The sequence below is a fragment of the Lepus europaeus genome, chromosome 13 (assembly GCF_033115175.1).
Source record: "Lepus europaeus isolate LE1 chromosome 13, mLepTim1.pri, whole genome shotgun sequence".
NCBI classification, from domain to species: Eukaryota; Metazoa; Chordata; class Mammalia; order Lagomorpha; family Leporidae; genus Lepus; species Lepus europaeus.
In genome coordinates this window covers 2,739,821-2,883,999 of record NC_084839.1, presented here as the reverse complement: position 1 = coordinate 2,883,999, position 144,179 = coordinate 2,739,821, and positions in this window count along the sequence as shown.

Below are 144,179 nucleotides of genomic sequence, written 5' to 3'. Positions count from 1 at the left end.
AACCAAGTCTGGTGAGGAGCCAGGAAGCCCATTTGGGTCTCCCACTTGGGTGGTAGGGATTCAAGTACTTGGGCCATCCTCCAGTGCCTTCCCAGGTGCATTAACAAGAAGCTGGGTCAGCAGCAGAGCAGCTGTCGCCTGAACTGGCACTCTGATAGAGTCAGGTAGCATCACAAGTGGGGGCTTAACGCACTATCCAATGCCAGCCTTTTCCTTGAGTACTCTTTGTAATTATATTTTTCATGATCAGTGTCAATGTTTTCTTTTTATACAAGCCAGGTCAAGTTAGTTTTTCTGTCATTAGCAATCAAAAATGTGCTCACCAACAGTAATGCAGTGTGGGAAGCAGATTTTTCCATTAACATTACTTTCCAAATTATCAGTGCTCCTTCTTCTGTGGAGAGTAGAGAGAGATGATGAAGTCACATCAAGATCCAGTTAAAGGTTCAGAGCAAAGAATAATGCGGTTGACAACAATATCGGTGAGTCTGACATGAATCTTCTTGCTCTTCTTTCAGTGGACAAGTGTTCTTCAATACAGGGCTTCCTTGGCTCAAGATGTCAATGCAGGGGTGCTCTTGTCAGAGCAGAACACAGTGTATTTTTGTAGGGAACGTGATGATATTCCATTCTGTCCAGGGCCTACACCAATGTATTTACTCAGAGACGATGAAACTTCACTATATAGAAATTAAAACATTTTATACATAAAGAAGTAATTGAAACATGATATTAAGAGAGAATAGGTGGAATCCCAGATGAAAACAGATACCAAAATCATACTATTGACCTGGAGAAATTGTTTCCACTCAACTTTAGTAAAATGAAATTCATTTCTATCACGTTTTCTCAGTTTAAAAGATAAGGTCTTCTAAGCAGGAAGACCTGAATAAGAAACCCTGACCTTTAAAGCAGGTCCCACTAATCTGGAAAAGTAAACATGAATAAAAATGTAATTTATTTCCATATATTTTAAGAAACACACACTTGTCATTTGATTTTAAACTTCTAAAAACAGTCAGTTGTTTTGTTATTTATCCATGAGGCTTGTTAAATCCACATAACCTTCACTTGATTGATTGATGAGCTTGCTGCAAGCTTTCACAATGGAATGTTGTTTTACTAAGATGAGGAAAATTATAGGCTATGATCAAGTGCACTGACATAAAACATTCAGCGTTTTAGCTTTTAAAAAATTTCAGATTACTTAAACCTTTAAAGTACATATGATTGTCTTGTACACTGACAACATTACTTCAGGCTGAAGGAATGTGGAAAAAGACAGAAGGTTTTCAACTCTTACTCAACAAAGACGGACTGTTTATTGATAGAGAGCAAGCAGACAGAAAGCAAAAGGAGATGAGTGGTTTAAAACATTGTAGGTCAAATACCAGGGGTCTGGGTGATGCTGGAGTTACATTTGTGTCCCTACATATCTTCCTCAATATAACATTTCAGTAATAAAGAAGAGACGGTGTGATTCTCCCTGTGTAACCACATGCTACACATGAACCCACACGCATGCATATGCACAGCCCTACAGCATGACAATACATAGCAAGATTTGCAATAAATGCTTCCGGAGCATGTCGTCCTCATTGTTCTAAGCATATTTCCTTAACTATGGAGTGACCACCTACTAGTATTTCCTTAACTATGGATGACCATGAACTAGCTCACAAGTCCCCATCTTGTGCAAAGTCACAAGCACATCAGTGCAGAACGGTGCTCTCCCATGGGCTTGCTTTTGGAAACAGAATGTGAAAAAAATGTGGAATCCCTGCCTTGGTCTGACAACTTAACAAAAACTCTTTGCAAAAAATTGAATACAAGTAAGAATTCTGCAATCCTACCTTTAAAGCAATCAAAACAAACACTGCTGTAAAAGCAATCATTTCACTGAGAGCACAGTCCCCAACTGGTTTATGCTAAGCACCAAGAAAATAAGTCATTTGGTCATTCCTCCATGTAATTAATATCCTGCACTTAAATTAAAGATAACCATTTCTTTATGGTAAGAGCTATGCTTTATTAAAAGTACCCAAATTCACAAGGTTACTATTAATTGTGAGACCTTGCTAAATCAAAGTGAAAAAACCGACAAAAATGATGATACCCACTGAAATATCACCTTTGCACATCATGACTTAAGCACTTTTTCCATTACCTGAAAAGTCATATAATTATGTTCTGCATAGAAATTTATTAGTTAGCAGTTTATGTCTAGATGACTACAATAATTTTCATATTTTAGACTCTGAGGCTATTTAAGTTTGCCATTGTATATGAAAATTTATTAATAACACATAAGCATGAGATTTAAAGTATTTACTGGCCAGAATACCTGGACACAGGGAGACTGGACCAGGTGGAGACTAGTAAAACTTATGCCACATTATCAAAAGAGAGAAAGGGAAAATATAAAGTACAAGTGTATCTAGGCACAATTGTTTAAAAAAAACCAGTTTGTTGTACAATAAATCTTTATGCAAAGAAAAGCTTGACTTTTCGGCAGCATCTTGGACTTTGGGCACCTGACATCCATCCATCCACTCTGGCAGAGGGGAGATGGCACGGAGGACAAGCTGTTGCCAATCAACAGAAAAGATGCTGAGGACGACCAACAGCAACCTTCCCTGGGCCTCAGTGTGTCGTCTTTCTCAGTCAGCTCTTTTGACTGCATAGCAATTTACTTCATTTTCACAATAGTCCTTTATATTAGAAGGGAAGAACATGATGCCAACAGAGGTCATAGAGGTGTCACTGGAACTAATCAATACCTAAAGCACAAGAGTTTAGCACCTGCTATGATTGTTGATGCTTCCCTTAGGTGAAGACACAGCAATGGGAGCGCTCACTACTGCAGTACACATCCAGCGAGAAACGAGGGGCACCTTCTCAAACAGACGATCACTCCACCGCCTCTTCTTCCTTGGAAAGCAGCTGTCACAGGTGGCCCCAGAGCTGCTGCAGTCATCTTGCCCAAGGTCTGAGACTAAGCCACCACGGATAGTGACAGGGCAGAGAGGTAAAGATGCCCTTGGACCACTGGATCCACAAATCTGTACTCTCGCACCTTCCATCGTCTGACATAAAAGTCTTTCCTTATATTTCACACAAAAATGAAACAATATTTAACTACCTATTTGCTTGAAAACAGCCCAGCTAACACTCAGATATAGAAATCACCAGTGTGATCATTGCTGTGCATGTGAGCCATGTACACGAATGTGTCATATATGGGTCACAGAGAAACCATCTCTGCTTACAGGGCCAGGAAGGAGGTTCTGGGTGGATATTATATCCTGATTTCCTTCCCACAGTGTGTATGTTACTTCATGCCCTGTATATGCCTATAATGAAAAGGAATAAATTTCTTGAGGAACAGATGTGAAAGTATCCCTTATCCAGCATTTGGGATTGTCAAGGTCATTTTTCTTTTAAACTAGTTTAATATTTTTTAAAAAAAGGAAACCAGGCTATGCTTTGCTTCTCCTCCCTAGGCACTAACCACCCTACCTCATCTGGAAAGTACTATGTACATATCCAGGTACAGCAGTTTTTGATCAAGTGCTTTATCCAGTTTTCCAAACAAGAATCTCACAAGTTATCATAGAAAAATCATTAATTTTTATAGCTATAAGGAAACACTTCAACCAGTGATGATATATGTTCAAATAAAAAATTAGCTGGAAAAAAGTAGTTCCTAGCCCCCTTTCAACAGTGCAGTGCTTGCAGATGTCTATCTTATCGAGTGAGGAGACATGCTCACTTCTTTTGTTGAATCAGATTTCTTTGAAAATCAATTTTCCAGCATGTATTTGAGCTTCGTTTCAGATACTCAGTGAAAACATTTATCTGAATGTAACAAGTTATCAAATAATTGTATGTTGCTGATTACAGAAATGATGCCCATCTTGAGGGACTCAGAAGTAATTCATACAGACATACGGGAATTTATACAGCAGACGAAATGCATCTATTTGTCTCTGATAGCACAGATGCTGGCTAACGCCAGGTCGCAAAGTCATGAAAATGAAGTAACAGCAAAGGGATGTGAAGAATGCAAAGGGCTGACCACCTCTGAGGCCACAGTCACATAATTTTCTCTTCATTTTATAGCAAAGAAATATCGATTATTTGCATTCGGGGCCTACCTGCATTCAATATCTTCATGGTTTTCTGCAGACTGTGATGAAATTGCGTACTAGGGTCCTTGAATCAGCATTATTAGCTAAATTCAATTTGGTTCCATGTTAAAAACAAGCCAGCAAAATACATGCATTAAAAAAAAGGCAAAGATTATGTCAAGGCCAAAAATATTTTTGTGTCCATGTGTTAAAACATATGGAAGATGATAATGCTTCATCAAGTGAAAATGGCTCTAAGACACAAGGCATTTTTTTTTTTTTTGGACAGGCAGAGTTAGACAGTGAGAGAGAGAGAGACAGAGAGAAAGGTCTTCCTTTTCCGTTGGTTCACCCCCCAAATGGCCACTATGGCCAGTGTGCTGCGCCGATCCGAAGCCAGGAGCCAGGTGCTTCTCCTGGTCTCCCATGCAGGTGCAGGGCCCAAACACTTGGGCCATCCTCCACTGCCATCCCGGGCCACAACAGAGAGCTGGACTGGAAGAGGAGCAACCAGGACAGAATCCGGTGCCCCAACCAGGACTAGAACCCAGGGTGCCGCCACCGCAAGAGGAGGATTAGCTTAGTGAGCCGCTGCACCAGCCCACAAGGCATTATTATAATTCAATATAGAACTGAAATGGAAAATAAACTAAGTGCAGGGCTAGGCATCATCTCTGGGAAGCGTGCAGACATTACCAGTGCTTTCCCTAGCCCCTTGGCACTGTCACTCCTTGCCACATATCCCTCTCCTGCTGCTTAAAGGCAAGCCAGCATGTTGCACACCAGCTGTATCGGCCACTGCAGTCTGCTCTTCTGGGTACAGTGGCCTGGAAATGCTCTAGAATCAAGGTCCTGGGAGCAGCTTCCATTGACAAAGGACAGCAGGGAGAGGCAGAAAAGCACAGCAGCCCCCTGGCCTCTCCCCACACACAGCCCAGAGCAGGACTCAGTCCTGCAGGCCCAGCAGGAACCTGTCCCTTCCATCATCTCAGGCTCTTACTCTCTAAACAGTGCCTGATGGAATGGCCTCCCAGATAAATTAGTTGTATTTCCTCATGCTCAATTCATTCCATCAGAGGGACCCAAATAAAGAAAAAGGGTGTGTATTGCACTGGAAAAACCATTCAAACGGAATCACAGCTCTACATGAGAAACGATGAGACTGCATTACACAGTACACAAGGGTGGGTATTCATTTCTTAAATGCTTACTTTCTCATCTACTTGAAATGCAGGCTACCACAGAGAGGGAAAGACAGACAGACACACACACACACACACACACAATATCTTCCATCCTCTGGTTCACTTCACAAATGTTTTCAATAGTCAAGACTAGGCCAGGCTGAATTCAAGAGGCAGGAATTCCACTCAGGTCTCCCACATAGGTGGCTGGGCCAAAGAACTCGAGCCATCTCCCAGTGCTCCTGGGCCCATTAGCAGGAAACCATATCTTAAGTGGAGTCTCCAGGACTCAAACAAGCACGCCAATATGGGACGTGGGCATCCCAAGCAGTGGCTTAAACTGCTGGATAAACAGTTTCAAACCACGGACATTTCCTAGAGGGCTTGAGGTCGTCTGTGAAGAAAAGGGAACAGTTACTTAACTAGGCATTCATGAATATTTATTTGAACAAAACACAACAAATAATAATCTTTAAACTGATATAATAAATGACACAATTTTCATTATTATTAATAAAGTACCTGGTTCACCTACATTTTAGCTTTGCACCTGTGAATTTTTACCAGAATAGTTTTTGAGTGCTTTTTCCTATGAAAACAAGTTTATAGTATTTTATATAGATATGGTACCTTTACAAATAACTAATTTTCCCTAGAATGATTACTTGAATTTTTCATTAATAGTTTAGTAACATTTCCTTCTGCTTCACTTTTCACTTTTCTTAGTGCCATGTAAAGTCTGAGGGTTTTGAGGAACCCACAAGACTTGTATCAAAGTTCCTCCTGTGTGAAGTACCACCACATGCTTGTTAGAAGAATTCCAGCATATTCAACTTTACACAATACTCATGAGACTAGTATTGTCTATAATTGCATGTAAAGTATTATAAATATTTGGAGGAATGTTAACAAGCTCCAAGTCCACCTATAATTCTCAAAACTAACGCTGAGATGTTTCCACAGACACATTTTTGGCTTATTTCATTTCAAACCTTGTTCATCTACCACCAGCCCCCTATACTTGGTGCCAGACACCTTGAGACACACTTTTATTTCAAACTCCTCTGTGTGGTTGAAACAGGAAGTAATTGGAGCACCTCAGGAAGGTGTTCCTACCCTGTGACAGTCAGGAAAACCTTGCTGTGTTTCACAATTAGCACAACCACATAAACAGGAGCACATCTCACTAAAGGCAGTTCAAATTTCCCATCCCAACTACCCAAGTCCAATTCCAAAGCTGCCCTTAGCCATTCCCATGTAAATGGCCTTAGGAGAAGTATTGAAGGGGAGGCTGGAGTGCAGAAAGACAGAGGCGTGGAAGAGGTGTATTTTCTTTGGAATTTCAAAAACACATGAAACAAACAAACAAACAAAAAACCACATGGGGTCCTTCCAGGTGGCATGGAAGGGTTAACTTCTAAATCAGGGGCCCTTCAGGTAGGCACTTGGTACAACAGTCAGCATTAATGCCTGCATCCCACATCAGAGTGCCTGGTTTGACTCTGGAATATTCCATTTCTGATCCAGCTTCTTGTTAATGTACACCCTGGGAGGCAACAGATGGTAACACAAGTACTTGGGTTTCCATTATTCATATGGGAGACCTCGATTGAGTTCTCAGCTTCTGGCTTTGGTCTGGTTCAGCCCTGGCTGTTGTGGGTATTTGGGGAGTGAAACAGCAGACAGATTTATATTTCTCTCTTTCTCTCTTTCAAATGAATGAAAATAAGTAAATCAAAAACTAAATAAATGGGGGTCGTACAGTTTACCTTTGTGATAAATTCTTTGATAGAGTCATCGGGGAAGTTAAAATAATAGTACTGTCTCCATCTAGATACTGGAGAGAGCAGGGAACACATACAGGAAACTGTCAAGGTTTATGATAGACAGCTGGGCACCGACACGTGGCTGAGGCATCAGAATAAAGGAAGTCAAGGTCAGAGACTTGAGGCTCAGCCACAGTGGAAGTCAGTGGAGGAGAGAGGCGGGAACTCATTGCCAGGACACGGTGAAACCAGATGTCTAAGGAAAGGCAGCTGAGCAGGAGCTGGCACTGTGCCAAATCTGGGCACAGCCAGCACTGCCTTTCCTCTGGCTTCATCAGGAGATTGCACAGAATTCGGTCGAGGGAGCCTGAATGAGACTCCACAAAAGTTACTCTGCTGGGACGTGCAGCTGGGAAGTGGGGGATGGAGATGGATCAGACAGGACAAAATTAAAGCAACCACTCGAGGGACTGCACCAGCTAAAATTAAATTAATTAACCAGTTCAAGTAATTTCCTTGGATACTATTAAGTTATGTAATATGGATCACCTTTTTTACATTTTTGTTCACATTTTTAATAGTAGAGAGACCATAGTTAAATGTAGCCCACAGATACAATTCTAAGAACATAATACTAACCTTCCACCCACCTTCAATCCCTCCCTTCCCCCTTCTTTATTCTTTTTTCTGATTTTTCAGATAACACACTTTTAATTTACTTTGTAGTCAAAAGCTTAGGGCTCTACTAAATAAAGAGTTCAAGAGCCAATGTGGTGGCACAGTGGGTTGAGCCACCACCTGCAATCCTGAGTTTCATAAGATGCTGGTTTGGGTCCTGGTAGCTCCACTTCTGATCCAGATGCCTGAGCCTAGGAAAGCACCATATGACTCATCATTTGGACCCTGCACCAACTTGGGTGACCCAGAAGTAGTTTTAGGCTCCTGGTTTCAGCCTGGCCAAGCCTTGCTGTGGCAGCCATTTGGGGAGTAAAGTAGTGGATGGAAAATTTATCTCTCTACATCCACTTCTGTTACTCTGCTGTTCAAATAAATGTATCTTTTAAAAATAAAGTTCAACAAGTAAAAAAGTAACAAGACCACCATTCAGCATGAATATAGACAAAGGCTAGAAGCATTAATCCAACCAAAAGATGTCAATTTCACTCATACACAGTAAATTGTCTTATCCTCTCTCCATATACTAACTACCATGAATCAGAGAAAACATGCTATTTTTTTTTTTTTTGGAATCTGGTTTATTTCACTAAGCATAATGATCTCCAGTTACATCCACTTGGTTGCAAATGTCAGGATTTCATTATTTTTTTGTGACTGAGTATCCCACTGTGCATATATACATTACCTTTATACAGTCATCAGTTGATGGACATTTCCATTGATTCCACATGTTAGCTATTGTAAATTGAGCTGTTATCAACATGGGAGTTTAAGTCACTCTTTCATATGCTGATTTCATTTTCTTTTGGTATATTTCCAGGAGTGGAATAGCTGGGTAATATGGAAGATCTATTTTAGTTTTCCAAGGAATATGCATACTGTCTTCTGTAATGATTTTACCAGTTCACGTTCCCACCAACAGTGTATTAGGGTACATTTTTCCCCAACATCCTCATTAGCATTTGTTAGTTTTTGATTTTTGTTTGTTAGCCTTTCTAACTGAGTGAGGTAAAATCTCACTGTGGATTTTATTTGTATTTACACGATAGTTAGTAATCCTGAGCTAGTAATTCATGTGTCTGTTGGCTACTTATATTTAATCCTTTGCAAATGTCTCTTCATAGTCATTGGCATTACTTAGCTGGATGATTTGTTTTGTTGTTGTTGAGTTTATTGAATTCATTAGATATTCTGTGTATCAATCCTTTATTAGATGCACAGTGTGCATTTACTATCTCACATTCTGTCAGTTGCCTCTTTGTTTAGTGTTCCCTTATTGCTGTTCAGAAGCTTCTTTGACATAATCCCATTTTTCTATTTTTGTTTTTATTGCCTTGCTTCTGGGGTCTTACCAGTAAGTCTGCCTATACTAATGTCTTGCAGAGTTTTCCCTGTGTTTTCCTCTAAGAATTTGATGGTTTCAGGTCTTAGGTTTAGATCATTCTTACATTGTGGGCTGATTTTCTTGTATAGGGTGTAAGGTAGCAGTCTTATTTCATGCTTCTGCATACAGATATATAATTTTTACAGCACCATTTGTTGAAGAGACTGTATTTTTCCAGGGAGAGGTTTTAGTTCATTTGTCAAAATATTGTTGGTTGCAGATGTGTGGATTTCTTGGGTTTTTATTCTGTTCCATTGGTCCACATGTCTATTTCTGTGCTAGTACCATGCTGTTTGATTATAACAGCCTGTAATATGTCCTAAAAGCTAGTATTGTCATGCTTCTGGCTTTGTTTTCATTGTTCAAGATTGCTTTGGCTTTTCTTTCTTTGGGGTTTCCATATGAATTTCAGGATTGTTGTTTCTAGCATGAAAAGAACATCCTTGGTATTTTAATTGGCATCACATTGAATCAATAAATCAGTCTAGGTAGTATGGACATTTTGATATTGATTCTTCCAATCCATAGAAAACTTTTCCATTTTTTGGTATCTTCTTCCATTTCTTTCATTAATATTTTGTAATTTTCACTGTACAGATTTTCATATCTTTGGTTAAATTTATCCCAAGGTCTTTAAATTTTTGTGTAGCTATTGTAAATCAGACAGATCTTACAAGTTATTCATCAGCCAGAGCACTGCTGTAATAAAAGAATGCTACTGATTTTGGTGTGTTGTTATCAAATCCTGCAACTATGCTGAATTCTCTCATAGGTTCCAACAGGCTTTTAGTGGAATTTTTTGTACACCTAGATAAAGAGATCAAATCATCGGAAACAGGGGTAATTTGACTTTCTCTTTGCCAGTTTGCTATGAACTTTCCTCTTAACACTGCTTTTTCTGCATCCCATAAGTTTTGATATTGTGTTGTCATTTTCATTCATTTCAAGGAATTTTTACTTACCCTTTGATTTTCTTTTTGGCCCACTTTTCATTCAGGAGAATGAACTCAGTTCCTATGTATTTGTATATTTTCTAGAGATTCTTATGTTGTTCAATTCCAGCTTTATTGTAGTCAGAAAAGATACAAGGTAACATTTTTGTTTTATGGCCTATTAAATGGCCTGTCCTAGAGAATGCTCCATTCACTGAAGAAAGAAATGTGTATTCTGTAGCTGTGGGATGAAATGTTCTATAGATATCAATTAGGTCCATTTGGTATAAAAGCATAGATTAGCTGTTTTTTTTTTAATATGGTTGATCTGTTTATCGATGAAACTAAAGTCCCCCATTATTATTTTATTGAACTTTAGTCACATATGAGATCCATTAACATTTGTTTTAAATATCTAGTGTCCTGGCACTGGGACCATATACATTTACTATAGTCCCATCTTCCTGCTGAATTGGCCCCTAAATATTACATAACACCCTTATCTCTTTTAACGGTTTTTGTCTTAAAGTCTGTTTTGTCTGATATGAGCATAGCTAGTCCTGCTCATTCTTAATTTCCATTTGCATGGATTATCTTTTTTCATCCTTTCAATTTCATTCTATGTGTATCTCATTGGTGAAGTGTGTTTCTCAGGCAGCTATAGATGGGTTTTGCTTTTAATTCATTCAGACAGCATCTTTATTTCCCAAAGAAACCTTTACTTTAAGGAACACAAATTTCATATGGTTCATAAATACAACTTTAGGAACATAGTGTTTCTTCCCAACATACCCGCCCTCCCTCCCAAACTCCCACCCCTCCTCCTCCTCCGTCTCCTATTCCCAGTCTTATTTTTAACTAAGATCTAGTTTCAATTAACATTATATACATAAGATTAACTCTATACTAAGTAAATAGTTCAACATATTGTATGAAAAAAAAAAAAAAGACTGTTCCTCAATTGTCAAGACAAAGGCTGTTCGAAGTCACTGCATCTTGAGTGATTTTTTTTTGTGTGTGTGTGTGAAACTTAACTAACTGTAAAGAAGAACCCAAGAAGGATACATCTTTTGTGAGCACTTAGACATAATTATAACTTATGAGACATAAGAATATCATCCACTTAATACACTAAAATGAAGTAAATCTTTGAGCACAAGTTTTACTATTAACTCTTATAATACAACTCTTTGAGGACAGTCTGTATCTTACTTGGGGAATTTAATCCATTTATCTTCAAGGATATTATTGATAAGTAATGACTTTGTACTGCCATTTTCCCATAAATATTCCTACTCTTTCTTTTGAACTTCCTGTTTTTTTAATAGTAGGTTTTCTGCCTTCAGATTTTTTCATGATGTTGATTTTCTTTCTTTGATTCTGTGTGTAGTATATCCTTAGGCATTATTTGTAAGGCTGCTCAGGTGGTGACAAATTCATTCAGAAGTTGCCTGTCTTGAAAGGTCTTTATTTTACCTTCATTTATGAATAAGAGCTTTGATGGGTAAAGTAGTCTGGATTGATCTTTTTTTTTTCTTTTAGAACTTAGAATGTTCTTATCCTGAACTGTAGGATTTCTGATGAGAAATTTGTTACCAATCTGATTGGAGATCCTTTAAAGGTAATCTGGTTTTCCTCTCTTGCACATTTTAGTATATTTTTCTACATGCTTTCTTGTTGTAAGTTTGACTATAATGTGCCATGTGGATATCTTTTCTGATCATGCCTAACTGGGGTCCTATATACTTCCTGTAATTGGATGTCCATATATTCCTCCAAACTGGGGAAATTTCCTGCTATTATTTCACTGAATAACCTTTCTTTTTTTCCGTATCTCAGGAACTCCTTTGACTCATATATTTGGTTATCTGAATGTATCCCATAGATCCTGAAAATAGTTTTTGGCCTAATATTGTCTTATTTCTTTGTCTGACTAAAATAGTTAAAAAGACATATCTTCTGGATCATCTATTCTTTCTTCTGCCTTACCTACTTTGTTAACACTTTCCACTGTTTTATTGTGTTCATCATTTCTTATATTTGAATCTTCTTCAATATCTGTTTCCTTGAAGAATTTATCATCCATGTCATGTACAGATTTTCTTTCATATAACTGCTTCTCTGTACTTTTTAGCTACCCTACAATCACCTTTTGCATTCTTTTTCAGGCATTTTATCGCTCTCCCTGTCTTCGCAGTTCAATATTAAGTTATTCTTGCATTCCATTTGGGCAGTCACATTGCTTTTCTTGTTCATGTCTCTTGTATTTCTGTGTTGATCTTTATGCATCTGAGGAATCCCTCAGATGAATGATGAATTTGTTCTTGGAAATGTGCCAGTGTGGCTAGAGGGAATGCCTGGGGCCAAGGAGCTCTGTCCACTCTTTATGGGATGGGCAGGGGTCCACAGTGACACCTAAACTGGGTGTGGTGGATTTCCTCTGACTAGTCAGTAGGAGATGGGTATGTAGATGTTAGCTGTCGCAGTCACAGCCCAGTCTTTCTCTGTGTCAAGATGAAGCAACTGATTCACTGCTGATGGTGAGTTCACAGTGCCTGCAAACCACACCCACTCAGGCACAAACTCACAGAGTACCCACATGCTTTGTAGTGTGACCTTCAAACTCTTTGCAAGATCCATTCCAGTATTTAGGGAGCTCCAGGCTTCCACAGTCAGACCTGGAGGGTACCCAAGAACCCAGCTACAACCCATGCCCTACTCACTTATGTGTTCTATGCCCTAATATCCCAGTGCTGGTGGTCTGTTGTCTAACATCTAAGCTCCCGGCTGTCCACCTATCAACTGAAGCTCCACTTCAGGAAACTGAGTCTGATACTTTTTTGGGATGGGGGCAATATGGCCTCCCTTCACAAAATAAAGCAGACACTTGACCCTGCTAGCTGTCAGGTCAAACTTCAAAGTCAGCAGGGACCGTAGAATTCTCCCTCAGTCAAAACCACTAGTACCATGGATTGTGGCAGCCCCATCTCATCTTACCCTGGGAAGATAGTGCTTCCAAGATGGGCACTGGCTACAAGAGTGCAGGCAGTGTGCAGTTGGCTGCTGCATATCTGTCCTCTCTCCTTGCAACTCCACAGATTCTCTGTTATTCTCTCTATTCTCCACTGGAAATTTCTCTATCAATGCACTGGAAAGGTGGTCTCTGTTTTCCTGGTATTTTCCCATGACTGAAATCAGTGTGTCTTACTGTTCAGCCATCTTGACTCCCCCCATCCCCATATCTGATTCTAGCAGAGTGCCAGGAACACGTCACTCTGTTGTTTCTGGAATGAGATGCCAGCATAGGAGTTCTTAAATGATTTTAGAGTGAAAAGAAAAAAAAAACAACAATAACAGAAGCTGGTATTGAGAAAAATTTAGTGTCACCGTAACAGAATTAAAGCAAGACATTTTTCCTAATACTGATATTTTCAGTAAAACTCATCGATATTCTATTCTCTAGTGAAGAATCAGTTTCACACAGAACCACAGCATTTTCCAGTCAGTGAGTGTTCATGGCAAACTCACTCAAAAGCAGTAATGATTTCTGGTGTGGATTTAGATATGAAGATGTGGGGAATTATGGCCCAAAAAGCACAGCTGAGGTATAGCACCCACCAAACAGCCAGAGAAGCAGAGTGGGAAAATGGCCAAATCTTAAAAACTTAGGTGGTATGTGATGGAGAAAGCCTTTTCTTCTGTGGCTGCAGTCTTCCCCAGCTGTGACACAAGGCACTGAGCATAGAAGAATGGGTTCCAGACTGTGTGCTGGAGCTCGAGAGGCCCAGTCTCCCCCAAAAGCTCTGGAGTCGCCACCTGCTCTGTGCAGGCAGCTCCCCTTATATTCAGCCATGCAGATTTCACAAGTGAAGCAGCCACAGTCAACGGAATGAATCTAAAACCACACAGGGCACTAAAGGTTTCTGCTTCCTTCAGAAGACAGAATGTCAAGATGCAATTTTTAGAAAGCATATTTTAATGACCCAGTGTTTTATCTTGATTTACTTTAGATCTAAGTAGCACTAGAGGGCCTACTCTCTATATTGTATTTATCACGTTTGCACTCAGCAAAGCAGATACAAGGGCATGGCTTATTAGATCCACATCAGTTAAAAAATGCAAAGGAAAACAGAATGGTGTAGAGAGAGGTGAAACATTTATAAGCAACTACATAAACCTACAGAATGTTTTCATATATAGAAAAAGAAATCCTATTCTATTATATGAAACTATTCAAGTTTATGTACAGATAAAAATTATAGAACATATTTTTCCAAACTCTTTGTGAGCAGCCACCCTACGTTTCATGCTGTGTAATTAAAATAACTGACTTGTTCAAACATAGCCCAGTTTTTCTCACTAACCCTAAGGAACGCTGTCCATAATTATGGCTGTGCAATGAACCACAGGACAGGGTCACCTGTGGGCTGACTTGGTTTCAGGAAAAAATAGGCAGCAAAAAATCTTATAAGATTAAAGATTCTAAAATATCACTGATATGTGGGTACCTTGATATTGTTTTACAAAGCATGAATTGTGTCAAGTTATTCTATGAAGAACTGATTTGTGATTTTTAAAGTATTGAAGAAAAAAATTCTGCCATTACAAAAAGCGGAATATCAAAAACATAGTAAGTGTAGCAGGCATGCCTAAGCACAATTTCACAAACTACTATCAAATAGAGCCTGGCAGAAACTGTCTCAAAGTGGACATTCAAACCTGTCCCTTAATTATCAGCCCCCATGGAGGAAGGAGCCAAAACAACAGTTCTTTGTGTCATAAAATTTTATAGAGAGACTAAAATAGGAATGACATATCTAATAATCTCTTTCTGCATTGATCATCAAGATCACATCCACAAAAAACTGGTAGACTTATTTCAGATTTAACCATTGCTTTTCCATGTCTTTTGGCTGTGGCAACAATCTGCCACCCCGATTTCTGGGTCATTCCTGGTGCAAGTAGGACACAGTTGCCTTGACACTGTGAATACGAGAACACTTGTTTCATACCTCATGATGCATCATTTCCCAAACATGTCAAAGCCAGTCTTCCATGGGATGCCCATTAGTGCTGGTATGCTAATTGCTGTTGTGTTCATGACTCTTCTGCACCATTTGACCACACAAATCTCCAAGTGATGGACATGCTGTCTCTTTGAACTTAAGTTGGTGCACATGATCTACTTAAGTTTTAATTCTGAAGGCACAAAATTTAAAAAATTCCTCTATGAAAGATGGTACATTGTTGTTTTGTTTCAAACAAAGTTTAACGCGACATCTTATTTATGGTCTGTGTGTATATACATACAGAACCTGCAACAACAACAAATAAAACAAGTTACAAACCACAGATTTGTTCATACAGGAGGGGCAGTAGAGAAACTGCACTGACAACACTTTCCTAAATCCTAGAAACACAATCCTATCCTTTTTGTGTTGGTTATCACTACTATTAAGAGTATTAATGCCCCCTCTGTTTAGAGGTCACTGTCCCTTTCAGTTTTCATCTATTTTTTTTTTTTTGAGAATGTTGCTTAAGTCATCAACCTGGCCTCAGGCCATGTAAGAACAGGAACATAAGCTTCCATTCAGATCAGAGGCATTTAAATTGCAATGTCTGTGTGTTTTCTACTAGTAAAATAATTCATGTACACGTTCAGGAATATGACCATAAAAGGAATGTTGATCCATGCTTTCACACCCCTGAAATGTTTAAGATACTACACTGTGGCTGCTACTCCCAGCCAATGCTTTACTTTGTGTCCCTAAAACTTTCAGCAAAGATAAATGTACTGGCCGGCGCCGCGGCTCAATAGGCTAATCCTCTACCTGCAGTGCTGGCACACTGGGTTCTAGTCCTGGGTGGGGCACTGGATTCTGTCCCGGTTGCCCCTCTTCCAGGCCAGCTCTCTGCTATGGCCTGGGAGTGCAGTGGAGGATGGCCCAAGTGCTTGGGCCCTGTACCCACATAGGAGACCAGAAGCACCTGGCTCCTGCTTTCGGATCAACGCGATGCGCTGGCCGCTGTGCGCCGGCCGCAGCGGCCATTGGAGGGTAAACCAACGGCAAAGGAAGACCTTTCTCTCTGTCTCTCTCTCTCACTGTCCACTCTGCCTGTCAAAAAAAAGAAAAAGATAAATGAACTATATTAAAAGAAGCCCTGACTGGTAATGAAGTCAACATATTCCTTGATCCTGAATTTCAGCCATTTGTAAATTATTCTGTTATGAGATTATAGGCCTAGAACATTTGCAAGTGGTTTGTTCCCCCATCAAAGATCCATGTGCTGAAGCTTGTTCCCCAATATAACAGGACTTATGGGTGGTGGAACCTTTTAGAGGTAGGACCTGGTAGGAGATGATTAGGTCATTGCTGGCAATAAACTCAGAAGGGATTTATGCTCATCTCATGGGAGGGGGTTAAGTGTTGTGGGGGTGGATTAGTCACTAACACAGCGGTTGCAATAAAACAAGGTGCCCCATGTGTTTGGCCCCTTCCACATGTAGCACTTGTTGCTCCCACATCGACTTCCACCAAGGGATATCATTTGCCACGCTATGATGCACCCTGCGGCCCTCACCAGATGAAGTTACCCAAACATGAACCTCCTTGCCTCCAAAACCATGGCTAAATAAAGCACTTACTCCATAAATTTCCCAGCTTCAGGTAGTTTGCTACAGCAACAGACACTAAGTCCTCCTGGACAGCACTAGGCTTCTGCTGGCAGAGGCACATTGTTGAATGTAAATATCATGGACACTACTCTGTCATTCTGAGTGCAGGAGCCCCGCTGCAGCTCATCTCTCAAGGTTAGACACACTGGTGTTTCCATCAAAGCTATGGGCTCTTCCTGTGGGACACCTGTGAAATGCAGTACAATAAACTCTGTACTGCTTTGGAGACCGACTGACCTAGGTTCAAACACTCTTCTACATCACTAGCTTTGCTACCAGACTTGAATTACCTAGAGTCAATGCTAACATCTGGGCAAGCTCACAGGACAATGGCATAAAATAGGTAAGCAGGGCACACAATGTATGGTGCCAGCGATGAACATAACTGCCAATGTGAGATGAGCCCTTCAGCGGTGTGCTGTGACTGTTGAACTTGCTTCCTGTCTTAGTGTCTCACCCGCGAAAACTGACAACCACTCTCCAAATACTGGCTCAAGCACAACCTCTTTGATTCCTGAGGTTTTCTCCCACCCACCATGCCTCACATGACTTTGAGTTCCTGTCACATGCCTTGTTAGCAGTTAGGGTGCTCAGTTATCTCCTAGGCCGGTCTCTAGGACTTTGTCCATCAGACACCTAGAGTCCAGCTCAGGGAAGTTCCCCAATATTTATCATGCTAATGAGTTACTAAATACAATAAATGTGATGTTTTCCAAACTTCAATACATACTTAAGATGCATTTATTCAATGCTAAAACGGACATATTTCAACTCAGAATAAATTAGCTACTGCTCACATAACTAAGATTCTACAAATATACTTGAAAGCTTGCATGAAAGCTTGCAATATCTTAGAACGAAAGACTTGGTAATATCTTCTTAAAAGATATACCTCCAGGACTGGCATTGTGGTACAGGGGTCAGCCTGCTCCTTGTGACACTGGCATCCCATGTCACAGTGCCAGTTCAAGTCCTCTGTCCTGCTTCCAGTCCATCCCCTTGTTAATTTACCTGGGAACTCAGCGGGAGATGGCTCAAGTAATTTGAATCCCTGCCACCTGCTTCGGAGACCCAGGTGGAGTTGCTGGCTTTATCCTGACCCAGGCCTTGCTATTGCAGCCATTTAGGGAATGAACCGGGGTGGAACATCCTCTCCTCTCCCCATCTCGCCTCTCATCACTGCTCCTCTCTGCTCCCCTCACCTCCTTTGCTCTCCTTGAACCAGTGGGTGGAACATCCTCGCCTCTCCTCTTCTGTCCTCTACACTCTCCTCCCCTCCTATCTCTTCTCTTCTCTCCTCTTCTCACTCTCCTCTCCTCTCCTCTCCTCCCTCTCTCTCTCTCTCTACCCCCCGACCACCTACTATTTCTCTCTGTTGCTCTACCTTTAAATAAATAAATCTTTTAAAAAAGAAAGGAAGATGACCCTCCAGAATTGTGCCATGCTACCAGAACTTGTCAAGCAGGATACCAGTTGATATTGTGGAAAGTAGAAAGTAATCTAGACTCTATAAAGTACAGGATGCAGTCAGGCTAACTCTCAGAGAGAAAGATGTGTGACTATCAACACCTTGGGCGAGTTTTCAAATAACATAGGGGAAAGATGCCCAGAGTGGCAGATCTGGCCATTTTTATAGCAACTCCTGTATTTTTAACGCCTTGCCATTTTCAAAATGCCTCCTTGGAGAAAACTACTAAGGCCCAGACAACACAGAGACAGCTCTGATGTCAAGAATTCTGACATGGACGTCATGTTATCATGAAAAGTTCAAACTGTCTAGAAAGGAAGAACACGAATTTTTCACCAATCATTTAAACTCCCTGAGTGTTTCCTCTTAAAACAGAAGTGGGTTAAGTGGAGACAGCCAGCTGGGTCTGCTTCTATGTATCTTTCTGGTCACACTTTCTTCAAGACAGAGACAGATGTAGAAATCTGCAGGAGTCACTCAAAGGAAGGTTTCTGCTTCTTTAATGTATGTCTGGATGAGCATGTATGATGCTTATTTGGGGCCTGGAAGGAAGAATCACTTTGAAGAGGGATAAACCCACAGGTGAGTCCTGAGAACTTCTCCATCAGTGTTGCTGAAAGTCAGAAGGCCTGGGGCCAAAGGAACCCGAGCTCCTACTGCTGCTTTCCCCAAATCACGAGATGTTGAACAAGCCACTGACAATTCTGGATACCAGTTCCTGTCCCTGGTGAGGACAAATAGTGAGGACAAGGTTGGAGGTAAAAGGAAAGAGAGTCAGATCTGCCTGCAATTGAAGGAGTGGCAGACTCCAAAGTCTCTAGAACCCCCAGCCCCACGGAATGAGGGTTCTTTGGGGATTGTTAAGGAATTTGGAATAAGGGAACAAAGGGTAGAGCAGCTGCACGTTGGCCTCTGGCCAGGTAAAAAGGGGCTGGTTGGAGTCACAGTGGTGACTGAGTACAGTTGCCTGTTCAGCTCATGTGCAAGTTCCTGATTGGTCAGCAATGCTGTACTCTTCAGGGAATGTTTATGATAGACAAGTGAACAGCAGTGGTCTCTGCCTAGGCCTGGAATTCCCCTGTCTGGACTGAGAATTTCCCTGCCTGGGCCTGGAATCCCCCTTCATGAAACCCCTCCAGACAATACTTGTTACCAACGTGTTATCTAGTGGAGAAGCAAATGACCTCATGAGTCTGGTGATTAGAATCTTGTAAGGCTGGCTGGACCACTCCCTTGACTCAGCCTGTTCAGCCAAGGCAGGTCTGATACAAGACTGAGGCCTGATGGAATCTAGCATCAGCATTCAAGGCACTGTCTGGGGTCTCGGTTTCAATTTATACAATTGGAGATTTATTGATTGCCCTGTCTGCCTCAGAGACTTCTGGGATAATGACCTAATGTCACACATGAAAAGACTTTGAAATGTATAAAGCTATGGTTGTTACCATTTATTAGCATTATTATTGTTGTTATATCATTGATAAGTGAGTTTATATTAAACATCACATGAGATTCCAATTAAGATATGACAAATAGCAGCTCTTCTATCTGTATGCAGGTTACATTATTTTAAAGTTCAGTCAGTGAGCAATTTTTCCAGGCATAAGTTTTAGTGAAAATTATGGAACTAGAATGTGGCAGGCAATAATTAGGATAAACCTGACAGCTTACCTCAAGAAACATCTGTATCAAGGACTTTGGTGTGAAACTGCACCAACGCTACTCTCTCCTTGGAACAGGTACTTAACAACTGAGAGTGGACTTTGATTCGAGAAACATGTTTTTATGTAATAAGAATCTTCATGATGTATTGCTGTCAGCTTAAGTTCAGACAGTGGTGATTCTTTTTAACTCAAGACCTAAACAGAAATATAGCTACAGAATACATTGGTAGAGAAAGCACTAATAGCTTTGCCATAAATAACTAACTAGCCCAAGGCATTAGAGCTCAGAAAAAAATTCCTTTATGCCACACAAGATATGTAACAATGATGACTGCTACTGTGCAAACACAAATCAATTGTTACTAGAAGAAACTATAGAAATAATTCATAAAAATTATATGATATCAAGAAGGCATGAGGGCTCAGCCACCCTAATCTTCCTCAAGAGCATATCGTGAACTCTGCTTGCACAGCTCCAGAGTGGAAAATATGTTCCCTGCAAAGATATTGCATTTTATTGTCTTGCAGCTCTGAGATTTCACAGAAAAACCTTCCTACTGGGACTTGAAAATCTGGCCCCTTCCAGTGTCTTCCAATCATCCTGAATCTTTCAGAGATTTGCATGCAGATGTTAAGAGTTCCTTTATTACCCCTACTCACAGCCAAGCATAACGTATAGTCTCAAGTGAGTCCCTTTTCCCTCCTGGTCACTTCTGACCCAATGATCTTGTCATTTTCAAAAAACGATCTGGAATGCATGCTTTCTAGTCAGATGCTAGAGGTCAAAACAGGCAAATGTTGTTGCTGATAAAGGAAAGGGGGCAATAAATTGTGTTTAAAATATCTCTAAGGGTTTTAGGATTCTAAGAAAACAATGAAGTCTTGATAGATTAAAATTTCCAGGGAGTCAGACTCATTCAGAAAGGAGCTCAGGGAGTCAGACTCATTCAGAAAGGAGCTCAGGGAACTGTTTTCCCCTTGAGACGTCTGCCAGTTCTGAGCACGGCTAAATACGTGGGTTTGACCCAGACAGAGGCTGTTTCTAGGGGAACAAGAAGCAGAAAGGGGTTTACCAACCAAGCCAGTGTAGCATAACAAGGCAGGAAGCCTCAAATGTGCAGCTGGTTTTCCCTATCTTATCTCATTAGAGTACAACTCTCTCTTCCAGCCCTGGACTTGTTCTGACTTTGGGGTATGTATCTCTCAGTGTAACGTTGTTCAGCACCTTCTCAACACAGATACAAAGTAAGCTGACGATGGACATGCTGTGATGACAGACAACTGGAAATGCTGATCCTCGAGCATGCTCTCTTCTTTGACAAACTGCATCGCCTGGAAGACTCCCTCCCCATTCCTCACACTTCAAGAGAAGTGTGGTTCTTTGTTCTGTTGCATTCACTCACACTTTTACAAAACACTGCTGTGCTATAGCCTACTTTGTACCAATTCCTGCCACAAGCATCATGGCACATTCATGTTTCTATGGCCTGTTTCCCCTATTATCCCTGGTACCGAATCACAGTAAATACTTCTGGTAATAAGTATTGTAAATATGTCCCATTTTTTGATAAGGTAGTGTGTGACATCCATCAATGAACTTTAACAAATTAAATTGAGATACCATTCAACTACTTTGCTAGCAACACTTCATACACTTGCAGTCATGCACAGAAACATAATTAAAATTTAACATCAATTGGAGATGATTATGGTATTTTACGTTTAACCATTGACCCTTGATGGAGGCTCCAAATGGATGCATTTCGGGTAACTTTCCTGTGTGGTGTTCCCTGTAAGTACTTTTCATTGCTCCATAAGGAGGCAGGGCAGGATGCAGTGATAAGCTGTTGATTACAGAAAATCACAGGGAAGATGGATAGAGAATATTCACCAATTATGCTTATATCCAAGATTATTATAATAATCTCCAACCGGAGAGAGTGACTTTTACCAGCAATCACCCAGGTGCTAAAATGATGTTTGTGCCATGACTAAATCAGCTTAACACAACTTTGCTTACCACATACTGGCAAATTCAAATGGCGGCTTAGAAAAGAACCATTTCCTAAAGAGTGGCTCACAAGCTTAAAACAAAAATGCTATCACAAAAGTGGTTCAGGATTAAAATTAGGAAATTTATTTTCTTCTCCAAAACATACAGGAAATGATTTAAGAAAGCAACTGATCCCTTAAAGAATGGAAAGTAATGTCACTTTAACTTAATCATTCCTTTGATTAGCCATGCCTTTTCTGTAAAGCTGGGACTCTTCTCTCCGTGTTAAGAAATTATTTCTCTAGTCATACCAATTATAAAAGATGCATTCCTTTACTTACAAGTTAATTAGGGGAATTCAGCTCTATATTTCAGAGATATCTAATTATTTAGTTGTCTGATAATTTTCAAACTTTGTTGTTATAGCCTTTCCTCTTAAAATCTCATCTAGTTTCAGCTGGCTTTAATTTGCTCAAAGATGACTCCTCTTCAGGTGCAGTCTTGAATTCATTTTTCTTCCTCTGTCTGTGCAGCTTCTGAGCCCCACTGTGCTGCCAAACCACCCTGACTTCAAAGCTGTAGCATGGGGTCCATTACAAGAACAGCATTGATATAGGTACCTGCTTGTACTTATAGACACCTTTACTGGATGGGTAGAAGCCTTCCCAACCAGAACTGAAAGAGCTCAGGAAGTGGCCAAAATTCTCCTGAAGGAAGTTATTCCACGCTTTGGTCTCCCAAAATCTTTACAAAGTGACAATGGGCCTTCCTTCATCTCCCAGGTTACACAAAGGATTTGTAAGGCCCTAGGAATAATCCGGCCCTTCACTCTGCATGGAGACCTCAGTCTTCCGGTAAGATAGAGAAAGCCAACCAGACTCTATGGAAAACATCACAAGTATAGAAATATGCGCTTGGCAAGAAAGGTTAAGAAGGAAAGAGTGTTTTTACTAAGGAAGATTAAGAAGGAAAGAGCTCTTTTGAATAAAGAAAGGACATGGCTTGTAAGAATGACTTGATCTTGAGAGCTAGTTTACTCTAGACTGGAATGGAAATGATGGAATGTTTCAAATAAGTTGAAGAGGGTGTGTGGAAGTCACAAAAAGCTATGAAAGAAAGAAATATTGGACATGCTAACTGCCGCTAAGGGCGGTATCTGTGCCATGTTCCAGGAAGAAAGTTGTTTCTGGGTCAATCAGACTGGACAGGTCAAACCCAAATTTGTACTTTCCTGACAAAGCCAAACAGCTCCAGGACCAGGCCAAGCAGGGCTGGGATTTCTGGCCTGACATCTGGTCATGGAAATCCTGGATACTTCCTCTCCTTGGCCCTATAACTTCTGTAATCCTGCTGCTTCTCTTTGGACCGTGTGTTTTTAATGCCCTTGTTCTCTAACAGAATAAAAGCTGTCAAACTGCAAATGGTCATCAGACAAGGCTTCCAGCCCATTCCGTTGGATGACCTGAGCAGCCCTCTGGACCGAGCAGGACAGTCTTTCCAAGGCCACTGTCACACACCATAGGGCAGATAGCAAGAGGAAATACCCATATCCATCTTGACACCCATATGTCAGCTTTGAAGTAGTTACAGAAGACGGAACGCCATCTATTTATCCCCCAAAAGAATTATGGGTATTCCTCTTGAGGGAGGAATGTTAGATAGGAAGTCATAAATGAGCTTATGTGTGTGTGACAAAGGCCTAAGGAGTTGACATCTAGGTCCAGCATCCGCATCTCAAAGTCATCCCGATAACCTTCCAGGTACAGGTACAGCCCAGTATCTGCCCTTCAAAGGCCCTGTCCCTTCTCCCCAGTAACCATCCTTCCTCTAAGGCGGGGCAATGCCAGCCGGGCTGGCAGAAATGAATTTTTCGTATTTACATCCAAAAAGTCCTTTTTTCCAGGAGGAGAAGAGGCCCGAAGGCAAGGCCCAGCCCCTTAAAAACCCCAGCCTCAACCGGACTGCACGCTCAGCCCTCTGCCTCTCTGCTGAGCCGCCCACCTGGCCTGCCCAGGTGTATTCTCTCCACTCAACCATGTAACCTCACTCTCCCCCAGTCTGAATGACTGGGCACTCTCTCTAAGGTTCTGTCTGGAGAGGTGCCCATCCATTCTTACGGATGTCCCTACCCTAATAAACCTTGCTATTTTGTTTTCCACTAAAAAAAGGAAAAAAAAAAAAAAGAACAGCATTGAGACCTCCATGGGAAATCTCCTCCTGGGAAAGCAGAAAGCATTACAAGTATCGATGAGAGAAGGCTCAGTAAAAGACTGGCAGAAATAGCTTTTATAGTGACAGACCCAGAAAAGCCATGAGCCATGAGATGTTAGAAGCACTAACATGAAGACTTTAAGTGGGACTGGGAAGGAAAAAAAAATACAACTCCAATTTTGTTACCAAATTCCAGTTCAAAATTAATTTGAGGTATGCCTACTTTTTTTTAATTTCACTTATTTGACAGGTACAATTATAGACAGTGTGTGAGAGAGAGAGAGAGAGAGACAAACAGACAGACAGAGAGAAAAGTCTTCCTTCCGTTGGTTCACTCTCCAAATGGCCACAACGGCCGGTGCTGCACCGATCCGAAGCCAGGAGCCAGGTGCCTCCTCCTGGTTTCCCATGCAGGTGCAGGGGCCCAAGCACTTGGGTCATCCTCCACTGCCTTCCTGGGCCACAGCAGAGAGCTGGACTGGAAGAGGAGCAACCAAGACTAGAACCTGGCACCCATATGGGATGCCGGTGCTGCAGGCAGAGGATTAACCAAGTGAGCCACGGTGCCAGCCCCTACATTTCTCTTGTATTGCCATCTGTTAATTCATCAATTTATTTCATTATTTTACTAGGCTTCTTTAACATCCCTGATAACTCTCAAACCATGATATCTTCTTTCTAAGGATACCTTGTGACTCAAATCACTTAGGATATAATGTTGTGAGCCACTCTTTTACATTCTGCAGTTTTCATCACTTGTCTAAGCTCCAACCCACTAAATAACCTAGTAACTTTAAAAAAGATGTCATAAAAAGGCAGTTATTGGCTGGGGTTTGGCACAGTGATTAAGAATTGAAAATGAATCTTGATGTGAATGGAATGGGAGAGGGAGCAGGAGATGTGAGGGTTGAGGGTGGGATGGAAGTTATGGGGGGGGGGGGGAGCCACTGTAATCCAAAAGCTGTACTTTCGAAATTTGTATTTATTAAACAAAAGTTAAGAAAAAGCTTCCACCTGGGATGTCCCCATCCTGTGTCAGAGAGCCTGGTTTGGATAATGGCTCGATTCCTGATTCCAGCTTCCTGCTAATATACACCTGGCAGGCAGCAGCAGGTGATCCTTAGAGTACCTGGGTCCATGGCACCTGCATAGGAGATCTGGACTGAGTTCCCCATTCCTGGCTTCAGATTGGCCCAGCACCAGCTAATAGGGCTATTTGGGGGACTGAACTAACAGATGGAAGCTATCTGTCTATCTTTCAAATAAATCAATAAACTAAATATTTTCTTTAAAAGTCACGAGTTTCACTGAAAATTCTTTACATTTGACATAGAAAATTGCTTATAGTACACCACATAAAACATAGTTTGTCAGAGAAAAGTCAGAGTTGCATTAATAAAGGAATGAAAACAGTGTTGGGCTGGCGCCATGGCTCAATAGGCTAATCCTCCGCCTTGCAGCGCCGGCACACCAGGTTCTAGTTCCGGTCGGGGCGCCGGATTCTGTTTTGGTTGCCCCTCTTCCAGGCTGGCTCTCTGCTGTGGCCCGGGACTGCAGTGGAGGATGGCCCAAGTGCTTGGGCCCTGCACCCCATGGGAGACCAGGAGAAGCACCTGGCTCCTGCCTTCGGATCAGCGCGGTGAGCCAACTGCAGCGCGCCTACCGCGGCGGCCATTGGAGGGTGAACCAACGGCCAAGGAAGACCTTTCTTTCTGTCTCTCTCTCTCACTGTCCACTCTGCCTGTCAAAAAAAACCAGTGTTTATGTACTGTGTGCCTGTTTCAGACAGTACTATAGAACCAAATACACAATCTAATATCTTAAAAAAACAACAACAACAACAACCAAAAAAAAAACAGAGCGTACCTTACCATCTCCTTTCACATACGGGAGAACTCTCAGAAAGAACACATGCTCCAAGTAGAGGCTGCGTAAGACTCCCAAGCCAGAGTCTCTCCTCACTTGGACCCTTGTGCCAGTAGAAATGCAGATTTGAAAAGAGAAAAGCTCTATTTGAAAAGCACGATGAAAGCACGTGGCCTGTTGGCACTTGCTGTTACTCCAAGAAAAAGCAGTGAGCCACTCCAGAGCCCCCACTCATACCTACGCAGCTCTCTGAGGAGCCGGGCCTGCTCCTCACCTGTTCTGCAGTTGCCAGTGCTCCAGGGCGATCACCACCTGCTATTAGGAAAATGACGGGAGCTCAGTGAAAATTCCCTTGTGACCAAAAAGAAAACGAAACGTTCCAATGTGAGGAAAACACCATGGCTACTGCGTCTGGCACAGTTAAGGAAACTGCTTTCTAAGAACACGAGTCCTCACTTCAGAATTCGTAATCAGGCAACAAAATGGGAAATTCAACCGACAGGGTTTAATCTATGCAGCGCTATCTCCACCTATCAGCGGCTCCCCAAATCTTTCTTCCTTTCATTCGTATTTACTGTCATATCAAATTTCCTGAATCATTAAGAAACTGCAATAATTTTTCCCAATATAGTATTTTGTATTTGTTTTCCCCACATTCCAGTCATTCAACCACTTACTATTTGGGGGACCTCATGCCAATCACTTCAGTTTTCTCACTGATAAAATGTGAGAGATGATGACAGTAATGACAATGGCATTGACGGCAGTGATGCTATCCTGTGCCAGGGGTGGTTATAAAGATGAAACAGGTTACCTAAACCCCTTACTAAATGGGCTGGCACAAATGACCCCCTACAAAACACATTCAAGGAGGCAGAAAGGAGAAATATTCTGACAATAAATGTTACACAATTTAAAAGATCACTGCATATTTGACTTCCAAGTGTTAAATACTGTGTGGCGCCTTCTATACGGGTAAATACTGGTAAGCTCTGCACACAAGCTTCAGAACTTCTCTTTCCCAAAATTTTGACTCTGACTTCTAAGATAACAATTTTATCAATATTTTTTTTTGACAGGCAGAGTGGACAGTGAGAGAGAGAGACAGAGAGAAAGGTCTTCCTTGGCCATTGGTTCACCCTCTAATGGCTGCAGTGGCCGGCGCACCACGCTGATCCGAAGGCAGGAGCCAGGTGCTTCTCCTGGTCTCCCATGGGGTGCAGGGCCCAAGCACTTGGGCCATCCTCCACTGCAGTCCCGGGCCACAGCAGAGAGCTGGCCTGGAAGAGGGGCAACTGGGACAGAATCCGGCGCCCCGACCAGGACTAGAACCCAGTGTGCCGGCACCGCAAGGCGGAGGATTAGCCTACTGAGCCGCGGCACCCGGCCCAATAATTTCTTAAAAAATGGTTTCTTAAAGCTGTATTTTGACCTCACTTTAACAATGAAGTCTGAAGAGGAAGAAGTTCTGGTAATGCTGGGGAGGAAGCACCTCACTCCCTGGATGAGGACAAACTCACAGGGGTTTTAAAGGGCCTGTGTAATGACTGCCATGACCAGAAGGCCTGGCAGGTGGCAAGGGATCCCTGCAGGAGGCTGACTCTTAGCCCAAGTCAGAAACCACCTCCATACACGGAGCGCCCCTGTGGAGATCCAATTATTTCATTCACCCCTCTGCCTCTGTGGGTTTATTTTAAATTGCAGTAGAGAACACAATAAAGGTTCACTTCTTCTTTTAATACTGATTATTCTTCTATTATCTAGCAACAAAAAAATTGAACACAGTCCTCCCTAGTAACTAAGCCTGAATATCACCTATAACAATGACTGCTTTTATTTGTTAACTTATCCAAAAAGGAAAAAACATATTACTCATCTCTAAATAAAAACTCATTGAGAGAGATCAATTCATTTTTGGCTAGGTAGATAAAAAGCTGCGCGCACACACACACACACACTTGCATTTTTCTCAATCTCTGATACGGAACTTCTACAAACTGATTCATAAAGGGATCTGTACTGCAACTCAAGTCAAGCATTTGTATCAATAAACATTTATCTGAGCCTTTTCCAGCTGCAGCTAGTAACAGAGAGTTAGCCTTGTTCTAGAAAGTCAGAAGCTTCACACATTCATCTTCTGTAACCACAGAAAAGCTCTTCTCACTGCAATACACCCTGCATCTTAGAGATGCTCTCAGAACACCTCTGTGCTTGCCCTGCCCTTTGGGGGTGTGTTGCTTAATACATGAGGTGGTCAGCCCCCAATCGAAGGGAAAAGTGAACCCTGCAGGCAGATTTTCTCACATGGAAATCCAAATGCAGGGAATCACCACAGTGCATGAAAACGTTCTCAAAACCTCTCAGGTGTAATCTGGAAAATGAGGCTATAGGATTTAAGAAAACAACAAGATTACCCCAATTTGACATACAAATGGGAAGGGATTATTTTTCATAAGAAAGGCTTTAAGAAATAAACCTCTGTAAACCAAAACTATCTGCGAAATTACAGTCTCTGCCCAACACCTTGTTTGGAAATGGCAAGCATCATCTCTGAGAGGATTCCAGCAGACAGTGTCACCACAGTGCTGGAGAAATAACAAATGGGAGATGGCCATGGGCTGCAGACAGTAAGCAAAGTGGCTCACCTACGTTGTCTGACAAAGGCCTCCCAATAATGTGGAGCTAGTGCTGTCCCCCCATCTGAGAGGTCCAGAGGGCTCTGTGATGTTCTCAAAGCCACATTGCTAACAACCGACTGTGCGTGCACCGGATACTCATGAAATGTCCTGTTCCACACCAACTTCACAACAAAACTCCTGGTATGCAGTGTCCCAGAGGCAACGAAGGAAGAGCAGAGGCATTTAGACAGAGCTCCTTTCCCAGAAAAGTGTGTTCTACAAACAAATGAAACTCAAAAACAGCCATCTCACTCACGGTCATGGGAGAAAAGCTACAAAAGAGCTGCAGAAGTGTCGTGAGGTCCTTGCAGCTCCACAAACGTCACTTCTAGGCATTTCTTAGTGCACAGCACAGGCAGCATCAAAACTGCACGATGCTCCAATAACTCCTAGGAAAGATGCTTGAAATGAAACCAAGCCAAGGTCAGAAGCCCAGCAGCAATAAGCACGTGCTCATAAAGGTGGTTGGAAATGAGACTAAAAAGCCAGACATCCGAGGGGTATAAAGACTCCGCATTTTAAATAAGGCAGCAGACGTTGAAAGCTCAGGTGCTGAGGCAGGGTAAGTCAGGGTAGCAATGTACGTATCCCCAGGCAGGGTCAACAGATGTTCAGCTGCACCCAACTGGACTCACTTACACAACAGAATAGCAATGGCCTGAGCGACAAAGCCACTGTGGCCAAGTCGCCTGCTCTCTGCTAGGCAATGGTTCTCCAAGCTGAGTTCTTGGACCAGGAACATCAGCATCATTTGGGTGTTTGTTAGAAATCCAGATTCTCCCCAACCTCCCGAGTGGGAAACCCTGAGAGGAGCAGCATGTTTTAACAAACACCCTGGGAGCTGTGCTGCAAGCTGAGAGGCCCCAGAGTGTGGAAAGCTGTGCTCCTAGAACATTTTAGTAACTGCACAGTCTAAAAGACAAACTTCATGCTCCTTCTCATGGCACAGAAGGAGCGATTCCCCACACTCCAGACCATGCTTTCTCTTTTCCTGGCTTTGTGCACACTAGGGATACTGGACTTCTAAAACTGCACACACGCATCAGCATTTTACAGGTCTCTGTCTTTGCTCCTGCTGTTTTCTCTGTCTGAACTCTCCTTTCCTGCTTCCCCCTATCTGCTTAACTCCTGTTGATCCTTAAAAATCCCAGGCAGGTGTCTTCTCAGAGAAGGGGCGCTCGTCTGTTCTCCCCGCAGCAGGTTGGGCTTGGTGGCTTTCCCACTTCACTCCATAAAGCCCAGTTTATGTTGGGAAACTTAGCAAACACCCTTCAAGACCACTGAATGCCTTAAGAAGCAACCTTGCTCACATGTCATCCCCATGCCCTACCAAGGAGGCTGGTAACAACTCTGGCATTTTAATGATTATACTGGTTTCTTAAGTGAACACAAGGGGACTCCAAAAGGTTCACGGAAAATATGCATCAGAAACAGCTGTGCTTGTATCTCAAAAAGATTTCCAACAAAATAAACATACCTTAATCCCATTTTTCCGTGGACTTTTTGAGGTACCCTAATATATTAAAGCCATATATAAAAATTGGCATCTCAGTGACATGTTTATATAAGATCCCTTGGAATAGGCATGACTATTCAGTAAATATTAGCTATTATTATATAAGGCTAAGGAAGTGTGGGTTAAAAAAAGTTCGCAACTAAATAAATAATTCAGCATCCCCTTATTAATAATTAAAGATATGTGAATTAGAAAAATAATATTGCATTCCTTAACTCATACTAGGAAAGTAGTCTGTGTGCACATGTGAATATGTGTGTTTATAAATGTTTTTGGAAGATTTGGACCATGTAATTTTTTAATCTGATAGTGGAAAAATGCAATCCCACTGCCTTCTGCAGATAACACCCTACACAGGAGTCACATCTACAATCTATGTGGGAGATAAGATTACATAGGCACAGTGCATCCTCAGTCTACATGGACTATGATACTCTATATGGTAGATACACCTGTAGTCACACTGGAGAAATATTCTGTGGGGGAGATGCATTCACAATCTTGCTTTGTACCAGAGGATCTCCACTCTCATAAGGTCAGAACAGTGACTCTCCTTCTTGGATGTCCTAAGTTTGGAATGCTCTGGTTGGAAGTGATTTATTATCACAATTACATACATTATTTTTATTTATGTATATATTATTTTATTTTCCAACTGGGGTTTTCTATAGTCTACAGATCTCATAAATGAATTTTAGAATAATTTAAAAAAATACTTTTAAAGGCCATAGACTCTCAAAAATGACTTATTTTTCTATAACGAAATATAAAAGACCATGAGAAGCATTAAAATGAAGTTTTAAAAAATAACCTTGGCCGGCGCCGTGGCTTAACAGGCTAATCCTCTGCCTTGCGGTGCCGGCACACCAGTTCTAGTCCTGGTTGGGGCGCCGGATTCTATCCCGGTTGCCCCTCTTCCAGGCCAGCTCTCTGCTATGGCCCGGGAAGGCAGTGGAGGATGGCCCAAGTCCTTGGGCCCTGCACCCGCTTGGGAGACCAGGAGAAGCATCTGGCTCCTGGCTTCGGATCAGCGAGATGCGCTGGCCGCAGCGGCCATTGGAGGGTGAACCAACGGCAAAAAGAAAGACCTTTCTCTCTGTCTCTCTCTCTCTCTCTCTCACTGTCCACTCTGTCAAAATAAATAAATAAATAAAAAATAAAAAAATAACCTAGTAATCAAACAAAGAGAGGAAGAGAGGAGCAAAAAAGCAGAAGGGAGAAATGGAAATCAAGCAACAAAATGTTAGACGAATCCAACCATGGCAATGATTACACTAAATGAAGTAAATACTACAATTAAAAGGTACTTCTTATGAAAATCAACAAAAGTACAAATATAGTCAGTGTGATGGTTAATTCCATGTGCTAACTAGAATGAGTCAAAGGATGCTAAGACACAAACCTAGAATTAGCTAATTTTGTCTAAGTGTGCTTCTGTGACAAAAAAAAAAATCCAGAAATATTTGATTTATTCAGAAATCAAATGGCATTAGGTCTTTCTTTTTCATTTTCACTGAGGAGGCAGCATCACTTATGTGTACTTGGCACTGAATATGTGTCTACACTTGGGTCACCTTCACTCCTCATGGTTTTATCTTGCTGTGAGTACTGCAGAAATGAATTTGCCTTTCTCAGAGTGGAGAAATGGCCCTGCATCCAAGAGACACTCCGAGGGATTTCCACCCACAGACACAAATCCAGAGCCAGTTGTGCTGACTACTCACTCTTTTATGAGGAGAAGAGAGTTGAGTGCCTTAGTGAATGATGTGCATTTCCACGTGGCCACGGGCACATTCGGGAGGAACGTGAAATCAGTTTGGGTGTTCTTCCTCCTCAGCCTCCTCTCTGCATCTCCCCATGTCCTCCTCCTCCTCAGCACGTCCTCTGTGGGCCACATCCCAGCTCCCAGCCATGGTGGAAAGGGTTTCTTCCTGTCCAGCTCCGTGCCAGCTCACTGTGACTTCCAACCTGGACAGAACTTCCCAGGCTTACGAGATACGAGACTCTACGCATGCCATTTGGGATACTAACATGGACAGGTCTTGTTTTAAACTGACAAAAACACACAGAACCACAAGGGAAATCCCCAGCATGGTGACAAGCATGGCCTTCTCACATGAGGCTACCCACCAAGATCTCAGTAAGGTCACCTTGCAGTTAGTGGTAGAAGCTGACTGACAGTATAGACTCAAGGTCAGTAGCTAATTAAAGTATAGCTTGCCAGGGCCAGTGCTGTGGTTTAGCTGGGAAAGCTGCTGCCTGCAATGCCAGCATCCCAATGCCAGTGCCAGTTTGAGTCCCTGATGATATACTTCTGATCAGCTCTCTGCTATGGCTTGGGAGGGCAGTAGAGGATGGCCCAAGCTCTTGGGACCCTGTGCCCATGTGGGAGACCTGGAGAAAGTTCCTGGCTCCTGACTTTGGAACAGCCCAGCTCCGGCCATTGCAGCCACTTGGGAAGTGGACCAGCGGATGGAAGACCTCTCTCTCTCTCTCTCTCTGCCACTGCTTCTCTGTACTCTGCTTTCCAAATAATTAAATAAATCTCTAAAAAAAAAGTATTGCTTGTTATTCAGCCTGTGGAAACCAGCCCCAAGCCAGTGTCTCTCATGTGAGTAATTCAGAAGCCATGTTATGAAATGAAACCCTACATTGTAAGGGATTGCAAACACTTTTAAGGGAAAATCAACAAATTCAAACAACAACAAAGATTTCCTCCAAATCTGTATCAGAATTGCTTTGCAAGAGAAAACTCCTATGACAAAGGAGAGTTTGGTGCAGATGTCTCACACACTGGCCCTTTAGGAGCTGGGAAATTCACTCCTGTCTCTCAGTGTGAAAGAAGACACAGCAGCAGAGACAGACAGACAGGCATGGGGCCTGTGGTTCCCTTCAGAGGTAAATCTGTAGGACAAGGACATGAGCTCACATTTGGAACAGGAGCCTTGGGCTTGGATTGGGATGATGGGCACCCCTTAGCCCAGGGGCAGAAGTCTGTAGGGGCACCTGTGGAATGAGAGGAGCTAATGGGATAGCAAAGGAGGGATTTTCCACGATGATAGGGGATCAGCTGCCTTTAAGCCCTGAGCATGCCTTCCCTCAAGTGCACACAACCCCCTACAGTCCACATGTTGCATACACCCCTGACGCCATGCGTATCAGTCAACATTCATACATTCTGGGTCCCTCGGAGCTCATACGGCTATAATAAGCTCAACACCACCTATTCCTTGTGCAATGACACCTGTTATTTTACCTAAATACAATGGTACTACTTTGACCTTTGTTTTGGTTGCAGCCTCAACACTAGAGAACTACCCAATGGTTGTGTGCACCTCCATGTCCTAACACCAGGCACGAGACGCCCAGTGTGGGGCAGCTGAGAGAAGATGAAGCCGGCTGGGCCCTGGGCTCCAGATTCACCACGTCTGTGCTGAGCAGCAGCCGCAGCACAGCTATAGCCAAGATTCCTTCTTCCCACGTTTTCCAAGGTAACCTTTTTTATGTTATAAATTACATGATCAGCTTTTCTGAATTTTCTACCCTTTCCATTTATCGTCTTTCCATTTGCAGACTTTCCAGTGCTAATAAAGAGTGTTTTAATTTTTGTGGCTTTAAATCTACTAAAATACCAAGTAGCATATGGAATACCTAGTTTTTCTTTCACAAATGCATTTGCCTTAATTGTGAGTTTTTTTTTTCCCCAAGTAAATTTTGAAATCATATTTTTTCAGGATCAAAAAGTTGCTTGGGTTTTTATGAATGGCATTAACATTTTAAAATTATTTGGGAAATATCAATATATTCTAAATGCTAATTCTCATCCAGGAGTATGGCACCCATCTCCTCTTAGCTTTGTCATTTTCTTTTTTTGAAAAAAAAATTGGTGATTTCGGGGCCAGCGCTGTGGTGCAGTAAGTTAATCCTCTGCCTGCAGAGCTGGCATCCCATATGGGTGCCGGTTCTAGTCCTGGCTGCTCCTCTTCCAATCCAGCTCTCTGCTATGGCCTGGGAAAGCAGCAGAGGATGGCCCAAGTGCTTGGGCCCTGTACCCACGTGGAGACCTGGGAGAAGCTCCTTGCTCCTGGCTTTGGATCAGCGTAGCTCTGGCCATTGCAGCCATTTGGGGAGTGAACCAGGGGAGGGAAGACCTTTCTCTCTCCCTTTCACTGTCTGTAACTCTCCCTCTCAAATAAATAAATAAACGAAATATTTTAAAAAATAGTGATTTTAAATTTTTCAATATAATTTTGTTTCTACTGTATTTATACTTCACTTTAACATGAGACATTTTAATTCCATGACTCTATAGGAAAGCAAATGATTTATCTGTTTTGTAATAGAACACTTTAAGTTCTCCTTAGCTCAGAGTTTTACTTTTCTTGCGTTTCTATATAAAAGACATATCAACTGCATATAATAATAATTTCACCCTTCTCCAACTTATTTATAATTGTGTTATAAATTATATAGACTGGGGTGGGGTGTGGGGGGACTGCAGATGAATGTGGCCAGTAAGGCACTGCAGGCTTCACCATTCCATCTGAGAGTTCGCAGGAACACGTCCTTGCAGACCACAGTGTCACATTCCAGGCTGGAGCTCTGTGTGCCTTCCTGAAACCAGCACACTCTGCATGCAGATGCTTTGAATTTACATGAACTTTGCTATGCCATTAGTGAGTACTGTTGGGATGGCATCGCCTGTTTCCATGTGCAGAAGTCGATGTGCAATGTGTACACAAGTTAATAACAGAACACTAAGCCGACCACGAGGGATTCCATCACACATCTTAAAAGACAGATTGTATGCATCTCCCAGGGCTCCGGTCCCCACCCATATGGTGACATGTAGGCTAACTTGGCAGCTTCTCATTTTTTACCCAAATACTATTATCAACATCTCATGTACCTCAAAGTACTATTTATCTTGGACCTTATTAAGCCTTCAACATGTCTATGCATAGTGTGATCTTCAGTAAAATGACAACAGAGATGGCACCCCACCATTGTGCTTGTCTGTTTCTGTGCTTCCAGACAACCAGGGGAGGCACACTTGCTCACATCAGGGAAACAGAGCCCAACAAAGGAGCTGAGTCTACCTTCTTTTGAGTGTCTCTATTACCCCCATCCTTGATTTGAGAGCCACTTGTGCAAACTGCAGTCCTCTGCATCAGTGCTGAGAAATAACTGAGCAGGGATTTCCTCAGAACCACTCATCAGGACACTGTCCTCGAGGGCCAAATGCACAGTATTAAATTTAAATGATTCCAGAAGCCAAAACTCAATCATCCACTTAAAAACGTATTTGAAAAATATATTTTGTTTTTGACAGGCAGAGTGGATAGTGAGAGAGAGAGAGACAGAGAGAAAGGTCTTTCTTTTTGCCGTTGGTTCACCCTCCAATGGCTGCTGCAGCCGGCGCATCTCGCTGATCCGAAGCCAGGAGCCAGGTGCCTCCCCCGGTCTCCCATGCGGGTGCAGGACCCAAGCACTTGGGCCATCCTCCACTGCCTTCCCGGGCCATAGCAGAGAGCTGGCCTGGAAGAGGGGCAACCGGGATAGAATCCGGCCCCTCGACCGGGACTAGAACCCGGTGTGCCGGTGCCGCAAGGTGGAGGATTAGCCTGTCAAGCCACGGCACCAGCCAAAATATTTCATTTTTAAACTGGCAAAACTGCCATATATTTGAATAGAGAGACCTAAAAGCAATTCCAAAACAGAATGTTGATCTTTCGTCACTCAGCTCAGGAGCTACAAAGTAAACCCATCTCTTCTTATATGCCTCTAACTTGTCAGCTTTCAGCAGAGTATTAAGCATGGGGTAAATACATCACAAGAAGCTTCTCTAATCAATGGACTAGCTTGTGCTCAACCTATTGTACTTTTCATCTCCATGAAAATTTGATTTTGAAAAATTCCCACACAATACATAGTTATTGGAACAACTGTAAATGCCTCCCAGTGCAAACTGAGGTACTTCTGTGATTATCAGCTAATCCAAAACCCCAAATCGCTCTTCCCCTGGCAGTACTGAGACAGAGAATATTACTTGCTCTTTGGTCATTTCAACTCATGGGCATCTTCTTGAATCACTCTCTCTCAGAACTCTATCATGAAATCTGCAGGATTCCAACTGACAACACTAAAGCAATAATCCTCACTTCTTTCACCTCTACACTTCAGTGCAAGCCAACACCCCCTCTCCCGGGGGCCGCTGCATTAATCTCCCAAGGTCCCCATACATAGCAGCCCTGAATCAGCAATTAGAATCACTTTTTAGACAGCCACAAGCACGAGGCACACAAGGTCCTGTGCCTTCTGCCGTAAGCACTGCCATGTCTCTCCCCTACCTGTACTAAAGTTTAGAGCCCAGGTACAGGCCAATGGCCCTGCTGTCTCTGCCCTGATGACCCCTGATCTCCTCTCACACTTTTCCTACCCCTGTGGAGCCATGATGGCAGGACAGCTATTGCTTGGATGTGAATGAAATGCAAGATGATTTACACAGAATCTCCGAAAGCCTCGAGAGTTAATAGCATCAGTTCCCTTTCAAACAAGGTGAAAATAGTGTTCAAAGTGAGGATTGCCACAAAGTCTGTCAAAAACCATGTTAAACTGGCTAATTTCATTCACAGTCTAGGGAGGTATGGCATAAGAATCCCACCACATCCTAGAAGATGTGAAATTCACTCTGGATAAAATAGAGAGTTTCTGCAGTAAGACACATGAGACACAGCTGAGAGTGAAAGCATTTTATGCACAGGAACAAATGCTCACAAATAAAAACATTCTGCTTTTACCCTGCATGCTGAGGTACCACTCCAACATGGGAAACAGCAACAAGCAAGAAATATCACTGAAATTTCATAGTGGCACAGAAGGCCAACAAAGCTTCAGGTATGGAAAATTATAGAAAGGACTTTTCTGGTTCTTTTTAAAAAAAATATTCATTTAGCCGTTCATTTTTATTGAACTAGAAGGCAGAGAGACAGAAACAGAGTTCTCTTCATCTGGTTCACTCCCCAAAGGCCCTCATGACCCAAGTATGAGTCAGGCTGAAGCCAGGAACTAGAACTCCATTCCGAGCCCCCACATGGGTAAAAGAAACTCCAGTTCATGAACCGGCACCTGCTGCCTCCCAGGGTGGACAATAGCAGGATACTGGAATCAGATGGGAACAGAACGCAGGCACTGGGACATGAGATGCAGGCATCCAACTGGCAGCTTGATATTTGTGACAAAATCCTGCCTGGGTTTTCTAGTTCTAGAAGGCAGCACTAGAATCTGGGATAAAATGCAGGAATTCATTCAAAACTCTGAAAAAGATGTAATTTTCATAACAAAATTCTAAACCCAACAAAGTTACAAGACAAGTGTGAGAGTGGAATAAAACACATATTCATATAATTGTAACCTGTCAGAGTGGTACTGGAGGATGTACTTACTCAAAAGAGGGAAAAGAAGGGCTGGAAGCAAAATGGTCATGCAGGAGAGCCCTACAGGAGAACAAAGCAAGCAGATTCAGCACAGTAGGAAAGGAGGGCTCCTGACAGCTATGGGTACCAGGTAGAAAAAGTGTCCGTGCAGATGGAGCTTGCCAGGGGTCCTGTGAGCAAAGTCAGCACAAAGAGGAAACTGAAGAGCATTATGCTCCAGCAAGGGGAGGTTATGCAAATGTGTCAGGGTGTTTGGGATTGATTGAATAGCACATTCCCCTCAAAGAAAATAATTAGATAGTAAGTTCCGCCAAAACCAAAACTATGGCAGAGGGGGTACTAATTGAATGGAGTTGACAGTCATATTAATGGAACACCAACTGTGGTTCACAGTGGTGATACAACTATACAGGGTGTTGGATGGAAGGCATCAGAGCAGGAGCTCTGAGGCTACCAGAGTCGATCCAACTTGTGGGCATGGAGAGAAGGGGAAGGTCATGTACTTATGGGGTCTGGTGGAGAACCATGTCCTAAAGCCGGGTCACCAGTGGACAGCAGCCAACTGAGAGTGCCTAAAACTCGAAAATCAAGAAATGACCAAATGCGTGAAGTGTGCGGATGCCTTAGTTGCCTCAGGTTGCCATGGCAGAGTATCAAAGCCTGAGACTTAAACAACAGAAGTCCATCTTCTCATTGAAAGTCTAAGATGAAGGTGACAGCCTGTCTGGTTTCTGGTGAGGTCTTGCAAACAGCTGCCTTCTCAATGTGTCTCCACATGGTGAGGGAGGGAGAGCAAGCTCTGAATTCTCTCCCTCTCGTGAGGACACCAGCCACACTGGGTTAATACTCTTTAACCTTATTATTACCTTAAAGGCCTTATCTACAAAGTGGTCACATGGGGACCGAGAATTCCAACATAAAGTTTTGAGAACATGCAATCCACACCCTAACAATAGAAATATGAAGAGAAAAACCATGAGATCATCTAAAACTGCTGCCTCCAGTGATGGGGAACCAGGAAGGAATCCAGCATGAAATTGTGGGGTTTTCTTTAAATATTTGTACCACTAATGAATTACAACTACACATGCATAATTCAGTGAAAAATAAAACCCACAAAGGAGTCAAACAGACCTGAAATAAACACTTGCAGGTGTTATTTTTTTTGGTTTGTTTGTTTGTTTGTTTTAACGTTTGCTTTTTCTAAAGGTTGTTTAGTGGAAAAACAAAACAAAACAAAAATACCAAGACAAAACCTTAAGACTCACTTCACAGGAAAGTTCAGTTTGAGTCAAAATTGTGAAGGAACCTCACAAAACAGATGACATTTTCCTAAATTTCATTCAGAGAAATCAAGTGTGCTGAAGAAAGCTACAACTCTACTCTGTGTGCACTACTAAAGATGTGGTTTGTAGGATTTGCCAATCTCCACAGTGTAAATAACTTCCATGTTGACTTTGGTGGCATCATTGAACACGGAGTTGGCCACAGGCAGACCCAGTCGGCTCTCACAAGCCCTGGTATGCCAGACCCAATCCACATACTTACTAATTAACATAGGGCAGTTTCAGTGATTTTATTCCTTCCTCATTTTTTCTAGTCTGGGCATTAAATTTATAAATGAGATGGACAAAGTGAAGAATTTATGTATTAACAATAAAATACAGATGCTAACAAACCATGTTATGTAAGGAATACTTCAGAGAAGGGATACTTAACCCTAAGATGAAAGGCTATCAGCCTATCGTTTTCAAACTGCTATGACTGGCTTGCCACTTTAAGACCTTCAGACATCTAATAACTGTCACCAGATGTCTCCAGCCGTCAGGTTGGTATCAGCACAGTGACTCAGACGCCACTTGGAACTTTTACCTCCCACATCACAGTGCCGAGGTTCCAGGCCCAGCTCTGCTCCTGAGTCTAGCATCCCGCTAATGTGCACTCTCGGAGGCAGTAGGTGATGGTTCAAACAGTTGGGTTCTTGCCACCCATATGGAGACCCGGATGAAGTCCATGTCTCCTGCTTTACTCCCAGCTTTTGTGGACATGGGGGAATCACAAGCAGTTGGGAAATTGTTTTCTGATTCTTCTCTCTCTTTCTTCCTTGCTTCTCTTTCAAGTAAAGTGAGTTTTTAAAAATTCTAATATATCAAGGTCTGATATGACAATATCTTTGACAATCTATTCTTTATCACCCCCTACACTCTCACACACACACACACACACACACGTACAAACACTGCCACGTTCTTTTCTTTCATGAGCCAGTGCAAACAGTTGGGCCTTCCTGGATTCAATTAGAAACTTCTCTCTATTCCTCTGCTTTCCAGAGGTTTTTATGGTTTCTGACAGCTCTTTATGGGTTATTTTTTATATCCTTGTTTCTCCTGCTAATAGAAATGCCCCTTAGAGGCAACGGGCATGTCTTATTCATCATTATATTTCCTGACACATATAAAATGACAGTCACCTTTTATGGCAGAAAAACTTGAGGCAAAATTCAGTTTGGTTAAAGGAAGAAGTTCTTAATCAGAGTTTCTGATAGATGAGTGGGTTCCTCCAGAAAGAGATTAAGTCTGAGGATGATATCCAGACACAAAGTGGAAACCACACAGGGCTGTGGACTGCATGAGCCCTTGTTGTCTCTCTCTTGCAGATAGCAAAGAGGATCTTGGACAATGCCCCTGGCTTTAATCACACTTTGTACTACACTGGTTGGATTTCCACCAGCAAACAGCCTTCTAAATGCTCAGATAATTGTGAAGGTAGCCACTTACATTTGCTCAGTCCTAGGTTTTACTGTTCACATTTCAGTCCATAAATCCCTTGGCATTCTTTCTGATATGATGGGAAGCAGGGATTTCATTTCATTTCATTTCCCCTTAGTGACAGGCAAGGGTTCACTGGTCCAGGAATAATTTCCCATTGGGACAGTTTGAAGCCTTCTGAGTAGGAATGTCCAATGACAAATATCCTGAGAGACCACTGAAGGGGTAGTACAGGAGTGGAGCCCAGGAGTGAATTGTGCCACACAGCTACTCTACAAGGCATGGGTCCCAGCTCCTCCCAATGCCAGGGGAGGGCTTGGGTTTCTCCTCATAATGCACTTAGGACTTCCACTGCCAGGGTCCTCTCACCGCGTATACAGCTGCTCTCGCTGGGGCCATTTGAACGCCCACTGTGCGGTGGCAGCAAAGGAGTCTCGCAGCTGTTCCTACCTTGGCTGCACAGGATTTCCTCCGTAAATGTCGCTTCTTCTCTAGTGAGTGTGTTGTCAGGTGAAAGTTCACATTTTATTGGCATATATTAGCAACCGATGTTTCCAGAGCAATTTATTTTATGGAAAAACCAGCATTTTCCACATATGCGTAATGGAACTTAATCATATCAATACACCACACAAGGATGAGTATGTGCGATAGGTTGTCCTGCAATATGTGCCCAAGTCCTAACATTTGGGAGCTGTAATAGCGACTTTGTTTTGACAAAACACTTACCGTAGCCCACTTGTGCTGCTACTGCAAAATATCAGAAGTCATTTATAAGGAATGGAAAATTATGTTTTATCATAGAGGCTGGGAAGCCGAAGCTCCAGCAGTGGCAGGTGTGGCGTCTGCTGAGGGCCCTGTGTCTGCCCGCAGGATGATCCTTGTCAATGTGTCCTCTGCAGTGATGGACACCATCTTCACATGGCAGAACGGCGAGAGAGGTCAAGTCTCTCTGAAGCTGCTTTTAAAAGAGGGTCAATTCATTCACGAGGGCTCCACCCTCATGACTGAATCCAATCCCCAGCAATGGGGACTAAGTCCCAAGATGAATTTTATAGGGGATGTACACTCAAGCCATAATAAGGTCCTTGAAGATATAACCACATTAATAATTCATACTGCATTTGGGTAGGCTCTAAACCACGTAAGAGGGAAATGTGGATACAAACACACCAGGAAGACAGACATGTGACAGTGCAGGCAGAAGATGGAATAATGTGTATAAAAGCCAAGGAAGAGTAAGGACTGTTGGCAAACATCAGGAGCTAGAAGACACAAGGGAGGCTCTTCTCTGGAGCATGAGAGAGGGGGACCATGGCTCTGCTATACCTTCATTTTGGATGACTCGGTTCCAGAACAGTGGAAGAACGAGTCCCTGTCGTAAGTCGTCCAATGTGTGGGACTTTACTATCACCACCTTAGAACCTGAATACAGTCTAAATTCCAAGCTCACTTGCCTGTTTGAGGTTTTATGTGTATATTTCTGCAATAATACAATACTTCCTTAATTATCATGTATTTCTAATAAATCATGAAATCTAGGAGGGCAAATCCTTCAGTCTAGTAACTCTTCAAAATTTTCTAGCTGACACAGGTCTTCTGCTCTTCCATTTAAGTTTTAGGATCCATTTATGAAGGTCTATGTAAACCGGTTTTAGAATTTGGTCCAAATTTAATGAAACTGGAACTGATTTAGGAAGTATTAATATTTTTCTGATAAAGTTTTTACTAGCTAAGAAAGCAGGTTAAGTCTCCATTCAGTAATATTTCATGTAATTGTCTTTACAGAATTTTCACGTACTTGGGTAGGTTTATTCCTGTAGCTGTGTAAATACTGCTGAAACTGTGAATGAGATATGTTATAATCACTATTACTAGTACATAAAATGATTACTTATTTTTGTATATTAATCTCATTCTTAGGAAATATGAACTCCGGCCGGCGCCGCGGCTCAATAGGCTAATCCTCCACCTAGCGGCGCCCGCACACCGGGTTCTAGTCCCGGTCGGGGTGCCGGATTCTGTCCCGGTTGCCCCTCTTCCAGGCCAGCTCTCTGCTGTGGCCAGGGAGTGCAGTGGAGGATGGCCCAAGTCTTTGGGTCCTGCACCCTATGGGAGACCAGGAGAAGCACCTGGCTCCTGCCATCGGATCAGCGCGGTGCGCTGGCCGCAGCGTGCCTGCCGCAGCGGCCATTGGAGGGTGAACCAACGGCAAAAGGAAGACCTTTCTCTCTGTCTCTCTCTCACTGTCCACTCTGCCTGTCAAAAATAAAATAAAAAAAGAAAGAAAATATGAACTCCAGTATTTTTAATCCCCCTATTAGTGGAGGCCAATAGATTAGTTGGATTTTTTTTTCAAAAGCAGTCTTATCATCTGCTTATAAAGATATTTGTATCTCCATATCTAATTCTTATATTTTATTTTTTTTCTTTTCCTTGTCTAAATGGGTAGAAACTTTAGAAGTAGTGAAAAATGAGAATCTTGGTATTACTTCTTAGCTCAGTGGATGGTTCCTAAATCCCAACTTTATGAAGTTTTCTACAGCTTATATTTTATATGGATATTCATTACATGTATTAGAAAGTTTCCCACATGAGCATTGGTTCCCATCCTAGATGCTCCACTTCCAATCCCCCTCCCTGCTAATGCACCTGGGGAAGCAGCAGAAGATGGTCCACATGCTTGGGGCCCTTCACCCCTGTGAGAGACCACTATGGAGTTCCAGCTCCTGGCTTTGGGTTAGCCTACTCCTGGCCATTGTGGCCATTTGGGGAAAGAGTCAGCAGATAGAAGACCTTTTCTCTCTACCTTTCACTCTCTGTAACTCTGCCTGCCAAATAAAATGATTAAGTTTTTTTAAAAAATGACTTTGTAGAAATTTAAATTTTTTCCATATTTTTCAAAGGTACATTTTTTAATTTTTCACTTGTTACTACGATGAGTGTGGTAAAGTGTTATTAACATTTGTTAATGTTATTAAGCAAACAATTATGTCATGTCTAGTCATTCTAGAATTCTAGAACTGTGTAGAATTCTCAAAGCTTTGTTCATAGGTATATTATCACAAATAAATAAATAAATCTTTAAACAAAACAGAGAACCACATACGTTTGTTATGTCACAGCTTCTGTAGGTCAGAATCCCCAGCAGAGCAGAGTTGAGCTCTCTGCTCCAGGGTCTTATCAAGCTGCATTTCAGGTATCAGCTGGGGCTGCAGTCTCATCAGAGGCTTGACTGAGGACAGATGAGACTTTAAGCTCCCTTGTGCTGTTGGAAGAATTTATTTCTGTGCATTGGAGGGATGAAGCTTCTGTTTTCTGCCTGACTGCTGGCTGGGAGCTGCTCCAAGCAACTAGAGGTCACCCACAGTTCTTTGCCATGGGTATGTGCTTCTTCAAACAGCTTGTGGAAGATGGAATTGAAAGATAAAGTTTGGCACAAAAAAAAACTTGAAACCTATGCATGGCTTTTTTCATAATATACATCTTCCATGAAGTGTTAAAACTTCCACAGAACTCTCACAACGTGTCACTCAAATGAAGTCTTACATAATAGAAGGTGTTCATGGATATGGCATCCCACCACTTCTGCTCTATGCTGGAGCTTAACCACAGATATGACATCCCAGAATCTTTGCAATGTAAGTTAAACACATGCATGGCATCCCATAACCTTTACAATGGAAGTTAAACACAGATATGGAATCCCATAACCTTTACCATATAATGAAAGCTAATCAAGGGAGTTGTTGTAATCTATCAGCCAGCAGCTCATCAAGGTACTTAGTCAAAGAGGAGGATCATACAAGTTGGAGAACAAGGGGTAATTCATCATTGAGAATTACCCTAGTTTCTATCTGCCATAGCCATTTATGGTTAAATATTAGATGACTATCACCTTAATGGGTAGAAGGGGATAGCATTTGTGTTTAAAGACTTTTGTTCCTTCATACACACATACACCCATGGGCAATCAAAAAATAAAATATGGCACATTAAAGCTTCTCATAAGCCACATAGTTATTTAAATCTACAGATGATCAAAATGAGACAAGCTATCATTGGGCTAAGTAAAAACTGAAAGATCGCTCATTTCCAAGAAAAAGAAAAGGCTATCTCTTTTAAGTAGAGAGGCTGCAGAAAGCCAGGGAGGCAGACAGAGCTGAAAGAGGTGGCACGTCTGACAACCAGCTCCAGGGAACTGTTTCAGTCCTCTGCAGATTCTTCCGCGTGCCAGCACCTTCCCGAAGTGACCGGTCCTCACTGGTACCCAAGGCAACCCCCACCTTAATCATATGAAATTAAAGTGACAAGCCCAGCAGTTGACTGCGCTCTAGTTAAACATCAGATATGTGCTAAGACCAGCTGTGCACTGTCTTCACCAAGCCTGCCCCACTGCACTGACAGCAATACTGCCTCTTCCAGCAGCTCAAGGCAAACACTGAGTCATCACTGATTCCTCTCTTCCTGAAACACCCTTCATCCACTCTATCACCGAGTCTTGTTTTAAAGCTTTTATTTAATAAATACAAATTTCAAATGTAAAACTTTGGATTATAGCGGTTCTTCCCCCATAGTTGCCCTCCCATCCCCAAACCGTCCCACCTCCTGCTCCCTCTCCTATCCCATTCTTCATTAAGATTCATTTTTAATTATTTTATATAGAAAATATCAACTCTATACTAAGTAAAGATTTCAACAGTTTGCACCCACACAGACACACAAAGTATAAAGTATTGTTTGAAGACTGAAGTTTTACCATTAATTCTCACAGTACAACACATTAAGGACAGAAGTCCTATATGGGGAATAAGTGCACAGTGACTCCTGTTGTTGATTTAACAATTGACACTCTTATTTATGACGTCAGTTATCACCCGAGGCACTTGTCATGAGCTGCCAAGGCTATGGAAGCCTCTTGAGTCCACAAACTCCAACCTTATTTAGACAAGGCCATAATCAAAGTGGAAGTTCTCTCCTCCCTTCAGAGAAAGGTACCTCCTTCTTTGATGGCCCCTTCTTTACACCGGAATCTCACTCACAGAGATCTTTCATTAACGTCATTTTTTGCCACGATGTCTTGGCAGTTCACATATCACTGAGTCTTGACTCAGGCCGAAACTCTTTCCAGACACAAGCTCTTCTCATCAACTTTGCTACTGATACCCCAAACCTCTCATCTGGATGACTGTTGCAGGCCCTCTTTCTGCCCTTACCTCTGGAATGTATATTCCTAAAAGAGCCACAGAAGTAATTGACTGGTTCACAGCTAAGCTATGTCACTCTAGTCTGGGACTCAAATCCCTGATGTAGCACTCAATGCAGTGTCCAAAGCTACAATCATTACAATGACCCTTGCCCCATTCCCTCTTGTACCTGCTCACCAGTTTCTCCCTCACCCAATCTGATTCTTAACACCCTTGTTAATACTGATCATCCTCCACTACCTACGTGACCAACTTTCTCATGCCTTCAAGTCTCTGCTCAGGTGCTAGCTTTATTTTTTAAGAGGGAGAGGGAGAGGCGGTGTGTGGGGGTAAGTACATACTCCCAAATGCTTTATTTTTCTAAGAGGCAAAGGGGGAGAGAGAGAGAACGAACAAATGAACATACTTCCATATGCTGGTTCACTCCCCACAACAGCCAGAGCTGAGCCAGTCAAAGCCAGTAGCTGGGAAAATTCAATCCAGGTCTCCATGTGAGTGGTAGGGATCCAAGTTTGTGAGCCACCATGTTTGCCTCCAAGAATGGGCATCAGTAGGAAGTTACAATTGGAAGTGGAGCCGGGAATCAAATCCAGGCACTGTGATATGGACTGTGGGCATCCCAAGCAGTGGCTTAACTCAAAACACCCGTCGCAGATGCCTGCTTTTGATGAGGTCTTGCTGTACAGCTACATTTTAAGTTACAGTTGGGTGCTCTCCCAACCCCATGCACCCGATGCCATGATTGCCAGAAATCTAATGATTTCCTTTCCTCTCTTCTTCCTTCACTTTTTCCCCAAAAAGAAAATACAAGTTTAGGGAGAGCGAACAGGGTATGATTTTTGTTTCTTGGAAGCATTCCAAGTGCCTAGAACTGCAACAGACAAGTACACAACAAATACTTGTTTAATAAAGTACTTTGCTCAAATTAACTCCTTTAATACTCACAGAAACTGAGGAAAGTTATAATTCACATTGCATGGACAAGAAAATTGAAGTATACATAAGTTGGATATTTTGCCACCCAGTCCACATGGACAATTCATAACAAATTCAGGATTCACAGTAAGATATGTCTACCTCCAGAGCAAAAAGAGGGCTTCCTACATTGGTCAAATTCTCTGTTGTGCGGGCCTGCCGCACCAGTCGAACAGAACCTGAAGGAGGGAGTGGGAATGAAAAGAGGGACAAGGGCACAGAGAATGGAGCCAAGACAACAAGGCTGATCAAGGCTCGTTTATTCCAGCGTCTCAGAGATATTTATACATAACCAGCTGTAGCTCAGGGCAACACAGAAGGTAACAACATACACAAGCAACTTATTGGGCTTTCTGCAACATAGTCATAACATAGTCAATTTTAACCGAGTGTTCTTGTTTAATCATTCTCCTTCAACATAGGAGTGTGTGACTTTCTTATCCCAGGAATTCCACAAGCCAAGATTGACCTTGACTTGTCTATGACTTGTCTATGGGCTGCCTATACTCTGTAGTGGGAGTAGCAGATTAAGTTGTTGCCTGCAAGCCAGCATCCCACATGGGCGCCAGTTCAAGGCCTGGTTGCTCCAGTTCCAATCCAACTCCCTGCTAATGCACCTGGGAAAGCAGTGGAGGATGGCCCAAGTGCTTCGGCTCCTGCACCCAAGTGGAAGACCAAGAAGCAGCTCCTGGGTTTGGCCTGGCCTAGCCTTTGCCATTGTGGTTATTTGGGGAGTAAATCAACAGATGGAAACCACTCACTCTATCTCTCTCTCTCCTTTCCACCCTCCCTCCTTCCCTCCCTCCCTCCCTGGTGTGTGTGTGTGTGTGTGTGTGACTCTGCCTTTCAAATAAAAATAAATTTAAAAAATTCTCTGTGATGAAATCAACAGGACAGAAATATGCAGAATGGCTGGAATTCAGGCAGCTCCTGATTCTAATTTCACCAAAGGACCTAAAGTATTGATAAATACTCATTGACTCAAGCCAATGTGTTAGTTTACGGGAATGAAGATGGAAGTGTATGTGTAACGGTGCTGGCACATTTGAGCAACTAATACCAGCTTCTCTTTTTGTCTCAGCAGAGCTTCTGTGCACCAGGCCGCCAGCTGGGTGTGGAGGTTCTGGGGCCACAGCCACATGGCTATACCTAGCTGTAGCTTTAACAAATAAAATAAGATCAAGATAATCTACCAAATGAGCCAAAACAAGCAGTGCAATGTCATTTAATTGAATGCAAACCAACTAAAAGAGGAAAGCTCTTGTATTTCTAAATTAGTGTAGCTCTGTTCTGTAGACTCTATTGTTTAAAAATAGAAACCCAGAAATGCAATGGAAAAAGGAAGTGGCACAGCATCTGGTCAACGTCCTTATGTGGATTCCATTATCACACTGATCTGATGGGAAGCAAAACATATTCACGCCAGAGGCACTCTCCAGAAATCCCTGGGAGAATTCATATTTCTTCTAATAAAAACAGCATAAGTTGTGTTACTATTTAAACAGTTAATTTATGAAAAGCAGCTGAAGTATGGATATGTAAAGTTTGCACTTAATTAAGGCATTGTAAGTTCAGGTGTGTAGAAATCGCACAATTGTAAAGAGTAGTATCAATTGACATGTGCACACATCAAATTATATTTTATTAAATATAATGTGATATATTAAAATCCACTAGTTAAGCTAGAGGTTAAAAGACATTTCATCTCTTGAAAGCAAGAAAAGGGAGTTATGCAAGTTTCCAAATTCTCTAGATCATTAACTTGCTTCCTAAACTCAATAATCAAGAGCACTTGTCTAGAAAGCACACCCAAAAGATCTTTTCACTAATCAGAACAAACGACACCTTGGCACAACACTGCTGATTGTCTTCAGAGACCCCAGAAGGTCCTCTGCTCCTTCCTCTACACATGCTGCCAACAGCAGCTTATCAGAATCCACTGTGATCCTGGGGCATGTACAGGAGGCACCTGCAAGTTCTCATTGTGCCAGAATCTGAGCCCAAATTTTCAGAAGTTCTCAAGCACAAGAGCACTTTGGAAGCATCAAAATGGTAAGGAGCCCCACATAATATTCACACTATTATAAACTGTTCATTCGGAAAACAGATGATGAAAATGAGTCTTCAAGAACCCATATATAATCTCACATGGGTATGTATGGCTTCAACTGCAACAATCTCTCTGCAGAATTAAAGGCAAGCAGAAGATATAAATAAAAGACTGTGCAGCACCTGTGAGCCATATATTTTCCAAATTCAGATTCATTTAGTTCCCAGTCACTCACTGCCCACATCCCACCCCCAAGGCCATAGACAGGAGTCACCTCTTGGGATCAAAACCAGAGACTGCAGAACTGAAGAGCAATTGTGCAATGTGCCCTTGCCTTGACTCCCTTGGCACTAGTAGTAGCTCTCCCTTGTATGAAAAGGGCTAAAGGTCCTACTGTTTGGGGGGGATAACTCATATTAGCAGGATTCTCCAGACCTTTTGCAGATTAATATTAGCTTGAACTAAAAGGAATAATCAGTAATCATTCATTCTGGGCAGTCTGGCCTCTTGTAAGAGACATAATTATGGCCACCAACCCCTGCCTTACCATAGGGACAAGCTTCATCCATGTGTGGCTATTAGTAATGTTCCCCTTCCTCTGCACCCCATTCTTTATAGGTCTGGGTATGAGTGTGGACAGAAGTACTGGGGTGCCATTTCCTCATCAGCATATAAAAGACAAAGGAAAGTACTGGTGGCCAGCAGCAGGCATTTCGTAGGTTAAAAAAAAAAAAAGCTATGCCTAGAAATACACTCCATAAAAGTATCACAAATATTTATTTACATAGTTAAGCATGCAAAAATAATTTCCACTGGATCTCCAAACTTCATAGATGAGAGACAATTCTAAATAATCACATTTATGAAGGGTGGCTATTTGACATTGGAATTAAGATGTCATTTGAGATACCCACATCCCACATTAGAGGGCCTTGTTCAAGTCCCAGCTCTGATTCTGATTCCATTTTCATGTGAATACACACATTGAGAAGTAGCAGATAATGGTCAAAGAACTTAGGTCCCTGCCATCCATGTGGGAGACTGAGTTCTGAGCCCCCGGCTTCAGCCTTGCCCAGCTTTGGCTGTTATGGGCATTTGGGGCATGAAACCAGTGGATGGATGTTTTCTCCTCTACTCACCCCTCCCCTCCCTCCCCTCTCTCTCTCTCTCTCTCTACCTCTACCTCTTTCAATTATATGACAATATTTTTTAAACTACACCATGATATCATTGAAGGTCTAAAACACAGATATCAATGTAAACAATGTCTTTATCCATCTCTACCAAGAGTTATCCTGAACTTAAGGTTGATATACTGATGCCAAAATGGGAGAAGAAATAGAAATAAAATACTACAGATGCTACAGATGACCCAAGATTTCTCCACCCAGAAGTCTGTGATCAAGGGCATTTTATGTTGACTTGCTTGCTGAGAAACTTAAAAACTTGATGTGCCTTTATTGCCTGGAAGATAAAGAAAAGTGGCTCATTGATATACAGACAATACTTGGTTTCATGAGATTCAACTAAACGCTTATGCCACGATAAACTTTCCATTTTCTCTGCTTTTCTATTTTCTTTCCTCAAAAGTAAGCTGTGTTTCGAATAACATGCCCTGAAAACCACTGTTTGGAGTGTTTGGAAAGGCAGTGGAGATGTGTACGCTTGTGTGTGCATGTGAGATGGGGTATGTATGATGGAGACACAAAGTGTTTCAGAGGAGAGAAAATTAAAAGTAGGGAATGTTCTTCTCGAGGACCTGCTAAATATTCTCAACCATATTCACAGCAACCCCAAGCTGCATCTGGACTATGGAGCAATTAGGCTAATGCCATCATTTTGTTGTCCTTTTTGTTCCTGAAGCCTGTTCTTTAACGTGTGTCTAAATAATTTAATTTATAGATTGTATGCTGAGCAGGTTCAGTGAAAGAGGGGTAAGAATCCCATGAATCTTAATGTCTGTCACTTTACCACAAGTCCCTCTGTATTAATAAGAGGGATTTGCCAGTCCTTTTTAAAAAGATTCAGTCTGTTCCCTACAGCTACTGATGATAATAGCTAGATTATTTTGCATTAAATGCTTCCATAAATGATGTGCAGAAGTGCTATTATTTCTGAATATCTGGAAGACAATTTTGAATAGCATTAACTCAGCTAAAACAAAGAGGGAACAGACATTTTAATTTACATTACAATTTCACAGTGAATAAAGTTGAACCAGCCAGAAACAATGAAAAGACAAAACCCTCCCCTAATTGCTAAATGTGGTTTTCATCACTAGGACTTCTTCTTCAAGAGAACTGACATTTTCCCAGCCCACTGTCCTTACTCATTTTTCTGAAGAAATACTGGAGAATAGAAAAGAATTTCCATGTCTACTACAATGAGTGGAACACCTTCTGTAAGTAAATCCTTGTGTCAGGAACATGGTGGGTTGCCAGGAGGATGGGGAGAATGTAAACAGGGGCCAGAGTTGCCAGAGTCCAGTGAAGAAGGAGAAACTAAGTGACAGGACAATGTACTTTCAAATTCAATGGCAATGACTGTGTAAAGGATTTCTTATCAGCAGCAAATAAGCAGTAACATCACGATCAGAATGTCCAAGGAATTATTTCTGGTTTGATAAAAATGGATCTTAACACAGTATTAATTCATGGCCAAATCTAGTAGCATTCATTTACATGTGATGCTGGAAGATCATTGTCCTAAACTGTGAATTTTTTTTATTCTAAAAGATATAAGCTATAGAGATCGGGCAAGTCTAGGACAGATCTTACAGAGAGAGCTTTGAAAAAAAATCTGTTTTATCAGAATAAAAGTCTTCCAGCTCCAGATGTTGTAAGGCAGGGATTCCAGGTTATCATAGTGGACAACGTGATGAGTCCTCTGGACTGCACAAGGCAACCCTTTCCAAGGCCATCCTCAAACACCACTGGGCATACATAAAGAGACAAGCCATAAGCAGCTCTATGTCCATACACAAATTAAGAGAAAAATGCAGAAGATGGCCCTTCATCCGTGTTACTCTCACAAGATTAAGGGTTATTTCTCTCAGGAATATGTTAAGGTAGCTAAGTAGACATTAGGTTTTGTGTGTTTCAGCGGCCAAAGTAAAATGAGAATTTCTGTGCCATGGAATGAGGAAAAAAGCAGAAGCAAGCTAGTAATTATATATTCAAAGTATTGCTCTTGTTCAATAACCTTAGCACATGTTAATCCATCCATCTCTACCATGACTCAGAAAGTCTAATTCTGCATATGCACCCCAAAAATTGGCATCTAAGGGAGAGACCTGCACATCTCTGTTCACAGCAGCTCTATTCACAGAAATATTCAGAGCAATAAAAACAACCCACATGGGCACCATGCTTGTTACCACTTCACTAATGATGAGGAGGGCACTCCCGCATGAAACCTACAGGAGGCCTCAGGATTACCACTCCTTTCCAGAAGGAAAGGACCACTCCGTTTAAACTTAAGTACATGAATGTCCAGGAACAGAAGGTAAGTTCCCATGAGGACACACTATAGAGACCACAAAACACAAGAAATCAGCACCCTAATGCTTCCAGATGAACTGGAAGACTTTAAAAATAGAAGCTATGAAACTGACATACCTCATATTTATTTTTATATAAATTTTAGGCAGAATGACAGAGAGGCAGAGGCAGAGAGGAAGGTCCTCCATCCGATGGATCACTCCCAGATGACCTCGACAGCCAGAGCTGCGCTGATCTCAAGCCAGGAGCCAGGAGTTTCTTCCAGGTCTCCCACATGGATGCAGGGGCCCAATGACTTGGGCCATCTTCTACTGCCTTCCCAGACCATAGCAGAGAGCTGGATAGGAAGTGGAGCAGCCTGGACTCAAATTGGCACCCATATGGGATACTGGCACGACACACAGCAGCTTTACCCGCTACGCCATGGTGCCAGTCCCCCTTTTTTTCTTTTAAGATTTATTTATTTGAAAGAGTTACAGAAAGGTAGAGCCAGAGAGAGAGAGAAAGAGAGAGAGAGAGAGAGGTTTTACATCCGCTGGTTCACCCCCCAAATGATCACAACAGCCAGAGCTGAGCTTATCTGAAGCCAGGAGCCAGGAGCTTCTTCTGGGTCTCCCACGTGGGTTCAGGGACCCATGGACTTGGGCCATCCTCTACTGACTTCCCAGTCCATAACAGAGAACTGGATCAGAAGTGGAGCAGCTGGGACTGGAATTGGCACCCATATGGGATGCCGGCACTGCAGGCCAGATACCTCAGATTTAGATAAGCTCAGACACAATTTGATCAAATAAGATTTGAAAAGAAAGTTAGAAGCACTAAGAAGATAATTACTTTTTCAAAAAGTACTTTTTAAAAAGTTGAGAGGGCATGATATTAATAGGAGCAAAGAAGAAAACGTGTACTTGTGGAAAAAGCAAGAAGACAAAACCAAAGCACTGGAACGTGACGGGTATAGCAGGTGAAAAACACAATTACAGTTTAAAAGAACACCCTTGTACCTGGAAAAACTACATCAAAAGGAATACTAAGACAGATTCTCAGAAAAGTACTAAAATTTAATGAAAAGGAAAAATTCAAAGCATCAAGGCAAAGGGCCAAGTCATTTATAAGGGGGAAAATAAAACTACTCAGACTTTTCCACAGTATGATGATGGAAGACAGTGGAGTAAGAGGCTTCACATACCCTCAGCCTCACCCGCCCCCAAATAAAAAACATGAGCCAGAGGTTTTACAGTCAGTTATATGAACTTTGCATGTGAGGTGTCGACCAAACACAAGCATATAGAAACTCAGGGTATCACTGCCCAGGCTCTCCCCTTCATCTACTCATCAATGAACTTGAAACAAGAGGACAACGACAGTGTGAGGGCTGGTAGGGAGAAGTAAGCATGGACTTATTTATAGTACAAAGATTAACTGATGGTCATTCGTGATGTAATAAGGACGTTGTTATAAGGGCTTTCTTCTCAAACAAGAAAGAGTGTGACTACCAAATGTGGCAGGAGAATTGAAATATATACAAATCAGGGACCAGCACCATGGCTCACTTGGCTAATCCTCCACCTGCAGCGCCAGCAATCCCTTGTGGGCACCGGGTTCTAGTCCCGGTTGCCCCTCTTCCAGTCCAGCTCTCTGCTGTGGCCCGGGAGGGCAGTGGAGGATGGCCCAAGTGCTAGGGCCCTGCACCCACATGGGAGACCAGGAGGAAGCGCCTGGCTCCTGGCTTCGGATCAGCACAGCGCCGGCCAGTGCGGCCATTTGGGGGATGAACCAACGGAAGGGACCTTTCTCTCTGTCTCTCTCTCTCACTGTCTGTAACTCTACCTGTGAAATAAATAAATAAATAATCTATAAAAAAAATCAACTCAGAGGTGGTATTGTGGCCCCAGTGGGTTAAGACCCTACTTGGGATGCTGACATCCCAACTCATTGTATCAGTTCAATTTCCAGTAACTCTGCTTCCAATCCAGCATCCTACTGATGCACCCTGGGAGGCAGCAGATAACGGCTCAAGCACTCAGGCCCCTGCCACCTGTATGGGAGTCCTGGATGGAGTTCTAGGCTCCTGGCTTTAGCCTGGTGCAGTACTGGCTGTTGCAGGTATTTGGGGAGTGACAGTGAATAGAAGACAGCAATCTTTCTCTCTCACTCTCTCTCCTCTGTCTCTCTCTACATATATAAGTTTCTCTCAGTCTGTTGATCTACTTTTCAAATAGATGAAAATAAAAAAACCAATCATTTAAAAATTCAATTTAGCTCATGAAAGATGTTATAGAAATTAACCTGTGGCAGAGACAACTGTAAAATTAGATGTTGGGCTAGGGGCAGGAGTGGAGAGAAGACATGTCAGATGATGTCAGATGTTAGAAAAGAGACAGGAAAGAATAATTAGCAGAAAAAGAAAAAATACAAAACCGGGACCCAGAGGATTAAATAAAATTATTATAAACATAACCATCCAAACCCTTCTAAATACTAAATGGAGAGAGAGAGAGAGAGTCAAGAGACAGGATTTATAATAGCCAATTATATGGATAAAAATATCATGATTCCATATTCAATATAAAGTCATATGACATAACAGAAATAAATACAGTAGTATATAATAAGTATAAATGGGTTTGATTCATTTCCTGAAAGATTTAAGGGAACGGCCATATCACATCACAGAAGAATGGCATTTCAGTGATGGCTTGATGTCATCAATGATCTGAGAGACCGCTTTGAGCTAAGAAAATATGAATTTATACACATCCAAGAGTAAATGATGAACTAAAAAACAAATCTTGGGCCAAATAATGAGGTTATGAATTAATTATTGACATAAAAATGTTCATGGATTACAGTTTAAAAACTCCAATCGTTCTACAAATCCCGTTCTATAAACTCCCATCTTGCCAAGAAAGTATGTGTGCATACATGTGTGTGTGCAAATACGTATGTGCATACATGTAAGTATGAATGTACAAATGCAAATAGTGTGTGTGAATATTGTTTGCACACATATTTGTGATTTCTGAAAATACATGCATTTTATTCCTTTCAGGAACATTTTTATTCTTTTCATTATAGTTAGAATGTATAATATTATAAGTTAAAATATTTCTGAAATCACTTCTTTACTTACTACAAGTACAGTTAAAGTTAACAAGGTAAAAATCACAGATATCCTTATCTATGTCACTGCACAAACTTCAAAACTCAGGGTAGTCAATTACATTCAATGGATGCACTTGTGTCATCATGAATCATTTAGTAACATAGACGTTTAATTATATAATTAGATTAGAACTCAAGTGCCACTGAGGATTGATTTAATTTCAAAGTAAAACACAAAAAGAAAAAGTAATCAATTCTATAAGGGTAAACTTACATTCTACAACTATAAAAGACATTTTTTTTCAAATAACATAGGAAAAGATATTGAGCATTTCCAACAGTACTATTGTACAAATTAATGGAAAAAACTGTTTTAAAAAGACAATCATAGATCAAATTTATGGATCAGTTAGTTGGCTTAATAGAGAACACTAATTACGTAGAATTATTTTAGAGTCTATAGTAGGCCATTTAAACAGTACAAAATATCAACAACTATAAAATATCAATATAAACAAGGAAAATGGAGTAAAACTCCAATGGTTAAAGTAATAATATTACAACTAATAAAAATATAGCAGTCTTGATATAATTCCTGGGGTGACAATTTAGATGAAGATTAAATCAGGTTGTCTTCATTCTTGCAATCTTAATACAAATCTACACCTTAGCTCAAATCCAAGATGTGCTCAACTCTTGTTGGCAGCTCCAGTTCCAAGTGTGCTGGAGTGTTTAATACTGTGCTGTCCTCCACTAACAGCAGCTATGAATTCTGCACAGGAGAAGTCAATACCTGAAGGTTCTGTAGACTGAGCAAAGGCAGCTGGGGTTTAGAGAGTCAAAACTTGGAGTGAGCAGACCAACAGGCAGTGAATTCCCTGTAGTTTCCATTGTTGACCTGTGAGGGGCAATATCAGTGGGAAAAGCGGGGTAGGGGGTGATTAGAAATCCCAATAAATTATCTATTGTCTTTCTCTAGAGGAATTGGGTTAAGGAGGGCAGGACAATCACAGCAACAATGAAAGAGATGAGAACAGTAGAGCACATGCTGGAAGTCAGCATAAGTCTCTGATCCTGAACCACACATGCACGGGGAGCACTTAAGCTAAGGCTCATTGACGCACTGGACAAAGACCTGACTCACTACCTACTGTAGGCACAGTGATTTCCAGCTGGATTGTAATTATGTTAATCACATTCTAAAACCAAGTATCAAAACTCTTCAGAGTAATATAACAAAATCTGGAATCTTTATTAAAAATGTCCCAGATAAAGTACAAAATTATTCCATATACACAAAGTCAGAAAAATGGTAATTCATCTAAAGGGAAAATATAGCCAAAGCACTGTAACACTGAAATGACCAGAAATTGGAATTATTGAAGTGTAAAAGATAATCAGTACATTCCAACCCTAAGATGACCCAGAAAATGGACTCCGTTAGCTCTATTTATTAACGTACACACATATGTATATATTTGTATGCATATAAGAATATATTTATTTAAAACCAAATCACTTCTAAGTCCAGATAGTTCTTTTTTTTCACTTTTTTTATTTAATAAATGTGAATTTACAAAGTGCAACTTTTGTATTGTTGTGGCTCCCCCCCCCAAGCTCCCTCCCTCCCGTGGCCCTCCCCTCTCTCTCTCCCTTTCCCATCCTGCCCTTTATCGAGTTTCATTTTCAATTGCCTTCATATACTGAAGATCAACTTAGTATATACTAAGCAAGGATTTCAACAGGCTGCACTCACAACCGCACAAGGTATAGGGTACTGTTCGCACTTATGTGTCAAGTAGGAAGGAAGGAAGGGAGGAGGGATGGAGGGTGGGAGGGGGGAGGAAGCAAAAGAAGGGAGGGAGGGAGGAGAAGGAAGGAAGAAGATATAACACATTTAGGGATGACCTTGATCCAAATTGTGTCAACTCTTATTCCATAAGGACAAAGACCTTTAGCAGCTTTTATAACTATATCTAAATAAGTAAAGGAAAATATAATATTAGTAAATGAAAAGGTAGACAATGCCAAGAAAAGTATAAAATATGCAAAATGACTAAATTGTAGGTTTTAAAATGTATTATTATTCTATTTGAAGGCAGAGAAAAAAGATCTTCCATCTGTTTACTCCCCAAATGCCCACAAGAGCTAGGGCTGGGCCAAGCTGAAATCAGGAAACCAGAACTCGATCTAGGCCTACCACATGGGTGACAGGGACACAGGAATTTGGGCTATCACTTACTGCTTCCCAGGACGCATATAAGTAGAACGTTGGATTGGAAGTAGAGGAGCTGGGACTTGAACCAAGTATTCCAATACAGGATGAGAGCATTCCAAAACATGACTTAACTGCTGTTTTACATGTCTGCCCTCCATATGGAAATTTTTGACTTGAAAATATATCATAAAAAAAGAATTCACTGGGTGAGTTTAATAGCAGAGTTAAATGATGTAAGGAAAACTCAGTAAACCTAAATCAACAACAGTCAGTCAATCTAAAAACGTTTACACAAAAATTTCTTTTTCAAAATTAACAGAACCTCAAGGACTTCTAAGACAACTTAAAAAGGCCTAACATAAAAAAGCTGATTTTATGGTTGGTTTAAAAAGTATACAATATCAATGCCAGTTCAAGTCCCAGCTGCTCTACTACCAATCCCACTTCATGCTAATGCATCTGAGAAAGCAGAGGAAGTTGGCCTAAATATTTGAACACATGCACCTATGTGTGAGACCTGGATGAAGCTCCCTGGCTCCTGGCTTCGGCCTGGACTAGCCCCAGCCATTGCAACCATTTGGCCATTTAGGGAATGAACCGGCAGATGAAACATTCTCCTCTCTCTTTCTCTCTCCCTCTCCCTATCCCTATGCCTCTTCCTCTCCCTATCTTCCCCCTCCTTTCTACCCTTCTCTCTCTGCAATTCTGCCTTTTAAATAAAATAAATAAATCTTATTTTAAAAATGACAGTAAAGGGGTTAAGAAAGAGATGCCTTGCAAAAAGGAAAGAGCAAACATAACAAAGCAGGAGTAATCACATTAACAGAGTTTAAGTCAATATACACCACCACTGAAAGGGGCTATTTTTAATAAGGCTGAAAACATCAGAAATAGAAAGCAATCATAACTGTGTATACATCTAATAACAATGCTTAAATAATACACATGAATCAAAAACAACAATATTAAAAAAGAAATTCTACAATTACGGTAGAAATTGATAGAACTAGCCAAAAACTGGCAAAATGAATAGAAGCAGTAAACCTGGGCTTTGTGGGTTCACACTATGAGTAGTTACATTCATGGAGGTAGCAAGGCAGGAAGAGATAAAAATTATTTCCAATGGTTAAAAAAAAATAAACAAACAAAAATACCACTGTCAATCAATTTTGACCTGATATGTATGATAGGTATAGGACACCATGTCCAAGGAGAAACAGCAGATTCTTGCAGTGTGTAGGGTATGTTTACTGAGTGGGGAGTTGTCTTATGTCAGAATGATCTTAAATTTTAGGTGCTATAAAAAGAGTTTACACTTACATTATAGGCACAGTGAGTTAAGCCAGAACCCCATAACTGAGTGCCAAGTCACAGCCTGGCTGCTTGTCTTCTTATCCAGCTCCTTGCTCAAAGTTCTTGGGAGGGCAGCAGATGATGATCCATGCCCATGGGCACCTGCCACCCACGTGGAAGACTGGCTCCTGACTTCAGCCTAGCCCAGACTTGGCTACTGTGTCCAACTGGGGAGTGATTCAGCAGATGGAAGACCTCTTCGCTCTTCCTCTCTGTCACTCTGCCTTTCAAATAAACAAAGAAATCTTTAAAAAATATTTCATGCTGGGGCTGGCGCCATGGCACACTAGGTTAATCCTCTGCCTGCAAAGCTGGCATCCCATATGGACGCCAGGTTCTAGTCTCAGATGCTCCTCTTCCAGTCCAACTCTCTGCTGTGGCCTGGGAGGGAGGTGGAGGATGGCCCAAGTGCTTGGGCCCCTGCACCCGCATGGGAGACCAGGAAGAAGCACCTGGCTCCTGCCTTTGGATCAGCGCAGAGCCGGCTATGGCGGCCATTTAGGGAGCGAACCAAGAGAAGGAAGACATTTCTCTCTGTCTCTCTCTCTCACTGTCTATAACTCTAGCTGTCAAATAAGTATAAAAAAAATTTCATGCCTAAGTAAACAAAGCAACTGTTTACTTTTTAATTTTTTGACAGGGGGTAGGGAGGGACAGACAGAAAAACAGGAAAGATAGAGAGCTCCCATCCATTGGTTTACTTTTCAAGTACCTACAACATTTGGGATGAGCCATTCAGAAGCCAGGAGCTGGGAACTCAATACAAGTCCTCCACATGGGTGGCAAGAAATCAACCACATAAACAACCACCATCAAGTCCAAACATTGCATTAGCAGGAAGTCCGAGACAGGTACCCTAGCGTGGGTACCCTGATGAGGGAAACAGGCATCTTAACTGGTGTCTTAACTGCCAAACATCGCCCCAAAACAATCATTTCATTATAATTAATAATGATTAAAACATTTCCCAAATGAATAGCTACATTTCTTGAATACATTTCTTGAATAGTTCAACAAAGCAACTATACACACACATTCATGTATTATACACACAGAACACCTTCACAAAGTTCCTAGAAAATTGTATTAAAGCTATACTCAGATTTCAAAAATATTTTATATCAAAATAAGCCTATCTTTTAATTTCACTTTTCCATGAACTTTTTCAAGTACACTCACATACATGTGTATATAGATGTATATTTTATTTCAAAATACTTATTTTCTTTAAAAAGAACTATAAGACAACTTCATAGACACTACTCTTTTCAACGGATCTGTTGCAGTCCATCCTAAATCCTTTTTCTGCCTTCATCAACTGATATCCAGCTTTATTCTAATAGAATTCAGTTCTTTATTTTATTAACTTGTTCTGTCAGTTGTATTTTTCATTCTAATTAACAATTGAGTAAAATAGTATGCAAAACCAAAGGCCTAGACCCACAAAAAGAAAGTCATCTATATGAAAAATAATAATGTTTTAGAAAGTCTCAATTTGAAAAAGTGAGTGATAAAAGAGATCACTGTAAATCAGTGTATTGGACAGCTTTTCATTACTTTAACTAAAATATCTGAGAGGAGCTACACAGAGGAAAGGTTTATTTCAGCTTACAGTTTGAAGGTTCATGGTCTGAAACTGAGTAGCCTCGCGAGTCCGGCAACTGATAAGGGTGGTGAACGGAAGAACCTAGGCAGAGGGGAGATTACATAGTGAAACAAGAAGTAACCTTCCTTCCCACACCCTAAAATCATTCATTGAGTCACCTTCCAAGCCCGTGTTCAGATTCCATAATCCAATAACGCTCAAGACTCCAATGGATCAAAACTTTAAATACAATCATTTTCCAAACCATAATACTAGGGCAACCAAAGGAAAAAATTCTATTGCAGAAGGGTTCTGAAATCAGATTTATTCCCAAAATAAATGTCTCATTTCACTTTTAAGGAAATACCATTGGAAAAAACAAATAACACTCAAGTGTGTGTGACTTGCATTTGTATGTGTGTGCGTTTAAAAAGCTGAGATGGTCAATTATCTAATTCCTACTCAAGAAGTTTGGCTTTGGGGCCAGCCTGTGGCATAGTGTGTAAAGCCACCACCTGCAGTGCCGGCATCCCATAAGGGCCTGGTTGAATTCCCAGCTGCTCCACTTCCTATCCAGCTCTCTGCTATGGCCGAGGAAAGCAGCAGGAGATGGACCAAGTCGTTGGGCCCCTGCACTCATGTGGGTGATCTGGAAGAAGCTCCTATGTCCTGGCTTCAAATCAGCACAGCTCCAGCTGGTGTGGCTATTTGGGGGAGTGGTTCAAGGGATGGAACCTCTTTCTCTCTCTGCTTCTGCCTCTCTGTAGCTCTGCATTTCAAATAAATAAAACTTAACAAAAAAGAAGTTTGGCTTTGATAAACACCTCTGTGCTCTCCAATTTGCTAATATGGATGAAATGGACCAATTCCTTGAAAGACACAATCTACAAAGCTCAAATGAAGATACAATCTCAATGGACCTCTGTACACCAAAGAAGTTGAATAAATGGCAGGCCCAGACGGCGTCACAGGTGAATTATACCAAGTAGTTAAGTTATAATAACTCTCCGCAATCTCTTTCAGAAAATAGAAGCAAAAAGAGTACTTCTCAACTTATCGTGTGAAGGTCAGCATTGTCCTAACATCAAAACTAAGACAAGGACATTACAAGAAAATAAATCTACAGATTAACATCTCTCATGAGCATAGTTTAATCCTCAATATTAGTAATCCAAATACAGCAATGTATAAAGAGAATTTTGTGCCATGACCACATGGGATTTACCCAGATACGCAATAATTAAATATTCAAAAATCAACTAATGCATTCTGTCACAATAGACAATATTGACAATATGTATATAAATGAATAAAGAAAAATCATATGATCCTATCAATAAATACAGAAAAAGCATTTGACAAAATCCTATACCCATCTCACAAAAATTCTTGTTAACTTAGGAACAGAATATCTACAAAAACCTAAAGTTTGTGTCACATTTAACAGGGAGAAACTAGAAGATTTCCCATGAAGATCAGGAAACATCACCAGCACTTTTCATCCTTAAAGTCACAGTTTATACAGTAAGAGAATAAAATAAAAGGTACACTGACAGAAAGGGAACAAACATAATCATCTTGTTTACAGATGGCATGGTTTTCTATGTAGAACATTTGTGAAAATAAAAAAATCTCTTGGAATTAACAATTATGGCAAAGTTGACATTACACTCCTAATAGAACACACTATACTACTATATACTATACTTAATATACTATACTAAATATGCTATACTACAAAATATAAAATCAGTAACTTTCCTATGCACTAGCAATTAAAAGATGCAAATTTAAATTACAAATGCAGTAGCATTTACTTTAGGACACCACAAAATGAACCAGTTAGGTATAAATCTAGCAAAGTGTGTACAAACACCATATAAAGGATCTTCAAAAATTTCAGGGAAGATGTATATTTTGAAAAAAATGGTTCATAGATTTCAAAAACTTGTGCACCAAAATAAACTCCTAGTTTAATTCTATTTTTCCATAAACTTTTTAAAGTACCCTCAAATGAGAAAAATTTGGGGGGCTATCTCCACATAGTAAACAGCCTAGGTGACTTCAGCAGCCAAAATTTATGCTCTTTCAATTCTAGAGGATGAAGTCCATGACCACATATTGGCAGATTGGCTTCTTCTGGAGACTGAAAGGATAATCTTCTGAGGACTTTCTCCTGTGCTGATAGGTGAACATCTTCTCCTTGGGTCACTTCACAGCATCATCCCCTCTTTGCTTGCCTGTCTGTGTGTACAAACTCCCCCTTTTGACGAGAAAGTCCATCATCATAGATCAGGTCATAGCCTAATAACTTCACTTTAACTTGACTACCTTCTTGATGTCCCTATCTCTGAATAAAGTCACATTTTAAGGAACAATGTATTCAGGCTTCAATCTCTTTTAGAAGAACACAATTTAATCCACCACACCTTTAATCCTTGATCAATACTGAAATCAGTACTATTATCCAATGGATGAAGAGATGGATGAGCTGATCATAGTGTTTTATACACTGAAGCTATAGAAGCAAACTCAAAATATCAGTAAAGACCACATTATTCATCATGACAACAGATGGCACAGTGCCTCTAACTTAGGAATACATACACACACACACACACAAAGCCATCTCGCAAAAACGATGTACTGAATTGGAAAATTGAGTAATTGTGTGGGAAGAACTTGTTTCAACATCACATTTCAGTTGTTCCTTTGATCTATTGGTTCTTATTTCCAGCTGCTCTTTTTTAAGATTTTATTTATTTATTTGAGGTAGAGTTACAGCAGAGAGAGGGAGAGACAGAGAGAAAGGTCTTCCATCCGCTGCTTCACTCCCCAAATGGCTGCAGTGGCCAGAATTGGGATGATCTGAAGTCAGGAGCCAGGAGATTCTTCCCAGTCCCCCAAATGAGTATAGGTGCCCAAGTACTTGGGCCATCCTTCCACTATCTTCCCAGGCCATTAGCAGAGAGCTAGACAGAAAGAGGAGCATCAGGGACATGAACCAGTGCCATTTGGGATGCTGGCACTACAGACAGAGGTTTAGTCTACTATGCCACAGTGTCAGCCCCATCCAGCTGCTCTTAAGAATTTTGAAACATTTAAAACTTAAGAATGCCCAGAACTATGGAAACACCATAGTTTTCATAAACCCACAGGTGTTTCTAATATTCAGCTAGGGTTGAGAACACCACGCTATTGCTAAGATTACATAATATATTTTTTCATATTAAACATAAAGTATTATCTATACCCCTTAAAGAATAAAGCCCATCTCAGTCATGAAAAAAAAAAGTACCATCCAGTGATCAGGAAAAATATAATTACTGAGCACATCTCACATAGTAAATCCCATGCTGAGAACACTGTCCTTTCTTCTTTCATTAGGAAAAGAATTTGATGGCAGTAAGTGTACTTCTGTAACACTCTGGGCAAATTAGCCAGGTGACCTGGGGACCTTGCTTAAAAACTCTCTTTCTTTGATTTCTCATCAGTGAAAAGGAATTATAAAATCAACCATTTTTAATTCTCAAGAGTATGTGAAAACTGATTAAGAAGAGGGAAAAAACAGAATTTTGAGACACAAAGCGCTATGCAAGAAAATTGACTAGAGTTATCATTGTTGTCATCCCATGGACTGCCAAATTATCTAGTACTCTGTATCTTCATGCTACACATCTTTTTAAGTTGTCAGCATTATAAAATTGAAGAATGCAATTACTAAGAAAGTGACTACTGAATTCTATGTTTTAGATGAATCAGGTAAATGTAGTGGCTTTTATTTCTTATAATATATGGAGTTAACTGCATATACCTCAAAATTTGCTGATGAAAGATGAAAGAATCAAGTCCCTGGAGAAAGAAATATAGAACCCAGGGGAAAAGAAGGTGCCATAAAGGCATAAATATGTAAAAAGCAAAACAGGAAATAAATGAACATTAAGTATCTACTAGATACGACATTCCTGGACACTTGATGTTTAATCTCAACAACTGTCCAGTGCTCTGAGTTTTCTTTTTTTTCACATCCTCTTTAGATGCTAGGACCTTGGTTCAAATGCTATTCCACCTGATGTCAGGATCCTGCATGATACTTGACAAGGAAACTCAATGGAATGAAAGTGATACAAGTCCAGGGTGTTCTGAGAGCAATAAGGCAATGAAGGGAAATATTGGGAGAGCCCAGATCCAAACTAGAGCACCCATCTCATATCACCGTGTGAATCACTGACTCCCTGAGACACTCTGAACACTGCTGAGTGTTCAAGTCCCTAAAGGTGCTCTAGTGAGTCAAAGGAAATCAGAACAGTCCTCTTAATACCATAAATACAAGCAGGAGTTAGTGGACTGACAGCTACATGACAATATCTACTTTTGAAAAAACGACATCTATAGAAAATGAGATGTACAAATCCCTCAGAAAGCAGTATTCATAATTTTAGGGTCCTGACTAGGATCACATTTGGACCCACATTAGTTATAATCATGCTACCCAGTATAAATTGAACATTTATGCACATATTGAAAATAATTCATATTTATATTAATATTTATATTAATATAATATTTATATTAATTTTTATATTACTTAATGCTGTATAATTGTTCAGACCTGGTTAAGGCCACTCTTAGGATCATTGGTTACTATCCTCACCCTGTCTTTTATGACCTTGTCTAAATATGATCAGAGTCGGCGAACTTGGAAGGCTTCCATAGCCTTGGCAACTCATGACGACAGCCTAGGGTGGTTACTGGTGCCATAAACTAGAGTGTCAATTTGTTGGGTCAACAACAGGAGCCACTGTGCGCTTGCTCCTGATGTGGGATCTCTGTCCTTAATGTACTGTACATTTTGATTTAATGCTATAACTAGTACTCAAACAGTATGTTTCACTTTGTGTTTCTATGTGGGTGAAAACTGTTGAAATCTTTATACTAAATTGATCTTCTGTATATAAAGAGAATTGAAAATGAATCTTAATGTGAATGAAAGGGGAAAGGGAGCAGGAGAGGGGAGGGTTGCGGGTAGGAGGGAAATTATGGGAAGGGGAAGCCATTGTAATCCATAAGCTGTATACTGGAAATTTATATTCATTAAATAAAAGTTAAAAAAAAGAAAATAATTTATAAGCAGTATGCGGAAATTGGTGACTTGAACACACCTATTGCACATCTGCCCACATCTGTTCTACTCTTCAGCATTACAAAAACAGCCCTACTTGTACTCAGAGCGTAATCTGCCCAGATAAACAATGATTAGACCATTTTTCTTTCACAACTAAAGCAGGACAGTAAAATACAAGCAGAAGCCATGATGTGGAAATGGGAGGTTCCTGTGAAAGCTAAAGACTCTGCATTTATTTGAAAGTCAGAGTTCCACAAAGAGAGAAGAAAGAAAGAAGTATTCCACCTGCCAGTTCACTCTCCAATTGGCTGCATCAGCCCGAGTGTGCCAATCCGAAGCCACAGCCAGGAGCTTCCCCGGGTCTCCCACGCAGGTGCAGGGGCCCAAGCACTTGAGCCATCTTCCACTGCTTTCCTAGGCCATACCAGGGAGCCAGATGGGAAACGGAGTAGCCCGGACTCAAACCAGCGCCCATATGGGATGCCTTACTCACCACGCCACAGCACTGGCCCAGTCTGTGTTTCTTGTAGGCGACAAATAGATGGGTCTTGCTTTTTAATCCATTCCCCCAGTCTGTATCCCTTAACTGTAGAATTTATGACTTTCACATTCAAGGGTGTTTTTTTTTTGTTTTTTTTGTTTTTTTTTTTTTTTTTTTTACAGATAGAGTTAGACAGTGAGACAGAGAGAGACAGAGAGAGGTCTTCCTTCCGTTGGTTCATCCCCCAAATGGCCACTATGGCCGGTGCTACACCGATCCAAAGCCAGGAGCCAGGTGCTTCCTCCTGGTCTCCCATGCAGGTGCAGGCGCCCAAGCACTTGGGCCATCCTCCACTGCCTTCCTGGCCACAGCAGAGAGCTGGACTGGAAGAGGAGCAGACGAGACTAGAACCCAGCGCCCATGTGGGATGCTGGTGCTGCAGGCAGAGGATTAGTCAAGTGAGCCACGGCACTGGCCCTACATTCAAGGTTATTATTGATACATAATGACTTGTTCCTGCCATTTTCAGTAAATATTTCTATATTTTTATTTGAATTGTGTATACTTTACTATGAGGCTTTCTGCCTTTACATACTTTCATAATTGTGATTATCTTTCTGTGTTTCTGTTGTAGCAAATCTCCAATTATCATTTGTAAAGCTAGCTAGGAGGTAATAAATTACTTCATTTTATATTTGTTTGGGAAGGTCTGTATTTCACCTTCATTTATAAAGGAGAATTTCAGTGAGTACAGTATTCTGGGTTGACAGTAGTTTTTAGTTTTATTTTTTAAAGATTTTTTATTTATTTATTTGACAGAATTACAGACAGTGAGAGAGAGACAGGAAGATCTTCCTTCCATTGGTTCACTCCCCAAGTGGCCACAAGGGATGGAGCTGCACCAATCTGAAGTCAGGAGCCAGGTGCCTCTCCCTGGTCTGCCACGTGGGTGCAGGGGCCCAATCACTTGGGCCATCATCCACTGCCCTCCCAGACCACAGCAGAGAGCTGGACTGGAAGAGGAGCAACTGGGACTAGAACCCAGCACCCATATGGGATGCTGGTGCCGCAGGTGGAAGATTAACCTAGTGTGTCACGGCGCTGGCCCCCTTTAGTTTTCTTTTCTGACTTGCACTAGGTCTCTCCATTCTCTCCTAACTTGTAGGGTATCTGATGAGAAATCAGATCCAATTTTATTTGGCATACTTTAAGGATAATCTGGCATTTTTTTCTCTTTTGCACATCTTAGGATACTTTATTTTTGATGTTTGAAAGTTTGACTGCAATGTGTCTTAGTGAAGACCATTACTGATCATGGACATGATGGGTTTTATGTACTTTTTGTACATAGATGTCCAGATCCTTCTCCAAGTTACGGAGCTCTTCTTATTTCACTGAATAAGTATTCTAAACATTCTGCTTGTTCATACATTCAGGAACTCATAAGACACATATTTGTGGTCGTCTGATGGAATCTCATATATTTCAAACAATTTTTTGATTTTGCTAATTTTTTCTTCTTTTTTTTTTGTCTGATAGTGATTTGCAAAGACTTTTCTTCTAACTCAGATATTCTTTCTTCTACCTCACTAGTTCTGTTCTTAAGGTTTTCCACTAAATTTTTTATTTCATATATTACATTCATTTCTAAGTGTTTATTTTGATTTTTCTTTAAAATCTTTACCTCCTGGCAGAATTTCTTATCCATGTCATGTACAATTTTTTTTTAACTCATGTACTTACTTCTCTGGATGTTTTCATTAACCTTATGATCATTCTTTTGATTTCCTTTTCAGGTATTTCATCAATCACCTCATCTTTACAGTCCAATACTGAAGTATTATATTCCTTTGGGGGCACCATATTGTCTTCCTTGTAATGTTTCTCATATTTATACATTTGTTTTTATGAAAATGGGCAAATAATCATTTATGTCTCCACTGAAGGCTTTGTTCTTCTTTTTTAAGATTTTATTCACTTATTTGAAATTCAGTTAGAGAGAGAGAGAAAGAGAGGCAGAAAGAGAGGTCTGCCATCCATTGGCCCACTCCCCAATTGGCTGCAATGGCCAGAGCTGCGACGATCCAAAGCCAGGAGCCAGAAGCTGCCTCCAGGTCTCCCAGGCAGGCACAGGGGCCCAAGGACTCAGGCCATTTTCCACTGCTTTCCCAGGCCATAGCAGAGAGGTGTATCAGAAGTTAAGCAGCCAGGACACAAACCAGGGCCCACATGGCATGCCAGAACTGCAGGCTGGGGCTTTACTTGCTACACCACAGCACTGGCCCCAGAAGGCTTTTTGCTTTTTGAAACGTGCCTCAATGGCTTAGGGAATGTCCACTTCTTCAGCAGATTTCCAGCAGTGTATGTTGCATATTTCCAGGGAGCTTTGGCCAGAACTCAAGTGTGGGGCAACAGTCTATCTAGCATGACACTCATGTTGGGTACCCCACCCACTCAGGGGCACCAACCACACAAAAGATCATTGGGCTCCAAAGGGTGAGCATGGAGCCCTCCACAATGACCCTTCCAGCACTCAGGTAGCTCCAAGCTACCCAGTGATTGCCCAAAGACGCAGTCACGTTCCACACCCTTCTCAGGTTCCTGGTCTGTTTCTCAGTCACAGGATTCCCACAATCATGGGGTGCATGGTTCCCACAGTCACAGGGGTACTGCGGATACACCCCCTGGCCCATGAGCCTCTCCAGGCACAGAAGAGAGCTGTTCCATTTCCGAAACCAGTTGCCTGCCCACCAGAGACTGGTTGTGTGAAGGGAGGGCAGCAACATGCAGTCACTTCACAGAACTAAGCAGGCGCCTTGCTTCCCCAAGGAGCTGAAGGCGGCATGCTGCTGCTGCTTCATGACTGTACAATCCCCACTGCTCCATGGAATCTCTCTCCTTTCTGGCATGTTGCTGCTGCTTCGTGACTGTACAATCCCCACTGCTCCATGGAATCTCTCTCCTTTCTGTTGACTTTCCACTGAAAACTTCTTTCCCAACTGTTCCCTGGGAACCCAGTTCCTCCCCTTTTCTTCCGGTATCTTCCGTGTTCCAAATCACCTCATCTTTTCCCTGTTGAGGCACCTTGGACCTCCACAATTTTTGGAGTTTCATTCATGTGAAGGCATTTCAGGGTTCAGAGCAGAAGAGTTGGCATGCTCTGATGTCATGAGAGATCATTCTGTGTCCACTGTAGTTGACAGACCATGAAATGCCAGGAGGTAAAATTTTAGACAATTGTAGTAATTTATATCGAATTGTATTAATTTCTGTAAAATTTCAAACATTAACACAAGTTACTCCCACACACACATACTTTAAGACAAAACATATGTTCATGTAGAAGGAATCCTAAAAACATACTCTCAAGCTTCCCTTCACATGTACATAAAAGGAAATCCAGACCCAGAAATCAATTGAATGGATGGTCTTGAACTGGAAATAGGGCCAAAAACTGATGATATGAGGAGAATGAGGTGAATGTGTTTCTGAGTTATAATTTACTGCTGAAATAAAGATTTATGAATGTTGAAATCTGAAAGCCTTGAGGCAGGAAATACATTCTAATTTACCATGGGCTCACTAATCCCAAAAGTCTTATTCTCCAGGAACTAGACAGAGAGATGGTACATAGGGAGGTAGATGGATAATGGATAGATGGATGGATGGATGGGTAGATAGATAGGCAAACTTGTTTCTGGTCTCTGTGTTTTAATACTCAAGTTTCAATATCTTAAAACCTTTTATTTTTATTTGGAATGAGTACTTTCCTGTATTCCATCACATTAACTAAATTCCAATCCAATCTCCTTTATATACATCTTTTTTTTTTTTAGTTTTTTTTCTTTTTTTAACTTTTATTTAGCAAATAAAACTTTCCAAAGTACAGCTTATGGATTACAATGGCTTCCCCCCCACCATAACTTCCCTCCTGCCCGCAACCCTCCCAACTCCCGCTCCCTCTCCCATTCCATTCACATCAAGATTATTTTCAATTATCTTTATATTCAGAAGATCGATTTAGTATATATTAAGTAAAGATTTCAACAGTTTGCACCCACATAGAGCATAAAGTATAAAATACTGTTTGAGTACTAGTTATAGCATTAATTCACATTGAACAACACATTAAGGACAGAGATCCTACATGAGGAGTAAGTGCACAGTGACTCCTGCTGTTGACTTAACAAATTGACACTCTTGTTTATGGCATCAGTAATCTCCCTAGGCTCTAGTCATGAGTTGCCAAGGCTATGGAAGCCTTTTGAGTTCGCCAACTCTGATCATATTTAGACAAGGTCATAGTCAAAGTGAAAGTTCTCTCCTCCCTTCAGAGAAAGGTACCTCCTTCTTTGATGGCCCGTTCTTTCCACTGGGATCTCACTCACAGATATCTTTCACTTAGGTCCTTTTTTTTTTCCAGAGTGTCTTGGCTTTCCATGCCTAAAATACTCTCATGGGCTCTTCAGCCAGATCTGAATGCCTTAAGGGCTGATCCTGAGGCCAGAGTTCTGTTTAGGACATCTGCCATTCTATGAGTCTACTGTGTATACCACTTCCCATGTTGGATCGTTCTCTCACTTTTTATTCTATCAGTTAGTATTAGCAGACACTCTTAAGATGATTTTCCAACTTCTGCTTGATTATCTTTAAAAACAAGGAGCTTACTGAGAGAAAAGCATCCTGTTTTTGGATTGCTCTAGGTCATTGCAAATATTCCTAACATCTTTCAACCAATTTTTCCTCCCTGTAACTTTGAGCCATTCATCTTCCTTCTACATTCCAAAGTTGCACATCAGAATCCCACTCCCAGTGATATTCCTTCAAACGTTTAAAGACAGATGAGATGCTTATCCTTAGTATTCTCTGTTGCAGGATCAATATTTCCACCTTTTTATGAACATTCTCCACAGGACTATGAGACTTTTCAAAATACAACTTAATGTTTTTTTATAGGGCTCACCATTTTAAAGTGCATTGAGAACTGGTCATATGTTTCTCATAATATAATGTGAAAGTTGTGCAATAAAGCAGAGATATTCATTTAATTCAACAAATATTTAGAGTTATATGGGAAAAGTACCCAGTAGAAAATAGATGTCACATTCAGTCACAGAAATTTAAGAAAAGCTTAATGAAGGGATTAGATCACAGGCAAATGCTAAGTTTAGTCAAACTAATAAGAAGTAACATATGCACCAAGGCAGGCAATGGCAAGAAATGATAGCAATCTCTAGTCTAAGGATTCCAGTGAAGTTTCAAGAACAAGAATGTCCCAGCAGAAATGAAAGCAGCTAAAAGACCATCCTATTCAAATATCTTATTTATCTTATTCACCTCCTGTCCTCTGACCTCCTACTACTGATTCATGTTGCTAAACATTGGAAAATGCATAGTAAGAGAGTAGAACCATAAAGGATGCATAGTCACACTTTCTGGACACAAAGAGGAGTAAAGGAGGATGTAGAGTCAATCTAGGGAGTACAAGGACAGTGAACGTGATACAATACTAATCCCCATTCACCTCTAGACTAGTAAGAATAGAAAGGTACTTTCATTATAGGTCTCTGGATACACATTTCTTGCTTAAAATTTGTTCATTTTAAAAATATGATTTATTTTAACTGACAAATAATTTTATGTACAATGTGATAGTATGATGTATGTATACATTGTGTCATGATTAAATTGAGCTGATTAACATGTTTTCTATCTTACACATATATCCATATTTGTGGTAATAACATTTAAAAATCTAATCTTTAAGCAACCAGTCAAAGGTGGCATGTACCAATGCCATCTCACTAGTCCAAGTGATCAATTTCAGTTCACAATTGATCACACTGATAGGTCTAAGAGTCAAAGGGATCATACAAATAAGACTAGTGTTTGCTAATACTAACTGATAGAATCAAAAAGGGAGAGAACGATCCATCATGGGAAGCTGGATACACAGCACACTCAGAATGGCAGACGTCCTAAATAGCACTCTGGCCTCAGAATCAGCCCTTAAGGCATTCGGATCTGGCTGAAGAGCCCATGAGAGTATTGCAGGCATGGAAAGCCAAGACACTCTGGAAACAAAAAAAAAAGAAGAAGACCTAAATGAAAGATCTCTGCGAGTGAGATCCCAGTGGAAAGAACGAGGCCATCAAAGAAGGAGGTACCTTTCTCTGAAGGGAGGAGAGAACTTCCACTTTGACTATGACCCTGTCGGAATAAGATTGTAGTTGGCGAACTCATAAGGCTTCCATAGCCTTGGCAACTCATGACTAGAGCCTAGGGAGGTTACTGATGCCATAAACAAGAGTGTCAAATTGTTAAGTCAACAACAGGAGTCACTGTGTACTTACTTCTCAGGTGGGATCTGTCCTTAATGTGTTGTCCAATGTGAAGTAATGCTATAGCTAGTACTGAAACAGTATTTTATACTTTGTGTTTCTGTGTGGGTGCAAACTGATGAAATCTTTACTTAATATATACTAAATCGATCTTCTGTATATAAAGATAATTCTAAGTGTATCTTGATGTGAATGGAATGGGAGAAGGAGCGGGAGATGGGGGGGGTACGAGTGGGAGGGAAATTATGGGGGGGAAAAGCCATTGTAATCCATAAACTGTACTTTGGAAATTTATATTTACTAAATAAAAAAAAGAAAAATGTTAATATCTAAAACTATAAAATTGCTAGAATAAAACATGAGGAAATATCCATGACTATTTGGGCAAAGATTTTTGGATATGACTGCAAAAACACAGGAAATAAAAGCAAAAATAAACAAATATAATTATTTCAAACCAAAAATATTCTTCAAAGCAAATGAAATAAGAGAAATACAAGATTCATGGATTAGGAGAAAATATTTGCAAAACATATACCAGATGAGGTGCTGGGCAATGAAAAGATTGTATGACACTGTTGATATGGAAAGCTGATTATATATAACAAAGAAGAGACAAGAGTATAATGTTCTTGGGTTACAAAGCGGACAAGATATATCACTCAGGTGGAGGAATTAACTCCCCCAAAGAATAAATTTCCTGCCTTTCATACATTAACGAGAAAATGAGTAAAAATGGTTGCACATGGTAGTAAGTAGTGGTAGCTGGCAGTTAATGGCTTGAACATTCTCTATAAAGTTGAAAACCAAGAAATATGTCAAAATAAGTGGGACGTGGAGGGGATTTTTGACAAGATGAGAACTTTCAACACAGTTGTTACATAAAGTGGAAGGCAGGTTTGCCAAGGTATTCCATAATAGGAGGCACACAGGCAATCCTGAGAGCTGGGTAGTTTTAGAAAAATGATAAAGAACTATTTGAAAAAAGATTGAAAATGACATGCAGTTTGCTGATGGAGAAGCATTTCCAGATGGCACAGTGGATGTTACTGGAGTAAGGAGTCACTGAAAATGGGGCTGGGGCACGAAGTAGAGAGAATTCAAAGCCTCTGCTACATCCATGCTTTTGACATGTTGGCTTTCGCCTGATTCAATCAAGGACACAAAGTGTGGTTGATTTAGTCTTAATGGTTTCTCTGAAAAGAGTGGCTCTCAGGTCTCAACAGTTTACTCACCTGTGCTGTAGCAGTGATAAATATAGAAGAATCCTCCATCAGACATTCAGCTCTGTGAGGTGCCATGTTTGGGTGATTTCATGACACTAGAACCCAGCATGAGTTAGGCACAAAGAGTAACCACTTTAAAGGTTTTTTAAAGACCAGCTTAGTATTTTTCAGAATAAGTCAATAGGAAATCAACTGTATGCAGTATAGAAGAGACACATCCAAACAAAAAGACTTGGAAAGAGTGAGAATTAAATACACATCAGTGAAATGCAAACACAAAGAAAACGGGTAGACATATCACAAAAGATGAAATTCAAGAAAAAGATCATAAAATTAAGTTTAAAAAGAAAAATAATCTCTAGACTTGCCTGAGTGCCAGGTAGAGACCCTGGGCCCTGATGAGATGGCTTTGTTTCAGCAGGTATCACGGCCAGTCTCATGGGGGCCTGTTGTGCACACCCAAGGTTTCAAGCACCTACTCTATGTGGGTGCAAACTGTTGAAATCTTTACTTAATATATACTAAACTGATCTTCTGTATATAAAGAGAATTGAACATGAATCTTGATGTGAATGGAACGGGAGAGGGAGCGGGAGAGGGGAGGGTTGCAGGTGGGAGGGAAGTTATGGGAGGGGGAAGCCATTGTAATCCATAAGCTGTACATTGGAAATTTATATTCATTAAATAAAAGTTAGGCCGGCACCACGGCTCACTAGGCTAATCCTCTGCCTTGCGGCACCGGCACACTGGGTTCTAGTCCCAGTCGGGGCACCGGATTTTGTCCCGTTGCCCCTCGTCCAGGCCAGCTCTCTGCTGTGGCCAGGGAGTGCAGTGGAGGATGGCCCAAGTGCTTGGGCCCTGCACCCCATGGAGAAGCACCTGGCTCCTGCCATCGGATCAGCGTGGTGCGCCGGTCACAGCGCGCCAACCGCGGCGGCCATTGGAGGGTGAACCAACAGCAAAGGAAGACCTTTCTCTCTGACTCTCTCTCTCACTGTCCACTCTGCCTGTCAAATAAAAATAAAAATAAAAATAAAAAAATAAAAAATAAATAAAAGTTAAAAAAAATTAACAAAAAAGAAAAATAATCCATCAAACTTGGAGCCCACAGCCCACTGAGACCAGCACAACCTTGGGGCAGGACACAAACCTACCCGGCTATGATCTGTCACTTCCCAGTGATGCTCCTGTCAGCCCTCAGTGGTTCTGGCTGAGGTATAAACTGACCAGCCGGGGCCAGAGAGCTCCACTTGGCACTGAAGCAGGTCTAGAGTTTCTGTCTTCTGGCACTGGCCTAGGGACATGAACCATTAGGATCTATTAAATGTTAGCTTCTGCCAGCCTGACACGGATAGCCAAAACAGTCCTGTGGTTCTTTGCTGTCTGTCCAAGGTTGCAGGAGAGTGACGGAGGCATCACATAAGGCTCTCGTGCTTCACAACAACTGGATCTCAAAGTCAGTACGTCCTTGAGACCTTGGGTGTGCACAACAGGCCCCCATGGAACTGGCAGATACCTGCTGAAACAAGGCCACCTCATCAGGGCCCAGGGTCTCTACCTGGCACTCAGGCAAGTCCAGAGAGTCCATCCAGAGGCATTGACTCAGAGACTGGAACCACCAGGATCTGCCCAGCATTATGCATCACAGGATCAGCACTGAACCCAAAGACACAACCCTGTGGTTGCTTGATGTCTTCCCAAGGTTGCATGAGGATGACAAGGACAGTTCCTTGGCCACCCAGGCTGGCACTCAGCTGAGTACATGTGGGTCTCAGAGTCCTCGGGTCCTATGAACTGCCAAGGGTGTATCCCAGGCCCACATGAGGCTGGCAATGACACACACCATAATAAGTCCATCCAATGAAATGCAAGTCTCTATCTGAGGTTAGGACAAGTCTCGAGGCTTTCACTGCGACCACTGACCTGTCTTCATCAGATGGGTTTCACAGTCCTGGGCCTGGCTCTTGGCTCCAAGGCAAAGGCCTAAGGCCTAAGTTTCCTCTCCTGCCCTGTTCTACAGCACCTAGTCTTGCTCCACTTTCTTCCAGAGGCTGAGGTAGAGGTGGCAAAGGTCTCTTGGCTAGGGAAGCTCCAAAGGCTCAGTCTGATTGATGGAAAAATAAAAAGTGTGCAAGTGGGGTATAGCATTGTTGTGTAGCAGGTACAGCTGTCGCCTGCAATGCTGACATCCCATATGGGTGCCAGCTCATATCTCTGCTGCTCCACTTCCCATCCAGCTCCCTACTAATGGCCTGGGAATAGCAGTGGAAAATGGCCCAAGTGTTTGGGCCCCTGCCACCCATGTGGAAGATACAGATGGATCTTCTGGCTCCTAGCTTTGGCCTGGCTCAGCCCTGGCTGTTGCAGCTGTCTGGGGAGTGAATCAGCAGAGAAGATCTTTCTCTCTCCCTTTTCTTCCTTCTCTGCCCCTTGCCTGCCCCCTTTTCAAATAAATAAATAAGTCTTTATAGTAGAAGTGAGCAGGTGGCTTGCCAAGGAAGAGGAATTGGGTTTTGCACCTGCATTATTAGTTGCACTTGTACCTGCACCTTACCTTTTCCAGAAGCCCTCTGGTAGCCAGCAGTGCACCTGGAAATATTCCAGTTCAGGGTCCTGAAAAAAATATTTGCCAGTCCCCATGCTGCCCAGAAATAATCCTTGAGTCTAGAGCTTTCTCTTTAAAAGCACAGAGATTGATAGTCCTTCAGCACCCACCCTTTATCAATAACTTCTTCCTGCTGGGAGTTCTAAGCATTGTGAAAAGCAATGCAAAACAATATATTTCCATCAGCCTACTAAATCACTTACTATATACAGTTTAGAGGATAGGTGGCTTCAGAGGTATTAAAAACCCAAGGTGGTTCCTATGTCTCCTCAATCTTTAAACCCCCTATAAAAAAAGGTCCCCAAGGTTACTAATTAGCAGCAAATGTTGGGGACATTGGAGAAGAAAAAGAACAAGGATCTACATACACTTTATTTCAGGCTCTCTAATTAACTTGTTAGGTGACCTTGGGAAAACTTCTTAATCTCTCTCCACTTGTACTCTTCCCACGTAAAAGGAGGGACAATGGTATTTAACTGCTCCCTCCTTCCCTGGTATCCTGCAAAAGACTAAAGATACAACTGAGAAAGCACTCAGAGCCTATCCCATAAGTGCCATGGAAATCAATCTGCTCCTCTCTAAATCTGTGTACATTCAAAATACATTTCCTATCATGTAGTATATATAGAATGTGTTTCTTATCATGTTGTGTGTGTGTGTGTTTGTAGTTACCTGTATCTCTAAGGCACTTCCTATCATGTGATGTATATAATGTTACCTGTATCTCTAACGTGTTTCCTATCATGTAGTGTGTGGGGTGTGTGTGTATGTGTAGTTACCTGTATCTCTAAGGCACTTCCTACCATGTGATATATATAATGTTACCTGTATCTCTAACGTGTTTCCTATCATGTAGTGTGTGTGTGTGTGTAGTTACCTGTATCCTTAAGGTACTTCTTATCATGTGGTATATATGTTACCTGTATCTCTAATGTATTTCCTATGATGTTTATACATTACCTGCATCCCTGATACCTTCCCTACCATGTGGTACACACATTGCCTGCACCTCTGACACATTTCCTACCATGTGATCTACACGTAATCACATGGTATATATAACATCACCTGTATCTCTAATGCATTTCCTATCACATACTATATATAATGTTACCTGTATCTCTGGTGTGTTTCCTACCATGTGCTATACATGTTCGCTGCATCTGACTACATGAGATATTTGTGCACATGTTTGAGTGCTTTACCCATTAGTGTTTTCTTACACTACAAAAACTGTGATTTCTCTGTCCTCCACTAGCTACACCTTCAGGGGGGAGACTTCCAGCTTCTTTTCTCTTTATTAATCATTCTAAAATAGTTTTTCAAAAATTGTTTTAAAAGACTGTTTAAATGTGATGGAAAATCACAAAAATAAAATTAAAAGCTGTTTGAAATATTTTCCCTTGCTCAGTATTTTGTGTATGTAAAACTCACATTTGGCTTAAGTAACCGGTGAACACTTTCTTCAATTCTGGTGGATTAGACACAACCATTCACTTCCTGGTTGCCACAGTTCTTTTCTGTTGCTTTTTAATTCACTCTGCTTCAAAGATCTCACTAGCAGAAAGGAGCCACTTTTTCTCAACAAGGGCATAAAAATATCACCTCATGGCAAGAATAAACCACTTAACAAAAGACAGTCTGCAATAGAAATCTTCCAAAGCTAAATTGTTCATAATAAGAAGCAAATTCCAATGAAAGCCAGCAAGGGAGAAAACCACTGTGTATTTGATTCATGCAGGCGCTCAGGCCCATGGCTGCTCCCAGGAGCAGATGTCAGCACAGTTCAGGCCTCAAAAACCTTCTCTTACCTGTGGGGTACTCACAGGAGAGTTTAACGCTGTCGTTGTCAATCACAAACAAAAACTGAAATCCACTGGCCAGGACTTGGCCTCGATAGCATGTGTTTGAGAACTGCTATAATTGAAGTGATTATAACCACCTGTGGATCCTTTAGTGGTGTCCTTTGTCCAGGGCCACTGTGGAACTGGCCATGCACAAATACTCCCTGCTGTACCAGGAAATTAGGTCCCCAGGATGGATTCTGAAAGCAGTTGAAAGAAGGCTGATCAGGCCTATTTAAACGACCCCCTTTCATCAGAAAATTAGATTACCATAGAAAATAAGTGCCAGGAAAACAATTTTTGATGGGCTCACCTAATCTGTAAAATGTCATTCACTTTATGTCTGTGTCTATGGTCTTGAACCAACACACATCTCCCTGTGGTTCATCAACAGGAATGACTGTCATGGGTGGAGAACAGAAAGGAAGGTAGGAAAAGAGAGGCAGTAAAGTTGCACCTTGGGATTCTCAGCCTCATACGTTTTCAAAGCACTTCAAGAATTTGCTCAGAAGCCACTCCAGATAGCTATGAACATTAAAATTATACACAAAGGAAAAGACCCAGCTTAATGTTGAGATCAAAGCTCAAATCAGCATGGGGGCAGCAGTTACCCTATGGTTACTTTTATCCTGTCCTGGTGAAGTTAGGGTTACTATATGCAGATGGGTCCAAGAAAGTCCTACAATCCACATCAGCTCAACCCTTCTGCACTTGTGTGTGTCCAGGATTCCTGCCAGTTACAAGGAAGAAACACATAAACATGGAAGTGTCCCCTCTCTCCAACAAAAAAGACACAGACTGAAGTTAGAGGGAAAAAATAAACAATTGCAATAGCACAGGCTTTTGCATCCTTCTTACATTCTTTTCCTTCCTATAAATTTTTATCTTGATCTTCCTCCCACGCATTACTTTATAATGTCCATCTTAGTTTAAAAATGGAAAAAATATACGAATGAACTTCCAGCTGTGCCAAAGAGGCAAAAAATTCTTTTATCAAAAAAATATTAAACTGAACAAAAATATCACAATTTGAGGATCTCTGAAAATGGACCAAAAGCAAACAAAAAAAAACGGAGATTTGTTTTCTCAAAAACATCTGTTGGACATTGGATGGCAGTCACGCGAGCTTGGAATACGCTCTCTCAAACCTCTTCCATGCCGCCTGCTAACTTAGTGAATGTAGTGGCACTTCCAGGAGAGGACAGGGAGAACAGTGCAAGAAGACACCCAAGGCCGGCGCCATGGCTCGATAGGCTAATCCTCCACCTTGCGGCGCCGGCACACTGGGTTCTAGTCCCGGTCGGGGCGCTGGATTCTGTCCCGGTTGCCCCTTTTCCAGGCCAGCTCTCTGCTGTGGCCCAGGAGTGCAGTGGAGGATGGCCCAAGTCCTTGGGCCCTGCACCCCATGGGACACCAGGAGAAGCACCTGGCTCCTGCCTTTGGATCAGCATGGTGCACTGGCCGCAGCACGCTGGCCATGGTGGCCATTGGAGGGTGAACCAATGGCAAAGGAAGACCTTTCTCTTTGTCTCTCTCTCTCACTGTCCACTCTGCCTATAAAAAGAAAAAGAAGACGACGACACCCAGCACACTTTAACAGTTACTGAGCATTGGATGCAGTCCCCAGTCTACTCCCATGCAGATGCACCAACAGAGGGCAGACATCTACGGGCACAAAAGGATTGAGCACAAAGAATCTGAACTACCCATGGCTGAAAAATGAGTGACACAGATGAGGGAGAAATCTCCAGGAAGCCATGCACAAAAGTACTAATCAAAAACAAAAGAGTAGTGAGCAGCTACACATCCTTGAGGAAACAGACACTGGAAATCAAGCCCAGCAAGTTACCAGCAATAATCCTCAAGGAAAAACTCAGAACTTGAGTAATTTTTTATCTAAATTGTCAAGTATCAAGTAAAGTGTTATGTAAAGTGCAAAAGCAGGAAAGTATGACCTATATTCAGAGAAAATTAAAGTCACTAAATTGTCTGTGTGTGGGCCCAGATGCTGAATTTTAGCAGAGAAATGCTATAAACCTTCTATTCCTGCTTAGTGATTTATATAAAAAATGATGAGAATGACTCCATAAACAGGGAACCTCAAAGAAGATACAGAAACTATAAGGAATAGCCGATGAAGATTGTGGAATTATAAACTAAAATAATGGAAATTAAAACTTTATTGTATTGGTTCAATAATAGGATGTGAGAGAAAAGAAAAAGAACCAATGAATGTGGAAAAAGAATAAATATTCCACTTAGCCAGAGGAACAGTAAAGAGGGCTAGCACTGTGGTATAGTGGGTTAAGACACCTCTTGGATATGAGCATCCCCTCCTCCTGGAGTGCTGGCTTGAGTCCTAGATAACCCTACTTCAAACCTGGCTTCCTGCTAATGTGCCTTTGAAAACATCAGATGGCCCAAATACCTGGGTCCCTGTCATCCCTGTACAAGACAAGGACCAGGCTCTGGGTTCCTGGATTTGGCCTGGCCCAGCCCTGGCTGTTGTTGGCAGTTTGGGAAGTGAACCAGCTTACTTATGGAAGATCATTTTCTCTCTCTCGCCTGCTCACTCTCACTCTCTCTTCCTCTCTTTGTTGCTCTGTCTTTTCAGTAATTTTAAAATATTTAAAAATGAAAATTAATTGAAGATAACCTGTAAGACAGCAAGCTCATCAGCAAACATGTAACAGAATGAGAAAGGGGGAAAATAATGGAATAATGGCTGAAATAATCCCCAGTTAGATGAAAGATAGAAATAGACAGAACCCAGAGGTTCACTGAATTCCCAATAGGAATCAGAAAGACTTAGACACCCAGATATGTCACAGTCAAACGGCTGAGACTCAAAATAAAGAATAAATCCAGGGGCCGGCTTTGCAGTCATCAGGTATTGCTTACAATGCCAACAGAGTGCAAAATTCTGGATGCCCTGCTTGCTCTAGTCATATGGGAAGAGAACCAGCGGATGGAAGCTTGCTTTCTCTCTCATTCGGTGTCACTCTGCTTAAATAAACAAACCATGTAAAAGAAAGAGTAAATGCAGAATGCATGAAGAGCAAAATGACTCATCATCTACCAGACAGTGTGGATATAATTCACAGCTGATCACCCACCCAATACAAAAGAGGCCAGAGGCAAGGGGATGGCATTTTCACAGTACTGGAAAAGAGAAAAAAAAAAGATGCCTCAACCAAGAACTCTATATCCAGTAAAGCTCTTCCTGAAAAATCAAAGTGAAATACAGACATTCTCAAATACTGAAAATCTGATGATAGCAGACCTGCTCCACAACAAACACTAAGAAAAATGTTCAAACGGAAAGGAGCTGTCATCAAATGGTAATTGAATACAGAGGAATAAATGAATCAGCTGAAAATGATGAATAGGAATTTAATAAAAACACTTTATAATTATAGTTATCTTCTCAATATCATTATAAGATGTAAGATTGACTAAAGAAATCATTAAAACAACAGATTATTAGGTTCATAATATCATGACAATATACAGAAAAATGTAGTATTATAGATCTAATATCACATAATAGTATGGATATAATATGATAATATAGAGATGTATATAATGGAGATGTAATATTATATAATATATAGAGATGTAATACTATATAATATATGTATTACATGACAATATATAGATGCTATGATTATATAGAGATGTGATACTACATGATAATATATAGAGAGATATATTGTATAATATAGAGAGATGTAATATTATGGGATAATAATAGGAAAAAGAAGGGGGCAGGGAATGGAGCTACAATGACATTGATCTGAAGCAAAGTGCCCTACCCTATGATGCATATTATAATCCACAAAGCAATCATTTGAGAAGTATAGAAAAACAGCTAAAAGCATACACCAAAAAAGTAGTGTTTAAAATAAGGTAGTAAATGAGAATCAGAGGCAAAATAAGAGATATGCAGAAAAGAAGCAGCAAATGGCAGGTGTAAAGACAGCAACAGTTACACGAAATCTGAATGGCTTAAACTTAAACAACAGGCACAGATGACAAACTGGTTTTAAAAGCAAGATTCACAGCCCTTAAGGCATTCGGACCTGGCTGAAGAGCCCATGAGAGTATTGTAGGCATGGAAAGCCAAGACACTCTGGAAAAAAAAATCCTAAATAAAAGAATGAAAGATCTCTGCGAGTGAGATCCCAGTGGAAAGAATGGGGCCATCAAAGAAGGAGGTACCTTTCTTTGAAGGGAGGAAAGAACTTCCACTTTGACTATGACCCTATCAGAATAAGATCAAAGTCGGCGAACCCTAAAGGCTTCCATAGCCTTGGCAACTCATGACAAGAGCCTAGGGAGATTACTGACACCATAAACAAGTGTGTCAAATTGTTAAGTCAACAACAGGAGTCACTGTGTACTTACTCCTCATGTAGGATCTCTGTCCTTAATGTGTTGTTCAATGTGAATTAATGCTATAACTAGTACTCAGACAGTATTTTACACTTTATGTTCTGTGTGGGTGCAAGCTGATGAAATCTTTACTCAATATATACTAAATTCATCTTCTGTATATAAAGATAATTGAATATGAACCTTGATGTGAATGGAATGGGAGAGGGAGCATGAGATAGGATGGTTGCGGGTGGGAGGGAAGTTACAGTGGGAAAAAGCCATTGTAATCCATAAACTGTACTTTGGAAATTTATATTTACTAAATAAAAAACTTTCAGGGGAAAAATATATTGTTTAAATTTTAAAAACCAGCCAGCAGAAGAACTAAAAAGAATAATGTTAAGACATGTGAGAGATAAGAAGCAATAGGAACGGTATTCTCTTCCATTTGATAAATAAAGCTATTTATAAAATTATAAAAAAAAAGCAAGATTCAACTACATTCTTTCTACAGGAGACAAATTTAAGGGCAGGCACTTGGCACAGAAGTTCAGATGCCACTTGGGATGTCTGTATCCTGCACTGCAGTGCCTAGGGTGGAGTTCCAGACCAGTCTCTGCTTCTAGTTGCCGCTAATAGCCAGCCTGGAAAGCAATAGTGACAGCTTAAGCACTTGAGTCCCTGCCACTCATGTGGGAGACCTGGAAATGAGTTCCTTGCTTCTGGCTTCGGCCTGGCCCAGCCCTGGCTGTTGCAAACATTTGAGAAATAAACTACCAGATGCCAGATCTCTCTCTCTCTCTCTCTCTCTCTCTCTCTCTCTTTTGTATAAATAAAAATGGACAATTTTCAAAAGTCAAAGTTATGCAGCTAAGGAATGAAGAAGTAAAATTTGGCCTTATACCCGATTACAAGATCCTATACGTAGAAAGTGATAAAAAATTCTCAAAAACTATATAGGAATGAATAAACATTTTACCAACACTACAGAATAGAAGCTCATTTTAAAAACAATACATCTCTACATATCAGCAATGAACATTAATAAATAAAATTAAGAAAAATGATTCCATTAAAAATAAAATACTTAGGAATAAGCTTAACAAATAAAATTCAAAACCTTTACACTAAAAACTAAAAAACATTGTTAAGAAGACCAGAAGATGATATGAACAAAAGTAAAGTTTCCTAGTCTGGGAGGAGACAGATGGCCCCTGAGCAGATGATGTGATCTGAGGTCTTCAGAGTTTGCTGACACTGGGGATGCAGGAAGCAGTGAGCACACAGATTTGCGCAGAAGACAGCAGGACACTACCAGGAAGAAAGGTTGGTGCACACAGCTGCACTGGAGGGAGGGCAAACAGTGCTGTGAATGGAAAATGGGTGAAGAGGCAGAGCTAGGCCCTGCATTAGGCCTTGAAGGGAGCTGACCTCATCCACAGCTAGGGGAAGCGAGGAGACTCCAGGTCAAAGGGAGCAACTACCTTCACACTCACATTCAATGAAGGCAAACTGTCGTCATTGCTTATCCATATTGCTTAGAGCCACACAGCTAGGGAGGGCTTAATAAAACATGCAGTGGAAACAGGTCCCCATACAAAGGAGGCAGAGAGCAGTGAGCCGTGCCCACAGAGTGTGACCTCCTCCCTCCCCAGCACCACATGCCTGGGCTCTGCTCCATGGCTCTTGGGGCTCGCTGACTTGCAGGTACCTCATATTCCAAAATTTCAGATAGGGACTAAACCTGATCTCTATGACAAACCCTACTGTCAATACAATTATTCATTTATTTAATAAATATTTATTGGCCACGTATGTGCTTGTCTCTATACTTAATAAATTATTAAATTTTAATCATGGTGTGCACTGACAAGCACTATGGGTGTTAGGCTGCATTAACCCCCTCATTTAAACTCTCGTTTACTGTCGGAGTGACATTATATCATTATGATAGAACTACTTATTGTGGCCAAAGTCTGCCAATTATTACAGTGCACTGAAAGATCTTTATGGAAAGAAAATATTTTATATGAACTTAGGCTTAAAAAATATCTAAAGATCTTTAGTAAAAGATTTCCTGTAATTTTGTGGCAATAAATATTTATTCACTGAAAAAACTTATTAAATATAAAAATTTCAAGGAATATTTGGAAACCCTTAATCTCACCATACAAAAGCAATCACTAATTATGCATTGATGTATTTTTCTAGATTTTTGCCTTCTAAGCAGGCATTTCTCTAGATGGTGACTTAAGGCTTATCTAGCTTTTTAAATTTACTTTTTAATTAGAATTTCCCCTATGCTATTGAAAAATCACTATAAACATCAGCTTTTTTTCCAAATATCAAGCAAAAATGGCCAAATGTCTCTGGATTTTTAAAAGTATTTTGCCATCACAAACAATACAGCAATAGGTGTTTTGTTCATAAAGCTTTTTCCCAAATATAGCAGTGAGTGACAAGTATCATGTGTTTCTATTATGCTGTCCATGCATGCTCTTAGGGGATGTCCATGGTAATGTTACCGAGTAAACTGTTATGCACATTCTACAGCCAAAAAAAAAAAAGGCTGACACAGAGGCACAGGAGGGGCTCTAACTTTGACTTGGCACCTATGACACAAGCAGCTCTGCACCTTCGCATGTTCTCATGTTCACGTGAGGTGTTCACCCTCACTGCCATCCTGCTCAGAGGCAGTAAATGAGGAGGGGCTCAGGAGGAGCGTCGCCAGGTTCCACACCCCACGTTTTCCAGCTGTGTTGGAACCACAGGCTGGCTTCTGGGCCTGCTCTGATGCAGTTCTAGGCTTGAATGGTGAGCAAATCGGAGGCATTTGCTCTCCTTCAAGGTATGTCCTCAGAGGTCAAACTACTACTCTAGACTCAGTCCCTGAAAATGCTGCCCAGCTGTTTTCCAGGCCACACTCCAATGCAGAAAGTGGGAGAGCACCCAATTCTGCAGGGCTGTTTTTGCTTTGTTTGATTTTAACAAACATATAAAAATTATACATATTGATGGGGTATTATGTGATGTTTTCTTACATATGTATGTTTGAAATGTACAATCAGGGTAAATATACTTATCCTTTCAAGAATTTAATGTTTTTTAGTGAAAACATCCAAGATCATACCTTCCAGCTTTCTTTACTACAAAAATACACAGTACATCATTACCCTACTATGCAATAGAATCCCACAACTTCTTACCCTCCTCTTTCTGTAACCCTCCCTTTTCACTTCCCACCTGAGTTTCTGGTAATTGCCAATTATATGTTTAACTTTTATGAGCTCACCTATGTTCTAGACTCCATGAGTGAGTGAGATTATGTGATATTTGCCTTTCTGTGCCTGGTTCATTTCACTTAACATAAAATGACCTGCAATTCTATCTGTGTTGCTACAAGTGACAAGACTGCATCCTTTTGGTGGCTGACAATATTCTGCTGCATAGATGCACCACATTTTCTTAATCCACTCATCAGTGGATGGACTTAGGTTGTTGCCATTTCTTGGCTATTGCGAATAGCTCGGAAATAAACATGGGAATACAAATGTCTCTTTGACAGATGGATTTGATTTCCCTTAGACACATACCCAGGATTGGGACTGCTGGCTCATTGCTGATAGTTCTATTTTTATTTTTCTAATGAACCTCCATACTGTTGCATACAACAGCTACTAATTTACATTCCTCACCAGCACTTATTATTTTTAGTCTCTTTGATAACAGCCAGCTTTAATACAGTGAGGTGATATCTTATTGTGGTTTTCTCACTGGATCTTTCGTAGTTCCATATACACTTTAGTAGTATTTTTTTTTCATTTTGTGAAAAATATCATTGGAATTTTGATAGGAATTGGATGGAATCTGTAAATTGCTTTGGGTAGTATGCATATTTTACCAATACTGATTCCTCCAATCCATGAACATGAGATGCCTTTCCATTTCTTTGTGTCCTCTTCCATTTCTTCCATCAGTGGTTTGAATTTTCATCATAGAGACCTTTCATCTCTTTGGTTAAATTTTTTTCCCAAATAGGGGCCAGCATCATGGTACAACAGGTTAAGCCATCACTTGTAACAATAGCATCCCATAATATCAGAGTGACAGTTCAAGTCCAAGCTGATCCTCATCCTATCCAGCTTCCTGTTAATGCACATGGAACAGAAGCAGATGATGACTCAAGTATTTGAGTCCATGCCACCAGGATGGAGTTCCCGGCTCCTGGCTTCATCTTGACCCAGATCAGGCTATTGCAGCCATTTGGAGAGTAAATCAGTGGATGGAAGCTCTAAGCTCGCACTCTCTCTCTCTCTCTCTCTCTCTCTCTCTCTATCTCTCTTCACTATCCTTTTCAAATAAACAAATCTGTAATAAAAATTTATGCTCAGGTCTGTTGTGCAGGGCTCTTGGGCTTGTATGGTTTAACCATGCAGTCTCAAATAAGATCCGCTATTTTTTTTTTTATTTTTGACAGGCAGAGTGGACAGTGAGAGAGAGACAGAGAGAAAGGTCTTCCTTTTGCCGTTGGTTCACCCTCCAATGGCCACTGCGGTAGCGCGCTGTGGCCGGTGCACTGCGCTGATCCGATGGCAGGAGCCAGGTGCTTCTCCTGGTCTCCCATGGGGTGCAGGGCCCAAGGACTTGGGCCATCCTCCACTGCACTCCCTGGCCACAGCAGAGAGCTGGCCTGGAAGAAGGGCAACCGGGTCAGGATCGGTGCCCCGACCGGGACTAGAACCCGATGTGCCGGCACCGCAAGGCGGAGGATTTTATATATATATATATATATTTTTTTTTTGACAGCTAGAGTTAGACAGTGAGAGAGAGAGACAGAGAGAAAGTTCTTCCTTCTGTTGGTTCACCACCCAAATGGCCGCTATGGCCAGAGCTACGCTGATCTGAAGCCAGGAGCCAGGTGCTTCCTCCTGGTCTCCCATGCAGGTGCAGGGCCCAAACACTTGGGCCATCCTCCACTGCCTTCCCTGGCCACAGCAGAGAGCTGGACTGGAAGAGGAGCAACTGGGACTAGAACCCGGTGCCCATATGGGATGCTGGCGCTGCAGGTGGAGGATTAATCAAGTGAGCCACAGCGCTGGCCCGAAATCTGCTCTTAAAAGCTCAAGGTTGAGCAGAGTAAACCTCTGGGCAACATGAACCTTTTAAATGATATGTTTTGAATTAACTGCTGCATGGTTGGTGCAAATCCTATGTGTGCAAAGTCTCCATCCCTGATTAAGCCCCCTCCCCACATTGGGGGTCTCCTCATGACTTTACAGTTTCAAGCCCAGGCCTGAAGGCAGGGGCATCTGAAGGGCTCCCTCAGGCCAGGGGAGCGGGAACCAAAAAGCGAATGGAGGGAAAACAAAGGAGAAAGGAAGCAGAAGAGAACACAAGAAATTTCCTTTAACAGGGGAAAAGTAAGTAAACCAGGAGCTGGATCTTGGAAACCTATGATATGAATTTATGGCTTGAAGATCCTGAAGTAGCTCCCATGGCCTGCTGTAGAGTTACTGGGAGCAGAAAATGGCAACACTTTCTCAGCTCTATACAGCCTACCCAGAGGAGAGGAGGGCTACATTAGGGTCTGCTCAGAAGTGATGGAGTTTGCATTTAGAAGATGATGTCATTGTAAATTCAGGGAAAGAAGTGTATGCGGGGAACAGGGGTTATAAATAAGCCCACTATGTGATTTCTGGATATCAAATAGAACTTACAGAACAGCACTGAATAGCATGGATAGAAAACACATGGATAACTTTTTTTTCTAAAATATATTTGCATTTTTAAGGCAAAAATTAAAAGTGCTTTAGGCATAACACATTTTGTTTTTATTCTAAATTTAAAAACAAATGTGTCTGCCATAGCAATCTTGGGTAGGGATACAAAAAATAAATACAATTAATGACCAAATCAGGAGCAGAATCCCTTTTTACCCAAACCCCATAGCCCTCATTCTTGCCATTTAGTTTGTTGAAATATCAACTTCCCATAAAGATGGAACAGCCCTGAACCTCAGCTCATTGTTTAGAAACAGAACTAACCTCATGGGCATGTGGTGAAAGTGGAGCTGATATTTATAGAATGCTTTGACAACCTAACATGCAATACTGATGGCAAATGTAATTGCAAACTTTCTTGGATAATTTAAACCAGTGAGATCATGATGCCAAGACCTGGAAACTCAATGTATCATTTAAAGAAAATAAAACAAAAGTGAAAGACATATAGAGATTACGCCAATTCCCTAATAATAATTCTTTCAACTGGGCACATGGTATACTAGTTTTCTGAAAATCACTGACATGGGAACTGTATGACATGGGCTTAACAATGGATGAGAGGCAAAAGGTCCAGAACATGGGTGAGCAACTTGAATGGTGTCTTCTAGTAGCTGGTTGGGATCTATGGTTGCAACACTTGAGAGGTTTCTGAAATGTGCCTATGTGCTCTAGGCAAACACTGCCTTAGGAGGGAGAGAAACATTCTCCAATAATGTCCTCCTATTGCTTCGGGGAAAGACGCACAGCAGCCATCAGTCACAAATCAGGCTGGAGGTGACGAGTGTTGTGGGAGAAAAGCAGAGCAGGCCAGAGGCGCTTCAGTGGATGAACGAGTGAACACATGAATGATTTCTCCTTCCTAGAGAAAATGTTTCCAAATGGGAGACCTCTGTTTTTACGACTGCATTAAAGACACTCAAATTGGGCCCCATAAACTGTTTCTCTGACTGGGACATTCCCAGCTGCAAACCCTTCCTCACATCACTTTCAATACTTTCTTATATATTTTATATTTTGTTCCTTCTCTATCTTAATTTTGTTACATAAAAATGTCATTTTTGAATATTTTTAATGTATTTTATTTGAGAGATCAAGAGAGGATCAGATAGGTAGAGTTCTCATCTGCTAGTTCACTCTCAAAATGCCTTCAACCACGGCTGGGGTGGGCCAGTGCTAGAAGCCAGGAATTCTATTCAGATCTCCCATTTAAGCTGCAGAAACCCAACTACTTGAGTCTTGATCCTTGCCTCCCAGGGGGCCCAGGAGAAGGAGTAGGAGCCAGCAACAGAGGCAGATATTGAACTTAGGTACTCTGATGTGAGATGGGGGTATCTTAATGGACATCTTAAATGCTAGGCTAAATGTCCACACACACCCTCATATTTTTAAAAATTCCATGCTTGCACTAACTTCCTCTTCCAAATGTCCAAAATTTTAGCAAATGTACCCTTTTTGCTGTCTCTTCAAACTCCTTTCATCCATAACAATCTTCTTGTCCCTTCTAGAATTTCTGGGATGCCTTCAACTTCAGTAAGGAGTCACTAACATGGGCTGTGTGGCTAATTTCAGTGTCTGCTGTTTTGCATCCTCCTCTGCTGTTCTGTTTTCCAACACAGGAACAGCTCATATTTTAATTAGCACTCTTTTTACACTCTTCTCTCAGACTCCTGGGAGGTAAGTCTGGTTATGCAATCCCAAAAGATTTATTAAAATCTGATGAGTTAAAATTAGGCCCTAGATGACTGCCCTCACAGAAGCGGAACTTGGTGGAAACCATTGCATGAACGTGTGCAGTAATGCTAGAGAGGGCTGTGTGTTTGCCTCTGTAGTCCCTCATTTGGCTTGTTTGGTGAGGAATGTTTTTAAAAGTGCCCCCAGGGAAGATGGAACCTCATATACTCTTGGCAGTGAGTGGGGAGATGGACAGAAATTAGATGGAATATAAGAAATATGTTAAATAGCTTAAAATAAACTGAAAATCATCAAGCATCAACAAACAAAAGCATCAGTGCTTATAAACAAGGACTTCCTAATTTGGCAACCAAAAGTGTTATCTCTCAATTCCATTCTCCATGAACTCTTTTAAGTGCCCTCAGACACATTCCCCATTCTTCATGCAGCAAACTCTACCAAGTGCCTCTTCTGTACAATGTAACCTGCCAGCCACTCCGAGTTAGCAGGGTGACCAAGACATCACCAGCCTCCCCAAACCTCTCCTACCTCTGAAGTCTCCATCATCAGCCTCTTCCCTTCAGTTTCCATTCCCTTGGTTCAGGGTCGTTATGTCTATCCAGGACTATCGTGCTAACCTGCAGTAACTCACCCCACTCCACACTGGGCCCGTGCACAGAATCTCCACTCAAAAGCATTCAGCACTGGATCCTTCCCGGTGAACAGTCTACTAATCAGGGCTGGTGTGCTAACTGCCTCTCTCTGTTGAGCAGGAGACAGGCTCACGCCTTCCTTCAAATCTTGACCCTGTGCTCCATTCTTCCTTCAGCCCTTCAGGACAGGAACATGATTGTAGGGTCAGAATGGAAGTCCATTTACACGTCGAGCTTCTGCATTGCTCCTAAATGACTGCCCTCAAAACGGGCTGACCTTTCTGTTTTGCTGCACCCAGCACCCTGAAGCAGGGGCTGTAGCAGCAGGGGTCTATTCTTCAGCAAATAAGAACCCCACGAGGGGAGAAGTTCAGGATAAAACCGCAGATGGAACAAGGGCAGGTGAGATACCAACGCTTCGAAGTCCTCAGAGGAAAAGCTAAAGCACCAGACGGCACAGGTGTTTGGCTTAGCAGTTAAGATGCCTGCATTCCATATGGCAGTATCTGCCTTGGACACCTGGCTCTGGCTCCAGACTCCAACTTCCTGACAATGCAGAGCATGGGAGGCAGTAGTGATGGCTCAAGTAGTTGGGTTCTTGTCACCAAGTGGGAGACCTGGATTGTGTTCCCAGGTCTTGGGTCTGGCCTGGCCCAGTACTAGCAGCAGCAGGCATCTGGGAGAGTGAACCAGTGGATGGGAGTTCTCTCTCTCTCTCTCTCTCTCTCTCTCTAATACCTATCTTGTAAGGATGAAATGGGAATTTAGAGATATGCTAGAATGTCTAGCATTCAGGAGACATTCCTAAAATACTTTAATGATTCTCTAAAGCAAGCCTTTCTGACCCAGTCTGCCAATTGCATGTCTCCATTGGTAACTGCATTTGTGACTAAGATACATCAGCTGCTCTAACAGTTTCAGATGTCCCTGGCATGACATGATCAAACTTTCTCTTGCTATACGAAATCCAGTGTAGACACTGCTTACAGACTTTGCTCCAGGGAGCGATGAGGAATCCAGGCTCTTCAACGACATTGCCTTCTGAGTATGTAGCCTTCCAGGCCACCTTACAGCCACTGGCCTCTAATTAAAATCAATAAGTCTATTCCCATCTTTGGAGAAGAAAAAAAACAAATTAGAAGTACCATTAGACAACAAGTATATGTAGAAAAGACACACATTTAGGTCCTAATAATTTGTGTTAGAAAGTTAAGAAGAGCAGTTAATCAGGGACTCCACTGTGAAAAGTTCTGAAATGTTCAGTAGATTCACGAGGGATTGAACAGAGGAAAACACAACTACTCCATTGTAGTGGAATGAGAAGGCCATGCCAAGGTGGCCACTGGCAAGCGAGCGTCAGTTAGTCAGGAATGGCTTTGAAACTGCCTAGCAACAGGCTGTGATTGGATGGCTCTGGAAACTGCCTGGCAACAGGCTGTGATTGGATGGATTTGAAACTGCCTGGCGACAGGCTGTGATTGGATGGCTGTGGAAACTGCCGGGCAACAGGCTGTGATTGGTTGGGGTATGGACCGCCCCTTGACCAGATTGGCTGGTCTTGGCTATATAAGCTGTTGTACCAACTGTAATAAACGAGTCTGCAGGCTGCTTGCCTCAAGCCTGCTCTCACCGGACTCCCGGGGTCTGTGTGTTGACTCCGCGCCTCTTGCCCCCACCACGCTGCTCTTCTCAGAAACGAACCCACTGCAACATTGTGGAGAAATCAACAACAACACTCCATTATCTGTAAAACAGTAGAACCACCAATACGTGTCTCTCAGTCAAGTTTCATGGCAGCTGCCACATGAACCTGAGGAAGTGTGGGAAAGGGCACAGCAGCAGAATCACTGGCAAAGCAAAGTTTAAGGTGACTGGGTACGAGAGGCCACGCTGGGACAGCCTGGAGACTCTGAAGTCATTATCACTGCAGACAAGACTAACACTGCACTTCCCAAGGAGCTTTTGATGATGTTCAGCTTCATCAATTCCAAGGTGAGCAGAAAACATCACACAAGTGCCAGGTTGGACCACTGATTCTAAGAGTCTGAAGGATAATGACAGCTCAACTCCTTGTAATTTGAATTTGGGAAAACCTTGATTACTTTTGAGGCCATCTGTGAAGTCAGAAACACAAACTGAGAACCAGAAAGTGACCTAATACTAAGTGTTCAAGATAAGCATCACTTACCAAGGAGAGAAGGTAGCAAGCACAACCAAGCACTTGTCAATCCAAAGAAAAACCCCAGTTCACCCATGAGAGGCTGTAGAGAATCTACAGTTCACCCATGAAGCACTATAGGGAATCTGGCTGAAGAAAATCCTGGGAAGATCAACCCATGCCCCCCAAATACCACCACTACACCCTTGTTCACCACATCATTTGTCAACCAAGACCCCTATACTTTTCACCATACACCAAGCTTCTTTTTTTAGATTTATTTATTACTTTGAAAGTCGAAGTTACAGAAAGAGAGAAAAAGAGAGAGAGAGAGAGATCTTCCATCTGCTGGTTCACTCCCCAAATGGCTGCAATGGCTGGAACTGGGCCCATCTAGACCCAGGATCCAAGAGCTTCTTCTGGGTTTCTCATGTGGGTGCAGGGGCCCAAGGACTTGGGCTATCCTCCACTACTTTCTAAGGCACATTAAGCTGGTTCAGTAGCAGAGTGGCTGGGACTCAAATTGGTGGCCATGTGGGAGGCTGGCACTGCAAGGTACTGTCTTGACCCGCTTCACCACAGTGCTGGCCCACACCCCAAGTTTCTAAAATCTCCTTTCCCCCATTCAATAGCACAATTCTTAATGTCATTAGGAATTACTTGTGAAATTTGTTGCATGATTCTCACATTTAATCACATGTGATCAAAAATTAATATTCAAGTGCTAAACAATGTTACTGCTCTTAAAGAACTTCTGAAACTCATTCCCTCTATGATACAGAATTAATCGTCTTGGTTCATTTTTCCACTGTGTGTAATAGTGATTGCATTATTGAGCATTTAGTACCTACCATGATTTTATGTAACTATTAATTTACTAGTTTATGCAAGTGAATGGAGATGATGCTATCACTCTCTCATAAAATGAGAAAACTGAGTCACTAAGGGCTTAAGAAGATATTCTAATTTACCCCTTTATTAAATAATCACCATTTGAAGTATTAATTAAACATTGTTTAATTCTGGTTGTACAAAAACCAATAAAATTCTTGAGCTTCTGAAACATATAATCTGGAAAGTATAAAAATAAAATAAAACTAATCACAAGACCTAAATGACTTTTTAAATTTTCTGTACCTTCTTGCAACTATAAAAGGAAAATATTAGTAATTCTTTTTAAATTTTTAATTGATGTATTTGTTTACTTGAAAGGCTGAGAGAAATAGAGAGAGAGAGAAAGAGAGAAAGAGAGAGAGAGAGAGAGAGAGAGAGAGGAGAGGAGAGGAGAGGAGAGGAGAGGAGAGGAGAGGAGAGGAGAGACAGAGAGAGCTCCTCCATCCACTAGCTCACTCCCCCAAATAGCCACGATGGGCAGGGCTAGGCCAAGCCAGGAGCTCCATCCAGGTTTCCAACAATTCTCTATTGCCCTCTCAGGTGCATTAGCAGGGAGATGGACTGGAAGCAGAGCCACCAGGACTCTTAACTGAGAACATATGGAATGCCAACACTATGCCACAACACAGACCTCTCAATTTAAATTTGAACAGAAAAGTAGATAAGCTACTGTGTCAATAACTGAAATAGTACCTTTGATATAGTGTTCAATCTCTAGTTGGTGTTAATAGCAATAGTACTGGTGGTAGCAAGCAGTAGTTGTGGCTAAAAGACTAGCATTAGTAATTGCAACAGAAACAGTAGAAGCAGCAGCAGTAATAATTATAGTAGTAGAGGTAGTAATAGTAGTGGCAATTGAAGCAGTAGTGTAGTAACAGCAACCACAGTAATAGCAGTGATAGCAGAAACAGAAACAATAATTAAAAGTACTATTAGAATAATAGAAGTAATAATAGTTATATTAATAACAGTAGTAACGGTAGTACAGAAGTAGCAATTATAATTGCAGCATTTATATGAATAGTATGAGTAGTAGTAATAGAAGTAGTATTAATAGTAATAGTAGTGGTAGAAGTACTAGTAGTAGCAGCATTAATAAGAGCAGTAATAGCAGATGCTATAGTATTAGAAGTAGTAGTCCTAGATGCAAAAATTGTCATAATAGAAGTAGAAGCAGCAGTAGTAACCGTAATAAGAATAGGATTAGTAGCATTAATGATACTAGAAATAGTCACAGTAGTAGAGGCAGTAGTAGTAATATATAAGTAGTAATGATAGGAACAGAAGTATTAGCAGCAGTAGAAATAGTGGTCCTAGAAGTAGCACTGGTGGCAGTGCAGGAGCAGTAGTAATAGTAATAATAGAGGAAACAATAGCAGTAGTCATAGCTGCCCCATAAGGTAAGCATAAAAGGCAATGGAAACTCAAAGAAAACACAAGACTTTAGGAGGTTAGGGAAGATATCCCAGATGAAATCAACTTGAAATTGGTGGCTGAGAGGTGAGTGGAATTTGCCAGGCAATGAAGAGTACTGATGAGAGGGCTGGGCACACACCCAGCACACTGTGGAAACCAAATGTCTAGAGCTGCTGGCTCCTGGGAAGAAACTGGAGGAGGCCAGATCAGGAGGGCTCTAGGTCCATTAAGAGGTGAACGTTTCTCAATGGTGGCTGCTGCCATGATAATGACTGAAGGTAAGCAGGCAAGCTCTTACTCTGTGTGGAGGACCCAGGTGGGTACTGGGCTATGCATAGCCCTTTGCACAACAGTTGAATCAGTCTGCCTGGTTTGATCCTCTGTCATCCTATCCTTCAAGTCCATCCAAGATGGACTCACAACTGCCACACTGACAGCCTGTGAGTCCTCTCCCTGGGTCATGCTTCTGACCTGTAGAGTCTGTAAGTACCGTGGAGGAGTCAGCTCCATGATTCTGTTAGCAAGCATAGTGACTTCTGCCCTGCCTGCAGACTCTCTCTTGGTTGGGCTTTGATGAAGCAACTTCTCAGATGGGAGATTCTGACAGTAACAGAAGCAGCAACAGCAATAGGAACAGGAACTGAGGTTGTCCTCTGGCCAATGCCCACGAGGAACCGACCCCCTCAGGGCAGCAAGTGCCAGGAGCCAAGGTCTTGGGACTGAGCTCACAAACAGTGTCTTCCATCACTGGCCTTCAGGTGAAACCACAGCCTTGGCCAACAACTTATGACGGCCTTGTGAGGCACATAAAGCAGAGACCCAGCTGAGTCATGTCCAGTCTTTAGAACCTCAAAAGTGATAGGTTATAAAGATGCATGGTCCAAGCTGCTTTCTTCCAGGGTAATTTATTATACAGCAGTAGACAAATAATACAAACGGCCTGCCTAGTTCAGGTACCATGAAATGTTCTGCAACTGGGATTTCATGAAGATAATAAAAGGATAATAAATGACTGAATGTATCAGCCTGGTATAAACAGTATACTCAGATAATCTAAATATAATTACACACGACAGTGACAACTGGCATTCTGTAGGGTTTCAGTCTCAACTTACAGATCCATCTACAATAAGGATATTTTTTAACACATGAAGTCAAGTGCAACTGTCACAGTTCTTGTTGGGGTCCTCTCTCACTCCCTCTCTTTCCCCGCCACTCAGATGCTACATGGCTGTCACCACTGCCCAAGGTTTCCTGGAATCTGTGTCCAGGCCCTTTTACTAATTCTGGAGGGAAATATCAGTTAAGGTATGGAGTCCATGATCTTGAGGGGGTGCTTCTTTCCATCATCTGGGGACTGAGTCTCCCTGAGAGAGTTTGCCGCTGCAGCTCTGCCTGCTGATACCAACGCTCAGTGGTTCACACCATCCTTCTTTGCCTCATTTTGTTCTGAGCTGCCTGGCACTCTCGGCAGAAGCTGATGGATAGAGTAGACTTTTTTCCTGTTCAGTCCTCACTAGGGGCGCTAGGGTGTGAAATGTAAAAGAATTCTCTCTCTGCATCCTATTTCCCAGCATTCCCGCACCTGGCCCTGACAATGCACACCTGTCTGGAGACACACGTGAACCTTCTGTGAGCTACCACCAACTGTCCCCAGGGCCCCAGACAGCCTTGCCTCCGCCAGTGCAATGTGGGCTGTTCCTACTGTGCTGGAACCTGGCAAACAGGCTGCTGAGATAAGATGGTTTACTTCAGATGTTAGGAAATTACATACAAATGCATCTCTAACAGCAAAATTGGATGATGATGATGCAGCCTATAAATAATAAAAAAAACTTCACTTTAGGAGAAAGAATCAAATATTATTACCCTTGATATTTTAACTCTCTTTACAAACACTCCACAAGTAAAAAGCAAAATTGTTATGAAATAAAACATGACACAGTTTAAAACGGGCAACACAAGCTATCAATAGCTTGATCATGATCTTAAAAAGTTAGTCCCTGGGCCATGATGGCCAAGAATGTACAATAGCTTTAACAGTCACTGTGTCCTCAACTAATATGCATATTGATCACTCTTCTTGACTGCAGTGTGTCGCTAGACATGTCCACACTGGGAGTCCAAATACTTATCAGATTTCCAGTAAGCATAGGCTAATACATGAGGGCACCTCAAAAATTCATGGAAAAAAGAATTAAAAGGTAAGTTAATCTTAATGCCAAAAATTTTGAAATCCATGCATTTGAGGGTCCTTAAAAAAGTTCATGGGAAATGTGTAGTGTGAAAAGCTACACAAGGATTTGGACCCAGACAAGCTTCTCTGAAAACTGATGTGGTTAACCACTGTACTACGATGTCTGTCAATATCTCTCTGAGTTTTTCCACTGTAGTTTTCATTTTAGCTGTTGATGGTAGAGCAGAGGGAGAAATGAGAATGTGAATTGTAAATAGTTTAAGAGATGCTGATTCCACCTGTTCGCTCACTTGCTGAATCCTAGGAAGACATCCTTGTGGAAGGACTGAAAGCAATGGAGAAACCCAGGCAAGGAGATAAAAATCCCTGTGCGTCAGGAAACAGCAGGATACTTCATGACTTACAAGGAATAGGGAAATAAAAGGGAGGATGAAAGGGGGACAGAGATTTACAAAAGGTGCTAGCTATACTCCTGGCTCAAAACAAGTTCTCCAATTCCTTAGCTTCATTTGGGTAAGTTCTGAATCTCAGTATGACTCACAGACCTTCAACCAAATTTCCACAGTCCAACCTTAAACCCAAAAGCTATAGTATAAGGATGCTTTATTTTGGGCAAGAAAATGCATTTGTATAGTGACTTATGCAATATTCCATGGTCACTGAAGTGGTGTCCTCACACCATGTTCTGGAATTGATCAATAGTAAGTGTTCACACCTCAGCCAATCAAACAGGTGCCACTGCCCTTAGAGCTAAGGCTTAGTACAACAGCCATTCAGTGAGAACTTTACAAATCTAATCCAGGAAAAACAAAACAAATGTAGGGAAGAAAAACAGTCCACAGTTCTGACAGAACAGCTACAGGAGTTGTATAAGTAGAGGAAATGCAAAGTAAACCCAAACCACCCAGTAAATAATATGGTTTTATGTACAACAGTCAAATGTCTTACACAAAGTAGAGCTACTTGGCTTTGGCTCAATTCAGAAGAAGGATCCTAAAGAAACTTGTAATTATAGCCAGAAGATTTCACCTAGAAAGGCATTATTTTCATTGACTTGGCCAAAAGAACACTAACATGTACAAGAAATTAACAAGTATTTCTGATGACCTGTAAAATAAATACTCTTCATACATTGGTGAAGGGTATTTTTCTTGGTATCTCTCAGCATGCTTCCACCTATTTTGCCTTTTAAAAAAATAGTTTACCACTTCACAAAAGAAGAAATATTCACAAATGTAGTGGAATGAGAAGGCCATGCCAAGAGGCTGCTGACAACGGAGCCTGCCTGGCAATAGGCTGTGATTGGATGTCTTCAGAAACTGCCTGGCAACAGGCTGCGATTGGTTAGGGCATAGACCGCCCCTTGACTGGATTGGCTGCCTTGGCTATATAAGCAGCTATAGCAACTGAAATAAATGAGTCTGCGGGCTGCTTGTCTCAGGCCTGCTTTCACCCGACTCCCGGGGTCTGTGTGGTGACTCCACACCTCCTGCCACCACCACGTTCCTCCTCTCAGAAGAAATCAACCTCAACACACAAAATTGTGGTAAAAAAGAAAAGGAATAATGTCAGTGCAAGCAATAAACATGTACTTCTCTGGTATTTACTCATTTGTTCATTCCTCCATTCCCATGTTACAGACAAAGCAACTAAAGTTTAAGAGACTGAGTAACTTGCTGAAGTCTCCATAAGTAGTTTTTTAAATTTTCCTAAAATTTTAGTTAAGGTATACAAGTTTCATGTGTTTCATATATTTCCTATATACAGATTTGGGAATGCAGTGACACTCACCTCCCCCCTCTTCCTCCCACACTCCAACCCTTCTTCTTCATTCCTCTCACATTCCCACTCTTAATCTTTACAAATATGTTTTCAGTTTACTTAATGATTGTATAGTGAACCCTACACTAATTAAAAGAGTTCAACAAATAGTATGAAAGAAAAAAAAAAGATACTGTTTTTCACTGGAAGAGACAGAGCTGTAAACAATCATCAAATCTCAAAATGTCTATTTCACTCCAATACATTACATTTCAGGTACTCTATTAGTTACCTTGGATCAGGGAAAACATGATATATGCCTTTTTTGGCATATATCTAGCTTATTTCACTAAGTATAATAGTTTCAAGTTACATCCGTTCTGTTGCAAAAGACATGATTTCATTTTTCTTTGTACAGCTGAGTAGTCCTCCATAGTGTATATATACCATAATTTTTTTAGCCAGTCAACAGTTGATGGACATCTGGGTTGAATACATATCTTAGCTATTGTGAATTGTGCTGCAATGAACATGGGGTACAGATAACTCTTTCATATACTGATTTCTTTTGGTTTGGGTAAATTCCCAGGAGTGAGATGGCTGTATCTTATGGCAATTAATTTATTTTAGTTGTTTGAAAGGCAGAGAGACAGACAGGCAGTGATCTCCTATCTGCTAGGTCACTCCTGAGACGGTCAAAACAGGCAGTGCTGTGGTGGGCTGGGCTGGGCCAAAGCCAGGACGTGGAAACTCAGAGTCTCCTAACTGGGTAGCAGGAAATCTGTATTTGAACCATCATTCCTGCCTTCCCAGGGTACACATTAGCAGGAAGCTGGAATCAGGAGTAGAGCAGAAAGTCAAATCCAGGAATTCGGATGCAGGATGTGGCATCCCAAGAAGTGTCTTATTAGCCAGGGAAAATGCCCTCCCTTGCATGTGTATTTTTAAATCTTCACTTTGTCTCCATATAGCAACCGTCTGACCTGAAACACCTATCTCCCCTCTGAGTTAAATGGATTGTATATACTCTGAGGTGATCTGCAGGAAAAGTATGTGGCTTAAATGTTTACAAAACAAGAACACTTATCTAAAATAAAATGACTACATAAACGATCATTTTACTAAATGAATTTCTGAATCTTTGAAATGCACCTCCAGTCAACAAGAAATTATTTATTCTGTTTGGTTATTTAAAGAAAATTAAAATAATGTGAGATGTTATCTAATTCTACAAAGCAGCATTTAGCTCCAATTGCACTGCCTAAAAAAGGCTCTAAAATCTTTTGTATTTTGTAGCAAGCAGTTCCTTCCTAAGTTTTACCCTGCACAGATGGCAGGATGTAAAACTGTTAGGATCGTTATTGATTTAAGAATCTCTCAATTGAAGGAAATAGAGAAAACATATCTCCAATTTAAGAATGTCCTAGGGCAGAAAAAGAATAACAGCATGTAAGATTTTTAATTTAAAATAAGGTTTTTGATAAAGGACATTTCAGAAATAATTATAAACATATCAGTTATCCAGGCAATAAGATTTCAAAGTCTTTACAATAAATGGCTCAGGGTCCTATTGACATAAGAAATTGCTGCTCCTGTCCAGATCTTTCATATGCTTTTTAGTATGCATTAGAGCATCAACTTGGAGCACAACAATATTCAATTTTTATCCAGCTCTTGAATTTAAGAACAAAGAATCTACTGGTATATTTCTCTTATAACATCTGGAATTGGTACTTCACTAGTGGTTGATGTTATATTTAAAATCAGATTAGTTTACTCTTCCATTTAAAAACCACTTTGACTGCAGGCTGCCTATAGCAGAGTTGGCAGACTATAGCCCGAAGGCCAAATCCGGCCAGCTGCCTTTGTTTATAAGGTTCTTGAGCTAAAAATGGCATTTATGTTTTTATAGGATTATAAAAAATAAATAAAAAGAAGAAGAAAATGCAACAGAGACCAGATATGACCCACAAAGCTTCAAATATTTATTATAGGGCCTTTTACCGAAAGAGTTTCCCAACCTCTGGTCTACAGAATTAAATCAAATTAATCAAATTCCTGATGTTGGCATCCAGAAACCATCCTAAGACAGCTCAGCATATTTCTCTGCCTGAACTTCCTCATTCTATCTACGAGGTGTTCAGTTACCTGTCATGTAACAGGTTACCACAAATTCAGTTACTTGAATCAAGCACTTCAGTTTATCCATGGGTGCTGCCTGTTGGATTCTAGGACACAAGAGAAGGAAGGGGTGCTGTCTGCTCTGGGATGTTCTGGGGCTTCAGTGGGGGTACTGCACAACAGGGCTAGAATCATCGAGGAGTGTCTTCATGTACACATCTGGCAGCAGGCAGGTGCTGACCCCAGGCTGCTCACTAGACCCTAGAAGGGAACTCTGCAGTTCACGTGTGCCTCCTCACAACATGGTGACCTTGGTCTAAGCTGAACTTTTCACATGGCGGCACAGAACTCCAAATGTGAATGTTCTAGAAAAAAGGCAGGGGGCTGGCGTTTGGATTATCACTTGGATAATCCTCCACCCGCGGCGCCAGCATCTCATATGGGCACCCGCGTGGGAGACCAGGAAGAAGCACCTGGATCCTGGCTTCGGATCAGCGCAGCACTGGCCATGGTGGCCATTTGGGGAGTGAACCAACAGAAGGAAGAACTTTCTCTCACTGTCTGTAACTCTACCTGTCGAATAAATAAATAAAATCTTAAAAAAACTGAACTGAACTGAACTACCATTCTGATCTCCCTTTGGCACTTACACAGAATAACTACTCCATATTCTAGTGCTTATAAATGGCAAATCCAGATACATAAGGGGCTGGCCCTGTGGTGTAGCTATCGCCTGTTGCACCAACATCCATGTAAGCACCGGTCCAAGTCCAGCTGCTCTACTTCCCATTCAGCTCCTTGCTGATGGCCTGGGAAGGCAGTGGAACTTGGTCCAAGTGCTTGGGCCCCTGCACCCAAGTGAAGACACAGAAGAAGCTCCTGGCTACTGGTGATCAGCCCAGCTCCAGCCATTGCTGCCACTTGGGAAGTGAACCAGTGGATGGAAGACCTTTCTGTCTTTCCCTCTCTCTGTAACCCTGTCTGCCTCTCAAATAAATAAATCTTTTAAAAATTACAAATAATAATAGCTGTTCTGAAATAAAATAAAAGCCCAACAACATGAAATGGAAGAAAACACAGATTCTCCCTCTTAATGGGAGGAGTGGCCAAAGATTTCATAGACAGGTGTAACACCTCACAAGCCATCATCCAGACCTACCCTTTTCTGAACACGTCATGCCCTTCCTAACACATGGCCTGTGCATTCTCTTTTGCATGGGCTGCTGATGCCTCGTTCTTTACCTAACTCACTGCACTCATTCTTCAAGACCAAGCTTCAATGTGACACTGAAACAAAGCTTCTCACTTCTTTCCTCAGAGAGCTTAGAAACTGAGAGATGTTATACATCTTAAAAAGAACTCACAATTAAGGCAAAAATACATCCAAATAAGTAGATCAACATTTTCTAATGTTTGTCCTCCACATAATTTTCTCCATGAAAAAAAAAAAAAAGCCCCAGCATTTCCCCTCCTCAGAGTCGGTGCTCCTAAAGCAGCATTCTGTGTGGAGATGGGGAGAGCTCACTCCTGACCAGGAGACTGAATCTGGAAGCTCTGCAGGGCCCAGCCCCATGGCACAGGGGTTGACAATGGAGACAGTGCAGGCGGGAGCAGGGGAAGTGGAACTGAAGCAGCTGTAACTCTGGTGTCCAGTGGCCAGGCCTCAAAGGAGTTCAGATCAGATGCAAGAACATTCTAGAACTCTGCACATAGATTCAAGTGGTCACAGCACCAGCCAGAGAAAGATCAGAACAGCAACAGAGGGAACAGCCTCCAGTCTTAGGTTCATGAGAGCTTCAGGAGGGAAATACTGCCTGATCATGGCATTAATGTACTCAGATCCAATTCACATCTGACCAAAGGGAAAGTTAACTGACTTCTTTTTATCTTCCTTATCCAACTACGTAAACTAATTGTGGACCCCAGAGAAGGAGAAACAAAGTCCAAACATAAATTGCAGGGGGGAGAGTTGATTCTTTAAAAAAAATCTATTTTTCTTTGTACCAGCTGATGCTTTAATTTTTCATGTGCATATACTATTAATACAAAAAGGACTGCTTCAATGTTGTTCTCAGATATAATTCTAAGAATATATTGATATTCTATTTCTCTGCTGAGAGAAAGTAGGAGTCAAAGTTGATCCAAGAGTGACATCAGCAAGATGGCAGGATAAGAATCCCTGTTCTCCACCTCCCCCAGACAGATGCAGTGATCAACAGCACAACACAGAAAGACTCCCTCTGTGAGAAATGCAGAAAATCCATCATTAGCCACACTGGAAAACTAGATACCTTCTTATCATAAGCCCCACACCTACCATACCATCCCAGAGGCAAAAGGAAATACCTACTCCCAGCTTCCTTCCACAAGGGAAAGCACTGGACCACACATTCAATGTCACAAGCTGTCTGGGAACTGCCCAAAGAACTGACTTCTAGTTCACAGTTTTAGAACAGTAACAGGACCCAGCTCACACAGGAACTAGTGTTTGGGAAGTCACCATAACACCTGACCCTGCTAAACATGGAGTGGATGGGCAAAAAAACTACCTCCCATTTGTTCTCTGGGAAGGAAAATGTTGGATTTGGATTATGGATCAAATGCTCAAAGTTTTCTGGGGGTGACACGGGGGACCGTTTGCTGTCCTGTTTATCTCAGAGCACTGAGGGGACATGGTATAGATGCCTCCGGCCACAGAGAACAACAAAGTTGGCTTACAGTGGCATGCAAACACGCACCAGCCCTTCCTTCCTGTCAAGTAGCAGAGTGAGTGATCTCCAGCTGCCAACTTCTCACTGCCAGGGAAAAGAGCTGGACTATGACCCTAACAGCCCAGGTTCTCCAGGTTCTAACTGAGGGACTGGCTTCTGCCTCACTCAACTCAGTGTCCTGATGGGACTCTGGAAATTCCAGATGCCTGGTAGCCTCTAAGAACAAGGAAAATTGTCAGACCTGCGCGAGGTTGGAGAGGCCACAAATGCTCTGGCTGTGTTGACTGATGCAGGTTTTCTCCCCCTGAGGTCAGTCTATGAAGCCTGGAAAGACAGTGTGATTTTTAAAGCATGGACAGCAACAAAGTCCAGAAAAAATGAAGACACAGGAAAACATAATGCAAAGGAAACAAAACTCCACAAACTGACCCCAATGAAGCACAGACATAAAAATTGCCTGACTATAATTCAAAGTAACCACCATAAAAGATGCCGAATAAGCTCATACAAACATGAACATACTACATGAACAAAGTTTGATTTTCAACAAAGAGAAATGTTTTTAAAAATCAAACAGAAAACTTGAAGCTGAAGACTAAAATTCCTGACAGAGCTAGCAGGAGAAGGTATCAACAACCTCAAAGACAGCATATTTGAAATTATTCAGTCGGAGGAGTAAAAAGAAAGTGAAAAAGACTGAATAAAGCTTAAGGGACTTACTAAAGTTCAACAAGAGGATCAAAACGCTCATTAGGGGAATCCCAAGGGAAGAGAAAGAGAAAGCAGGAAGCTTAATCCATGCAACAATGGCTGGAAGCATTTGAAATCTGGGGAGGACGGACATTCAGATCCAGGAGACCAAGAGGACTCCTCGACAGGACACAGAGAAACCCACAGAGATGCACTGTAATCAAAAAGTTAGAGGGCAAAGAAAAAGAATTCTGAAGACAATGAGGGAAAAGGAACTCATCAAATACAAGAGAATCTCTACAAGGTTATTAGTGGATTTTCTAGCAGAAACTATGTAGGCCATAAGGGGAGGGGTGACAAATTCAAAGTGCTAAAGAAAAAACTACTAACCAAGAACACTTCGTTTAAAAGGTAAACATACAGATAAATACAGAACATTATAATACTGTAATTATGGTGTATAAATTACACTAATTTTAGTACAAAAAAATCGAGTCAACATATATAAAATTGGCTATAGCCACTGATGTACTGTAAATTGTGACACCAAAACTGTAAAATGTAAGGAGGAAACCTAACAATTTGTATGTAATTGAAATGAAGTTCTTATCATCCTAAAATAGACTGCTGAAGTTAAATAAGATGTTTTATGAAAGGCTTACGCTGATTAAAAAAAACTGGGAAAAAGACACTATAATCTAAAAGTTGTACTTTAGAAATTTATATTTATTAAATAAAAGTTTATAAAAAACCAAAATACCTATAGAAGATACACAAAAAGAATTGAAGCATATCATTACCAAAAAAATCATCACAAAAAAAAAAAAACATTGAGAGGAAAAGAAGGAAAAAGAAATAAAAGACAGAAAATGACATACAAAATGGCAATGGGGAATACTCACCTATTAATAATTACTTTAAATATAAATGGATTAATTTTCCAATCAAAAGACACAGAGTAACAAAAGAAAAAAACAAGATCCAATAATATTCCATCTATCAAATACCCACTTTACCTCTGGTGATATGCATAGCATGAAAGAGCAGAAATATAAAAAGATATTCCTTGGAAAAAGAAATCAAAAAGAGTCTGGGGGTTGTTTTATATCAGAGAAAGAGACTTTATATCAGAACCAGTCAAAATAGAACAAGCGGGATTTTATATAACGATAAAAAGATCAATTCACTAGGAAGATATAACAAGTACACATATATGAGTAAATGTACACCAACATCAGAGCTCCTCAGTGTATAAATAAAATTACAGACCTGAAGGAACAAACAGAAATACAATAACAACAGGAGGTTTCAACACCACACTTTGAGTAACAGAAAGAACATGCATGTAGGAAACAGCTGCCATGAACAGGACTACAGCCCAAATAAACCTAAGAGAATCGGTTACAAACGAGCCGGAACCAACAGCAGCAACATGCACACTCTCCTCAAGTGGGACATCTCTGATAGTTCACGTTAGGTCACAAGATATGTCCCTAAAATGTTCAAAATGTACCTTGTCTACCATAATAGAATGAAGCTCGTAATGCAGAAGAAATGAAACTGGAAAAAAATCAAATTATGTGCATGTAAGCAACAAAATTTTGAACAATCACAGCATCAAAAAAGAAATTAAAAGGGAAATGAGAAACACCTTCAAGCAAAAATAAAAAATTTAACATGTCAAAACTCACAGAAGGTAGCCACAACAGTATCAAGAAAGAAGATTATGGTGACCAATATCTGCATTTAAAAGGAAGGTTTTTTAAATGTATAACTAAGAAACAATTCACAATGATCACTTAAAGGACAAAGAAGAAGAAATCAAGCCCAAAACCATCAAATGTAATAAAACAACAAATAAAGTAGAAGTAAGAAAAATAGAGAATAAAAAGAGAAAAAGAACAAGTTATGATAAGAATTGGTTTTTGGACGTGCCAAGAGATTCCAATTCAATTCCATCAAGGTGGCATGTACCAATGCCATCTCACTAGTCAAAGTGATCAGTTTCAGTTCATAATTGATCATAATGATAGGATTAAGAGTCAAAGGGATCACACAAACAAGACTAGTGTCTGCTAATGCTAACTGATAGAATAAAAAAGAAGAGAATGATCCAACATGGGAAGCAGCATACACAGTAGACTCATAGAATGGCAGATGTCCTAAACAGAACTCTGGCCTCAGAATCAGCCCTCAAGGCATTTGGATCTTTCTAAAAAGCCCATAAGAGTATTTCAGGCATGGAAAGCCACGACACTGTGGCAAAAAAAAAAAAAATAAAAATAAAAAAATAAAAAAAAAATAAAATAAAAGATCTCTGCAAGTGAGATCCCAGTGGAAAGAACGGGGCCATCAAAGAAGGAGGTACCTTTCTCTGAAGGGAGGAGAGAACTTCCACTTTGACTATGACCTTGTCTAAATATGATCAGAGTCAGTGAACACAAAAGGCCTCCATAGCCTTGGCAACTCATGACAAGAGCCTAGGGTGATTACTGATGCCATAAACAAGAGTGTCAAATTGGTAAGTCAACAACAGAAGTCACTATGCACTTACTCCCCATGTAGGATCTCTGTCCTTAATGTGTCGTACAATGTGAATTAACAGTATAATTAGTACTCAAACAGTACTTTACACTTTGTGTGTCTGTGTGGGTGCAAACTGTTGAAATCTTTACTTAATATATTCTAAACTGATCTTCTGTATATAAAGATCATTGAAAATGAATCTTGATGTGAATGGGATGGGAGAGGGAGCAGGAGAGGGGAGGGTTGCAGGTGGGAGGGAAGTTATGGGGGGGGGGGGGTAGAAGCCACTGTAATCCAAAAGCTGTACTTTGCAAATTTATATTTATTTAATAAAAGTTTTTTAAAAAATGGAGAAGTAAAAAAAAAAAGAATTGGTTTTTGGAAAAGATCAAAATCAACAAAACTTTAGCTAGACTAAGAAAAAAAGAGAGAAAACTAAAATAAATAAAACCAGAAATGAAAATGTAAGCATTATGGTTGATGCACAGAAATAAAAAGGGTCATAAGAGCTCGTACTTAAAATTCTAACCTGGATAACCCAGAGAAGGGGTAAATCCCTAGAAGCACATAACCCACCCAGACTGATCCATGTAGGAAAGGAAAGTTGGAACAAACCTGTAACTAGGAAAGACATTGTATCAGTAATCACAGACCTCCAAATAAAAGTCCAATATAAGACGACTTCACTTTACTGAACATTTAAAGAATAATCAGTACAAAACCTTTCCATAATCCTCCAAAAACTGAAGACAGGTACTTCCAACACACTTTAAGAAGTCAGCATTACTTCAAAGCCAAAGTCAGACAAAGATATCTCAAGAAAAGAAACCACAGGCATCCTCACTGATGAACACCAATGCAAAAATCCTCAACACGATGCCAGAAATCTGAATTCAACAGCACATGAAAGGCACAGTTCACCGTGACCAGGTGACATTTGTATCTGGGGTGCAAGAATGATTCAACACGTGAAGATCGGAATGAAGGATAAATATCACATGATCACCTCATTTTGCTGAAGAAAAATTCACTGTCATGATAAAAAAAAATAACTCTCATAAAACATGATGTGAGCAGAATAAGGCCCAGCTCACACAATGAAGAGCCCACACACACTACCATATCCAGTGGTGGGAAACTAGACGCTCTGCTCTAAATTCAGGGACAAGGCAGAGATACCCACACTTTCCATTTCTATAACATGGTGCCACAAAACTCAGCCACAGAAATTAGAGAAGAAATAGATAAATGGCATTCAAATAAGAGAGGAAGAAGTAAGGTCATCTATTTAAAGATTACATTTCCAAATATATAGAAAGCACTTGAGATTTTACACACTCACAGATACACACACACACACAACCTACAAATTCAAAGAATCTTCATGATAAATAGTCAATATAAAAATAGAGTTTTTTGTTTTATGATTTTTTATTCATTTATATTTTTGTAAGGTGAACAAATTTCATGTTTTTTTAAGAAATAAAGGTTTAACAGAATAATGACACTTTCCATGCTGCTCTCCCTCCTGCCCACACTCCCACCCTCCCTCCTCCTTCTTTTCTTATTTTTTCTTTTAATTTTCACAGTGACATACTTTCAGTTTATTTTATTTTTTATTTTTTTTTTATTTTGTTTTTATTTTATTAAACTTTTATTTAATGAATATAAATTTCCAAAGTATAGCTTATGGGTTACAATGGTTTCCCCCCTCCCATAACTTCCCTCCCGCCCGCAACCCTCCCCCCTCCCGCTCCCTCTCCCCTTCCATTCATGTAAAGATTCATTTTCAATTCTCTTTGTATACAGAAGATCAGTTTAGTATATACTAGGTAAAGATTTCAACATTTTGCCCATATAGCAACATCAAGTGAGAAAACTACCATTGGATTACTAATTATAGCATTAAATAGCAATGTACAGCACATTAAAGACAGAGATCCTACATAATTTTTTTTTCAAAATAATTAATTTTCTATGCCATTTCCATTTTAACACCAGGTTGTTTTTTTTTTTTTCATTTCCAATTCTCTTTATATACAGAAGATCACTTCAGTATATAATTAGCAAAGACCTCATCAGTCTGCGCCCACACAGAAACGCAAAGTATAAAAATACTGTTTCAGTACCAGTCCTAGCATCACTTGGCTTTAGACGACACATTAGGGACAGATCCCGCATGGGGTGTAAGTACACAGTGACTCCTGTTGCTGACTTAACAATTTGACACTCCTGTTCATGGCGTCAGTAATCTCCCTGGGCTCTAGTCATGAGTTGCCAGGGCTATGGAAGCCTTTAGAGTTCACTGACTTTGATATTGTTCCGATAGGGTCATAGTCAAAGTGGAGGTTCTCTCCTCCCTTCGGAGAAGGGTACCTCCTTCTTTGAAGGCCCCGTTCTTTCCACTGGGATCTCACTCACAGAGATCATTCATTTAGGTCTTTTTTTTTTTTCCATGATATCTTGGCTTTCCATGCCTGCTATACTCTCATGGGCTCTTCAGCCAGATCTGAATGCCTTGAGGGCTGATTCTGAGGCCGGAGTGCTGTCTAGGACATCTGCCATCCTATGAGTCTGCTGTGTATCCCACTTCCCATGTTGGATCTTTCTCTCCCTTTTTGATTCTATCAGTTAGTATTAGGAGATACTTGTCTTGTTTGTGTGATCTCTTTGACTCTTAGACCTATCGGAGCTATCAATTGTGAGCTGAAATTGATTACTTGGACTAGTGCGATGGCATTGGTACATGCCATCTTGATGGAATTGTGTTGGAATCCCCTGCACATTTCTGACTCCACCATTTACGGCCAGTCCGATTGAGCATGTTCCTAATTGTTCATTTCCTCCCTCTCTTTTTCCACTCTTAGATTTAACAGGGATCACTTTTCAGTTAAAATTTAAACACCTGAGAATAATTGTGTGTTAATTACTGAGTTCAACCAATAGTACTAGAACAACAACAACAACAACAAATACTAAAAAGGATAGAGTATTACATTGTACATCTAAAGTCAGGACAGGAGCTGATCAGTTCATTGTTGCTTATAGTGTCCATTTCACTTAACAGGTTTTCTCTTTGGCGCTCAGTTGTCACCGATCAGGGAAAACAAATGATATTTCTCTCTTTGGGACTGGCTCAATTCACTCAGCATGATGTTTTCCAGATTGCTCCATCTTGTTGCAAATGACTGGGTTTCATTGTTTCTTACTGCTGTATAGTATTCTATGGAGTACATGTCCCACAATTTCTTTATCCAGTCTACTGTTGATGGGCATTTGGGTTGGTTCCAGGTCTTAGCTATTGTGAATTGAGCTGCAATAAACATTAAGGTGCAGATGGCTTTTTTATTTGCCAAATTAAATTCCTTTGGGTAAATTCCAAGGAGTGGGATGGCTGGGTTGTATGGTAGGGTTATGTTCAGGTTTCTGAGGAATCTCCAGACAGACTTCCATAGTGGCTTAACCAGTTTGCATTCCCACCAACAGTGGGTTAGTGTCCCTTTTTCCCCACATCCTCTCCAGCATCTGTTGTTGGTAGATTTCTGAATGTGAGCTATTCTCACCGGGGTGAGATGGAACCTCATTGTGGTTTTGATTTGCATTTCTCTGATTGCTAGTGATCTTGAACATTTTTTCATGTGTCTGTTGGCCATTTGGATTTCCTCTTTCGAAAAATGTCTATTGAGGTCCTTGGCCCATCTCTTAAGTGGGTTGTTTGTTTTGTTGTTGTGGATTTTCTTGATTTCTTTGTAGATTCTGGTTATCAATCCTTTATCTGTAGTGTAGTTTGCGAATATTTTTTCCCATTCTGTTGGTTGCCTCTTCACTTTCCTGACTGTTTCTTTCGAAGTACAGAAACTTCTCAATTTGATGCAATCCCAAATGTTAATTTTGGTTTTGACTGCCTGTGCTGTTGGAGTATTTTCCAGGAAGTCTTTGCCTGTGCCTATATCTTGCAGGGTTTCTCCAATGCTCTCTAATAATTTGATGGTTTCGGGTCGTAGATTTAAGTCTTTAATCCATGTTGAGTGAATTTTTGTGTAAGGTGATAGGTATGGGTCTTGCTTCAAGCTTCTGCATGTGGAAATCCAATTTTCCCAGCACCATTTATTGAATAGACTGTCCTTATTCCAGGGATTAGATTTGGATCTTTGGTCAAATATAAGTTGGCTGTAGATGTTTGGATTGATTTCTGGTGTTTCTATTCTGTTCCATTGGTCTATCCATCTGTTTCTGTACCAGTACCATGCTGTTTTGATAACAACTGCCCTGTAGTATGTCCTAAAATCAGGTATTGTGATGCCTCCGGCTTTGTTTTTGTTGTACAGGATTGCTTTGGCTATTCGAGGTCTTCTGTGTCTCCATATGAATTTCAGCATCATTTTTTCTAGATCTGAGAAGAAGCTCTTCGGGATCTTGATGGGTATTGCATTGAATGTATAAATTGCTTTTGGGAGGATAGACATTTTGATGATATTGATTCTTCCAATCCATGAGCATGGAAGATTTCTCCATTTTTTGGTATCCTCTTCTATTTCTTTCTGTAAGGTTTTGTAGTTTTCATCATAGAGATCTTTAATGTCCTTGGTTAAGTTTATTCCAAGGTATTTGATTGTTTTTGTAGCTATTGTGAATGGGATTGATTTTAGAAGTTCTTCCTCAGCCGTGGCATTGCCTGTGTATACAAAGGCTGTTGATTTTTGTGCATTGATTTTATATCCTGCTACTTTGCCAAACTCTTCGATGAGTTCCAGCAGTCTCTTAGTAGAGTTCTTTGGGTCCCCTAAATAAAGAATCATATCATCTGCAAAGAGGGATAGTTTGAGTTCGTCCTTCCCGATTTGTATCCCTTTAATTTCTTTTTCTTGCCTAATAGCTCTGGCCAAAACTTCCAGAACTATATTGAATAGCAGTGGTGAGAGAGGGCATCCCTGTCTGGTACCAGATTTCAGTGGAAATGCTTCCAACTTTTCCCCATTCAATAGGATGTTGGCCGTGGGTTTTTCATATATTGCTTTGATTGTATTAAGGAATGTTCCTTCCATGCCCAGTTTGCTTAGAGTTTTCATCATGAAAGGGTGTTGTATTTTATCAAATGCTTTCTCTGCGTCTATTGAGAGAATCATATGGTTTTTCTTCTGCAGTCTGTTAATGTAGTGTATTACATTGATTGTTTTGCGAATGTTGAACCATCCCTGCATACCAGGGATGAATCCCACTTGGTCTGGGTGGATGATCTTTCTGATGTGTTGTTGCATTCTATTGGCCAGAATTTTATTGAGAATTTTTGCATCTATGTTCATCAGGGATATTGGTCTGTAATTTTCTTTCAATGTTGCGTCTCTTTCTGGCTTAGGAATTAAGGTGATGGTTGCGTCATAGAAAGAATTTGGGAGGATTCCCTCTTTTTCGATTGCTCTGAATAGTTTGAGAAGAATTGGAGTTAGTTCTTCTCTAAATGTCTGGTAGAACTCAGCAGTGAATCCGTCTGGCCCTGGGCTTTTCTTTGTTGGGAGGGCCTTTATTACTGTTTCAATTTCTGTGTCAGTTATTGGTCTGTTTAGGTTTTCTATGTCTTCCTGGCTCAATTTAGGGGGGTTGTATGTGTCCAAGAATCTGTCCATTTCTGATAGATTTCCCTGTTTGCTGGCATACAAGTCCTTGTAGTAATTTCTGATGATTCTTTTTATTTCTGTGGCGTCTGTTGTTACGTTTCCCATTTCATCTCTGATCCTATTGATTTGGGTCTTTTCTTTTTTTAGTTAGTTGGGCCAATGGGGTGTCAATTTTGTTTATTTTTTCAAAAAACCAGCTCCGCGTTTGGCTGATTTTTTGTAATGTTTTTTTGGATTCAATCCTGTTGATTTCTTCTCGGATTTTAATTATTTCTCTTCTCCTACTGGGTTTGGGTTTGGTTTGCTGCAGATTTTCTAGATCCTTGAGATGGCTTGAAAGCTCATCTATTTGGTGCCTTTCCAATTTCTTGATGTAGGCACCTATTGATATAAACTTTCCTCTTAACACTGCTTTTGTTGTATCCCATAGGTTTTGGTATGTTGTGCTGTTATCCTCATTTACTTCCAGAAAATTTTTGATTTCTCTTTTAATTTCTTCTATGACCCATTGTTCATTCAGGAGCATGTTGTTCAATCTCCATGTGTTTGCACGTGCTCTAGGGATTCCTGAGTTGCCAATTTCCAATTTCATTCCTTTGTGGTCTGAGAAGCTGCATGGTATGATTCTAATTCTTTTGAATTTGCTAAGACTTGCTTTATGGCCTAGTATGTGGTCAATCCTAGAGAGGGTTCCATGTACTGCTGAGAAGAATGTAAAGTCCTTAGATGTAGGATGAAATGTTCTGTAGATGTCTGTTAGATCCATTTGGGCTATAGTGTCATTTAAAGCTACTGTCTCCTTGTTGATCTTCTGTACTGTTGATCTGTCTATCTCTGAGAGTGGAGTATTGAAGTCCCCCAGTACTATTGTATTGGGGTCTAAGTCTCCCTTTAAGTCCCTTAACAAGTCTTTTAAATAAGCTGGTGCCCTGTAATTAGGTGCATATACGTTGAGAATCGTTATATCTTCCTGTTGAATGGATCCCTTAATCATTATATAGTGCCCCTCTTTGTCTCTCCTAACAGTCTTTGTGGTAAAGTTTATGTTGTCCGATATTAAGATGGCTACGCCCGCTCTCTTTTCATTTCTGTTGGCATGGTATATCTTTTTCCAGCCTTTCACTCTCAGCCTGTATGGATCATTGTTGGATAGATGGGTTTCTTGTAAGCAGCAAAAGGATGGGTTTTGTTCCTTAACCCAGTCAGCCAATCAGTGTCTTTTAACTGGACAGTTCAAGCCATTAACATTCAATGTGACTATTGAGAAGGAGTAACTTTGCCCTGCAATTTGCCAAAGATATTTTCTAGTATCTGGTTTGAGATTCCTGTGATCTTTTGCTGTGAGGTTTCCTTCCTTTACCTTCTTTCATATTGGTGACCGTGTTTCTGTGTTTCTGTATGTAACACATCTTTAAGCATCTTTTGCAGGGCTGGACGAGTGGCGACAAATTCTTTCAATTTCTGTTTGCTGTGAAAGGTCTTAATTTCACCTTCATTCACAAATGAGAGCTTTGCAGGATATAATATTCTGGGCTGGCAGTTTTTCTCTCTTAGTACCTGGGCTATATCTCGCCATTCTCTCCTGGCTTGTAGGATTTCTGATGAGAAATCAGCTGTAAGTCTAATTGGAGATCCTCTGAGAGTAATCTGGCGTTTCTCTCTTGCACATTTTAGGATCTTTTCTTTGTGTTTCACTGTGGTGAGTTTGATTACGACGTGTCGTGGTGAGGATCTCTTTTGATCATGTTTATTAGGGGTTCTCTGAGCTTCCTGTACTAGGATGTCTCTGTCCTTCTCCAAACCTGGGAAATTTTCTGCTAGTATCTCACTAAAAAGGCCTTCTAATCCTTTCTCCCTTTCCATGCCTTCAGGAACACCTAGAACCCGAATGTTGGGTTTTTTAATAGTATCCTGTAGATTCCTGACAGTATTTTTTAGATTTCTAATTTCTTCTTCTTTTCTTTGATTTGACTGTTTCCTTTCCTGTTCTCTGTCTTCTAATTCCGATATTCTCTCTTCTGCTTCATCCATTCTGTTTTTAAGGCTCTCTAATGTGTTTGCCATTTGATCTATTGAGTTCTTCATTTCATTGATGTTTTTTGCCAGTATCGCAGTTTCCTGTTCCACTAATTTTTTCATTTCATTTTGATTCCTCCTTAATATTTCATTTTCACGGGAGAGATTTTCTATCTTGTCCATTAAGGATTTCTGTAGTTCAAGAATTTGTTTTTGAGAACTTCTTAATGTTCTTATGAAATTTTTGCAATCTGCTTCGTGCATTTGCTCTAACTCTTTATCTTCATAATCTTGCATTGGCGTGTCTTGTTCACTTGGGGGCGTCATAGTGCTATCCTTATCTTTGGTACCTCCGCTTCTATGTTTCTTGCTTGGCATGTTAGAGATAATTTGTGGTGTTTTTGTTTTTGTTTTTGTTTTTGTTTTTTTTTTCTCTCGTTATACTATGCCTCTAAGTGAGCTGTCTGTTTTGTTGGAGCCTTAGGGGCTGTGATGGGTGTGGCCAGAGAGCTATGCTTGTTTCTTGAGGTTTAAGGCTGTGTAAAGAGCGACTCTCCCAGAATACTTGCTCCTTGCTGGGATTCTCTCTCTCTCTCTCTCTTTTTTTTTTTTTTCTTTTGACTCAGTTGGGAGTGGAGTTGAGGGTAGTTGAAATCTAGCCTCTGTGAGTATTCGTTTGATCTACCCCTGGGACCATACACAGACTTTATGCAGCCCTCAATGTGTTCTCCAGTTTCGCTAAAGATACTGAGTTTGGCTGAGCTTTACATATGTAAAATCGCGGTGCTCTTTGTTTTGCTTGGTGAGTGAAGGGAGAGGCCTCTGTTCCCCCTCCCCCCAATGTCTCGGACTTCTCAGGTCTTTGTCTTACCGTCCTCCGTTCCCGCGCTGGCGAGATTCTGTGGCTCTGGCTCCGCTCCCGCAGCTGCCGCTCGGCTTGTCTCGGTTGGTTTTCCACGCGGTGGGTTCCCTGTAAGTCCTGTGTCTCATCCACAAGATCCGGAAGCGTTTCCTCTGCAGTTTTTTTTCTTGAGTCTTTTCCTGAGGCTACAGTAGTTCCACTTTTATGAAAGTTTATTTTCCCAAACTAAGGCACACGTCCTCACTATCCGCCATCTTGGCTCCGCCCTCTCAGTTTATTTTATTATCACAAGCTTAAACCTCTACTACATAAAGAATTAAACAGGTACCAAGCAGAAACAACATTGTTCCTCCAGAGTATAGATAGCTATACCAAACAACGTATGTGAGAAGTATATTTGGAAAATTATCTTACTAAAAAGAACATCAATAAGAATAACTATCTAGAAATAAACTAGGGAGGCAAAAGACTCATAAATCCCAAAATACAACCCAATGATTAATGAAATTAAAGGAGACACTAGCACATTGAAATACACCCTGTGTTCATGGAGTACAAGAATAACCATTTTTAAATGTCCATAATGGGGTGGTATTTGGTATAGTAATGGAGACATTTGAGTTTTGTGTTCAGCTCCTGGTTCCAGCATCCTGCTAATGAAGAAACCTGCTGGGAGGCAGCAAATGATGACTCAAGGATTTGGCTTTCTGCCAACCATGTGAGAGAACTGGATTGATATCATATCTCCAAGCTTCAGCTTATTTGGACATTTGGGAAGTGAATCAGTAGATGAGTGTGTGTTTGTGTGTGTGTGTCTCGCTCTCTCGCTCACTCTCTCTCAAATGAATAAAAGTAATATAATAAAAAGACTACCCTCAACTTTGTATGAAACAAAGGACTAAATATGAAAAAATAGAATATTTTAAGAACATATTACAAAGCTATAGTACCAGAACAGTATTGTATTGGCATAATGACAAATATATATACCAAAGGAACAGAGTAGAGAGCTGAGAAATAAACTGACAAATGGACTGTCTCATCAACAAAAGGTAATGAAGAGAAGGTTCACAGGAAAGTAAAGGAAAGGAAAGGAAAGGAAAGGAAAGGAAAGGAAAGGAAAGGAAAGGAAAGGAAAGGAAAGGAAAGGAAAGGAAAGGAAAGGAAAGGGTGGGGAGGGGAGAGGAGAGGAAGGGGAGGCAGGGGAGGGGAGAGAGAAGGAGGGAGGGTATGGGAGAGTAAGGGAGGGGAGGGGAGGGAGGGAGGAAATTGGATGATTATCTTACACCAAATACAAAAATAAACTCAAAGCAGGTTAAAACTCAAATGAAAGACACAAAACTCTAAAACACCTAGAAAAAAAATAGAAGGAAATCTACAGGACATTGGAATCAACTAGGATTTCCTGTATATGACTCCAAAAGAAATAATCAACAAAAGCAAGGAATAGAGTTCACATCAAACTAAAATTATTCTTCACAGCAAAACAATTAAAGGAGGTGAAAAGTCAACCTACAGAATGGGAAAAAATATGCAAAAGCCATATATCTGATAAGTCTTAAATATCCAAATCATACAAATAATTCCAGTAACGACACAGCAAAAAAAACCAGCAATTTAAAAATGATCTAAGCACTTGAGTATATATTTCTCCAAAGATTATGTGTGTGAAAACACTGATACCAATGTCGATAGCAATCACTGGGGAGCTGTAAATCAAAACCAAAATTGTGTATCTCTTCATACCTGCTACAGTAGCTATGATGTAAAAAAATGCAGACAAGATAATGTAGATATAGGAACCCTTGCAGATTGCTAGGAAGCATTTAAAATGGCATGTAAGCTATGTAAAATATATACAGGTTCCTCAAAAATGTTAAAATACCAAACCATTCTGCAATCCTTTTTCCAGGTACTTACCAAAAGAATTCAAGTCTGGACCTTCTTAAAGAGGTATTAGTACTCCCATGGTCATTTCATCATTGCTCACAAAGAACAAGACACAGAAGCAACAAGAAATATTCACTGGCAGACAATGCATCCAGAAAAACAGCACCCACACAATAGGGTGTTGTTCAACTTCCAAAATGCATGAACTCCTACAGTGTATAACAACACAGATGCTCTTCAATGACATTGTGCTCAGTGAAAAAGGCTTCATAAAAAAGATCAGTAGTGTGTGATTCCATTTAAATGAGCCGTCTGTCAGAGATTAAGTAAGAAATAAAGACCCTCCCAACAAAGAGAAGCCCAGGACTGGATGAATTCAGTGCTGAATTCTATCAGACATTTAAAGAAGAACTGATTTCAATTCTGCTCAAGCTATTCAAAACAACCGAGGAAGGGAATCCTCCCAAACTCTTTCTATGAAGCCAACATCACCTTAATTCCTAAACCACTAGAAGATACAACAGAGAAAGAGAACTATAGACCAATTTATCTGATGAACACAGATGTAAAACTCCTCAACAAAATACTAGCCAAACAAATCAAAGATTATTCACCTACAACAAGTGGGATATATCCTGGTTTGCAGGGATGGTTCAATGTTTGCAAATCAATAAATGCAATACACCACATTCCCAAACTGAAGAACAAAAACCATATGGTTATTTCAGTTGATACAGAGAAAACATCTGACAAAATGCAACATCCTTTCATGATAAAAACCTTAAACAATTTGGGTACAGAAGTATATTCTTCAACACAATCAAGCCAATATATGAAAAACCTACCATGAGTATCCTATTGAAAGGGGAAAAGCTGGAAGCATTCTGCATAAGGTCAGGAACCAGGGAAGGATGCCCACTCTCATCAATGCTATTAAATATAGTCCTGGAAGTTTTAAATAGAGGCATTAGGCAAGAAAAATAAATCAAATGGATACAAATTAGAAAGGAGGAACACAAACTATCCCTATTTGCAGATGGCATGTCTCTATATATAAGCGAACCAAAAGAGTCCACTAAGGGACTATGAACTCATAAAAGAGTATGGTAAAGTGACAGGATATAAAATTATCATCTTTTAATCAATTTAACCGAGGATGTCAAAGGTCTCTATGATGAAAATTATAAAACATTAAAGAAACAAATAGAAGAAGACACACAAAAATGGGAAAAATTGTCCATTTTCATAGACTGAAAGACTCAAAAACATCAAAATGTCCACACTACCAGTAGCAAATTACAGATATTGTGTGATTCCAAAACACCAAGGACATTCTTCTCAGATCTAGAGAAAAATGATTCATAAATTCACATTTAAACACACGAGACCCCGAATAGCTAAACCAAACTTAAACAAAAGCAAACCCAGTGTATCATGATACTTGATTTCAAGACATTACTGCAGCATGGTTATAATCAAAACATCTTGGTACTGGCAAAACAACAGATAGATAGACCAATAGACAGAATAGAAATGCCAGAAATCAACCCACAGAGCTATAACAAACTTCTCTTTGACAAAGAACAAAAATCAATCCCTGGAGCAAGGACAGTCTCTTCAATAAATGGGGCTGAAAAAACTGGATCTCTACATGCGTAAGTATGAAGTGAGACTGCTACCTTACACCTTACACATAATAATCCACTCAATATGGATCAAAGACCTAAATCTACGACCTCAAACCATCAAATTATTAGAGAACACTGGGGAAACCCTGTAAGGCATTGGTGTAGGCGAAGATTTCCTGGAAGAAGACCCCAGAAGCTCAATGAATCAATACCAAAATTGACAAACAGGATTATGTCAAGCTGAGAAGCGTCTGCACTGCAAAAGAAACACTCAGCAAAATGAAGAGGCAACTAACAGACTCAGATAAAATATTTGTAAACTACGCAGCTGATAAAGGATTAATATCCAGAATCTAGAAATATCAAGAGACTCAACAACAATAAAACAAACAGGCCAGTTAAAAAATGGACAAAAGACTTCAACAGGAATTTTTCAAAAGAAGAAACTCAAATGGCTGACACATGAAAATATGCTCAGGATCATTAGTCTTCAGGAAAACGCAAATCAAAACCACAATGAGGTTCCACCTCACCCCAGCTAGAATGGCTCTCATATACAAATCAATAAACAGTAAGTGCTGACAAGGATGTGGAGAGAAAGGTATCCAATCTACTGTTGGTGGGAACATAAACTGGTACAGCCACTATGGAAGATAGAATAGATACCCCAGAAATCTAAATATAGACATATCATGTGACCCAGTCTTTTCACCCCTCGGAATTTACCTAAAAGAAATGAAATCAGCATATGAAAGAGTTATCTGTACCACCACGTTTATTGCAGCTCAGTTCACAATAGCCAAGATACGGAACCAACCCAGATGTCAATCAACTGAAGACCACATGAAGAAAGTATGGTATATGTACACCATGGAATACTAAACCATGGTTTTAAAAAAAATGAAATCCTGTCATTTGCAACATAATGGATGCAACTGTAAACCATTATATGTAGTGAAACAAGCCAGTCCCAAAAAGACAGATACCATATGTTCTCCTTTATCTGTGGTAAAGAAAAAAGTACCTGAAAGGTAATCCATAAAAGTGAAATCGATACTTTGGGATGTGATGATTTTGAAGAGCTCTTGTATTGATTGTTGAGGAACAGTTTCTGTTTTCATACTATTTGTTGAACTCTTTACATAGTATAGGGTTAATCTTATGAGTATAGCATTAACTGAAAATAGATCTTTGTAAAAAATAAGAATAGAAGTAGGAGGGAGGAGGAAAAAAGGTGTTAAGTGTGTGTGGGAGGGAGTATGGGGTGGGAAGAATGTTCCTAAATTTGTATATATGAAATGCATGAAGTTTGTATCCCTTAAATAAAAGGTTACTAGGTAAAAATAAATAAATAATAAAAATTAAAAAATAAAGTCCTCTGTTCAAGGATCTTCCTAAAAGTCTTTATGTCAAAAATAAATAAACAAATGAGCTGTCTGAAACAGTCAAATGCATGGAAGCGGAGAGGACACCCACAACTTGAGCAAGAAGGGAATGAAGAGCTGGGAATTAACCTTTGTAAATTGTCACTTGTGCAAGGTAAATTAAGTTCTAGAGATCTGCTGTAGCACACTGCACCTGCAGAGAAATTATTCCATTTCACACTTTTAAAAAAAATGCTAAGTGAGGCTGTCATTGTGGCACAATGAGTTCAGCCATAGCTGGTGACACCATCATCCCATATGGATGCAGGTTCAAGTCCCAGCTGCTCCACTTCTGCTCCAGCTCCCTGCTAATGCACCTGGGAAAGCAATGGAATATGGTCTCAAGTACTTGGGCTACTGCACCCATGTGGGAGACCCAGATGGAGTTCCTGATCTTAAATTCAACATGGCCTAGCCTTGGCTGTTGCAGCCCTCTGGGGAGTGAACCAGGAAGTGGAAGATTTCTCTCTCTCCTTCTCTGTGTGTGACTCTTTCAAATAAATAAATCTGAAAAAAAAAGATGCTAAGGGGCATGCATTTGACCTAGAAGTTAAGCTGTACGTAGGAATACCTACATCTCATATTTAAGTGTGTTAAGTTTTGAGTGCTAGCTCCTGATGCCAGATTATTGCTAATGTGCACTCTGAGAGGAGACAAGTAATGGCTCAAGTATTTGGGTCTCTGCTACCCAAGTTGGGGAGACTCAGATTCAGTTCCTGAATACTGGCTTCAGCCTGACCCAGCCAGGGCCATGTGGGCATTTGGACCAGAAGGGAGCTGTCTCTCAAATAAATAAATTTTTATAAGATCTGTCAAAAGAGTAGAATCTTTAAGCTCTTATCATAATAAAATAAAGATAAATATTTTAAAGTTAATTCTTGGCTTGCGTACAGGGATCCAGGTCCCAGTGTTCTAAGGACACATTACGGTTTGATCTAGTTTGTGTTTTCTCCAAACTAGAACAGAACTTTTATCTTTGGTGACAGGGCCTGCTAACAGTCTGAGGGCTGAGAAGCAGCATTCCCAAACAGGATCTGCCCAAGCAGGGGTTTTCTGGAACAATGTGCAAGCAGGATTTAGCCTGATCTTTTAACCTTGGATTAAATTTCCCTCCTATTTGCACAGTAAATAAAATGTGCATTGCCAGGGAAGGAAGCTTTACTGTGAATCCAAAGGCTCCTTCCTTGCAAAGGAAGCACCAAGGACCTCCAGATCTCTACTGATTGTGCCTCATGGAGGTGGTGTTACAAAGGCTGACACGGGGCGCATTGTCTGCCCTGGTCCACAGCCTTCACAGGACAACTATGGACCCCGGACGTGGTGTTAACAATAAATACTTTAATTATTGTACATGTCTCCAAAAATCTCCCACACCTTCATTGTTAAGTCTCAAACCACCCGAGGTTCTCTAAGCACTGGGGTCCAGCTCTTTGGTTACACGTATCACCTCAGAGATGTCCAGGAGGAAAAGCTCAGTGAGGAATGTACCTCTCTCTGTTCATCACTCAGTTACACTGCACTGAGAAGGGTCCGGATGTGAATGTGGGCTCCACCACCGACTGACCACTAACTCAAGTTGCTAGCTAACTCTGTGACGTGGTGTACCTCCTGGTAGGATCATGTGGAATACAGGAAAATGAGGACAGCTGTGTAAAGTGCCTTAGTTCTTGAAGGTGATCAGAATGGTAACTACCAGTTAAACAGATCACTGGGGGCAGACGTGATGAGGATGCTGCAGGAGACAGTCCCCCCTCCCATGTCTGCCCAGAACCTCAGGTGACCAGCCCAGGGCAGCACGGAGCCCTCTACCCAGCATGCTGCACCTTCTCAGTTGCTTCCTGGGAAGCCCGTCAGGGGCCACATCAAGAACCAGCTCCAGGCTGCCGGCCTCCTCTCTTCTCATGAACTCCTCCTGCTACAACATGATTTGTATTTATTACATATTAATGCCACTCACCCATTTAGAGCCACTAATGAAAACAATTTATGTAGGTAATGAAAACAATTTATGTAACAAATGGCTAATTATATGACACTTGGAGAAGAATTAAACATTCAGAACATGAAATTCAATAATGCGTACATTTGATATCCAATTTACCACAAAATGTGGAAACCAGGGACAGACTGTAAATCAAGTTGATTTGGTTGGGTGCTGTTGGGAGTATAGAGCTGTTTCCAATGCCGTGGGCCAGCCCCACACCTCCCCAGAGAGCAGCTACACTGGATCCTAGGAAGAGCAGGGCCTGGAACAACACAGGACTGGGTCCTTTGCCCACTCCCTTCCTTTTTTGTACCTGGGTCAGAACTTGAATTTTCCCAGTCCCTATTTGCTCCTGCATCTGTTCTGTTCGTTAGGGTGAGGACTGTAGTGTCGGTGGCTGTGAATTTCCGAGCGCCTGTGCACAGAGGAACATGCTGAATGGGAATGCTCTGCTCTCCAGGAACAAGTTCACAGCAAACACCACTTGATTCCCTACATGCCCACCTGCCCCCCCCACACACACACAGTCGAGGCCACATATAAAAGATAGATCAAAGTCCTCCAGAAAAGGACCTGAAGGCACAAGAAAGGGACATGTCTGAGGCCCTGTAGTGGAAGGGAGGTCAGCAGATACAAGGCGCTCTGCTCCCTTCATGCATACCTAGGTGTCACCTAAAGACAATGGCACCTCGAGCACCCTCCACTATCTGAAGGGCTGCAGGATCAAGAGCCCATAACATCGGGGCCAGCACTGTGGCATAGCAGGTAAAGCCGCCCCCTGCAGTGCCAGCATCCCATATGATCACCGGTTCAAGTCCTGGCTGCTCTACTTCTTATTAAGCTCTCTGCTATGGCCTGGGAAAGCAGTAGAAGATGACTCAGTCCTTGGTCCCCTGCAGCCACATGGGAGACCTGGAGGATGCTCCTGGCTCCTGGCTTCAGATCGGCACATCTCAGGGGATGGAAGTTTGTGCAATGAGTAAGGCATGTGTGGAGGAATCTTCCCCAGGGGCACTGCAGGCTCAGTATTGGAAACTGAGTCCTAGAGAATCCGAGTTCTGTTCAAAAAGAATGGCCTCCTCTAGGAATGCCCACTAAGGGTCAGTCTCAGATGCCTTCCTGAGACTAAGCAAATTCGCTTCCCAAAGCACCTGCTTGCTGGCCAAAAGGAGTGATGAAAAAATTTTGGAAGAAAAGGCAACTTAGAGGGCCCTTCCGGGTCTTGCCTGGAACATGCTGACCCAGTGTGAGCACCACCAGGACCTTTGGTGACAGGATGCTCTGGGCAACAGGAGATAACCTTGATGGAGATCAACCCACACCCACACCTCCAGGCAGCATGGGCAGGCTCAGTCGGCTGAGGTCTTAGAGCTCTCCCCATTCCTTGGCCACCTGTTCTAACCAATAATGCTCCCAGGAACCAGCTAGGTGGAATGGCTGATTGCACTACAGACTCAGGTAGGCACCAGTGACTCGACAACTCTCCTCTGTAGTGGCTCCATCTCTATTGATGTGATTGAGCACATCACCATCCTAGTTGGGATAAACGGTGCGAATGGCTTTGTGACTCTGTACTTCTTCAAACATCCACCACAAGCTACAGTACCAAGCAGATGTTTCACCAGACTCTGCTATTTCACAAGTAAGATCCAGTGCCATTGGCAACAGTGTCCCCATCTTGCCTGTGCCCTTTGCAATGAACAGGGTATTCGTAGTGTATACTTTTGCACAACTAATGAATATTTCAAAGCTAAATGGAGGGGCTGGTGCTGTGGCAAAGAGGTTAAACTGCATTGTGTAGTGTTGGCATCCTATATGGGCACCAGTTCCAGTTGTCTGTTCTATTTCCAATCCAGCTCTCTGTTAATGCACCTGGGAAAGCAATAAAAGATGGCCCAATTGCTTGGGTCCCTGTACCCACATGGGAGACTCAGATGAAGCTCCTGGCTCCTGGCTTTGGTCTGGCTCAACCCTGGCCATTGCAGCCATTTGTGGAGTGAACCAGTGGATGGAAGATCTCTCTCTGTCTCTCCCTCTCTCAATGTAGTTCCAACTTTTGAATAAATAAATATTTTTTTTTGACAGGCAGAGTGGACAGTGAGAGAGAGACAGAGAGAAAGGTCTTCCTTTTGCCGTTGGTTCACCCTCCAATGGCCGCCGCAGTAGCGCGCTGCGGCCGGCGCACCGCGCTGTTCCGATGGCAGGAGCCAGGTGCTTCTCCTGGTCTCCCATGGGGTGCAGGGCCCAAGCACTTGGGCCATCCTCCACTGCACTCCCTAGCCACAGCAGAGAGCTGGCCTGGAAGAGGGGCAACCAGGACAGGATCGGTGCCCCAACCGGGACTAGAACCCGGTGTGCCGGCGCCGCAAGGCGGAGGATTAGCCTGTTGAGCCACGGCGCCGGCTGAATAAATAAATATTTTTAAAAGAAGCTAAACAGAAGTTAAATTTTAGAGAACTGATTCAGGTGCAGAAACACCAACCACCTATAGCATCAGCTGTGTCCCAGGCACAGAAGTGGGCAGTTCATCAACTCAGGACACTGGAATTCAGAGGGGTTAAGGACGCTTGGAACTCTGCATCCATGAGGATTTCAGAAAACTATCTCAGGCACCTGGGGAGAGGAAGCCCAGCAACGGTCATGACTGGTGGGTGGCTGTGGCTCCTTTTCTCTGCAGACATCTCGCTCTGTGGCCCTCTCTATGTCAGTTCCTCTCTGAAGCTGCAGAAGTTCTTGGTGGTGTCACATAAACAGCACTACTGCAGGAAGACGTCACAGCTTTCCCTTTGGAAGACAGCAAGAAGTTCCCCAGAAACGCTTGGCCAACTTCCTTCCCCGTGGATGATACAGCCAGGACTGGAAAGTGTGTGCTCATTCCTAAATGAAATCCCATGGCCAGGGGAACATTGTCACAGTTAGCTGGGTCCTGCTCCTGATTCAGTCACCCCTATGGCTGGCATACACAAAACAGACACCATCGTGGAAGCTAGGGGCGGTCAGACAAACAACAGACAAGCATGAGAATCCACGCCGTAGACATTCATCCCTACAAGACCAGCCTAAACATGCACCCTGCCACCATACTGCATTGCAGGCTGTCACACATACCCTGTGGGGAGCATGTCTGAAATGCTAATAAGCACCCCTGGATTGGTCCTGTGTGAATCCACCCTTTGATGAGCAGATGGCGAGGAGAGGTGCAGCAGGCTGGAGCACGCGGCTGCCCGTCGTCAGGCCTGCCACTCTAACCCTGGCAACCATTTTCACAGGAGCCAACACTCACCACTCATTAGAAAGCTGGGGCAGTGGAGATCGAAATAAAGTAGCTACTGATCCATAAAATGTGTGTGGCACCAATCTCCCCAAGGTATATTCCCATCTCCTGCATCCAGGGCTACATCTTTACATCTTGCAGGGCCAGGCAGCAGGGCCCACACTGTGTGTGGGGAGGTTGGGGGAGGCTGGGGGCAGCAGGGGTATAACTGAGAGGTCCCTATGAGAGTGTGCCCTGCTCCTGTCAGAAAATGTCCTCCACGATTCTGACTAAAGGCAGGCCCAAGGGGACGGGAACTGGACCTTGTGGCCTGGTTTCCTCTGCCCTTCCTCTTTCTCTTGTAGGCGAGCCAGTTCATGTAGACACCTGGCCAAGAACCCACACAGTGGGCAAGCCAGATCCTTTCTGAATTCACTGCTGAATCTTCAGATGTCCTTCTGCTATGGACAGAAGTGTTTTGGACTGAAGCAAGGCTCTTGTAAAATTGGAAGAAAGGTAAAGAATGGTCAGCTTGTCCAGAGTGGGCTGCCATGGTTTCCATGGGTCTGTTACCTATTGTCCCACATGTGGGACAGACACAATCATGCTGGTCACTTCCAAAACACACATCCCTACAAGCCACTACTCCAGAATTTGTGAATGGAACAAGGAATGGATATATTTTAAAGCTCCCCATATGATTCTGTTAGTTTGGTACAAGGGTCAACAGCAGGGCTGAAACCCCCAGCCCAGTATCTAGGCCTTCCCTAAGCTCACCTCAGCCCTGGGTTAGATCAGTCCTTCCACACCTGCAGACATCATGCAAACACTCCACCCCATTTGCACCCAGCCCTCTCAGGTTTCTCCTGTGTGTGGGGTGAGTTGTGTCTACAACAAAGGTACACCAAACCCTTCACCTCCAGTACTTTGGAATATGGGCTTGCTTGGAAATTGGGAGATGCAGACACTCCTAGTAACTCTAATATGAGGTCATATCTGAGTAGGGTGCATCCTAACCTGTGTGACTGACGCCCTCCTAAGAAGGAAGCAGCCGCCGGCGCCGCAGCTCAATAGGCTAATCCTCCGCCTTGCGGCGCCGGCACACCGGGTTCTAGTCCCGGTTGGGGAACCGATCCTGTCCTGGTTGCCCCTCTTCCAGGCCAGCTCTCTGCTGTGGCCAGGGAGTGCAGTGGAGGATGGCCCAAGTGCTTGGGCCCTGCACCCCATGGGAGATCAGGAGAAGCACCTGGCTCCTGCCATTGGATCAGCGCGGTGCACCGGCCACAGCACACCTACCGCAGCGGCCATTGGAGGGTGAACCAACGGCAAAAGGAAGACCTTTCTCTCTGTCTCTCTCTCACTGTCCATTCTGCCTATCAAAAAAAAAATAATAATAAGGAAGCAACCAGGTGAAGACACAGGCGCACAGGAGAAGCCCAAATGACAATGCAGGTAGAGATAGGAACGAGCCATCTACAAGTAAGGGAGGTCACAGATTGATCACAGCAGGAGCTAAGAGAGAGTGTGGCCCTGCTGACATTGTCAGTTATGACTTGCAGCGTCCAGAACTGTGAGTCCACACATTTCTTAGTGCTGGACCACCTGTTTTGTGGTTCTGGTACAGCAGCCCCTGGAAACTCACCCTAGAACATCTACAAGGACTTTGATTTCCCCCAATTCCTACTGACATCACAGTCAAGTTCTGCTCCCTCCACCTACAAAGCTCCCCCACCCACCTCAGTGTCCCCAGAAGCAGCCCCCATGCCCAAGCTCCTTGCCAGCCCCATTCACAAGCATCCACCACTGCCACCTTGCTGTTCTAATACTTGTCTCACACACAGCTCTCCTTTCGCTAGCCTGGCTGCAACTCCTCAAGGCAAGGGGCTAGAAGTTTCAGTTGCCTTTCTCCTACATACTGTTTGGAATTTATGTTTATAGCAGATATTGAACATTTGTTCAACTTTCTATTTCTTTTTTCTAAGATGGTGAGTTTTAAACATCTTTTTACTATTTCTTTGAAGAATGGGGCAGCATGGGCCGAGGACGTCTGACATATACTAGCTCACTCCCCAAATGCCCATAATAGTCAGGTCTGGGTCAGGCCTAGGCTGGGAGCCTGGAACTCAACCCAGATACTCCACAAGGGTGGTGGGAACCCCAGTACTTGAACCATCATCTGCTGCTTCCTAGTGAGATCATCAGCAGGAAGCTGGAATTGGACTCAAACCCAGGCACTGATAGGAGATGTGGGTGTCTCGTGTGGCATCTGAACTGCTGTGCCAATCACATGCCCCCTGCTTCCTATTCTAATCAAGAAATGGAATAAACTTATAAAGGTGATTTTTAAGTAAGAAATCTCTCTGCTCTTGCCTTTCTTTTCTTCCCTGAGACAAGGTACTAAATAGACCCAAAAGTTGCAAACACTGAGGATAATACAGGAATGTGCCATTACTAAGTGTGGCTAATTAATTACACAGCTTGGAGCAATGATTATACCTTTCCTTTCCTCTTGTTGTTAATTTATTATTCTATTTATTTGTGGAATTGTTGAATTCATGGAATAGTTGTTTTGCCATCCATTAATGGGTAGTTAATGCTTCTCACTTAATATTCCTGTCCCAAGAAAAGGAGGAAATTGGCATGTGTGATTTCAAGAATTACAAGGCTAACCCATATCCCACCGCAATCTGAAATAGTACTTCACAACAAAAGGAGCAAAAATCCATACAGCACCAGCCCTAAGTCCAGTCTTAGTCATGGTTAATCGTGGAAGTCTACCACGGCGAATGACTGAAGTCCACAGAAAGTTCCACCCAGGGCACATCATCTTAGGGATGACATGATGCTCAGTCTCTGCCCACATGACTGTCACTACACTGTGTATGTGACAACCTCATAAAGTCATCCTGTGACCATGAGGATGCCAAGAGAGCCAAGATCATAATACATTCATAATAGGAAGCATGAAAAAGAATTGTGTTTTAAATAAGAAACTTTGCCTCCATTTCGGGACTCTTTAAGTAAAAAATATTTATAAAACCTTAATGTAATCCTAGTAACATAACACTCTAACAGAAATATTTGCTTATTTTATTTTGCTTTAAATGCGCCAAAGGTTGCCTTAAATTGTGAAAACCACACAATTATCAAGCCTCCAAATAATAAAAGAGATTTTGCATAATTTACAAAATACTAATATGAAACTAACCAGAACTCAGACATCTATACTCTCAGACCTCCTCTTAAGGAATTCCTGTTTCCAGTTATGATTTCATGACATCCCATGCAAATAATACCTTCCATAATATAACATGTTCACATCCCCAAAGATCACTAATGAATATTCCAGGATTTTAAATGTATTTAGAGAGTCAAAACTGTTAGCAGACCTCAGTTAAAGGACATATGCTCCCTCATCAAACACAGGTTCAATGTCAGTCATTTAGGGGAAGCCTTAATTCCTTTCCACGTCCAGAAATCAGAGGGCAGATCTCAGGTAGTTGGGGAGAAGGGATGTCAACTACAGACTGAGTCTAGCCACATGGGTTGAGAGTAGGGCAGGCAGGTTCTGAAAATGGTTCAAATATTGTACCATGAGAGGATGCTGGTCCAAGTCATGGCATAGAAATGTGCACAAACACCAAAGAAAAACTCCATCAATTACACTGTCTCCTTTAGCCCTGCCTCTGGTCCTGAGTCTTTGGCAGAGCTTTACTTGTTGGATGTTCTGGGGGCTCTGGGCTGGAACTACTAGTGCCGCTCAAATTTCATGAAGCAGTAGGGTGTTCATCACACCAAAGCGGACACACAACAGTTTCTACAGCAAAAAGGTCACAGAAAGAAAATGAATTAAAAGTATCCTGAGACAAGAATATATCTGTCAATATAAAAATGTTCCAGAATTGCATGTTAATAAAAAAAAATTACCAAAAACCCAGCTGGGAGGCCGTGTGGTATGAGATCCACAGGACATTCCCACACACACAGTTTCTACACATGGGGAGGTTGTGTGGTATTTATGTTTCTGATTGTACCCCACTATTACAAAATATTCCATCACTAAGACAAAATAAAAGACTTACTAAGCATTTACAAGATTCTCAGTACTGTTGTAGCTTCTAGGGACTAGAAAAAGGCATCATTTTCTAAGTGCCCACAATAACAGGATAACTAAAAACAATGACTGTGGCCAATTTAGGAGCAACTGGAACCCGGAGAACCTTCAAATATAATGACTTGAATTAAAACAATTTCTTTCCTAGAGATGTTTGTACTGCTTAAAACCAAGCATAATTTCAAACAAATCCAGAATAATCATTTCTAAGAAATTCACAATGGGGATTTGTGGGCATGATTAATGCAGAAATCTAGAACAGCATAAAACGTAAGCAGTAGCATTGAGTCTTTGGACAACAGGAAGGGTGAGATTCCAATCCTGGAGAGGCAGGAGATGAGCCACAGGTTCACCAGGTCCTTGGACCACCTCAGAGAAGAAGTGACACCAGAGCAGAGAGTCAACCCCACTGAGCTGAAGGCCAGAGCCACGACCTCGGAGACCAGCATGACACCATGCTAACATTCATGAACTGGATCCCAAGGGACAGGAAAGAGAAAACAGGACAGAAGAAATACAAGGAGAATAGCAGCTTACATTTCCCCAAATTTCCTGCAAAACCTCAACTAACATATCCAGGAAGCTCAGCAAAGTCCAGCCAAGACAAACACAACAGAAAACCACACCTGGCTCATCAAACATTGCAGAAATCCAAGGAGAAAGAGGAAACAGATAAAAGCAGCAAGAGGAGAAAGACATGGCATCCCCTGGGAAGCAGTGATCTGAGCCAGAGCTGACTTCTCATGGAAACAGCAACGGCCGAGCGAGACTGGAATGCAACTATTAAAGGAGGACAGGAGGAAATGAGGGCACTCCTCAAAACGTAGAGTGAAACAGAGCTCTCTTTCAGTAAAGGAAAGCTGACAGAATTTGTCACCAGCATATCTGCGGTTAAATAAATGAAAAAGTAATTTCTTCAGGATAAAGAAAAATGATAAGAAAATGGCAAGAAGGAATGAAGAATCCCAAATATGGGAAACATGTGACAAACATTAACGGGTAGAAATGAGGACGCTTCAGAGCGTTTGTGGAAAAATGGAATCAATAGATAAGTTTACTTTAGTGCAAAAAATTTTTTTTGAAATCCATGTAAATTTTTTCCTGATACACCTTTTCCATGAACTTTTAAAATTACTTTTAAAGACTCTCTTCTTACTTTTGGCAGCTTAAAGCAGGAATAAAACTTTACAATGTGGGTTTTATCACCTAGACTGTGTAAAATATGCACACATTGTAGGACAGAGAAGCTAGGACATGAATAAAATTAAATTGTTTAAAGTTCTTAAACTTTGCAGTAAGTGATACAGCATAGATGCTAAGTAGGCTATAAGAAATTAAGGATGAATATTAAAATCTTTAGAGCAACCTTGAAAATGCAACACAAGAAGTCATCATTTAAAATCAGTAAAGGCGTTGTCATGTAATACTAAAAATAAACAAACCCAAAGATCCAGCAAGTTTTGTATAAAAGCAGACAATTTATGAAGTCAAGAGAGGTGTCTCCCTCAGAAGTACATCCTGAGGACACTCTGCAGATGAGGGCACTTCACAGAACTGGGCCTTCCCACATTTCTGCTCTCCCCACTGTGGCCTTGACCCTGGCCTCTCATCCTCACTAATGGCACATACTGGGAGGACTTAACTTGCTAAAGCGTGGAGGGCTGGGGAATCCACACAACGGCACGGCACATGAGGCATGCTACGCCTAGGGAATCTAATGAGACTAGCGAGGTCGTTAACCTTCAAGGAAGAGAAGCCGGGCCTGCTGCTTTCAGAATTAGTGAGGCCAATATTTCACCATGACAAGCATCAGTGATGAATAATTAAGTGTTTAATACAATGTTGCTTTGGTGAAAAATGATAACCCTACAATTGATGGGCCTTGGACCCCTTCTATCTGGTGCAGCATGAAAATGAGGGGAGGCAGTGCTAATGAAATAAATGGGTTTCTGATGGCTGAGCTGCAGCAATTGTGATGTCGAAAATCTTTTCAGAACCCAACCATGACCCTGCTGGGAGAATTTCATGAAAAATTTAAGAGGGAAATTTCAACCTGGAACGAGCTCATGTCTCACGCCAGCTCGCCTGAGGTCAAACACTGTGTTTTTCCTGTAATGCTCAGTTACTGTCACAGATATAAATCATTCAGCAGATGCAGATGTTACCAGATCTGGAAATGAAACCCTCGCTTTCCTTCAAATCCTATTTTTATTAGGTGCTGCAGTTATTTAAAACAATTCAACAACTGCATCCAAGCACAGCTTCCTATAAAAAAATGTTTATTGCTGGCTTTTCCACCTTTTTCAGTAATTATGGCTGCCACTCTGAGCACCCACTCCATCACCCAGACTGTTAAGGAACAGGCTCGCCTCTGGATACAGCTGTTCTGTGCAACACTCTTGCAAAGAATTATCACCAAGATAGCATTCCAAAGATCATTTACTTCTTAGTAACATTCCTTTAAGTAAGGGGAAGAGTGATTTCTTTAATATGCAGGAAGTGCTAATTAGAACCTGCATTTCTATTCATTCATCCTAATTTCGCTGAAGACTACAAAAGTTCTGGGGAAAGGTTTAATTAGGGCAATGTGCAGAATGGAGAGATGAGAAGCTGGCCTCTGGGAGTCACAGATTTCCGCTGGAGGTAAATAACAACACACTAATTGTTTTCTCTGGGCTGTTCAACTGTAACTCCTAACCCAGAGGAGCCCAGCTCTCTACCTTCCACCTGAGAAGCAGACAACTGAATTTCCCAAAAAGATACTCTTTAAAGAAATTAGCGCTCGGGTGCACAAAGATTGGAGAAACCTGAATCAACATCGTAGCAGACACGTTGGGCCAAAACAGCCCCTGGCTCTAAGCTGACAGGATAGCCCAGGACTGTAGAGGTGGCCAGGTTTCAGAGGTTTTGGTGCAAAGTTGCATGCCTTTAAAAAAAAAAAAAAAAGATTTATTTGAAAGGCAGAGTTACAGAGAGGCGGATAGAGGGAGAGGGCTTCCATCTACTGGTTCACTCCCCTAATGGCCACAATGGCCAGAGCTGAGCCAATCCAAAGCCAGGAGCCAGGAGCTCCCCCCAGGCCTCCCATGTGGGTGCAGGAGCCCAAGGACTTGGGGCCATTTTCCACTGCTTTCCCAGGCCACAGCAGCAGAGAAGTAGATCAGAAGTGGATCAGCCAGGACTTGAACCAGCAGCTATATGGGATGCTGGTGCTGCAGGCTGCGGCTTTACCCACTATGCCACAGCGCCAGCCCCAGCAAAACGTACTCTTGCACTTTCCACGTGGTTCCCCAGACTGGATGCTCCACGTGTCAGTCTCCTCTACTTGGCCACGCTGACTCTGTGGGAGCCCAGCGGGGTGCCCTGTTGGCTGAAGGTTGGGGACTTCTCTACACCACCACGGCCTAGCTCTATGCTCACTCGACTGAATGCCCTGCCAGCGTATCTGTTCATGGGGACCAGGGATGTCCTCCATAACTCTGTAGCTGCCTGAGCTCCCCAAGACCAGACACCCTTTCTCCCAGGTTCTCATCACACTTGCGACAGCAGCATTCATTGCACAGGGTTCACTAATTACCTACCCAGTTGCCACCCCTCGCGTGAGTGCACGCTCCAAAATTACAGGATATGGGCCCAGGTAACTGAAATCTTCTCCATCCTCACCTGGCAGCAGGCACTGGCAGGGTCACGTTAGTACGAGTCACTCACGTTTCCATGGCTCATGCCCCAACCTGCAAAACCCTAGTCCTCTGAACAATCCTTAACCTTTCCCGAAATTCTTGCCACATATTTGAGTTCCTCAGTGGCTGAAGGCAAACAGCCTTCTTGGGTTTCTCGCAAGCCAATTGTAACCTCCCTACCACAGCTCTGCTCTGGGACATCTGTGAGATCCATGTGTCCCTGCCATGGGTCCTTCCCAATGCCCCCAAAGCTGCAGGGTCTGGGGGTGAAGTGCGGTTTCACCCTCAGCACACTGAAACAGCAAAAGGCTCTGCCCAAAAGTGGCCAAGGCCCCTCCAGCTTGGCCCGTTCTGTCCTCTGCCACCAGCAACCAAGACCAAGTGACACAGGCCTTGCTTGTCTACACTTCCTAACAGAGTCAGCATCTCACTCTCCTTCCACCACGCAAACCCAAGTCCGCAGGCCATACCCTCGACCGCCGCTGCCGTCCTCTCCTTGCTTGTGTCTTCCCACAGGTGCCCGCAGGCCTCCCCTCCACAGGGGCTGGTCATTCACACAGCTATCTGGTGGTGCCTGGGCCAGAAACATGCCGATACTTTCAGGAAGGCCCAATGCCATTTGATGATGCCTTAACACTCATGATACCCCAAGAACAGGCCCAAGGCACCACCACAACCTGCAAAGTAGGTGCAACAACTCAAGACAATGAAATGAGTCTTAAGGAAATGATGGAAATGCCCCAAAAAGGAGTCCTGCAGAGCAAGTTTCAACCTGCTCTATCCAACACCAACTCACACCAGCCTCGCAGTCTGTTTAGCACTAAAGCTGCCTGCAGGACAGCAAAACTAAAAACTGACAACCAATAGAAAGTAAAGCAAAGTTGACAACTCCATTCCTTTGGGAAACACTGTCATACAGCAGTAAAAACAATGGCCTGGAAAGCAAGACTCTTGGGTCTTGGTTCCTGATCTACTGTTGAAGATCACGCGTTACCTTGGGTAAGTTCCCCATACACTTTTGATGCCTCAGTCCCATGGGCACAAAACCAGTGATAATTTCTCTCCTCCTGCTGTCTCATGACATAATGAAATTCAAGTGAGATCATAGCAAAATCCTTAAGAACTGCAAAGCCGTAAAAAGTAAGAATAAAAGAAAAACGACAGCCTTCCCAGGGAGAATGAACAGCCCTCCAGTATTTTTGTGATGACAAGTGGCGTAAACCCCCACCTCCGCACAGATACATCCCGCCAGCCCCAGGAGTCTTGAAAGATAGAAACAATAAAATGCATAGAGGGCAGAAAACAAAACAAAGGAAATGGCTCTCTTCAGGTAACAGCAATATATTGTATGTGGTCCTCTCCCAGGGTTTGCCCACAGTTTGCAGCTCTCTCCTTGTGTATTCTGCGACTGTTTGCAGTGGAAACAGGCACCCACTCTGCTCACACCATGAACAGTGAGATATCCTGATGTGAGCATTTATTTGTTTGCTCGCCATCTGAATTCTAAAGAAGCTTACAGCTTCCATAAATGTTGGGGCAGCATTTTTTAAAAACTGGATCCAAATATAAAATATTTACTGCCAGGAAGGAGACTGTTGGAGCCACTGGAGAAAATATTCTACCTTTAGGAGACAGCCTGTGTTAGTCACCTGATTTCAAAGAGTGATTTTTATTGGTACTCATGAATAAAAACAAAGAATAGCTGTCTGTGTTTTGTCCAGTTCTTTGGTAGTAACAGCTGCATTAATATTCCAGACTCTGTTTAGATTTCTCTAAAAGGGAATATGTCCTAAAGTATCGCCTCTACTTTTGTGGAGGGTTCGCCACAGTAATACCCAAGATGCCCTCTTCTAAGCAGATCTGTAGCTGCCAGGATCCCAGCTGCCATCAGCTCTCAGATGACACAGGTGGTGCAGCCACAGGGGCAACTTCCCTGGGTTTATGACTGACCTTGCTGTCCTGCAGCCTTTCATTCACTCCTGTGTATTCATCCACTGGGTTGATAGGAAACCAACAGTATTGATTGCATAACTGATAGGGAGGGTGACTTCTTAGAACTGCAAGGATGTGGACTTTTGCCATCAACGTAAAATAATCTAGACTTTGTGGATGTGATAAGAATCAAGTTAAAGCATTGGAGGCCAATGAGCAGGTAAAATCACACAAAAACAGAAGTTCTGCTGACACCCATTTCTAAGTGATCATGAAGCCTGTTACTGACTTTGACTTTTTGGATTTTGAAGTGTTCACCTCAAACGACACCCCAGAAAGTTGCCCAGGGAAGAGGGTCTAAAATGAGTAGCCTGAGATGCTGCCAAAACCAGAATTCCTTGGTAACAGCAAACATCTTAATGAATCTCATGTCTTAAGCACGCACAGAACTAGAGCCAAACAGAGCAAAGTGGAGGTGTAGGACTGCAAGGACCAAATGGGTGTGTTTGGAAGTTTTATTCTAATTTATTAGACCAACACTTCCTTTATGGCCCCCAAGCTCCCAGGAGTCAACAGCCAGAAGCACACCAGCTGGGGGTCATGTTTGCTGTAACAGAACCTTCTTGTAAATTGATGGGTATCTATATTTTTCCTAATCTGTGGTAACTATTAGAGCGCCAAAAATGTAATATATAGGACTGAAATCAACATTTTGAGATTCGATGATTGTTATAGCCCTTGTCTCTACTGTTAAGAAAGAGTGGTTTTTATCTTCTTACTATTTGTCGATATCTTTACTTAGTGTAGGATTACTCTTATGAGTATCAACTGAAAGTAGATCATTGTAAAAATTGAAAGAAAATGAGAGGAAGGAGGGGAAAAGGTGGGAGGAAGAGTGGGAGCATGGAAGAGTGGGAGTGAGAAATATCACTATGTTCCTAAATCTGCATACATTAATTACTAGACATTTGTTTAACCTTAAATAAGAAAATGATGGGTATCAGACCTGGATGCATTAAGGCAAATTAAAACTGCCTCTTCTGTGACTTCAAATATTGTAACGGACTCAAAAGAATTACTCATAATAGTATTTCAGATGTTTTAGCTAAGAATTATTTGTGTTAGTAACCCTGAGGGAAGACACTTCTGAGACTTTTCAGAAAGTGCCATCCCCAATACTTTGAAACCACAGCATTTTGACAACCACTTGGCTATAGTGAGTTCAGCATCAGGTATTCCTCTTCTAAGAAAAATAAAGATAAAACAAATCCTTTGACCATTCTCCTCTCTAATCTTTTCAAAAATATTCTTTCTGTTAAATATTTATTTATTTATTTGAAGGCAGAGTTGACAGGGGGAGAGAGAGCGAGCGAGCGTGCTCCCATCGCTGGTTTACTCACCAAATGGCTGCAATGGTTGGAGATAGAATGGACCAAAGCCAAAAGCCAGGAGCTCTTCCAGATCTCTCTTGTGGGTACAGGGGCCCAAGGACCTGAACCATCCCTGGATCCCATGCCATTAGCAGGGAGCTGGATCGGAAGTGGAACAGCCAGGACTCAAACCCATGCCCACACGGGTTGCTGGCATTGCAGATGGCAGCTTTACCCATTATACCACAAAGCTGCCCCCCAAAATATTCTTAATCTATATGAAACATACATAATGTTTCACATTCAATTGAAAAGATGTGTTCAAGTTTTAAGAATGCAAGTGTGTTTAAAATATTTTTAATATGAATTGAGGACTATTCAGAAAGCCTTACTCTTTACAGGGCCCAAAACAAAGAAATATAAAGTGATAATTTGAAACGAATCCACAAAAGCTGTGGTAGTTTGCACTTCTTTTGTTAAAAACCATTCTTCTAAGTGCATTGATAACTTCTAACCAGCAGGAAGATGGCAGCTACCATTGGACTGCAAACCAAAAGACTAGACCTGCTTTCTGATGTGCTGTTTTCTAGGTATAGATGGTTGGGTCCACTTTTGTCTGTCTGCACCATTCTTCAAGTGTAAAACTGGAAACAGGGGTATCAAATCATTTGTAATTGCAGCCAAAAGAAAGCAAAAAGAGATTACACTCCATTGTGGATGACCTGAAAATAAACCTGAACAAATACTGAGAGAAGGCACTGAAGCCACGAAGGGCTGCTCACAGCATCTCACATTGGCTGTGCACCGGGCAGAGGTCCTGGGATTCAGGTATTAGCTAATTCCTATAAGGCTGGTGCTTTGGATATCCCTATCTGACAGACAAAACTATAAGCATAGCAGGCTGAAATCAATTGCCCAAAGTGAAAGAGCCAGAATGTTGACCCACAGTCTGTTGCTCTTGGACATTATGCTATGGAATAAAATATCATGGTGGAACTGAGGTTATATGTAGCTGTCATCATAATATATAATTGTTAAACTTAATTTTAAGTGAAAAGACATCTAAGAATGAATAACCCAACTGCATGCTGCATAAAGAGGTACTCCTAAAACAAGTAACACAGAAGGGTCTGAAACTCATTTATTCATGCAAAAAATATTTATTGAACATCAATCATATGTCAGACACAGTTCAAGGCCCTAGAGATACAACAGTGGGCAAATGAGACAAGATTCCTGATTTCACACAGTTTATGTCCTACCTAGGGGAAAGGAAAACACACAGGCCGATGGGTCAATGAGATGTTGAACCTTGCTATGGAGGAAACTGAAGCCTGATAAAGATTTTTGGAGGATAGAGTGGTGGGGGGGTAAGTTTATATAGGAGGGTTCAGGAGGTGCCTCTGAGAAACAGACATTGGAGTGAACGTTTGAAGGAAGAGAAATGTAGGAGGAAAAATGCTCTAGGCAGACAGATAGCATGTTCAATGACCATCTCAAGATGTGGCCTCATTGTTGAAGGGGTGGCAAGAAGGCCAGAATGGCCAAATGGGTGAGAAAGAAGAGCTAGGAGGGAGGAGACCTGGCAGAGACCCCGGCACACAAACACCAGCTACAGCGGTCAAGGCCTGCAATGGTCCACTCCGCTGTCTGGCCCACATCTGCCTTGCCAAAATCATCCTCCACTTCCCCCCACACCACAGCCCATGCTGAAGTCAGACTTCCGCTCACATGCAGAACAGCGGTTATGCCTGCTTCAGGCTAGAGCCAGACCACTCGCTATGTGTCTACCACACCACCCTGCCCCTCCTACTATTTTTTCTGCCTAAACCTCAGCATCACTCTCAAATTTCATCTATGTTACATTAGAAACAGCCACTTCCAGATTCGCAATGGAACCGTTACTCTATTCAACGTCCTAAACAGGAGCTTGTTTTAACATCATTCACAATTAAGAACCAAACAAAAGGTTACTCTGTGGGGTGACAGATGTGTTAAATAGCTTGAATGTGGTAAGCATTTCACTATGTATATGTCTATCAAAATGACGCAGTGTATACCTTAGATATATACAATTACTACTTGTTATATGCTGTAAAACTGGAAAAAAAATAACCACAATGAAAATATTCATTTTCATACAGAATGTCATTTCCTTTCATAAAAGTTAAACAACTTGGAGCTGGTATTGCAGCACTGTGGGATAAGCTACTTCCTGCAATGCAGCAACCCATATGGGCAACAGGTTTGCGTCCTGGCTGCTCTGCTTCTGATGTAACTCCCTACTAATGTGCCTGGGAAGGTAGTGGGAATATGGTTTAAGGACTTGAGCCCCTGCACCCAAATGAACCACTTGGAAAAGCTCCCGGCTTCCGGCTGGCCAACATCAGCCATTGTGGCCATCTGAGAAGTAAACCAGCAGGTGGAAGGTCTCTGTCTCTGTCCCTATCTGTCTCTCCAACTCTGCATTTCAGATAAATAAATAAATGTTTTTTTTTTAAATAAAAGTTGCATGACTAAATTTCCCTTTTTGCCATCTCTGACTTCAGGAAGCTCTGAGCTAAGACCACAATGTTGGCTTCTATCAAATCTCCTTCAATTCTTTCATTTAAGTTTCTTCATTTTTGAGACTTGATTGTTGATTTAAGTTACAATTCCCTCATTTAAGTTACTTGATTGTTGAGAATAATTGTGTAGTTATATTCATATCATGAAAGGAAATTCACCTTTCCTCTTCTTAGTTCCTTTCTCACAGCCCAGTATCTTAGCCAATGCCTTAAGAAGCAAATCATATACCTTACCATCCTAATTTACATTCCACTCAAGGACTACCGGACAAATTCCCATGGACAGTGTTCTGTGTCCAGTTAGAGCTTACACCATGACTCAGATCCCTGCTGTGTGTCCTACTGACACTGGGAAAGAGGTTCCAGCCCATTAAACCTCAGCCCCCATGTGTCTTCATCAGCTCTGCCTGTGGTAACAGAATCCCATTGCCTGGGCAACTCACAGCTTGAGTAATCCCACAGACTAGAAGAGTGAGGTCAAGGTGCTGGCCAGCTTGGCTCAAGTTCCTGGGGAGGATCCACTTCTCAGCCTGCAGTCTCTTCCTTGCTGTGTCTCTCATGGCAGAGGGAGAAAGAAATAGAAGGAGCAGGAGAAAGAATGGAGAAAGAAAGAGAGAGGGGAAGAGAGAGAGCGCACCAGAGCTCCAGCTCTTCATTATGAGGTCCTCACCCTGGTCCAAACCTGATCACTATCTGAAGACCCTGATCTCCCAATACCATCACATGAGGGGCTGAGACTTCTACACTCAGTCCATGATACCACATCTACAAAAGAGGAGACAAAAATCAGCTTCCTCGTGATGTGGGAAACGCTGGACATGGAGTGCTACGCACAGAGCAGGCATGCAGAAGAGCCCAACATCTCAAAACTGCATCTGTGTGAACGTTTCTTGTTAAAAACAAAGACTTTTCCTTACACCCAACTGAAACCAGCAAAGCACAGACAGAAGTTTACACTAGCCAACTTACCTGTATTTAGAAAAGTTAGGCAAAACTTTTAGAAAACTCAAATCAAGTCTTCCTCCCATTTTAAATGAAATGTAAGAAAAATATATGTCCCTTCTGCCAGGCTCTCAAAATTCTATTTTCTTTTCTTTAAAGACATCAGTGGCTTCACTGAAATCCCAGCTAGCCGCTGCACATCTGCAAGGCACGGACTGTTCTCGACGTCCAGTGATCCGTGCGGTATTCCACCAGGACCCTGAGCTGAGGCTAGAACACAGGCCGCCTCTCCACAGTGCCCTCCAGTCCTTCTGTTTCCCATCAGTCAAGCTCAGCTTCTCGCAAACGCACGACACTCATCTGCCTTCCTGCCTTCTGTTTGCACAGATGACTTCAGTCCTAATCCATTCCAAAACCAGACCTCAAAATAACACGTGAGAAACAGCCAATGCTTCTGTGTATAAAACCCACAAGTCCAGACTCACTGTTCATGCGGTAATTTCAGTGGGACAAAGTTAATTCAGCTGAAAATCTTTTCTGCAGGAGGCACCACTATTGAGGACACACAGATTAAAAATAAATTAGTATGGGGCCAGCGCCGCGATTCACCAGCACCCCGAGTTCTAGTCCAAGTTGGGGCTCCGGATTCTGTCCCGGTTGCTCCTCTTCCAGTCCAGCTCTCTGCTGTGGCCAGGAAGTCAGTGGAGGGTGGCCCAAGAGCTTGTGCCCTGCACCCGCATGGGAGACCAGGAGGAAGCACCTGGCTCCTGGCTTCAGATCGGCGCTATGGCGCCGGCCGTAGCGGCCATTTGGGGGGTGAACCAAAGGAAAGGATGCCCTTTCTCTCTGTCTCTCTCTCTCACTAAATCTGCCTGTCAAAAAATAAATAAATATATTAGTATGCATATGTACCAAAACGTATTATTTTATCTACAAACTCATCCAGAAAAAAAAATCATGGAAACCTTCTCCTCTTGTCTGATCTGGGTTGAGCCGATGGCTTCCCCTCTGTGAGGCCAGGACACCGACCTCTACGACGCCTGGCGGTGACACATGCACACATTCTTCTCACTGGCTCTTCCTGAGCCATTCCCCAGCCTCTCCCCGGTTCTACAATTCAACACAACCCAGGCTCAAGCTCCAGGCTGCCCCCTGGACCATCTGGGAAAGGCCTGGTCCTAGACACATGCAGAGGATTACTCCAACCTTACGGTCGGCCAGGTCCCAGGGTTTCTATGGTTTCTATTGAACAAAACATCCTCACCTCCACCAAGGCCTTTCCAAGCTCGCTATCTCCCCTGATAAATCGATGCCTTGACATGTAGTCATGACAACAGGAGAGCTCAGCACACCTAAGCACAAACTGCATTGATTATTTTTTCTGTTTGGTTCTGGATAACACAGTATTCTGGTGTCAGAAGAGGCCTCTCTTCCTCTCTCTTCCAGTAGGGGCTGCTACCTCTCTTAAGTGAGCTCTTCTTTTGTGAGGGTAGAATTACTTAAATGTACTTGGAGAAAGCACAAAGTCCCCTAAATATAATGAGCTGATCCTGGCCAGTCTCACAGCTGTGATACTCATGAGTACAGCAAAGAACTCTCAGGGCAGATGCCAGCCCCCTGGCTCCCTGTACCGCCACCACCTCCTGGGAGTAGCTGTCCTGCGGAGTCTGGCCTCACTGGTCTCTCAGCCTTGAAGGACAGAACCCCTCCAGACCACTGGCACCTCTCAGAGTGAATCTAAAACACAAAACATTATATGCATGCAACTGAGACTTGAATGGTTTAAGGACAGAGTCTCCTCGACCTCCTCCTCAGACCGTCCTAAGTGAAACCACAGAAGTTCATTTGCTTTCAGGTCTGCATGTACCTCCTCCCCATTGGAAATAAGAGTGGGGGTGGACAGGTCACCTAGGGCGAACCATGCCATGCCCCTCATACAGACCACAGGGTGGCGAGCAGCACCAGCTCCCTCCTCCAGGAACACAAGCAATTCAGACACACAGCCAGAACGGCAAAGTTGGTCCCCTCAGCTTTGGTGAGGACAAGGGAACATCTCTGCAATGTTCAGCCTACCTGTCCTAAATCCCTGACAATAACGAGTACTTCTGGAGAAGAAAGCTCCTGACGTGATGTGGATGTCACCTTGGATCTCCCCATTGAAGACTGGAGCACCCAGGAGGTACCAGGAAATGCACAATGTAACAAAACCAAACAATGTAGAAGACACCTGGACAGATTTAGTATGTCCTTTTTTAACCTGCTGATGTCTAAGCTGGGGAAACAAATTCTAGCTTCCATTAAACAAGGGCTCTCCAGTGTTGGGCACCTCATCTCACTTAGCTCCTATTACACTGTTGTTCCCACTCTGCTGATGAGAAGACTGTAGGCATGAAAGACTGGCCAGCCCACAGAATCCAAACTGAAACAGGATGCACAAAGGAGCAAGCTCTGGCTTTGACTTCAAGTGCGCTTCTACATAACTCTGCTTTTGAAGAGATGATGTAGTCGCAACTGGTGCTAAACAAGAGTGGCAAACTAGCATCATCAATAAGAAAAACTGGAGAAGTAGCAGGGTGGATGTCATCCCAGGAAGCTGTTCTGGGTGAGGGAATCCTGCAGACCTGGAACAGCTACAGAAGGAGGACAGGTATCCTGGAGAGCAAGGTGGGGACCACCAGGGCAGGGGCTGGCCTATGTGAGGCCAGGGCAGGGGTCAGGGAAGGCAAGCTTGATCTTGGACAGGAAGACACATATTCATGTGAAGCTGGACTTGGAAGAGAAAGCCGATGTTCCCACCAATCCTACCTTGCTGATCCTGAGCCTATCTGCCCACCCACTGATTCTGCCCACATACATATAACTGCGAAGGTGGCCCACAGGCACCTCAAAGTCAACTAGCATAAAACCAGACGCCTTCTTCACACTCAGGCTGCCTTTCACCATCCCTTTCTCTCTGAATAACGTCACATTCACTATCACCCAACCTAGGAAATCCCATCACTCTCAGTCACACCTGTGTCACCTCATCCACCCAAGCACCACGAGTCTGGGGTAATTCAGGTTCTACACACACCACACTTCACGGCCTCAGCTCCCTCTCCACATTTCAACTTCCTGCAAGGTTCAGTCTCTTAATTCGTCCTCCCCTGTTATCATGTCACTTCTTAAAAACATCTAGATTCCCCATTATACAGAACAAAGCCCAAACTCCTTAGCCCTAAAGAAGATAAAATGGCCTTACTGCTCTCATCTCCCTGTACTCCTTCCCATCCAACATCACACTCCTGGCTAGGAACAGCCTGACCCTGGAAGAAAGATGTCCACAAGTTCATGGCTAGACTCCTTGTCAGTTTCATCTCCCCTTCTGACACCTGACATACACATTTACATCCTGGGAACACAGTCCAAATTTGTCTTCTTGGTGAGGATTGACTCCTGCCGTGCTGCCAGTTGTCCTGTGTTCTGTGATACAGAGGTGAGGAACAGCCAGCCCTTGGGCTATATATAAGACCTATGAACCACTGGGTCTGGCCCTGCCAAGGCAACTTCAGGTGGGACTCCAAATTCAATGAATCGGGGCCGGCATTGTGGCATAGCTGGTAAAGCTGCCGCCTGCAGATCCAGCATCCCATATGGGTGCCAATGCAAGTCCTGGCTGCTCCACTTCCAATTAAGCTCTCTGCAATGGCCTGGAAAAGCAGTAGAAGATGGCTCAAGCCCTTGGGCCCCTGCACCCATGTGGGAGACCTGGAAGAGGCTCTTGGCTCTGGACTGGTGCAGCTCTGGCCATTGCAGCCATCTGGGGAGTGAACCAGTGGATGAAAAACTTCTCTCTCTCTCTCTCTCTCTCTCTCTCTCTCTGCCTCTGCCCTTTGTACATCTGCCTTTAAAATAAATAAACAAATCTTTAGAAAAAGGGATTAGGTTGAAGTCCTTATGAATTGCGATCCATTTGGGCATCTTCCATAATCATCAGAGGTTC